General features: G+C 32.5%; 7 protein-coding genes across 8 annotated transcripts; 4 read left to right on the top strand and 3 right to left on the bottom strand.

The window, feature by feature from the left end:
• Nucleotides 1-6,284: 6,284 nt before the first annotated feature.
• Nucleotides 6,285-19,417, top strand: LOC148612303 (activin receptor type-2A-like). The gene is made up of 6 exons (XM_088593613.1): nt 6,285-6,548; nt 8,340-8,696; nt 9,194-9,326; nt 11,297-11,864; nt 14,123-14,392; nt 17,271-19,417. The coding sequence occupies exons 1-6, from the start codon at nt 6,494-6,496 to the stop codon at nt 17,448-17,450; spliced, it is 1,563 nt and encodes a 520-aa protein (XP_088449739.1). The 5' UTR covers nt 6,285-6,493; the 3' UTR covers nt 17,451-19,417.
• Nucleotides 19,418-25,834: 6,417 nt separating this feature from the next.
• On the top strand, nt 25,835-28,726 carry LOC148612304 (uncharacterized). The gene is made up of 3 exons (XM_088593615.1): nt 25,835-26,103; nt 27,343-27,441; nt 28,269-28,726. The coding sequence occupies exons 1-3, from the start codon at nt 25,926-25,928 to the stop codon at nt 28,577-28,579; spliced, it is 588 nt and encodes a 195-aa protein (XP_088449741.1). The 5' UTR covers nt 25,835-25,925; the 3' UTR covers nt 28,580-28,726.
• A 1,490-nt stretch (nt 28,727-30,216) lies between these two features.
• Nucleotides 30,217-52,099, bottom strand: LOC148612305 (ATP-binding cassette sub-family F member 1-like). Its single transcript, XM_088593614.1, has 20 exons — nt 51,829-52,099; nt 50,512-50,601; nt 49,829-49,973; nt 47,480-47,535; nt 46,614-46,730; nt 45,140-45,240; nt 43,612-43,697; nt 43,210-43,349; nt 42,039-42,187; nt 41,571-41,654; nt 39,056-39,180; nt 38,000-38,112; nt 37,008-37,182; nt 36,035-36,109; nt 34,116-34,186; nt 33,717-33,749; nt 33,288-33,359; nt 32,209-32,370; nt 31,444-31,516; nt 30,217-30,885 (listed from the first exon to the last, which is right to left on the bottom strand). The coding sequence occupies exons 1-20, from the start codon at nt 51,958-51,960 to the stop codon at nt 30,701-30,703; spliced, it is 2,184 nt and encodes a 727-aa protein (XP_088449740.1). The 5' UTR covers nt 51,961-52,099; the 3' UTR covers nt 30,217-30,700.
• Nucleotides 52,100-56,744: 4,645 nt separating this feature from the next.
• On the top strand, nt 56,745-62,175 carry LOC148612306 (uncharacterized). The gene is made up of 3 exons (XM_088593616.1): nt 56,745-56,903; nt 60,315-60,436; nt 61,957-62,175. The coding sequence occupies exons 1-3, from the start codon at nt 56,889-56,891 to the stop codon at nt 62,051-62,053; spliced, it is 234 nt and encodes a 77-aa protein (XP_088449742.1). The 5' UTR covers nt 56,745-56,888; the 3' UTR covers nt 62,054-62,175.
• A 911-nt stretch (nt 62,176-63,086) lies between these two features.
• On the bottom strand, nt 63,087-80,963 carry LOC148612307 (F-box/WD repeat-containing protein 5-like). Of its 2 annotated transcripts, none has more exons than XM_088593619.1 (8): nt 80,805-80,963; nt 74,806-74,974; nt 73,955-74,204; nt 72,728-72,902; nt 71,158-71,297; nt 69,149-70,149; nt 68,198-68,410; nt 63,087-67,419 (listed from the first exon to the last, which is right to left on the bottom strand). In XM_088593619.1, exons 2-8 carry the CDS (start codon nt 74,925-74,927, stop codon nt 67,218-67,220), a joined length of 2,103 nt encoding a protein of 700 aa, XP_088449745.1. In that variant the 5' UTR covers nt 74,928-74,974; nt 80,805-80,963; the 3' UTR covers nt 63,087-67,217. The 2 variants fall into 2 exon arrangements, with proteins under 2 accessions (XP_088449745.1, XP_088449744.1); XM_088593618.1 differs by lacking the exon at nt 80,805-80,963 and adding an exon at nt 77,985-78,094.
• Nucleotides 79,231-90,888, top strand: LOC148612308 (uncharacterized). Its single transcript, XM_088593620.1, has 10 exons — nt 79,231-80,085; nt 81,393-81,523; nt 82,618-82,729; nt 83,252-83,366; nt 84,293-84,448; nt 84,911-85,144; nt 85,967-86,273; nt 86,427-86,939; nt 88,399-88,485; nt 89,946-90,888. The coding sequence occupies exons 1-10, from the start codon at nt 80,015-80,017 to the stop codon at nt 90,059-90,061; spliced, it is 1,842 nt and encodes a 613-aa protein (XP_088449746.1). The 5' UTR covers nt 79,231-80,014; the 3' UTR covers nt 90,062-90,888.
• An 807-nt stretch (nt 90,889-91,695) lies between these two features.
• Nucleotides 91,696-107,788, bottom strand: LOC148612309 (uncharacterized). The gene is made up of 17 exons (XM_088593617.1): nt 107,627-107,788; nt 106,478-106,749; nt 105,560-105,762; nt 104,395-104,635; nt 103,224-103,338; nt 102,573-102,669; nt 101,540-101,638; nt 101,046-101,096; nt 99,453-99,537; nt 98,910-98,969; nt 98,504-98,680; nt 97,111-97,255; nt 96,629-96,737; nt 95,346-95,418; nt 94,262-94,435; nt 92,866-92,996; nt 91,696-92,148 (listed from the first exon to the last, which is right to left on the bottom strand). The coding sequence occupies exons 1-17, from the start codon at nt 107,709-107,711 to the stop codon at nt 91,791-91,793; spliced, it is 2,475 nt and encodes an 824-aa protein (XP_088449743.1). The 5' UTR covers nt 107,712-107,788; the 3' UTR covers nt 91,696-91,790.
• Nucleotides 107,789-121,896: the final 14,108 nt, after the last annotated feature.

Here is a 121,896-nt window from a genome sequence, read left to right on the forward strand (position 1 = left end):
ATATATCAGAATATTCATGATTAATTTTCTTGTTCGAAATAATTGAACTTTTATCGGTTTAATAGTACTACGGTGGTAATTTAGGACACACATGTTTAGTTAATCTCGGAGAAACTAACAAATATCACAGTTCGTACACTATACAGTAAACCTTCAGTGGTTTTGCTTCTTGTCGCAGGGCCATACGTACCGTATCTTCTTCTCCGTGAGTAGCGAGTCAATGCAGTACGAGGAAGTTCATATTGACTCGAGCTCCTGTCTCAGGATCATTGGGAATGTTGTCTTCTTCTCTCATCTGCAACATGTTATAAGTTCCGCATACTAGTTATCAGGAATCAACCAATCAATTTGAAATTGAAATATGCAAAAAAATAATTCCTAGTTTAAAAAATGTAACTGGAAGTTTCGTCTACATTGGTAACCGAAAAAAGTAATATCCAAATATTGATATTTTGTAATATTAAATTAAACAAAAGCAAATAAATAAACAAGCAAAATAAGATCAAAAACAAAAACGAACAATCAAATAGACCAAAACAAAACACATAACCACATTTCCCTTATCAACAGAAATTCATTAAGACATTATATCAGCGGTTATTTATTGTACAGGAAAGTCGGGTTTCCCTTATAAAGTAAAGTGCAATTTAGCAAAATTAGTGTATTTCATAAACATGGATGGTAACTTACGTTACTGTAAACTCCATGTGCATACTGTTTGTTTCTCTAACTCACCTTGTTCTTACCTTGTATATTGAAACTCCAAACAGTTGTTCTCTCTGATATGCAAAGCCATGTTTAGTAACACTTAATTGGTTACACCCACCTTCAAAGCCATTTTTTCTGAGTCATTTGGCTATATCAATCTCTAAAGCCATACTGGTATTTATCTAGTTATATCCACCTTCAAAGCCATTTTCGGGGTCATTTGGCTATATCAATCTCTAAAGCCATAGAGGTATGTATCTGGTCATATCCACATTCAAAGCCATGCTGTTGATTATCCGGTTACATCCATCTTCATAACCATGCTGGTGATCATCTGGCTATATCCATCGTCATAACCATGCTGGTGAACATCTGGCTATATCCATCGTCATAACCATGCTGGTGATCATCTGGCTATATCCATCGTCATAACCATGCTGGTGAACATCTGGCTATATCCATCGTCATAACCATGCTGGTGAACATCTGATTATATCAATCTCCAAAGCCGTGCTATAAGGCATTTTGTTACATCCATCCCAAAAGACATGGTTATATCCACCTTCAAATCCATGGTGTAGGTCATCTGGCTTTATCCAACTTCAAAGCCATGCTTGGGATCATCTGATTTTATCGATCTCAAAAGCAATGCTATGAGCCATCTGGTTACATCCATCCCGAAAGGTATGGTCATATCTATCTCCAAAACCATGCTGGAGATCATCTAGTTATAATCATCCTATAAAGCCATAATGTAATCGTCTATTTATATATACCTTCAAAGCAATGCTGTAAACCATCTGGTTACTTCTGCTTTGTGTCCATCTTCAAATAATTTTTGATAATTATAAAGGGTCCGAAACAACTCATGAGACGAGTCAGCGAACCAAAGATAATTTAGTGGTACTTGATGTGAGTTAGGGAAATACCATTTATTTTTATGGGGGCTAGGATCAAGGCTGGATCGAAATTTTATGTGAAACCTCAATTGATTCCAATCCAATAAAGAAATGGATGTGCACATAGCTAGAAACATTTAATAAAGTTTCTGTGAACATCTCATTCAATTCCGAATAAAAAACGAATGCTTGCAAATGACTACCATTGATTTTTCGTAAAGATTCGTAAGAAAGATTCGTGTATGTGAAGGAGTATAATTGCCTACGGTACGTCTAAGCACGGCTCAGGAGTGCTAAGGGCACTCAGAACCCAAAAAGTGTACCCAGGACCAGATAGAAAGATTCAATTAACTAAATATTTGTACGTGACGTTCATCGTAATACTATAGCTAGAAATTTACAAACGTAAGATCAAGATGAAAAACAAAAAGTTTTTTTTGCTGTATTAAAACAAAATATATTATACCGTTCAACCGGCACGGCATGTGTCAGAGTTAATGATCCGTGAAATGCCAATACACTTAGTAATCTTTTTAGTGATTAACCCGTGATGTATATGATAAGTTTGAACATTATTTCTGTATCATCAGATTAATTCAAACATGGGAAACAGTTGGTCGGTACAGTTTTGATTTTTACCCTTTGATCTTAAAGACACTCTTCCATGGAAACGCAAGTCACCTAATCGATTGGCCAAATACTGTTAACTTAATGGCGTTCGAAAAAAAAAATGTATCGAAAATAATTAGAGATTGCGAACCATGTATTATTTCTTAAATGAAATGTAGAAAATTGTAAATAAAAAGAACAAATTTTACTGCGTCGGCTTTCTTTTTCAACGGTAGTACTTTTTATATTTATTTTAATATTTTTGTTTGTTTATTTGTTTTGCTGTTTTCTTTAAATAAAACAAAGAAATAATACAAACAAGAAAAGATGTATATGGAGAAGAAAGTAAAGTAAAAACGATAAATTAATATCATACCACGTGTAGTATGTTTTAGCAACTCATGAGGAGTCTAAATTGATTGAAACAATTTTTCTTAGCGCTGCATGTACACTAAGAATTCTTTGTTGCATTTCTAGTGATAAAATTAAGCTTTTATGAAAGCCATTTGAGTCAATTTTATGAAGTTTGAAAAATAAAGTGCTGATTGGGTTAGGAATTTTTGTGTCATCATTCAGAGTAAATTCAATGAACATTTATAAAACTTTAAATCGACACTTTAGGGTATGAAATACATGTAATTTATGTCGAACGGGTCGGGTGCTGACGGTTTTCCAGTTGCACGAATTTTACGCAGGGATGTTACAAAAATTGTGTAGCTCGTATACATACTCACACTTGAAACGGTTTCAATTATCTCAAACTTGCCACAAGCTGAATCTGTGAACAAACGTTGCCCGTTTGTCGAAGATATTTCTTATTTTTTATACATGTAGAAATATATATGTTTCATTAAAAAAAAACGTAAAGGAGTCGGAGTTAACATTTATTTTCGAACAGCATTGGTCGGTTTTAAGAAAAAAAGACTTTATCGTAAATTCTTTTCTAGTATTGTTTTATCGTATAATAAGAGGAAGTGTTTTACTGGGCAAATAAGTTGTTATACGCCTACAAAGTTAATATTTATTCCATGCCCATGTGGGGCCTTCCGAATCTGTTGAAAGTTTAGATTTTTCAACTTTATACACTACACTTCCACATAATCTCATCAAACAAAAATTCACATCTTTCATGAATTTCATTTAATATAAATCGGGATGTGAATATATTTGTTCGAATTATTTTTGATCATTTTTAATAAAGAAAAACATAAAAATACGTTAATCGGATTTCTTTTGATGTGCTTACAGCACACAGATATTTTGACGATATCTTGGCTAAACAACGATGACCTCAATATTTGTACTACAGATATATATCCTGTAGTACTATCTTTGAATAAAGCAAAAACTGGCAATGAAAAATCATCCCTTTTATGGTAAATTTTAGTACTAAGTTTACCATCGTCGATATAAATACTTTGATCAAGAAACGGACATTCTTTATTATCAATATTTGCTTTATCCCAAGACAGTTCTACATTGGGATAGGTCTTTAGGATAAATATTGAAGTCATCGTTATTTAGAGCCAAAATATCGTCCAAATATCGAAAGGTCTTATTATATTTTGCTACCAAATGTTGTCTGGGAGGGCCTTTATTAGCTCACCTGGCCGTAGGCCATGTAAGCTATCACTTGGCGTCCGTCGTCGTCGTTGTCGTTAACAATTTCTTCAAACATCTTTTTCAATGAAACTTATAATGATTGTTTCTTAGAGTATCCTGCACAAAATGACCTTTTGGATTTGTGATCGGATAAAAAACATGGCCGCTATTACTAAAATATTACATAGAGGTCAGACAGGAGTTTTTTGCATACATCTCCAAAACCGTTAGGTTTAGTCAATATTTTTCACTTGCTGAAATGATCCTTATTATAAGGCCTACAAAAGTCTTCCAGGGATCAAAGTTGCCAGACTCCATGTAACAGTGATTGCCCTTGAGAGGTGAAAAATTAAGTTTTTGGCAATTTTCAGCCAATATCTTGAAAACTGTGATAGATAGAATAAAACTGTCAATTGCTGAAATGATTCGTATTATAAGGCCTACAAAAGTCCCCAGAGGTCAAAGTTGTCAGACGACTCCATTTTAGATTTATTGCACTTGAAAGGCAAAAATTACCTTTTTGGCAGTTTTCAGCCAATAACTTGAAAACTATAATAGATAGAATGAAACTTTCAATTGATGAAATGATCCTTATGATAAGTCCTACCAATGTCTTCATGAGTCAAAATTGTTAGAGGTATTGCCCTTGCAATGCAAAAATTTAACAAGGTGAGCGATTCAGGCTCCTGGGAGCCTCTTGTTTATTCTAGCCATAAATTGTGATTCGTAACAGTGCAGAAATAGGTCCGCAATTAGTTGTGGAAATTACAATAACTTGACGCTAAACGGTTAAAATTCGCCATACGTACGAAAATGTTGTCGAACAGGAATTTGGGTGCTTTGAATACAAAAAAAAATACCAGTTTTATGTATTGTAAATTTCGATATGCAGTACACGTTTTCCAAGGAGTAACCTCTTGAGCATCAGTAGTGTTAAAAACAAATATGTAGGAAGGTCATAATCAAAATATTAATTGCATACAAGAAGTACTCAAAACCAAAACTATCGAAAGAGGAAGCCAAATCCCAAAACTATCGAAAGAGGAAGACAAATCCCAAAACTATCGAAAGAGGAAAATAAAAAAGTAAAATAAATGTATAGTTGTAGAGCAATGACTTGAAGAGGAAACGAATCTATATTTATATGGTGATTTTTGAAGTTTGGGGAGTCAGCACATAGTATAGGAACTCCTATGTTATTAGGCTCAGCTTGTTAAGAGATACATGTAGCGATAGAGTCTGCGGTTGAACATTTAGTCAGTTGTAATGTTGGCGCATTCGTTTTTGTTTTTGTAGAATTTCAGTATAAAAAGTACGTCAAATAACGGTAATAGTATTTGGAGTCTTATCAGCATGAACATAAACAAATTCCTTGCTGGGTTTTTTAATTTGTGTGGGTGTGTGTGTTTTTTTTTCGGGAAGTACAATTTTAATTTTGTTTATAAGAAGTTAAGTGTTCCTAAAAATGTTTCTTCGGATGTCAACTATTTCATAACTGTTTTGAAGTATTGAAATGTTTTCAACTCTCGGTCTTTAATGACATTCAGGTTACATGTAATAGCATAGGAACTAGGACCGTAAATGTATGTTTAGTAACTTCAATTTCAAAATATTGGCGTAAAATGTATTTTCTTTGATGTTTACATCTATGCATAATTCACTATGATTATAGACATATTTACAGGTAGACTTTTCGTAAATATAGCAAATAGAAAGGAGTATAGTATTATCAAAATAAGCAATAATAATAATTTCCTTAGCTCTATGATCATTTAAAATACCAGAAATATTTATGAAATCAAAACCCTTATTAATATATATAAGTTTTATATATAGAAAATGCTTTTTGTGATTTTCTGGACTATCAATTTTTGGGAAAAGCTTTGAATAACAGCCGGCAATTATAATTTGAACTCTTTCATATTTTGGACTGCTGAACGAAATTTTATCACAGTTCTTTAGAATATTGTGTACTGGTAATCTTGGGATTGGGTATTGAGCATATGATGACGCCCATTGTTTTTCATGACAATTGACCGTAATATTGTTATTTCGATGTTTCCGTTTATTGCGATCAAGAAGTTAAATATATTGAACTCCTTGCTGCGATTGACTCTGCGTCCATGAGACCTCTTGTTACGGATTGGTTTAGAAACTACGTGACTGATTCGCCTAATATACTCCTGGGACTAATAAAACAACTACTAGTAATAATAGTTTCATACCATCAACTGCTACATGTAACTGTCTGTATATAGATTATAAAGTATATAGATATATTTTTCGAATAGTAAGATTTATAGCCTCTTATAACATAAAGCTATCGTCCTTTCAAATTTGATTGGCACGTTATATTTCACCTAAAAAAACACTGAATGTAGGCGTGATGATTAGCAGGTACTTATGCCCGGAAATAAAATAAACCAGGGCGCCCCGAGATTTACCTTTCTTAACATCCGGGGAATCAATGTCATGAATTCGCCATTTTGTGAAAATACAAACAAAACAGAGGCGTAAATAAACAGGCTCTTTATGGCTGAAAAAGACGGATTTTCTAAGCTTTTACAGTTTTTGAAAATTTTGAAGCACTATCTCATTCTCAACCACAGTCCTGACGCGCTTCTTTAACGTTAAGTGGTCGCATTTTGCATTTGATTGAGCACAGCACCTGCAAAATGCTGGCGACACTACGTCTGTTGTTTTTCTTGTTTACTGTTGGGAAACTTTGTGGTAAGCAATTGACCAAATAAGCTTATCAATGAATCACATATTCACATGACATATCTGAATGCACTCTTGAAAGCCACTTCTTGAAAGTTTTGCCAAAATGCCTTGAACAATTAAATGTGTTGAATTGACCACAGCTTGGCACAAGTACCAATCATATAAATTAAATGGTGCTGTATATGTTCCAGCCCTTGAAATTTATGTCACACTACTGTTTATATTTATTACTTTAGCATAATTCAACATAATACACTGCTGGCTATACTCTAGTAATTACACTGTCTACCATGTGACAGAAGCCGACACTGGCGACAGGGGGTCCATAATAGCCCTAGATTACTCTGATTTCCATAGACTGATTTGCCAGATTAGCTAGGGCTATTGGACATCAGTGTTCATCCCATATCAAAAACATGGGATTGCTCTGACATCCAACAGCTGATTTTCTGGACAAACTGGGACCTTGGGATTATAAACTTGTCCAATATCAAAAACAGGGGAAAATCGAAATTTTATAAATTCTAAGACAGTTATTTGTTGTAGCATGTTCAAAGACCACACTTCTTACATGTTTTTCTTTCTTTGTGAAATTTGCACACTGTTTCGTTTTACAAAATCAAACAATGTTATGTAAATTTATAAATTTTCCAATCCTAGAATACCAATTACTGCAGAAAAGCATAAACATATTATTGTTAAGAGTATAAGCTTTCATTTCATACCCAGTTATAACTTCAAGAACCAACAAAATGATAAATTTCTGCCTTGAACTGTGCTCTTAAATTAGTGAGCGAAATCCCATGTTTTGATATGGGACAAGCTCTGATGTCACATGGCCCTGCTTGTCTGACATATCAGTTGTTGGACACCAGAGCCGTCTTGGATTAGGTCGGTACCTGCTAACCTTTGAAAATTACATGTGGGATTTTATGTGTGAAATGCGTTGTAGTCCTCAGAATCCAAGAAAACAGTGATAGAGGCATTAAAATTCACCAAAGGGTTGTTATCTGGCTTTTTCATGACAAAACGAGTTTAATGTACTACTTATTTGAATGTTTTGTTTTAAATTGTGGTTAATATTGCGTATGAAAAATTCAGATATTGGAGCTGACATGTGGGAATCTCCCACAAATAGTGACATTTGGCAGGTGTGTGTGTCTAGAAGTAGTTTGTAGTTTAACATAATTGTCAGTGTCACAGATTGGTGCCTCTTGCAAAACCAGTTTGTACAAAACTGTGGTCGCAATTTGTTCTGTCAATTTCCACAATGTCAGCAACTCGCTTGTTTTCACTTCAGATATTGTTTTTTGGGTTAAACTGATACTCTGTATATCTGTTCAACATGTCATGTACTTTCAACATCAAATTTTGGAAAAATTCTTTGTCCCCATGATTAACTATTCCTTGACCCTTTGTGTAATATTTTAGAAGATTTAGAGTACTAAGAGAGACAGCAGTCCATGCTATGCATAAAATCAACTTAAAGCACTACATGTAAATGGCAAGTAAACTGACAAGATATGAAACACTAAATTGATTTGACCACTTTGGTTTAACTTTGAATTATTAGCAATACTTTGACCAGGCAATATTCATGTATGTACAAAGCAAAAATAATCTATATTTTGAAGGGGTCCCATATATTTGAGTTCATTTGACTCAACACACATTTCAGCTGCATGTGCAGCTATAAAATCAGTATGCTACAAACAAACATCCTAATTTGGATATGACTTTGTAAAAAAAGGAAGAACATGTAATTGAAAATGTTTTGAGTGTCAATACTATTTTTAGATGGATTTGCCATTGAGGAACATATGTATGATGAAGACGATGAGAACAAAAAGATTTTAAGTTGTGCTGTGTTTAAAGAAGAAAACTGTCAATATGAAGATAGAAACCGATGTTCAGTAATCCAAAAATGTGCATCTGTGTATGATAGTTGTTTTATTGCCTGGCAATCATTGAATGGATCTGAAGACATTATCAAACATCAAGGGTGCTGGACATCCAGTCATACTGCAAAATGTTCTACTGGAGAATGTAAACAAGATCCAAGCATTAGTTCTCTTAACTTTTGTTGCTGTAACAAAGACTTTTGTAATACTAACTATACAGTGGTTCTAGCAACCCCTACCCCTTCTCCTGAAGGTGAGAAATTGTTAAAAAATGATCAACATTAAAATTGAAGCATTTACTTGATAGCTTGTTGGTTAAGCAATAGTCAGTAAGTCATAGCTGTGGAGCTTTTTTAAAACTGGTAATAGACCTGTAAAGTTAGATATGTAACTTATTTATACACATTGTATTAAGACAAATGTCTCAACTTGAAGTTTGAACTTTCATCATTAAAACTTTTAAAAATTTTGCGCACCATATTAACACCTGATACATTTATATGGTAGTTATTATAATTTAACATTAGTTTCAATGATCAAAAATAAAAATTTAATGGCTGCATGTATAATTTATGTTACATGTATATACAGTTGTACTGTAAATTCAAAAATTATTGTCTGCAATCTTATTGAAGCTGAAAATTGGATTTAAATCCTCATCAGCAATTAAAATTCGATAACGTGTGTTTTAATTACTTCAATTTTAAGCCTGTCTTAATTTAAATTAAAAATAAACTTATTTATTTGTAGGATCCCCTGACCCTAAGACAGAAGCTACAGATCGTTTAAAAGAGACTGTTTTGTATTCATTGGTTCCTATTGTGATCCTAGTCTGTATTATCATTGGCTTGTTTGTTGCCTGGAAATTATATTACAAGAACAGGTGAGTTTCCAAATACCCTATTTTCCAGACTAGAAGTTGATGTAGAGTATAAGTCGAATTGCCTAATTTTGACCAAAAATCTACGAAAAAAACAGAGAGTCGAATTTGCCAGGTAATTTGAGGGTCAGGCATGTGCATTTATATCATTGGTGTCAGCAGAGATCCGAGTTCAGTGTTTTTTTTTTTTTTTTTTTTGGTAGTCAGGATTTTACAATCCTCCCACAACCACCACCTGACTGAGGTGTTGAGAGGTGACACGTCACATACACTTATAATCCAAGACTAAACAGTACATTACATATAAGAGTTTAGTGGTTTGTTTTTCACTGCATATTATTACAGCAACGTTACTTTGTATAGTATTTCTGAATTAAATTAATATTTGTATTTTTGTTAAAGTGTACTTTGTCCGTTAGTTCAATTATTTTTATTGAATTGCATGTCAATTGCTCTGAGTCTTAGATCATCTGGTGTACAAAATCATAAACATTTCAAGTGTTTGGAGAAAAGACTAAGGAAATTAGTTTGATGAATAAGTCATAATTATGAGCGGAAATTAATAAACAATATTACCTAGTTTTTTGAAATAAAATAAAATAATTATTACCTATAAATTTGGTTGCAATTAGCCATTTAGATAACACTTTAACTGATTATAATTTGAGCCATGTGCCAATGTGTTACGACATACTGTAAATGAGTATAAATTTGCATACTAAAGGACCGATAATTCCAGATCTCTCAATAGTGTCTTACCATGTTGACAAATCTTCTAGAGTTTGTTCACATATTTTAACGGTTTACAAGTTTTTATTAACATCGTCGTATTCATTCATAAAAGATAGCGGCACCGATCAATAATCTTCATGTTTGATTGCCAGTTTGACTGTTTGAAAGATGGCTTGGGTTGATTGCAGTTTACCGAAAATCTGAATAGAAGCAATCAATGAAGTAAATGAATCAAATGAAATGCATTGTAGATGAACATTTTTTTCTTGAAAAATTGTTATATAAATCGAAGTGGACAATAAATTAAGAGTGAGTGTATCTTTATAGCGTAAATTGTACATGGTGTAATTACCTTACTATTACTCCATATATGGAGGCTATCACTTTCAGGAGGTAGACCTAGGGTAAGGGACACAACTTTTACAAATAATTGGAATGTTTGTATTCTGCATTGTTCATCAATTTCATGTAAGCATCAAAGTAACTTGGACTGATTTCATTCTGTTTCTATTGAAAGATTGATAGGCTTTGTAGAATTTGAAAATGATACAAATGTATCACTGATTTTAAGAGTTATGTCCCTTACCCTAGATCTCCTCTCTAAGAGAACATATCTTGGTTTGATGGACAGTTTTATCAAAAATGGGACAAACATCAAACCAGAAGCATGTTATGCGTTTTAACTTTTCCAACATAATTCAGGAAAATCCATAAAACTTGAGAAATTTTAGTGGCAAATTCAACAAACATGACATGGAATTGGTGCCACCTTGTTGTTTTCATGCATTGATGCTTAAGGGATGCATATTTTTATGTTATATGTTAGAGGTTATAGTTTCCCACTATAAAAACATATAGGTTACATGTAATATGTATTATACTCACACTCATTACTGAAGGGGCTATATGTATATGGCAATCACAAAGTCTGCTAGTCCATTACACATTTCTGATTTCATAGCTTTTATTGGAGGTATTGCTTTAGGTATTGGGTATTGCTTTTTACATGATTTGTCCCCATTCCAGGTTCTTTGATTTACTTCTATTTTACTGCAAATGGGTGAGTAGGTTTTCTCAGCATGACATACAAATGTTTGTTATAATGCAACTTCTTGTTAAAATATTAATTGAACCTTCACATACATGTACCTGATAAATGAAACAATAATATGATTATTTTTAAAATTAAACAAGATGGGGTTTTACTGTATTTTGTTTATGTATGCGTAATTTGATTACAGATTTGGACATGAGCAGTTACCTACTATTGATCCTGAACAGAGCACACCCCCATCGCCTCAGCCTTTGAAACCTGTTCAGTTAAGTGAACTTCGTGCACATGGTCGATTTGGTCAAGTCTGGAAAGGCACCATGTCAACAGAGATTATTGCTGTCAAGATATTTCCTTTAAAGGAAAAGCTTTCCTGGATGTCAGAGCAAGAAATTTATAAACTACCTCATATGAAGCATGAAAACATTTTAAGATTTATCGCTGCTGAAAAACGTGACGATAAATTGTGGCTAATTTCTCAGTTCCATGATCATGGCTCACTATGTGACTACCTGAAAGGTCACACTTTGACATGGATAGAAATGTTAAAGATTGGGGAAACAATGGCCAAAGGGTTGGCCTACCTACATGATGATATACCTAGTGTAGGAATCATAGAAGCCAAACCATCTATTGCCCATAGAGACTTCAAGAGTAAGAATGTCCTGTTGAAATCTGACCTCACTGCCTGCATAGCAGACTTTGGACTGGCTCTTAAGTTTGATGCTGGAAAAAATGCTGGAGAAACTCATGGTTTGGTAAGAAATTCTGTATTGATAAGTTCTTTGCAATACATTGTAAGATCCATAGATTTAGTAAAACCTTGATTATGAATTTTCACTTCTGATCCAATGGCATTTTTAAATTGCCATTTCACACAAAGATTCCATAGAGGAAAAAACAAACATCCAGATACTTAAGTGTAAAGGTGTATAAATCCACTCTGCCATAATCATGATTTTTGGCTGATGTTCTGATTTGTATTATGATATTTACAGCTTGTCTTGTTTGTGTTATTTCATTTACATTTCAGCCAATTACGAAAAAAAATGTCTCGCATACATGCATTCATGTCTGTAGGTAATGACTAGCCTTTACCCTTACACTTTAAGCAAACCTAAAGTGCTCAGAACAGCAGATAAATCACTTTGTGATTGAAACACAAAATATTTGGCTTTCATTACCTCGCTTTTGACTATACTATTGTTGTTATCTGGAAGTTTTTTTCAAAAAGGTTTTTGAATTAAGTGTTAAAATATATTGGATATTTTTCTCCATTGATTAAAAGTATCATACATGTAGATGTCCATTTAAAAGGAATAAGATTGAATAGTTTTTAAAAAGAAAATATCAGAATTTGACCAGGGGTTTAAATTTGTTTTCAGGACTTTTTGCATCCTAAATGAAAGGTCCTTTATAAGAAAGTGATTGGTCCCCAAGTTAATGTAAATATTGCAGGCCATTTATATAAAGGGATTAAATCAATGAGATGCTAATGTGCACTAAATGATTTTATGTTCGTCATAAGAGAGAAGACAATTACCGGGATTTTGTCTTCAGCATGAAATTCAAGATCACATGTATCTAGGTTCTTCATGGAAGAAGGGTCAAATCATTTTAAAAAAGATGAAACCTTCCAACTTGCCTCCAGAGTTACGTTCAGTAAAGAGTCACTCTGCAGATCTAATGGTATTAGGTGACAATCTGTTCTCTTGTGGTTCTTTATAATCTCCTTTCAGTAACTTGTGCATCCTTTTTTTCAGCCAAACTTCATGTTGCATAGGTTGCAGAACATTCCCTTTGTTGTCATCATAATTTAACAACAAGAACCTAGACAGCCATCCATAGTAGAAGTCTGATCTATGACATTTTTATTTTCCTTGTTTTTTTCCAGCTTCATCTTCAACCAAATCTTTGCCACTTTGTCATTAAAAAACCATCTTTTAGAGCTTTTGGGACTCGCTTCATCACCCTCTCCAAAAAAGTTTAGCAAATTAGATTGCTTTTCTGTGTCAGATAAATGCTGAGATCATTTAGACATAAATTCAAGAATGTCTTCTTCCCTCTCCTATCATATTGATCTTCCTCAATATGAAATCAGCTCTTAATAATTTTTAAATTTTGTTGAATGAAAATATTCAAATTTTATGAATGAAAAATGTGGTAGAAATCATTCAGGTTATTAACATCATTTTGATTTTACCAATGATTTAGTCACATGTTTGACAGATCCAAGATTTATTCTCGTTTCACTCGCTGACACATTAACACCTAGACATTACCAATTACTGTTACATTAAACAAACATGCCAGTCATATTAATTTTTGACAGGTAGAAGTGGTAGTTTGGAAATACAGTGCCGATTTGCAATACATGGCACTCGCCAAATGAAGACATGTTGCTTGTTTTGAGAAAATAACAATATTGAGTAGTGTCATGCAAAAAAAGGTTATGGAGGAATTTGGTGAATTGCACTTCTGTGGAAAAACAAAATTCAATTTTTTGTTTAATGGTATTAAATAAAGAAGGAGTACTTATCTATCCACACTGGATATGATTATTTCATCAGTACCATTATAATACCTTAGTTATTGTACACCTCCTATTTTGTTTTCCCAACTGAATGACTTACAGAGTTTCCTGATGCAAAACATAAACTATCATTGGCCGATTATTGGGGTGGGGGGCATCTCAGAGCATAATATAAGATTCAATGAATAGGAGAAGTGACCTCTCCCTTTCAGGAGTGATTGGGAGAAGTGAGTCTTGAATATGGAGAAGTGGTTCTACAACACTTTAATATTTTTTTTGCATCAACATGAAATTGTATCTTAATAGATACTAAACAAATAAGATAAGTTTAATACTGTAATTACATTTTCTACACTTTTATATCAACAGACCTAGCTACATGTAGATAAAATACATGTACATTGTACCTGTAGTGTAACACCTAGAAACAAGCTGGTCATGGGACTTTGTATTTTCAATGCAATTCATAATTTTCAATTTCAGGTTGGCACTAGACGTTATATGGCACCAGAAGTGTTAGAAGGCGCCATCTGTTTCAATAGGGATGCTTTCCTGAGGATAGATATGTATGCATGTGGGTTAGTCCTCTGGGAACTGGTGTCACGGTGTTCAGCAGTAGAGGGACTCGTTGACAATTACCAGCTTCCATTTGAAGAGGAGGTTGGACCACACCCTACACTTGAAGACATGCAAGAGTATGTTGTACTCAAGAAATGTAGACCAACTATCAAGGAGACTTGGTTGAATCATTCGGTAAGTTTTAAAAAGTTCTCACTTGTAGGTTGATATTATCACAATGTTATAGCTTGGATCTGAATATAGGTCTTAAGCACAAAGTGTGTTAGCATACAACAGATAGCAACAATCGTCGGGGGCATATTAATTTACCCCAGTCTGTCCGTTCGTCCGTCTGAATTACACATGATCATGGCTTGTCAGGCTATATCCTCGTAAAGTTTTTGAACTACATCTTAAATATATTACAGGATGTTTCCACACATGATGAAGGTGTGCAGGACCAAAAGATTTTGATTTTCGTGAAATATTACGGAAATTGATGATAGTTACACTTAATCATTTTACTTAGAAATGTATAGATCATGGCTTGTCTGGTTATCTCCTCGTACAGTTTTGGAACTACATCTAAAATATTTTACAGGATGTTTTTACACATGATGACAGTGTGTAGGGCCAAAGGATTTTTATTTTTGTGAAATATTACAGAAATTGGTGATAGTTAAACTTAGTCATTTTACTCAGAAATATGGCTATATGGCTTGTCTGGCTATCTCCTTGTACAGTTTTTGAACTACATCTAAAATATTTGACAGGATATTTCTACACATGATGAAGGTGTGCAGGGCCGAAGGATTTTTTATTTTCATGAAATATTACTGAAATTGGTGATAGTTACACTTAGTCATTTTACTCAGAAATATGGCTATATGGCTTGTCCGGCTATCTCCTCATACAGTTTTTGAACTTCATCTAAAAATTTTTTTGCAGGATATTTCTACACATAATGATGTTGTGCAAGGTCATAGGATCTTGATTTTCATGAAATATTTCGGTAATTGGTGAAAGTTAGACTTAGTCATTTTCAGCTCCGTGCAGGTCTGGGTGTCTAAAGAATAGGCCTGCAGCAGCGCTAAGCTTATTGTAAAAGGCGACTAAATAGTGTTCAGAACCTTAGCCAGGGGTTAGGGTGCTCTGCCCACAGAGCAATTGGGTTGTGTGCCCCAGATGGTGGAATGGGGTACCCCTGGTGTGTTACATGCTGGGGTTGTCAGGCTATGAAACTGAAAACCTGACCGCAAACCATAGTGGTGCAGCGTGTTGGGAAAGATGCCACGTTCCTCGCACGTTAAAGAACCCTACTGTGGTATTCTCCTGGAGTAGGAACCATAGAGCTCCGCCTCAGGAGGCTAAATTGCCCGACCCTACCCAACTCTCCCCATTTCCAATGGCAATCAAAATTTGTCAACCCCATTATCCTTGTGTCCCATCCCATTTTTCATTTCATCATCATTTCATGTTCATTTATCATCCACTTCATGTTAATCGCCTGAATATAGCTGAAATATTGCTGCTCGGGCGTTAAACCGCAACAAACAAACATAGTCATTTTCATTAGAAATAGGGCTATATGGCTAGTATAGCTGTCTCCTCATCTAAAATATTTTTTGCAGGATGTTTCTTCACACAATGATGGTGTGCAAGGTCATAGGATCATGATTTTCATGAAATATTACAGAACTTGGTGATAGACTTTGTAGTTTTTGACAGAAATATATCCCCAGCAACAAAGTTAGGGATTTGTTATTGGGGTTATTAACGTTTTTTATGTGTCCGTCAGTCCGTCCATCAGTCCTCTTACACATTGCAATTAGTCCGACACTACCAAACAGAATTTCATGACACTATGTTGCCAGGATACAATATGTAGATATGCATATATTTATGAATTTCTGATCCCCATATTGATCCCCAAATTTTTTTGAGTAACGATACTGGAACAGTTTGATGTTGCATATTTCTGAATTTGCAAACCATGTCTTCATACAAAAATAAACATGTTCCTAATTTGGCAAATCTAGGGAGTGAGGGCATCATTAGTGTCTTACAGGCACATTTGATTTACTATAAAAAAAATTGTTACTAACAAATGACGCGGGGCTCCTGTGATAAACAGGGCTTCTAGTTTTAAACTGTTTTAATACACCTATTTATATACAAATGTACAGATACACGTATGTCACATTAAGAAAAAAGGTGATTACTTGCAATGTTTATTTTATGTACAGATGGCTTTGTGACACTGTTTATCAAAATTTCCTCAAGGCACTTTAAAATTATGAAGATGGACATAAGGTTGCTCAATCAATGTAGGCATTTGAGAGTGGGTGTGGCACCCCTTACATTTTTTTTGTGAGGACATGTAGGTTTGACATTCTCCAATATAATAATAGTCTTTGGTGAATATAATGATTGACATTCAGAGCCTTTCTTGATGAGGAAGCAAATTTATGCATTAATGGTAACTAGTTAAGAATTATTGTTACTGAAGTATGATGTATAGGATTTAATGGTAAGGTTAGTTGATATTGCTTCTCTGGGAGAACATATTGAACTGTACAATCTTAAAAACAATATGTGAAAACTATACTGCAGGTTTCCAGTCGAATCTCAGAAACTCATTCAATCAAAATTTAATGAAAACTTAACAATTTTAAGAGTGTGAGTGAATTATAAATAAAGCTATTAGATCACATACGATATATATTGATAAACTTCAGGAGGCAGACCTAGGATAGGGGACTAAACTCTTGAAATCAGTGATGTGTTTGTATCATATTTAATTTCACCAAGGCCTATCAAGCTTTCATTTGAAACAGAACTAAATCAGTCCAAGTTACTTTGATGCTTACATGAGATTGATATAAAATGCTGAATACTAATGTTGCAATGATTTGTAAGAGTTGTGTTCCTTACTATATGCCTACCTTCTTAAGTCAAAGCAAACTTGGAGGTTTTTTTTTTTTTTAAATTTTGTCCATCATTCTACATGTATATGTACCATTGATAACTATAAGGACATATGTAATTTATTGTTATTTGTTTTTTCCAACAGGGGTTAGAAAATATTGTTAATACAATTGAGGAATGCTGGGATCAGGATGCTGAAGCACGGGTGTCGGCCAACTGTGTGCATGAACGTTTAATAACCCTGAGTCGAATGACAAGTTCTTCACCTGTCATCTTGTCTCCAAATGAGGAAATTCCATACCAGATATCTTCCATAACAGCTTAGAAATCAACTTGTCAAATTTTTATCTCATAGAAAATAACAATTGGAAATTTGATTTCAAACTATTTAGCTGTTCAATTAAAAGTGCTAGAAGTGTACTAGTGTGTACTGATATTAATCCTACAAAATTTTAACAAAATTTCTACTTGAGATGATATAATCACTTGAAGGAGAAAATATTTATTATTTTGCTTTGGTGTCATGAAATTAAAGGATAGCTTAAAAGCATGCACAACATCACTTACTTGGTCAGTGACCTTAAGAGTTGAGGCAATTGTACATTGCATGTTATATAGTGAATTCTTACATTTGAATAATCAAGTTTTATGAAACCAAAGCATGAAATGTTTAAGTTAATTTTTTTATATGTATGTGGGATAGAATTGTTGACAATTGATGGGCAACTGGTTGTTCCTGAAACAAATACGACTTGACTTGGTAATACTAATAGGCTAGAACATTATTTAAGTATTGTTGTCAAGTTGAGTAGTTTTCTCTTGCATTACACCTGTTCACAGTTGAGAACTGTATAAACTATATGTATGAAGAAGAATATTTAACATTTTTGTGTTCCTGTTCTTTTTTTTTTGTTGCTGTAGGCTAGATCCTACATTACATGTTATATATAATGTTTTAAGTAGTCTTGTACTATTAGAACTGTTTTTGTGTTACTGATCAGCAATATCTGAAATTCATGGTTTTTTCACCATGGCCTCGTCAAATTGGTCTGCTAAGGCCCAAGTCAGTAAATTGTGGTTCACAAAATATGAATTTCATCAAACTGTTGAGTCTGTATTTGTGGGCTGTTTAAAAAATAAATTTATTCTGAACAAAGTAAAAGAGTTATTTTTACATGTTTTATTATGTTGATCAGTGCACAGTGATTGTGATCTAAAAGAAGGAGATGAAAAACACGTCAAATGGCATTTGTAAATTTTGTACAAATCATATTAGTGTGTGTAGATACTGTCCTATTATATTAAGTTAGTGTAAAAATATACGGGCATTTATTATGTACTAAATGATAAAATCATGTCTAACATAACTTGTCGTCTACTAAAATGTGGTCTGTGTCCACATAAATAGCAGTTCCATTTTTTTCTCAGATGTTCACTTGGAGAGGATTGTGCTAGAAGCTGTATTGCCTACATGTATTTGCTGAGCAAACTTTAATAATATGATTTTGTTTTGTTAGAATTTTATGAAATTCAGTCCTTTTTAAAAGTAATAAATTTCCCTTAAGTGTTAGTAAGGGCTTTAATTGTTAAGTATTTTAGAGGGAAAGCATATTGAAATATTTTTGAATTTCTTTTTTAATATTACATGTATGTGTTTGTTAAAAGTAAAATTTAGATTCGTAAATACACTAACAAGTAATTTGTGGAATGTAGACTAACTTTTTTTTCCCTTTATGAATTGGTATTTTTCTAGACAACAGGATTTTGTATGTTTCATTACAATCATGGACTTTAAAGTCATAAGAATAGACCATTTTATTGTTAAAAAGGCCTTAACAAAAATTGTGATTGTTTCTGGTAACCCTGCCCACCATATGTGAATTAGTCCACGTCAGACCATAACCTTTTTCACCAAAATGTTAAAAAATCTAATTCTATTGTCTTAATGGCAAGGTTTCAATTTATCCAACTGCTAGATAATTCCTTAAATCTTCCTAAAATAGTTTTTAAATCTAGCACAAACATGATGGATTAACAAAATTAATTGGTACATTATTGTGGGTTACATGAATTTAAAAAGGTCAAATTCCAGGACTAGTTAATTTTATTTCCTGGTTTCCCAACCCAATGAAATATTTGATTAGAAAATATTTTTCTGACCTACCAACCCCCCTTTTTTCGGGAAGGGGGAAATGTTACTGGAAGCACACATGTTTTAAGTTTAAGTGTCTTTTATACCACTTGTATGTTATAAGTGTTGTTTTTGGTGGTCAACAGAAAAAGTAATAAAAATTGAATTTTTGAATTATATAAGCATTATTTATACCAAAATTTTCTCCTTATTATTGAGAACATATCCTATGCAGTACCAAAGAGTATTTCAATTATTTTTTCCAGAAAATTCTTTGAATTTTAATAAGAAAAATAGTTATTTTCATATTTTATTTTCTACTATTTAATTGCACATTGTCAAACATTTTTTCAGTGTAATATTATAAGAAAAAAATATTTTACATGACCCTGTTGAATCTCAAAGCTCCTTTATAGAAAGGCACTTAGACTTTTTTTAATTTGTATTTCCTGGTATACCTGTGTTACAAGAATCAATTTTTAAAAAGTTTTAAGCAATGACGTTGAAAACTAATAGAATTTATTTTGTTAGCGGTTTTGGCATTTGCTAAAATTAAAAGATAATTTTGTGTAGTACCTGTCCATGGACTTACATGGAAATAAAATATCAATTAAATCCATAATCAAACTGTTTAATAAGAAGAATTTAACTGTCAGATATGAACAAACTTCTTAAAAGTTTCGAATGTAACTAAAAAATACTGATGCAGCTTAAAAAAAAAACAGACTTAACCCTGTAATGTTGTTTTTGTTTTCAATTAGAAAAAAGGTTGTAGAAATTTAACATTATCTCTACCTCAATTGGCTCAAATTTTCAGCCCTGCATGTTCTGGTGTTTTGAGGAAACACTTAAACAATGATTTAGACATGATTTATCTGTTGGTTATATATATATATATATATATGTAGGAACTATTCTATCATTTTCATACTATTTTTGTAAATCAGGGATAATTCAATACCTCTAATATTGATGCAAATTGATGGGGAAAAAGAAATTCTGCTGATTAAGTACTTCTGAAATTACATGAGATATTTATCATTTTATCCTTTTTTTCATAAGTAGTGGTCCTTGGAAGAATCATGCTTAATGTGTAAAATATGATACATCCCCAGAAAGGCTACCTATTTATTATTTTTGTAATTAAGTTGTTTCATTGGTCTGTATTATGAAATGTGTAATTATTCATTCCAACTTGACTGCTCTTGGAATATAATCAACATTGAAAGTCCAATAGATTCTATTGTATTTTAGTGTCATTTACAGAGTTATTTCCCTTAATTTCAAAATCTACAGTGTACTCTATATAATTTTTATCTCCTTAAGAACACAGGTTATATGAAAAACTGAATGTTTATTATTGTTTACTATGGCTATTAAAACAAAATATCAAAAATAAAAATATGTAGGTTTTTCACTCATGAATCACATTTTGCATGATTCTTAGCTTGAGTGCTACTCTAGTAAGAAATTGTTTCATTGTGCTATGACATGGGTAGGAAATACCTCTTTAATTAGAAGGATCATAGATTGTGAAATGCGTTGGGTTGTCCTTTGGTATGCATCAGTACAAAATAGTGACAACAGTTTTGACATTTGTGGAATAAACAAACTTCTAAATGTTTTATGAATAAAACTCCTTTCTGAAGAAGCATTTGTACAACAGAAGTTTTTTATTTTTGGTTTAAAACATATGTATCATATTGAAATTATAAGCATTATAAGTATCATTTACATTGTCCTGAAAAAGTATGTGAAAAATGTGAAATTTCAGATTTTTGCTAGTTTTTACATTGTTTTGTAATTTCTTCAAGGTAAAATGAAACAACAGAATTTCTTTTTTTCTTTAAAATCTTCAGGAAGTATTCAGTGCCCTTAAATGTATTTGTTTCACGGAGGTAGCATCTGACTAGAAAATTGCCCAGTTGCATTTTGTAGTCCACTCAAGTTAGTAGAATGTATAGCTACTAGATGTGATCACTTTAAATTATTTCATGTTGTGTTTTTCTTTGGAGTTCTGACAGCTGCACATCTTACTAATTAGTGCATTTGGCATGCTTCTATTGAAGATTCACTCTTTGTTGTCTTCTGGTAATTTTTACTATGGACTAGTGCTTTCTTGTGCCTTTTAAACGTTTAGATTATGTATCTTTGTTTTTGAACTAAATTCCAGATATTGATACAAAATGTATTTCTGTTCTGTGTAAGAATCAGGCAGTGGGGGCACATCATACACATGTAATTCCCAATTTTGTCTTTTTTTCCTCAAATGTATTCAATACATCAGGAAAACAATTGAAAAGCTATTTAAATTTTGTCTGAAGCATCTGTAACAGATATTTTTTGACTGCTTATATAAAGAAAAAGTGCAAGAAAATTTTCGTGCCATTTTCCCATAGTGCATTTTTACAAAACTTGACCAAACAATATATAAAAAAGGCCAATTTTACAAACACTGGTGTGTTCACAAGAATAAGTGTATGTGGGTTATGGTAAATGGGAACCTTATTGTTTTATGCAGCTTAAAAAGCATTTTAATAAGGTCAATTTGAAATAAAAAGCAAGTTTTCCATTTAGCAGACTTTTCAGTGTGAACAGTTTTCCAGTGTCTAATGATTGATACCAGCTGATTATTACATATTTAAGTAGATTTTTTTTAAAATAAAACGTACAATGCACATAATACAACAATAATTACCAAAGACAAAGTGATTTTATTCATGTTAATAGTATGTCATGATTATAAATGATTGGAAATGAGATTAGAAATAAATGGCTGTCAAATTTTAATATGATGATTTAATCAATAGCAGGCACATTAAAGCAATTTCCTTGGTAAAAATGCCATGGCTGTGTTGTTAATTACATGTCAAATAATGTAACTGTATTGTATCATTTTACAGCATAAATAATGGTCATGTTCAGGGGATAAAGTTGGTTTCTATTGATTAAATAACAGTCATCTGATGAACTTCAAGAATTGTTGACTGGACACTTGAGAATGAGAATTAAATATCTTTTAATATTTATATTGAATTGTTTGATAGAAGTTTATATCTCCTTCTCAATTGTCTAGGTAACTACATAATGGAAGACCAAATCTATACCCTAAACAGCATCATTGCATGTGCTATAATTTTTCAGTAACCATTTTTTATCACATCAACTGTTTTCATTGTTATACATTTTATAGTAGATTTTACAAGAACTGTTTTATTTCTCCTTTTCTTGTGCATTGCAAGAGTATTACAACTTTGATAATTTATCCCGGTGAGAAAAGTTGTAACTCGGGGAAAAGCTTTGAAGTGTCTTTCATGCTCCAAAAATCATGTTTTTACAATTGATTGCCACAATGTCTATAGAATTTTTTAAAGAAATATTAGTAAAATGCAGGGTTCTTTTTTTTTCAATCTTTCCCTTCTATCCTAATAGTTTGGTCAGTAAATGGTAGTTTTAGTATATTAATTGTTACATGTACTTTTTCAATTTTGACAATTTTTACATAGAATTTAAGAATTGAGTGGCTTTCAGTTTTAGTTTGCTAATTAATTACCATGACTTTTAATGACCATCGATTTAATTAATTAAAGAAAGCTTTGTTTTATATGGCTTCTTTTAATTCCAGTCTTGTCAAAATGTCTTTGGAAGCAAAATATTTATTTTAAAAAATCTTCTGGGTCTTGAACCTTTTAATTATGATCATGGTATAAATAGAAATTGTATGTTAGGTGTTTTAGACGTATGTATATTTTTTTTATCTGTTGAAATTTATTTTTAATTGAATCAAACAGATAGGAAGAAAAAGCAAATTTCGAATGTTTTTTTTTTTTACTGATTAGAAGTTCTGTTCTTAATGTTGTACAAGCACAGTTTGTTAAAAATGCCAAAAATATATCATTTGCTCTTTAGGGTGGTAGACCTAGGGTAAGGGACATAACTCTTGAAATCAGTGATATGTTTGTATCATATTCAATTTTTACCAAAGCCTATCAAGCTTTCATTTGAAACAGAATGAAATCAGTCCAAGTTACTTTGATGTTTACACGATATTGATGTAAAGTACTGAATACAAATGTTCCAATGATTGGTAAGAGTTGTGTCCCTTACACTAGATCTACCTCTTTAAAATGACTGATTATCAATTTAACAATCTACTGATATGAACACAAAAAAATTGTTTCCAATTTTATAACATGCATGTACTTATGTATTTTTAAATAGGGCTGTTACAGTAAAACATAAAAAAGGACTGGGGGAGGAGGGCACTTTTATTCTTTGTATATGGGTGGGTGTTCTGGTCTCTTGACAAAATATAAAGTTAAATACAAAATGTTAATAGAGCTTCTATGGGTGGCTCCCCATGTGAAAAAGTGCCTTCCCTTCACGTTTTATCTTTTAATGGAACAGCTTTTACATGTTCAGGTCAGAATTGACATATTTTGAATAAATTACTTAATTACTTATGATTATTAGGATTTTGCCTTTGTTTTGTGTGTGTTGAGTTGTTTTAAAATTATTGAATGGCTCTTAAAAGATTTGTCATTAAAGTGTTTTAAGGTGTAGATATTTGAAAGTCATTAATTTTTTTTTCTTTTCATATGTCGTTTTTCTAAACATGATCATATTGTCTCATTTTTTTTTTATTCAAATTATGAATGGTTTGATTTAGCATTATTACTGTGTGGTAAACTGTCTTAATCAATGCTATGTACCACATACATTACAAATATGGTTTTATCATTCGTTTGTTAGGAAGCATTTAGCTACTGCTGTTTTATAACAATTTACTGGACGTTTTTAGACAAAAACATGTGTTAACTATATCAGGTATATGTTTGTTTTTCATTGTTATTTATGGTCAGTTGTTAAAAGTTTAAATTATTGACTGTGTCATAATGGTAGAGCAGTTTACAGTGTTCCAGTTAGCCATATATTGAGGGGCACAGCCTTTCCTGATATTTGATTCCCCCCTTGTCTGTCACAAGACCATCAAGAATCAATTTTTTGAGTCTCTACTACCTTTTTTACAATTATTTTGCAACTCCCATTTTCAGTTCCATGTGTATGTGTAGTACATTGAAATGCTTTCAATAACTAGGAAATAGTCCAAAAAAATTGTGATCAAAGAGTGCATGATAATGAAGTTAAATATTATAGTGCTCTCTGGCTCAAATTTTCTAGCTGGAACACTGCTGCATCTAACACTTGTACTTCATATCAGATAGAGTATCTGTGTACCATTCTTTTATTGTAAGTTTTATTGTCAAGTTTCCCAGCTGGTATTGTACAAGTGTTGATTTCATGGAATGTATTTAAAAGCCCTACTATTGCAGTTCTTTTTGTTATCTTTGCAAGCATAGTGTTCTTGTAAGACAAAAGTGATCTTGTATTGCAAAGATAACAGTTAAAATACTTCTGATTTCTGTTTTTTTTCTGGAAATTTAGCTATGTATTGGATATGAATAGATAGTTGGCTATATAGTTTTCATGTGGCAATCACCAACATTGTTCTGAATCAAAATATATTATCCATCACATGATACACATATTGATTGAATTGATTTGAAATGCATCTATTGTGAATACAATGTATATGTATTTTAAATGTAAATAAATGTACATAAATAAAACAATTTTAATTTATTTAATCAGTCTAAAAGTAGTTTCGAAGGAATGTTAAAAATCATGGTTTTTATCAAGGTATGTTATGGTATACCAGTGTTTGCCTGTCTGGTTTACACTTCACACAATACTCAAAAATGCTGCCACTAGTTTGGGTGAAACTTCATGGCTTTCTTTTTATTTTTGAATTTTATATATTTTTGATGATGCATTAAGTAGAAATCAGATTTCTGAGCTTTATCAAGCTTGAATTTTGTGTCCAAAAATGGTTAAAAAAATCATGGATCTGATGTACTTAGGACCAAAAGAAAATCTGTGTGATGGTGGATAAGGCTATTAACGTAACAATTGAGCATTTGAAACATCTGAACAAAACATCTCCAAGACATATTTAATATTTTACACTTAATTTGCAGGTTTCACAACTAATTACTCACAATACAATTTCAAACATTGACTCATTGTGATTGCCGAGAGAAATATGCACGATATGATTTATCAATATAAATAAATTTAAGATATTGTGTATAGCTCTTGATTCAAAAACAAACATAACATCATTTTGTTTCTTATTACCACTTAAAGTTGAAAATCATCACCTGTTTTTGTGAAGTTTTCTCCATATCATCCATATGAACACTCGTCAATGGCTTTCCTTTGTTAATGCCAAAGGTCACAGGACTAAGTTATTTCTAAAAATAGAATTTGACCCAACTTGGTACATACGTGTGACTATAATTAATTAGAACCTTTCGGATGGTAATATATCTATTTTGACAGATTTATTTTGGGCTTGACTTGATTATGAATTGAATAAGGGTTTGGTAATTTTTTTGTTTCCGTTATTTAAAATCTTTTCAATAATAATGTGTACAATATTGTAAGAAAATATTTTATTGCGGAGACGAACATTTGTATAACATAAATGGGACGACGGACGAATGGGGCGAAGCGGGCACCTGTTCGTCAAAGGGAAATAATTCACGATTGTAAACAAGGGCTTGACAACAAGTTTTTCACGCAAAACGACTAAATTGCCATAGAAATATGGCGCAGAGTGGTATTTTTATGTCAAAGACCTTTGTTGGGAGGGAAATGGAGACTAGACTGATTGCATCTGCCGAAATTGGCGACCTTTCTGGAGTGAAAAAGTTGCTGAAATACAGAGTGAACCCGAACTCAAAGGACGATGACGGCATGTGTGCCCTTGCTAAAGCTTGTGCTGGTAATGAAACAACATCTAAAGCGTCATAGAAGATCGAATTATAAGAAATCGATTCATTTTTGTGTGTGTACGATATTGTTTAAAACAGTTAAAGGAGCTACCTCAGCAGTGGCAGATCCAGGATTTGAGTTTAGTGGGGCGTTAATTCAATTAAATGCAGTGCGAAGCAAGGCAAAAAATCTTATGGTGTGAAACTCGTGGTGAAAATTTTTTTTTCTTACTGATTTAGGGGGGGCATACGCCTGGTATGCCAGTCCTTGGATCTGCGCCGGCTCAATTACTCCCAGATATGATTATGAATGGTATTCAAGTTCGTCCTTTAAACTCCTTGCTTAACCAACATTTAATTGGAATATTGCTTAGTGTTCAAGTGTTAATGTATTCAGTTGAAATGCCAAAGCCCTCCCGGTTTCAAGCCATATTGCAAGTGTTGTTGCAAATCATTTAAAAAGTACAGCTGGTTAGATCAAGATTTTAATTCCATCAAGTAACCTATGCCCCTGACTGACTTGTACGAGATATTTGCACAGAAAAATTTCAGTTTTTATGTTTTGCAATGTCTCAATGTGGTTTCAGTCTTGGTTTTTTTTACTTCATTCTCTCTTCAACCATGGCTTTCCTGTATTTCTTGCATTCAAAACCAATTTTTGAAAACACATGTGACTTTTTATTCAGTCAGTTTTGATTCAAAATCCCCTAGAGGTTTCCTTAGTTTTCTACCATTTTTGTTGGAAATAATTTTTGTGTAGTTTTGCTTTTAATATGTATTGACATCCATATGGCAATTAATTTAATCACATGATTCTTTGTCAAAAGTCTAAGCTTTATGAACTGTAGTGGAGAAATAGTTTAAACCTTGCCATAAAGAAAGAGAATTAATGATTGATGACTTATTTCATATATTTTATTTAACTTATCACACGATAGAAACAAGTTTATTTTAAAGTTATTGTGCTATGAGGCAAAGTGGGCATCTGTTTGTCAAAGGGAAATAATTCACGATTATTGTAAACAAGAACTTGACAAGTTTTTCTCATAAAATCGCCATATAACTATGGTGCAGAGTGGTATTTTTATATCAAAGACCTTTGTTGGGAGGGAAATGGAGACAAGACAGATTGCATCTGCCGAAATTGGCGACCTTTCTGGAGTGAAAAAGTTGCTGAAATACAGAGTGAACCAGAACTTAGAGGACAATGCTATCCTATGCACATACATGTTTATTTTGTACCTTTATAGGTGGACACACATCAGTTGTAAAATTACTAATAGAAAATAACTGTGATGTAAACCTAAAAGGGAGACTGAATGTCACACCACTTCATGCAGCTGTCTCAGGTAAGTTTTTATACCAGTATTTTTGTTTTACATTTCAAGTAAACATTTCTGTGATTTAATATGAATTACTTTACTTGTAATTGAAAAAAAATAGGTTTGTTTAAAAATAATGAATGCATAAAATGTTATATTGAATGAAAAATCCAATTTGCCAGTGTGAAATCCCTAACAGCATAAACGTTTTGGGTGCCAAGAACATCTATGTGTTGTGAATATCCCTGTGGCTGCCAATTTTTGAACTGAATTTGCCATGGTAAAATGACAGTGGATAAGTGGTTGTCATTGACACCAAATTTATATGATCACTTGCCGTTAGAACTTTTTGTAACTGCAGAAACAAAATCTTGAGTCCCTTTTCTTCTATGAGCATCAACCTCATTTCCAAGGCCTAAAAGGCAAGTATATTTTTAAGATATATATATCCTTTCTGCATTGTACAGGTTATACACTTAGGGAGCAACTGTTTGATTTCTATGGGAAAGGAGGCTGGGATCAAATTTTGTGTCCTGGATTTATATTTTCAGTATAATTTCTTACTTAACTTCTTATTTTTTACTCTTGCATGTCCTGGCTTTGCCCAGTTGTTCATCTTAATCTTTTAAAACCATAAATCATCTTCCTGCCTCTTGATTTAATCCCCACCACCCCCAGCCCCATAAAAATAAAAAGGTGTTCCCTCTCTTTGTGCAAATAACACCAAAAACAGCATGCATATAGATGCAAGAACATGCTAGTTACAAAAAGGTTTGGTTTTGTGATGGGAATATTTTTTTGTGATTTCAATAATAAAAAATATCTCTTATTTTGCCTTCTGAATTACATTACAGGAAACCACAGTGAAGTAGTAAAACATCTATTATTAGCAGGTGCAAAACTAGATGCCATGACAGTGACAGGTATAAAACCAATAGACTTAACCAAGCACGAGTCAGAAATCTGGAACATTATAAATGATGCAAAACAAGGTGATTTACCAGAGATAGAGGAAGTCAGTGAAGTGTTTGAGGTACCTGATTTCAGCATACCTGGTGGTGAAGGAAAGAAAAAGAAAAAATCAGCAAAGGGCAAAAAAGGGAAGAAAGGAAAAGGAAAGAAGAAGGGTGGGAAGAAAGGAGGCAAGAAGAAAAAAAAGAAATGAACTTTAAGTTTTACCAGACTTCTATAAATTTTTCTAGTCAGTGCATTAACAACTAGGAGAACTGAAAAAGTGGTACCCATGATACATGTATATTAATAGAGTGTATTTTAAAATATGGTGTTATTGTTCTAGTAGTTTTAATCATTTTCATACCTTCTTGAAACAATAGAAAAATATCTGAATTAAAAACAAGTGATTGTGGTGAACAAGTATCAATCACAAACCATTTTTTGTAATACATGTACAAGTTTTGATGTGAATAAAAAAAGCTAATATCAGCAAACAATGGTCTTTTTTTTCTATCAGACATTCACCAAACGGTTTCTTTTTCAAAAATACAAGTATTCATTCAAGCTATTGGGTACACAAAATACAGAGGCCATTGAAAGGAAGACTAAGGGTGTGGGAAATTTCTTAAGGTTCAATAAAGCCAAAAGGCTGGTTTTTTTAATGATCTAGTTGGGGTGTTATTTCCTTGACATCAGGGGCAGATTCAGGTGGGGGCGTATGCCTCCCTAAATTTTGCAGAGCACGGGTTGTCAGGGGTAGATTTTGGCAGTTTTAGGTTGAAAAGGTTGCCACAAAAAATATCTACATTGCACCCACTCTAGAAGAATATTTAAAAAAATTAACCTAAAAAAATTTAATGCACCCCCCTAATCTAAAATCCTGGATCCGCCCCTGGACATATCACTTTCTTCATAAACACATTACCAAATTTTTCATTTTTTATCATCTAAAAGGTGAAAAATAAATCTTTTAAGTTTTTGTAGGATGCATGTATTTAAGTATAAATCCATGTAAAAATCAGAGAGCTTAAAGTACGTATATATCATCACCTGCAGTAATTTTTACAAGGACATGCACTTAAGTAGATGTCTTTATAAAAAATAGACAGGAGGTCCCACCGAAGTCACTTTAATTTCTAATTCAGAAAGTTACAAACCACAGAATTAGTCTAACTTCATCATTCTGTAGTTGCACTTTTGAGATAACAAGAGGCTCCCAGGAGCCTAATTGATCCCCTGTTAAATTCTTGCCATGTTTTTCAATGGATCAAAATCCCCACATCAGTTCTGTGCAGAACACCCTTAGGAACATTCATAATAAGTTTAGTTCTGATTGGTCTAGTAATTTCAGAGAAGATTTTTGAATGAAAGGGGAAAAACATCGAAAAAGGGCAATAACTCCAACATGGTTTAATGAAAATTTGACCAGAGATAGATCTCATCATGCTGAACACTTTTACCATAGTCAAAATTTAGCGAAACCTAACGGTTTTGAAGATATATCCAATCAATTTATGTCTGACTCCTATGTTCCATTATTACTAACAGCAGCCATGTTTTTCAATGGATCAAAAATCCCCACATCATTTCTATGCAGAATACCCCAAGGACCATTCATACCAAGTTTTATTCTAATTGGTTCAGAGGTGAAGAGTTTTGAAAAATTGTTAACAATGAGGGATGAAGTGAAACGAATTGACGACGACTAGTATTTGGATAAGTACTTTAAACTTTCAAAGAACCGAAGGTAGTAACTGAAAAGCAAAAGATATAAGGTAATAAACACAACTGCAATACTCAACAATATACAGATAGCAATGAAACTGAGGCAAAAACTGACAAAGCACAACAAATTCAAGATTTTTTTATTATTTCATGATTAAAGATCTTTTTTAAAGTATTTATACCAACCCCATTCCTTCAATGATGTTCTTTGAGATTGTTTGAAACACTTTTCATAATATTAACAGTGCTTCATATTTATCAAAGATAATATGTATGAACTTCATACATTCTTACAAGTACATGTACATGTACATGGCTAAGAAAATTTTTTTTGAAAACTTAAAAAAACATTCAACAAAAGCTTCTAGTAAGTAACTAATCTGTTCTTTTGAGGACATTTTATGGTAAATTTACAATTATGACTCAAACAATATTTTTTTTTTTAAAAACACTTATTATATCCAGTTCTTATTAATTAAAACCATGAAAGCAAAAAATTCTGACTGATTTGAATGTATGCACTTATTTTCCTTCCACAACATCATCACAGTTAAGACTTGCACCATCTTTGACAATAAATTAAACAACAATATTGCAACAAGAGATTTCAGTTCGATGCTGTAGTATCTTGTGGCTGTGGCATATGTATTTCCTCCCCTAATGATTCTAACAGTTCTTGTCTATATGTATCAAAGTCTCCTTCAATCTCATTTATTGTTTGCTCCTCTACAACCCACAATTGACAATCTGTTTCTCGTATCAATCTTTCGTCGTGACTCACAATCACTACGCCTAAAAAAGAGGAAGTATAAATAACATTGTAATAACCAATAGGTTGAGCATTTAAATGTACCTAAATCTTAAGCACATTCTGTAAATCACAAGGAAAAAAATGGGGCATCTTAAGAAACATTAAATGCCATATTGCAAACAATATTTGGTGGTAAAAACTAACCTTTGTGTAAATAATCTAATTAAACTGAAATTTTAACTTATCTGTATTTTATGATAATCAATAACTGGACACAAAAGTTGAAAAAGATCTTTCAATATTTTTTCATAAGTAAACATCTGGAAATCATAAGGGAACAGACATGTGGCAGGGTATAAAAAGACAAAAAAAGATATGTCCTTGTAACCATATGGCCAAAATGTAAAATTCAAACATCTACAGTATGAATTTACTAAGTCACATCTACTAATTTCGTTGTTCAACAAACAAGTCAAAATACTGAGATACTTCAGAGAAAATTGGAAAAATAAGTTAATCACTGAAACATGAAAAATGGACAGAAAAAATGTTAGCCAATACATACATGTAATCGGCAGGATGTAAAACATCAGACTTACCTCCTTCAAAAGCATTTATAGCATCAGCCAGGGCATCATTAGATTCTATGTCTAAATTGTTTGTAGGTTCATCCTAAAACCAACAAGGTTAATAATGAGAAATTTGAACTATGATAACATGATCAAACTGAGCAGTGCTTTATAACTGCAAGTGCATAGCAAACAACAAAAAGCATTCATCTGATAATCTATTCTACACAGAAAAAAGTGCCAAGCAAAAAAAATCATGTAATTTGCAACATATGACTATCATAAGAATTAAGCTTGATATGATTAACATATGTTTCAGATAACATATGACTCATATAAATTAAGCTCGATATAATTAACATATGATTATCATAAGAATTGAGCGTGGTATGATTAACATATATTTTTCACAAACATGTGATTATCATAATTTAGCAAGTCATTCTTTACATATGCAAATGATATGATCATCATATGACTATCATATGAATCAAGCACCAAATGATTATCATATGTGGCACATTTGGCTGTGATGACTGTCCTTAAATTCTTACTTGTGTTACAAGTACATGTATCTTTATACATTGATAAAAGTTTAATTTACCTATTTACAACTTTCAGGTCAATCAGATAACTTTAATATACATTTAAACCAAGAATCATAAATCCAGCTTTTTAGCAACAGAAATATATGTACTAGCTATATGGATCCAGTATGAATTACTATTTTACCCCCTTCCTGTTCCAGTTGCAACATTGCGTTGGCAAATTTATTTTGGACACAGAATTACTTACCAACACAAGTACATCAGGTTGACGGCTTCTAAGATCTGCTAAAGCAACCCTAGCCTTCTGTCCGCCAGACAAATCACGGATCTTAATCGTATGAGCATGACTAGCGAGACCAAACCTTCCTAACATTTTCCTAGCATCCTGGTATTGTATATTAAACAACCTCTGTAAATAGAACATGGAACATGGGATCTCGAAATGCTGAATCACAGTACAAAATCTTCTATTTTATACTTTTTCTTAACCTGTTAACACTTTATCATGTAGAAACATATATGTGTCATTTGTTATCTGTATTGCTCACAAAATGATGTTATGATTGTAATATTAAACTGAAAGCACTGTAAATGACAAATCTCAACGCATTTATATGGTAGATTAGGACCCATTCTCGTGATACCATGGAGTCACATGATGAGACTGACATACCCTATACAGGAAATGTTGTTACATGATGAATACAATTTGTGCCAAATCATTTGGCATTCAAATGTTAAGGTGCTGAAACATGACAGAGTAATCTAGGGAACCAAGGTTATAGCGGTAATCAAAAGAATGTAATCCAGGGACAAAGACCAGACATGGAAAACAGACATACACAACAAAGAACATAAAGTAACTTAAATCATACATACAAAGTAACAAAAGCAAATGACCAACTTGGACTCCACTAAAAACTGGGAGCATGGACCAGGTGCACCGGTAGGGTAAGCATCCTCTGCTTCTCTAGAAACACTTGCCGAGTTGCTCATAAAAAAGTCAAGTCCGTGGTAGACAAAAGAGAAAAGGAAAACTATGACACATTGAACAAATCAGTTTTTATGGTGCAGATGGATACACCATAACGATCCACGAGTTTGTGATGACTACCATAAAACTTCTGTAGTGATGACTTCAATCTTGTAGCAACATAACCCTGTTCCAGAAGCCTATTGGTTAGAAAAAAAAAGAATATAATATGGATGTTTCATATCACATACAAAATCACCTCAACCATTACAAACCATCAAACAATGTTTTTATGGCACATAATTAAAAAATCACATATATTATCCTTCATTCACTTCCTTGTATGAATATACCTGTAAATATTCCACAGGAGATTCATCAAGATTCAGTTGATCTGCAGAATGCTGGTTGTATTTTCCTATTCTCTGAAATACAAGATAATTACACTTCAAATTCATGCATTGGTATTATTATTACACTAGAACTACTACATAATAATTACATTTACTGTGCATATCATAAAAATACAGAAATCTCTTTGGATTATCAGCCTTATAAATGATGTTTCATGAATAAATGAAACACACTTCTAGTCGTATCAAGCTGTGCTTAGCGCTCTAAATATAATGGTATGGCTTTGTCCTTCAGCTTGGTCCACAATTACTAAACTACTTTCATTCATCGCTTATGCAATAAGGATGAGTTGATATGTTAAAGTCTTTTATATAGTCTGTTATAAGCTGTATCAAATTATGCATTTTCTATAGAAAATCAAATCTTACCAGTCTGTGATTTTTTCGCATTTCTCCCTTTGTCTAAAAAAAACCAAACAAATAAATTAAAGTGCTTTTCAGTGTAAATATCAGGTTAATCATTTTATCATTTTTTTGATAATATCAAAATCAAACTTCTTCCCAGTACAAATGATATGTCCTGAAACCAACTTTTTCTCATACTTGTCTCCAAACTTTTTTTCAGCACTTAAATCAATCAATTCAATTTGGCTGCCAATTACTTTCATGATTTACATTCAGTTTAACATCCAATAAAGGGACTTTTTTTGGCAATTTATTTTTTGCTCAAAGAAAAGTGGTAATAAATTGCATATGAACTGGTTTCAGTAAATATTTTCCATATTTTCATATCCAGGATATGTAATTCAACATAATAGGAAAACTTACAGGCTCTAAATCACCAGTTAAAAGTTTCAGGAATGTACTTTTACCCACACCATTAGGTCCAACAATGGCAACTATAACAGAATAATACAATTTTTCAGTTATAAGTCAAATTTCAAACAGAGTTTTCATAAGGCATTTAAGACACTAATAACCTAGTGTACTTGAAAAAAAAAAAAAAGTATAAAAAGGGCCTTAAAAATGACTGTTACTGCCAGAAAGTTGCAGACAACCAAAAGCTAAATGAAATACACATGTAGTGTTTTGGCAAATGAAATTCAAGTAAGAAAACCTTTCAAAATTGAACACTGGTTTCTTGTATCCTCTTAAGTGTATGGTTACCAGTCAAACAGAAAAATAAGTAAACATCAATACAGATTTATTTTCAGATACATGTATTATTATGGTTGCATTTTTACTAACTAATTTGAGAAATTTCAGGACGCCATAAATTTTGAAGAATTGCGGGATTCTTGTACACCAGGTAAACAATTTGTATTTATGCCTTCAATGGTAAATGACACTGTGCAGGTCCGGGTGTCAAAAGAATAGGCCTGCAGCAGCGCTAAGCTTGTTGTAAAAGGCGACTAAATAGTGCTCAGAAACCTAGCTGGGGGCTAGGTGCTCTGCCCACAGAGCAACTGGGTTGTGTGCCCCAGGGGGTGGAATGGGGTACCCCTGGCATGTTACATGCTGGGGTTGTCAGGCTATAATACGGAAAACCTGACTGCATACCATAGTGGTGCTCCGTGTGGGGAAAGATGCCACTTTCCTCGCATGTTACAGAACCCTGCTGTGGTATTCGATAGTAGTAACCTTTGTGCTCCGCCACAGGAGGCTAAATTGCCCGACCCTACCCATCCCTCCCTTTTTCTTGTGGCAATCAAAATTTGTCGACCCTGCTATCCTTGTGTCCTGCGTATGGAGTGTTCACATCACAACTCATATGTTATGCCAGAGCTCGTTGAAACTACACAGCCTTTTTGTATCGTGCTAGAACTCTTACAAATAGGCTTCTGGAACAGGCTTATGTTGCTTCAAAATTGAAGTCATCACTACAGAAGTTTTATGGTAGTCATCATGAACTCGAGGATTGTTATGGTGTATCCATCTGCATCATGAAAACTTATTTGTTCAAGGTGTCATTGTTTTCCTTTCCTCGTTTGTCTACCCCAGACTTGACTTTTTTATGAGCAACTTGGTGAATGTTTCTAGAGAAGCAGAGGATGCTTTCCCTACCGGTGCACTTGGTCCATGCTCCCAGTTTTTAGAGGAGTCCGAGTTGCTCATTTGCTTTTGTTACTTTGTATGTATGATTTTAGTTACTTTATGGTCTTTGTTGTGTATGTCTGTTTTCCATGTCTGGTCTTTGTCCCTGGATTACATTCTTTTGATTACCGCTATAACCTTGGTTCCCTTGATTACTCTTTCTCGTCCCTTTTCTCATTTCGTCATCACTTCATGTTCATTTTATCTTCCCATTTCATGTTCATCGCCTGAATATAGCTGAAATATTGCTGCTTTGGCGTTAAACCCAATAATCAGTCAATCAATCAATGGTAAACGAGTCTTGTTTATTTTCTTCCCCATATCATATTTTTGACATAGCTGATCACAAATACTTCAGTATATGCTTCCTGATACAAAAAGTATCAAACAAATAAATAACATCATCAAATTGTTCTACATGCATTAAGAAAAAAAAATACATGTACCAGACAAAAAATAATCATTTAGTTGCTTATGTAGTGTATTTTTAAGATGATCTGTGATGAAAATTTTTAGTGTTTTGAGACAGGATTGTGGAAAGGATATTTGCAGATCACTTTTTTATTTTGTAACTTTTTTTCTGTACATGGCTGAATAAACACCATTTGTCATACAAAAAAAAAACAAATAAGAATCTTTTACTTTGTACAAACCTCTGGACTGCATGTCAATACCAAAGTTCAAATTCTTAAATAAGAAATCCCTTCCATCATAACTAAAGTCGCAATCTAAAATCAGAGAAAAAAATTATCATATATGATATAAGGGAAGTTCAGAAGTACCCCATACTAAAAGTGCATCTTGTCTGTCAAAACTCCACCAATAAAATGGAACATTTACACTAATAAATTGGTCTTGTATTAATATTGACCACCATGAAGTATCTTATTGTCTGAAGAAAATGGAAAGTTATTAAATAAAATTGTTGTCAAGACTTCATTATAATTAAAGAACCTTAGTGATCACCCTCACATACCCCACCCGTCCCAATGTTGGATACTCAAGTAAATTTGTTCATAAGAGAAAAATATGTTGAAGGACCCCAATAAAAAAGGAATAAGAGTGTTTTTTTTACAGGCTATAGACCTTTATCATCTAACTAAATTATGTTACTCAGAATGGTAGTTTCAAACTCCAGACTGATTTCTTTGAATTTTAGTTAATCCAAAGTAAATACAACCATAGTGGAACAAAACGTACACTTGACTTTAACTTATCATCGTGAACTTATATAGTAAAAATGATGTCATAATCTGCAAGCGTTTAGAAAAAAAGTCTGAAAAACAGTTATTTCTGTGAATTAAGCTAAGTTCAAGGTTGGTAATTTCCGTAAAAATCATCAGAGCAGAACGAAATGTAAAGTTGACCTGTAACTTATCATGGTGAACTTATATACCAAAAAATCATGTCAATATCTGCATGCATTTAAAAAAAAAAGTCCAGAAAACTGAAGATGGACTGACTGACGGGTCAAAAACATTATACCCTTCACAACTTTGTTCCGTGGGGTATAATTATTTTCATTTCTCAACCAATTTAGAAAGCATCTCATTGCAATATGACAATACAGTAAATACATATATATTGAAGTGCTGGGACAAATTTTTGAATATATTTCAAACTTACCCATTAAACCCAGAATGGGTGGACTAAGAGGAGAAGGATTAGGAAAGTCAAATTTAACGACATAGTCCTTAGGCCTAGCTAACAACTCTTGGGGTCCTTTCTCTTCTTCCAACATCTGTTGTTTTGCTTTGTTTTTCTGTTGTTTTCTTGTCAGCAGTTCTTTCTGTTTTTCTTCCTAAAAGATGCAATTAAAACAGGGTTTTGCTTAGGGCCTTTTCTAATTAGGAAGTTTCTGACACATATTTAAAAAAACTCTTAAGAAAGAATTGAAAATCCTTAAAAACAAGATTGCTGCACCTAGCCATATGTCTTCTGCTGCCACAAAAATGTTGCAGTGCAAAAGTCCCATAACGCCTGTAAAATTTTTGTTAGATCAAAACAGCAGCATAACCGTCCACTACATATAGTGACTAACAAGGCTATACAATTTGAACAAAATACACTGAGCGGTTTCCCCGCAATTGCATCCACTAAGTGTTCTTATAATATAGTATGTACAAATTCAACAAGTTCCATAACTTCTGATGATAAAGCAGAGACAATCATTTTTAAAGTCTTTGTTGTATCTATGTCTACATCAAACTCACTAAGTTCAACCATACATTCTAATATGACATGCTTCAAAGCTGTTTAGACCACAGAAATGATAAAACTTTGATAAACATATGAAAAGCATCATAGACATTTGACGTAATAGATAAGTTTTATCCAAAGTTCCTGATGTAAACAACGGTCACCATTTCATGCAACTATTAGGCTGAATCTTTTCACAAATATGAAGAAACTTGTCAAATTAGAATTGTAATAAATCACACAGACTACATTTTATGATTATTTACAATGGACTTGTCATTTATGTTGATTTTTAATATACTCTGTACTGCTCATAAAATAATGCCACATAAATTACTAGCCCGTGGTAAACAATGATAAAGTAGAATTTCCATGATTTATTTCTAAAAGAAAAGCAATTTTCATAATTATAAACTTACTGCTTGTTTTTTCGACTTTCCAGACTGTTTTGCTTCTCTCAACATTTTTTCCTGTTTTTCATAAGCTTTAACCTGTTCCTTCCTCTTTTGTACCAACATCTTTTTGAATGTTGCTGTCAGTTAAAAAAGAACACACATTGAATATGTCAGTCAGTTAAAAAAGAACACACATTGAATATGTCAGTCAGTTAAAAAAAGAACATTGAATGTTGCTGTCAGTTAAAAAGGAACACACATTGAATGTGTCAGTCAGTAAAAAAAAACCACATTGAATGTTGCTGTCAGTTAAAAAAGAACACACATTGAATGTGTCAGTCAGTAAAAAAAACCACATTGAATGTTGCTGTCAGTTAAAAAAGAGCACACACTGAATGTGTCAGTCAGTTAAAAAACACATTGGATATTGCTGTCAGTAAAGAAACCCAGACAGTTTGTCAAATCATGGGTCTTCCTTAATTTCAAGGCACAAATATCAATGTATTTCTTGTATCCATAATGTCTACACAATGCTTAACACATTGGGAATTCACTCCTTGTACTGCTGGATGTGGCTACTATTTCTTTATTATTTATTATTTGATCATGCTCGTCTCGTGCATTTGGATGTAATGCTGCTCATAAGAAGTTTATCAATCAAATGAGTCATATTCAATTAAAAACTTTTTAATTTTAACATACATGTACAATTGAAAGAAAGTTCAGATTTAAATATCTTAAATGATTCATTTACATAGCAACAAGAAAAAATTTGGCATTTTATTTCAGTATATCATAATCAAAGTAGCTGTAAAGGTTATGGTCATGAGTGTTACTGAAAGTATTGCAATTTAGCCATTGTTATATCAATGAATATTCCCTGAGAGACATTTTAATAGCCTAATACTTCTTATAAAACGAATGTACATCCTTCCCCATCACTGAACACACAAAAAGAACAAAAACAAACAACAAAGGTCTACGTGAAGTTCACTATTTTTTTACAAGACATTTGAAATTTCTAATCTTATGAGGCAGAATAAGGTTTCCTTTTTAAAGCTATATTAACTAACATCCTACCATAATTTCCTCTATAATAAAAGAGTTTCTGTTGATCCAGATGTATTATATCTGTACACACATTGTCTAAGAAACTCTGGTCATGAGAAACAATCAGTAGAGTCTTCTTCCATCCCTGGAGGTAGCTGGAATACAGAAAACTTAATTGTAAAAAAATATTGTCCTTATTGTACTAGAGAAATATTCATCTGTTTTGAATAACAGTAAACCATGAAATCTCACAGCAGTTTTTTTTAGCAATAGGACCTGTAACATGAAAAATAAACTGTTGTGACTGTGTTCTTCAAAGAAAATTATAATGCAGTTTGAGGAACAATGGCAATTTAAAGCAGCTCAAAGGTAGATTGGCAAAAGACAGGGCAAAAATGTCTAATTTTACAGTAGTAAATGTATATTCATCTTTTGAATTTCATTTTGTAAATTTTTGACAAATACATTGTATCATATAAAAAAAAAACCAAACCTTCAGACATTTCTCTTTCTCAATTTTAAGAATATTCATATTTTCAGCCATGTTAGATTTCCTTACGGTGCCAGAAAATGCATGAGTAACAATTTTCAGACCACCTCAGGTAAGATTTCAATGTTATCTAACCCAGTGATGTCTCATTAGAGAACTTGAAATCTTACATTTAGATACCTTGAAATTTCTATTGTGTAACACTCTCAGCATAGATAGATTTTAATTTTTTTAATCTCAAATTTTCATTCTAGTACCATACTATGTGAATTAATGGTTCCTGGTCAAGATATAGAAACAATCAAAAGAACATACAGGTTTTATAAGACAGCTTAAGGAGGTAGACCTAGGGTAAGGGACATAACTCTTGAAATCAGTGGTATGTTTGTATCATATTCAATTTCACCAAAGCCTATCAAGCTTTCATTTGAATCAGAATGAAATCAATCTAAGTTACTTTGATGCTTACATGACATTGATGTTAAACGTTGAATACAAATGTTCCAATGATTTGTGAGGGTTGTGTTCCTTACCCTAGGTCTACCTCCTTAGCAAGTGCTGTACAGAACATACTTCACAAAACATATCCTTTGGTAACATGATTTTTTCATTTTTTTCCTGAGAATTTTCTTTCGATTTCTGTACGATTTTATATGAGTCAATTTCAGTTTTCTTGACATTGTCTTCGTTCCTCAACATTCAAAGTTTATCAACTGTTTTTGATACTGCTTTAATCATGATTACCCCGGACTGAACTGATAATCATGATTACCCTGGATTGAACTGATAATCTCTGGATTACCCTGGATTGAACTGATAATCATGATTACCCTGGATTGAACTGGTCTCATGCACTGTATATAGATACAGACATATTATATTATCAAATCATTGTACAGTGGATTCCACTTAATTGCATAGCCTATTTGCCAGTAAAAATTATGCAAATAATCGGGCTATTCTTATAACCGAAATTACAATTTTACCGGAAGTGTGAGTTCAGGTAAGACGACGATACTGTGGATCAACCAGGGATATCACTGTTCAACATTTCTGATCTGGTATTTAATTGTTATAGACCTTCTCATTGTATTGTTCTTTTATCAATAAATAATAATATATATTGTGTTTGTCTTGTTTATTGACCTTCTTTATGTTGTGTGTATTTATAAGTAAAACCACGTGTTTCTCATCTATAAAAAGTCAAGTAATTTCCTGACCTTTCTACGAAAGAAAATCCCATATTTCATATTTCAGCCAGGATTCAGTGTAATATTCATCAATGTTTGCAGTTTGTGGGCTTTTGAAATGGTCTGTGTGTTTTTATTCCTCTGTTCAATCACCATTGTACACTGATAGTTGTGTATTATACGCGTCATTGACCTCAATATATTCCAATGAAGTGTGGATAGTATGGGGCATCTTAGGGTTGTTGAATTTCATTAGACATTGTACTGAATGAATGACTTTTAATTTTTGTATGATATTTCTGCCTAGTAACCCAAGCTCACTCAAAACTGTTCAGCTCATTAAAGAAAATTAAATTTACATTGATAATCATTTGTAGTTGAAGAATTTAAATAGGGACAAAAAATACCCCAAGCCGAACCTCAAGCCACATCATAAGGTGATGTTCGGCATGTCGTCAGAAGTCATTGTTCACCTAGGTGCTTGTTTATTTTAATGTAATTAGAAATCATTTATATTGTCTTTTATGTCCATTATTTTTTTAATCCATTATTAACACCTCCTGATTGATGATAATCTAGTTTTTACAACAATAAATATGACTGACATATTTATGACCTGAAGGCTTAAAATAGAATTTGGGAAAACCTGTCTTTACCTGGACAAGGCAAAATTCTCTAGGCAATAAACCGAAATGCACCTCCAAGGCCTATGCAAATAAGCGATTTTTTCCCTAATAGAATAATAGGAAATGGTTTTGTGCAGGAGAAAATTATGCTAATAACCGAAATATGCAATAAAGCGATATGCGATTAAGTGGAGTCGACTGTATAACAAATACATGTATATGTAGTTTATACCACTTACTTATCAAGCCAGATAACAGCATTCAGATCTAAATGATTGGTGGGTTCATCCAACATAAGTAATGTAGGTTCTAAAAATAGTGCTCTGAAAAACAATTAAAGAGATGATTTAATTTTGTTACAGGTGATGGCTTATCAATCTAGGCTAAATAATTCTGTGTTTCTTGTAATATATTTTATCAACATACGAGTTAGTTGATAAGGAATATAAATTTTAGATTTCTTGCAAAGCACAGTTTTGATATCTGTGATATCTAGCCATTTACTGTTCGTTGCTTAACTGAATTTATGTGTTTTTAATATTACTGAATAATTTTTGTGGTTCAGTATTGCAAGTCACTGTCAGCCATTGCTATATCAATGAACATCTCCATGACAGGCTCTCTGAAAAGTCAACTCTGTGTGAGATTATGATAACCAAACAAGGTCATCAAGCATGTGCTAAACATTCTCTTAATATAGATTTTACCTTGCAAGTGAAACTCTCATTCTCCATCCACCAGATAAACTCTTTGTAGGTCTTTCCATCATAGGTATGGTGAAACCAAGACCAGATAAAATTCTCCTGGCTTTAGGTTCAGCCGCGTCAGCTCCAATAGCTCTTAGTTCCTCATAAACCTAAAACAGAACGTGGATTCTTCAGTCAAAAAGTTCACTACATGTACTATGACCAGCGGAACTACATGCACATATGTAAGCACTTTAAGTTGTGGAGTACGAAGCACAAAGATGGGCTCCAACTTAGCACAGAAAGGTGCCATCATCAGAAATTGAGCATGTATGTATAGGTCACTGATGTTTATTTTCCTGTCAAGTATTTAAAAAAATGACCACTAGTAAACGCTTGTACCCATGAACTTACATTGAACAAAATATGTATAAATCTTGAACTCATACCAACAAAATTGTGACTGAAATGTTTGTCTTTCTTTTCTAAAGTACTGTATAGCAGAAAATTTTCATGCAGTTCTAAATTCAAGAAGATTTGCAGTTCTAAATTCAAGAAGATTTGGGAATTTTGAAAATAAAACGTCGCCAAATTTAAGTCCAGATATTTCATTGTTATCTCCACTATACCGTATCAATGGAAGAGAAAATTTAATGTCCCTATTAATAGAGCGAATTGTGAAATTTGGTACTCGTTTAAAAAATATCCACTATATAGTAAGACAAAAGTAATGAATCCCTTAAACAGTATAACTCTGACAAAAATAACATCAATATCAGTTTAGTACTTCTCCGTCTAAGAATCAGGCAAAATATTAATAAGGTGTGGCACATGAAGAAAAAAAACAAAGATTTTATTTAATTAACCAAGTATTTATACCAGATAACCTCCAGAAATAACCATCAAAGTGTCTGTAAAATTTGCCTTTTCAAGATACTGATAGGTCAAATTCAATTGAAATGCACTATGAACAAATGGTGGGAAAATTTTTCTGCACTTCTACCTCATATAAGCAGTAAAAAAATATCCACATTACAGATGCTTCAGGATAAATTTAAATAACTTTTTTTTCAGTTGCTTTCTAGATGTATTGAAAATATTTGAGGAAAAAAGACCAAGTTGAGAAATATGATGTAACACCTGTTGCCTGATTCTTACACAGAATGGTACTTAAAAGACTAATAGTACAAACCTCTTGCAATCTCTCATGCATTTTTGTGTTTCCTTTCTCAGCTTCGGCTGTTAATTTCTGACATTCTTCCAATAAAGCTGTTCTCTTTTTATCAGCCTTTACAACTGCATCTATAGCTTTTGTTTCATCAGCCACCACCTCTACATAAATGTTGAAAAAAAAATATTCTTCTCGGCAAAAAAAATTCTTTGATTTCTAGCAATAACTCTTAAAACTGTAACACAATTAAAGCCTTTGGCCTAATCACAAGAGTTCTCAATAATACCTATTGTTTAATTCAATGGAAATGTTCTGATGAAATAACACAAAACATAAAAAATAAGAAAAAAAACAATGTAAACAATAATTCTCTAAAATTTCAGTAAAAGTAGTGCAAAAATTAATGAACGGAGAGGTATTTACCCTGTTCACAATACAGTACATCTATATTGGCTGGTATGGTAAGTGCTCGATTTGCAATATGTCTTAATAATGTAGTCTTTCCGTGACTGAAAAGGAACAGAAAAAAATTAAGCAGACAAAGTAACCTATACCACAACTGAATTCAACCAGAAATTTATATCAACAGCTTTGTGATTTTTGATTGAGAGGCTTTTCAAGTATCACCTTGGAGCCATATAAATGTGATGGATGATCAAACAGAAAAATAGGATATCTAATGGGACATAAAATGATATCCTGCCAAATTGCACAATAATTTTGGGGGTAAATGGCCCTATTTTGTGTAAATGATACAATCAAACTAAGACTAAACTTGATCTGTATTTTATGATACTCAATAACTATACAAAGTTTCAAAAAGATCCTTTAATATCTCATATTAAAGTTTTCATCCGGAAAATGTCAGGGGATGGATTGACAGACGTGCATCTTTTTGGAGGGTATCACATGATACCCCTCCATTTTGTGTGGCGAGGTATAAAAATAGACTAGCATGAGTAAAGTACCAACACAGAAATATCAGCTAGTACAGGACTTTTAATACAAAAGGTTAAGATTTGATAAGTTCTACTGTTTAAAACATGTACTTAACATTGTGGTATGTTTATGGTATGTGATTTGGATGTGAGCTTCTTATTTCGGTATGTTAATTGTGAATGGTTCCCAAGTAAGTGTTGTATATGTAGAGGTTCAGTAAATGTGATGAATAGAACAATACATTTGTATTTCTGTAAATTTCTTAATAAGCACATCATAAAAAACTGATTATATGAACTTTTCTCTATTGTTAAATCAAATGATAGATTTACTACAATGGCACTACAAGCTAAAGTGTTCATCTGATACAATGGCACTACAAGCTAAAGTGTTCATCTGATACAATGGCACTGCAAGCTAAAGTGTTCATCTGATACAATGGCACTGCAAGCTAAAGTATTCTTCTGATACAATGGCACTACAAGCTAAAGTGTTCATCTGATACAATGGCACTACAAGCTAAAGTGTTCATCTGATACAATGGCACTACAAGCTAAAGTGTTCATCTGATACAATGGCACTACAAGCTAAAGTGTTCTTCTGATACAATGGCACTACAAGCTAAAGTGTTCATCTGATACAATGGCACTACAAGCTAAAGTGTTCTTCTGATACAATGGCACTACAAGCGAAAGTGTTCATCTGATACAATGGCACTGCAAGCTAAAGTGTTCATCTGATACAATGGCACTACAAGCTAAAGTATTCTTCTGATACAATGGCACTGCAAGCTAAAGTATTCTTCTGACACAATGGCACTGCAAGCTAAAGTATTCATCTGACACAATGGCACTGCAAGCTTAAGTATGCATCTGAGAGTTTCTGGAGAATATGGTATTTGTATAAACCAAATTACAATTGAAAAAAAGAGGAAAACTGTTTAAGTTTCTCATGTTTCTATTTTCTTCAGTTGCTAAGTTTACTTTAGCAATAAAGTAATTGTATAACTTACCCATTTGGACCAACAAGACCATAGCGACGAGCATTGGTAATGTACAAGTTGGCATTTATAAACAAATCCTTCCCTTTAGCAGATATAGAGAAATTTTCAACCTGTGTAATGAAAATAAGACAATATTGTAGATGTGTAGATGATATTAAATATGCACATAGCAACCATTCAACTTGTCATGCTAAAGTTACATTCTAAACTTCCAATTATACAAGCAGTACATGTACAAATAATTACTTCACTGTGCATAACATTAAAATATGCTTTTTAATCACATTCGATAATTAGCTTTACACATGATGTTTTATGAGTCGATGAAACACATCTTCATGCTATTTATTTAGGCCACACTCACAATTAAGTGGTCTACTTTTATTGATTCCTGAGTATTGCCTATTCTAAAAACAAAAGAGATATAAAACAAGAGAAATTATAAGAATTCAATGATTCATTTTTGATTTTTCAAAGGTGTTTGAAAGTGTTGACCGTTCGCACATTTTGAACATCATAAGAAGCACTTGTGTGCTCCATTGAAAATGTGCTGCAGTCAATGTTTTTACACATCGATGAAACATCAAAAACAAAAATGAAACATTCAATTATTAAATGAACCCTGTCTGTACATTTTAGCAGCAGTAAAAATAGAAGTTCCAAAGGTAGAAGAAATTTTTTTAAAGGCTCATCAGGAGGTAGACCTAGTGTAAGGGACACAACTCTTACAAATCATTGCATTGGAATGTTTATATTCACCATTTACATCAATCTTATGTAAGCATCAAAGTAACTTGGACTGATTTCATTCTGTTTCAAAGGAAAGCTTGAATGGCTTTGTTGAAATGACTATGATACAAACATATCACTGATTACAAGAGTTATATCCCTTGCACTAGGTTTACCTCCTTAGGAGCCAAATTCATTCCACTAAAAAAGGCTAAATCTGATGGCCATATAGTTAGATAAAATGGAGCAAAAGTAAAAGATTTATATATGAATCAGGCAATGGGTGGCAAATTAATTTTTTGATTTGGTCTTTTTTGTCCAATTATATTCAATACATCTAGAAAACAACTGAAAAGCTACTTATTTTTTTCTCGAAGCAGGTGTAGATATTTTTAGACTGCATATTTAGGTAAAAAAAAAGGGTGGAAAAATTTTCTCACCACAAATATATCCTTTGCAAAACAAAACAGAAATAAAACAGATCAAAAGTTTTCCATATAACTTATGCCTAAAAAAATTCTGTGTTTCATTTTCTGTGTAATATCTTCAAAAATAGGGCCATGTTGTTTCATTTCTTAAAATGAATTTTGAATCTACACATAGGAAAGCAAGGCAATTCTAATATAAAATTGATGACTAAAACGCCAAATCAAACTTTTTTTTGTTTTTCTGACACCATAAAAAATTAGGGTTAGTCAGGTTACCAGAAACACAGAATTTTTTTCAGGCCTTATCACATTTTTAGAAAATTCACCTTGATATCTTGTTGATTCTCAAGCACTGCTGTTTTCCCTGTTTTTTCTAACTGTGAAACTGAGAAATTGGCAGTTGATTCTGGGTCTAAGCTCTTCAATTGTTCCTCATACTCCATCTGTAACATAAAATGAAATTCCAAACTGATTATACATGTACATGTATCAACTTGTTTAAGTTGTCAATATTTTTTTCTTAAGGAATAGAGTTCATGATGGAGAAATTCTCATTAATTATCTGAAGAGATAAAATTGTTAGTATGCTTTTATCTTGGACACATTTTCAATTAAACAAATATATTAAAAATAATTTTTAATTTTGATTAGTTCAGATATATGTGTAATACAATATATTTTTTACTGTCATTATTACTCTAATTGTAGAATCAATTTTGCATGAAGTTATGACAGAATATCAAATATCAAAACATTCAAGTGCCAGTCTCTGTAAGATTCAGGCAGTGGGTGAAACAAGATATGAAAGAACCATTTTGAAAGTTTAATTTTACAATCTGCACTATCAGAACCCCAAACAAAAGACAAGATTCTCCATATAACTTTGGTGATTTGAGTTATCTCATTGAAATGCACTGAAAATGAACATTAGGACTGATAACACTGACAAAAACCTCATTTTTCTAGCATTCTACTGAATGTTAAAACATTCTGATCAAATCCAGTAAATCTGAGATTAAATAATGGTCTTATCAAATAGAAAAAAAGCATATCCTTGTGTGAAATATTGTCAGATTGGTAGGTTTTTGACATTCATGTTTCTGATTATTCCCAATTTGCCTGATTCTTCCAAAAACTTACATTTAAATGCCTTTCAATAGGACAATTGTTACAGAAAGTTTTTATATCATACCCTTTTCTTCAACTTCTTCATCTCTTTCTTGCTTAATTTTGGTTTTGCTATTTCTTCTACAATAAAGTACAAGTTTTGTATACAATTCTTCCTTTCAATACGGATAAATAAATACATCATAATACTTTCAATATATATATATGATTGGTATTTTTGTATTAGAAAACCATTGGGTTGAGGCCACTGCTGGTGGACCAAAGGTTCCTGAAGGCATTCACCAACCCAGTAGTCAGACTTGTCTGATCCAGAATTACATGTATATCAGGTTTTATTTCATTTATTAAAATTTGCAGTATTACAAATTTCAAAATACCTAAAACACTGAGGCTTAATTCCTTGTATTGCACATGGTAGAACCTCTTGGTAATGGATTTGGCTTCCTATTTAGATATTTTTAGTTTTGAGTACATCCTGTATAAAATTAGTTTTTGGATTTAAACCTTCCTATGTATTTGATTCTAATGCTAGTAATGAAAGGTGACTCATTGAAACACGAGTAGAGCATATAAAAATTTATTCAAGCATATAAATATTTGTACAATATATATCATGATTTAAGAAGGGCAATCACATATATCATATATCTTTGCAGGGTAATACCTTGACTCCAAGACACTAACCTTAGATAATACATGTCAGTGATTTTGTTATCCCTTTTAAAGCAGTCGAATATCGGCTGGTAACCCTTGAGACTTTTCCCAAAATGTTAAAAAATGTTTCTGCCAAAGGGAGAAAAATTCCCAGTTGTCAGGCATAATTTTTTGAAGACCTGGCAAAGAAGCCTGTGAAATGTTCCTTGAGATGTGATTTTTTGGCCTGGTACTTTGTTCACTTCTGGGGAATTTTTTTTTTTTGGCAAGTTGTAACCTAATGAATATTGGGAGTATGCATTTGTCATTTCTGGATCGGCATATGACTCTTTTCTGTCCCCCGTAAAATATTTTCCCAATGTGTTGAAAATATGGCAAAAATTTACCAAAAATTCAGAGTTGGGGCTACTTTTAAAACAATGAATAAATTAACTGCATGTACATACCATGTATTACCTCCATGACAAAATTTGTTTTTAGTTTAACCCATGCACATAGTATGTTCCAACTTCATGGTAACAATCTGCTTAAAAATACTCACTTCAATTTTTTTCACAAGGGTGTAAACAAAAATAATGAGATTGAATCAGGGTTCATACACCTTTTTGGCTCAAATTTTCCAGGACTTTTCAAGGACTTTTTTAACATTCCATACCCAAAAACACAAACAATTGCGAATCTTTTTTATAAGTTTTTCAATTATTGTAAGCAAATTTATGTATGCCAAATGTTTTGAACACATTCATAAAGCTTGTATGTGTTACCATGACTTCTAACAGGAGCAAAATCTAAGCTTCTTAAGTTCAAGATTTACCTGGATTAGACTGCTTTGACCTATAAAAAACTTTGTACTAATTTTGTGAATATGTTGGCCTTTCAACATGTTTTGGCCAACGTAACTGATGAGAACTTTAGGTTCGAAACATGTGTCCTACATGACCGAATTTTGTTAACCTCGATATCTTTAATGACTGTATATTCGGAATGTCAATATCTCTTGCACAGATTGTGCACCTGGCCTTTCCTGCACCACCTCCCATTTGAAGCCAATGCTTGTATTCTTCTTTCTCAACCCACCTGGGTTGAAAATTACAGTTTCCTGGCATTTTGTTTTATAAGGTCATGATGTTTTGACACCGGTTAAATCTGGTTCCCTTTATGACATTCACAAACAGAAACCAGTCCCTGAATACTTACAGATTATTCCCCCTTGACCTACCTTCCCGAACGTGAGATAAAGAAGACTGAAGATTGCTTATTTCAACACTTAATAAAACAATATGTCATTTGAATAAAATTCCATGACTTTCAAGGACTTTTGTCAAAAATACAGAATTTAATGACTTTTCAATGCCTTTAATTTTCAAAATGAAATTCCATGACTTTTCAAGGATTCAAGGACCTGTACGAACCCTGTTGAATGAAGGATGGAAATTTTAGTAAAAAAATCCTTGAAAAGCTATCATATAAAGAAAAACAGATGAATATCAGTGTTCTAACATAAAAAGTAGCATTCCATCTTCCTGTCACCAGGGGCAATAGCAGGAAATGTGTTCGTAACATTCAGCTGACATGTTAGAAAGTAGAAAGTATAAATTTCTGGAATGATTTGTTCATTCAGTTTGAAAAGCAGACTTCAATTGTTGGAAAGTTAATATTAATTAAGATTTTTACCATAGAAACCTAAAATAAAAAAAAATTCTAAAACACTGAATACATCAGATTCTAGTAGTTAAAGAGAAACAACACAGCTAAATACCTTTAGCTTCCTCCTCTACACCCTCATCATAATTTTCTCCCTCCTCTTGTGTCCTCATATAGGCTGCATCTCTATCCACTTCTATTGGTCCTGTATCTTCATTTTTTGTATCTTTCGTCTCTTTCTTCACTGTGACAAACTTTATCTAAAAACAAAAATAAAATGTGTTTTCTTTTTTAATATCTATCACACCTTTTTGAAATATTTTAGGTTTTAAGTCTCATTACTCTGAAACATAAAAATCAGAGCAATAAAGATAAGTTTCCTTTAATAATAACAATCATTAAATCAATTTGTTTTTTAAATGTCAGGCCCATTGCTGGACAATTAACATAATACATAAAAACAAAAAACAAAAACAGGCATAAAAAGAATTCCAAACAAGTCACATGTTGAGCAAGAAACAAATTTTAATGTAAAATATATATGTGTATATGTACATTACTGTTTGACTTATTATATCATACCAAGAATACTAATGTTCCAACTGATACCTTGAAACAGGCTAAAGAAAAATGTTTCAGGCCGTAAATCTTCATGTCAGTCTGTAGATAGTAGAGTGCTAAGTTTTTATGTGTTTGATTTTTGGATGCAAATCAGGGATTCTAATCTTGGAAGTCATAAAAATATGTTATGAGAAAGACAAATTTATATTTGCCTCCTTGATTATAATATTAATTCACCTCTTCTTCCTTGTCTTGTTCTTCATCTTCATCACCATTTTCTTCAGCTGCCATCAACTCAGCCAGCTTTTTAAGTTTTGATGACTTTCCCTGTTTACAAAATAATTTAATGTTTAGATTAAAATTAAAAGTCAAGAATCTTTTATTTCATTAGAAACATCATTTTACTCTGACCTACATCTTAAAACCAAGCTATGAGTGCAAACACATTTACATCATGTATCATGAAAAACAGCACAAATTACACATAAACATTATAACACAGTAACATAACTTTAACAATGAATGGAAAGCAAATATGCATTATAACCACTATAAGTACATATATAGACTAAGACTCAAAATGAGTTGATAGCTGCGAAATCGTAGCTCTTGATCTTTTTTTTTCTAACATTAAAAAAGTAAAACAAAATAGAGCTACATTTCGCAGCTAAATGAGTTGACTGCTACAATAATTAAGTCAACTTAGGTTAATATACTTACGCACGCACGTATGCAATAATAATTATAATTAAGAACCTGATATAATACACATGAAGGTCCAAAATATATTAAAAAAATCTGCAAGGTGGTGAAGAAGGGGTTTTGGAACGGAACGGAGCAAAAACGATTTTTAAAACCGGAACCGAACAGAATATTTCAAAATTCCGCTGAAAAATTACATGTCCACTACCCTTCTGTTCCAAAAGTAACAAGCTCCGCCTACTCTCTATTACGGTTCAAAATGTCAACAAAACTGGGTCTCTCGTGGAAAATTATCGAAACTTCAATAATAAATGTAATTTTTGTTGCAAATTTGGTATCAGCATACAGGAAAATGATTCCAAATCTAACTAGGTAGGTGTGACATGCACAATTTCAACTTGAAAGTCGTTACAAGCAGTTGAAGGGCGGTACTGCTAAATCTCCAACTTTTTGTATGGCACATCAATCTGACCCAAACCCAACATATCAATATCCAAATAAAAAAGAGGAGGGTAGCAGGGTCAGAGGAAATTCTGACTAAATTCCCATGAAGTTATGTGAAACGTCAGACTAGGATTTGGGCGCCAAGACTATAGTCGACCAGTTAATCATGATGTTTGTCGTGGCACTTTTTTAATCTGATGTTTATGTCTCATCGAGGGAGGCAAGCAAGCAAAATAAAAATTAGCCTCCCAAGAGGGCAAAATTATTTGGACAAAAACTATACCCAGTAAGGGGTATGAACTAGTTTCTTTAGGAGTGTTTCAGGTTTCAGCGATCCCATATTAATGAGACAAAAGTTAGTTTATAACTTAAATATATTGTGCTATTATTTTAGAAGTTATCGACTACCTTTTCCTTCTTTTTCTTTGGTTTTGCATCTGTCTCGTCGTCCACTTCGAGACCGGCCATTTTCTCCTCCAACTTTGAATCTGCTTCGTCTTCATCCACTTCGCCTCTATTTTTCTTACCCTTCTTAGGCATACTTTTGATTTAGATATAAATTTTCAATTATGAATTTATCGAAACTTTAAAAAATGAAGTTTTATATGAAATCAAAGACAGCTTGCGCTATTTCCCAACCGGAAGTGGCATGTGTGAAACAAATAATTTACCCTACAATGACGGTAAGACACGATTCCGTTATATATAATTAAATAAATAAGATCGTGCATTACCTAGAATAGGAGAGCTCGCCAATCTCATTAGTGATGTCATATTCACTACTTTGCATATCATTAAGTGTGAAATTTGTTGGCAAATAAACAAATGGATAAACAATTGAAAAGTTCATGATTAGAATCCCAATTTTCAAAACGTTATAACTTTGTTATTTTATATCCAATTTTGGTTCTGTGAAATATTTCATTTAGATAAAATAATTCATATTTTGTATGTAAATTTATAAATCTTTTACCTGAAAAATTAATTTGTAATGATATTTATTTGTAAACCTCTATTTTCATATAAATTTAACATGACGAAGGTGAAACCTTTTAACGCTCCCGAAGAAACATGAATAAAAACAACTTAGTTTGATAATTTTTGTCAGCTCCGATTTGATGATTTAAACATATTTTATTCAATAAATAATTGAATAGGATTAGCAAGGCCTATATATATCCTCTCCATACAAGGCAACAAATACAACATGCAGATAGAAGATATTCACATGACTTGAAAACACACACACACACACACACACACACATATATAAGAGTACATTGATTGATAATGATTATACTCAGTCACTTTTGTATTTAAATTAACATTTTACTCTAAAAAAATATGTAATAGTAATTCTCTGTGCAATTTAGATTACAATCCATAACTTTTCCATTATCTTCAAATTAAACTCTTTTTTTATTTTTTTTTATTTTAGAATATTTTCAATATACATTTTTTGTAAACATTGATGGAAAAAGTTCAAAGATTGAAAATTATTAACTCGCTCTTGACAAAAGAGGTATTTTCTGCATATTACATGTTTCTAGACATCATGCACCGGTCCCTTCATTAAGGAAGATGGAATTGATTTGAATCGATTTTTAATGGGCAACTCGGCGGGTGTTTCTAGAAAAGCAGAGGACGCTTACCCTACCGGTGCACCTGGTCCATGCTCCCAGTTTTTAGTGGAGTCCGAGTTGCTCATTTACTTTTGTTACTTTGTATGTATGATTTTAGTTACTTTATGTTCTTTGTTGTGTATGTCTGTTTTCCATGTCTGGTCTTTGTCCCTGGATTACATTCTTTTGATTACCGCTATAACCTTCGTTCCCTTGATTACTCTTTCTGTTTCAAGACTATAATTCAAAAATCCGTGCAGCAATTGAAATGAAAATTTGGTGAATTGCGTGCAAAATGTGGATAGAAATGAGCAAATATATACTCTGAAACCCTTACAGTGTTTATCATAATTACATAAGAGCTACAAATAACAATAATGATTCAGAAAGAACTTATAGAACTATGTCTCCTGAAATTTGAACACCTCCTTTTTTACCCCCTGTCAGATGTGTTTACATCTAGATTTAATGCGACTAACATGCACACTGTGAAGCAAGAGAAATGAAAGTTTGATAGTGAATGGAGGACTTTAAGGATCGTGAACCACTTATTAGGAGATTTTCAGTTCATTTTTGTTACCTTTTCAACTAAAACTTACAACTGCAACTTTTACAATCATATTTTGATAAACTGCAAAAGACACATTTTATAAGGATTTCCCAAGATTTGCAGCTATCAAAGAACAACAATCTATTTCTTATCGAGGATTAACATTAAAGATGTATCTGATACCTCTTTTTGTTTTTATTTTGATAAACTGTATAAAAATGACCGAATTATACCTACATTGATCGTGAAAGTGGTGGTTAAGATTTTTTAAAATAGTGAATCATTTACTTGATTTAGTGTGCAACTACAAAAACTATATTATTGTCAAAACAACACTTAATTGATAGTTCACATGATTATTTTCCCAAACGAAGTTTTTGTTCAATTTCAGTTTCTTCTTCTTCTTTTTATTATTATCATTATTTTTCTCCACAAAGGATTTCAGAAACGACAAAATAGAACAGAACTGCAACGTTGGTGCAAAGATCGGGCATTATCTGTCTGACATTGTGCAATGTCATATCAAACAGTGGCCGCCATTTATTAAGACAAAAAAAAATAGGGAAAATCGTAATATTAATTTTAATATTTTGTTAAAAACTAGGTCACTGCAAGAGCTTCTGATCGGCCATATTATAAAAAAATAAAATGGTCAACATTCAAAGATGGTCATCAGTCGAAAATTTAAAAAAAATATATAAAAATCACATTTTTTTTTAAATCAAGGAGCCGTAGCAAATGATATTCGGAGATCTCGTGGGAATGGGAACGTTTGGATAACACCTGTGTTGGTATCCAACTCAATTTCTAGTTTGAGGAATTCATGGGTCTTGAATGAACGGCGAAGAAAACCTAACACCACAAGGCAGGCTGCATCTGGCCCCAAAACAGCATTTTACACAGGTACAGCGAATTTTTTTTTGCCCACGTATACTCCAGCAACATAAAAGAAAACTGAAATTGAATATGAAACAAAATATACTGAGACCAGAAATTCCTGACTTGGGACAGGCGCTAAAATTGCGACGGGGTGAAAGAACTTTGGCGTGATTAATCCTCGCCTTTTGAATCTGGCCACTGTGGAAACAATATCACACAGTTAAACACACCTAAAAATCACCACAAAATGTCTGAGTCCCTTGTTAAAACAGAAATAAAGAAACTGATTATATATCGTTACACAAATACACAACCAAGAGACTATCCTTATCGTATGTAATATCAATCCCAATTCTTTCCATGCGGGGTTGAGAACCTTCATAAGTCATACAATTATACAGGACACAACCCATGTCATGCCGAAAACTGCTTTCACACGTAAAGTATGTTAGTCTCTATTTTAAGACATTATCGACGAATCAATATCAATCTTATACGACTTGACAACAATATCATAACTATATGCCTTACGAATTAGCCTATTGAATGGTATAGTCAACTTGGGTATTAAGCTTTCCGCGCTTTAATTTGTGAAGAATATTACCATAAGATATAGAGTAGGAGATACCTGCACAAATTAGAATCTAATTGTTTACAAGTAAATTTGTATTTGAGATTGTATTCCTTGTTTTGTGAATGTTTTCTCGAGCTTGTGAAATCGAAAACCTTGATATAGTAATTTTTCGGTTATATACGATTTAAAATCCAGAACGAGCAAATCGAACCAATTGTGATATGTAAACACAATATGGTGGTAAGAAGGGGACGTCACTTTCTAAAATCCATGCCTTTCAACGTAAATTTTTTTGTATCAAGAAACGGGCATTCTTATATCAATATTTTCTGAAATCAAAGAAAGTTCTGCGGGATACATACATATATCTTTAGTATAGATATTGAAGTTGTCGTTGTTAAGAGTCAATTAAATTTCGTGCAAATATCTGAAGGTGTTACCAGGTGTTATCTGGAAGAGTCTTTAATTATTTATTCTAGCCATAAATTGTGATTCGTAACAATGCAGGAAGTCCACAATAAGTGGTGCACGATTGGTCCCTTTTGGAATTCTCTTTCCACGGTATCGCTAAAGAGAACGAAATTAAATGATGTCCTTCAGGAACTCGATCGAGTGCTGTAATAATCTCACAAGAAGTCCAGTTAACGTACTTTTTTTTGTTACTAAATATGATCTTACAGAGTTCGAACAAATATATTCACATCCTTATGATTCAAAGGGCCATTTGATAAGAGATGCGATTTTTCGTTTTATGAAATTATGTGGAAATGTAATGAAAAAAAGATAGAACAATCAAAACTTTGAACAGATTCGAAAGATCCACAATAGCATGTAATTTATCAAGCACTTCAAGCAAATTAATCTTGGTTACAATAATTGATAATTAGACTTGTATAGTATCGAGCGCACTTTCATTTTCACTCTTCTTTGTTCTTTCGAAATTCAGAACTGTGACAGTAATAATTTCGACAGAGAATATACGTTAAGTGTAAGTATTTGTAAGAATCAGGCAAAACGGGAAAAATCAGAAACATGCATGTCAAAAAACCGACCAATCTGATCATAAAGTAATGTCACTCAAGGATACTTTTCTATATGAAAAGACCATTATTTGATCTCTGCGTCACTGGCTTTTCCCAGAAATTTTTCAATAGAATCTGAGAAAAATGAGGTTTTCGACAGAGTTATCCGCCCATCGTTATCGTTTTCAGTGCATTCCAATGAAATTGTAACTCAACGGTCCAGCATGCTATGGGAAATTTTGTCTGTTTGTCTTGATTCTGATCGTGCAAATATTTAAATTACACTATCAAAATGATGTTTTTTATGCCATGTCTCACCCTCTGTCCGATTCTTACAGGGACTGACATTTAAGTAACCGCAGATGAAAAAAAAATGTGTGAACAACAAAATATAATATATTTACGGTGAGAAAACCCTGCAAGGAAGTTATTCATACAGTAAAACCTATTTAAACCAAATCTCTTTGTTACTAAAGAAATTGGGTTAGGAGGGTATTCGATTGATAGATACATGTTCAAAATGTACTGAATTTCAACTAAATCGATGGACTTCAGAAGACGTCTGGTTTGAACAGGTGATCAGTTTATTCGGGGTTCCGTTTAGATAAATTTCACTGTATCAGGAAGCCATAAACTATTTAAATTATTGGAATAATTCCTATTAAGATTAAAGCCCTTTCATATGGACTGGGTTATAGTAAAAGTCACCGGGGCTGTTGAACTAATTTGAAAATCCCGCCTATCTTATAAATTTACAGATTAATCTTACGTAGCATCTTGGGACCGTGTGCAAAGGTTTAGGTACCATCCATCAACTCAAGATGCCTCCAAAATTTGTGAGTACAAATACTTTGTAACTTAACCGAAATCTTTTTTTTTTCGTTACAGAATTTAAATTTCCGTATCATGTCGATAATCTTTAAGATTTTTTCCGTCAAAAATATTTCCTCTTAGTTTCCTAAATATTTTGACATTTATGTATCAAATATACACATGTAGTTTTAAGTAGATTGTATCTTACTATTTGCATAATAAAGAGGCTTTCCTGAGGTTAATGTGCTCTTACATACCAGGATATATTTACTGTATATATTTATGTTATATGGATTGACCCGGGACGCCAACTATCCTCACCTGTATATTTACTCAGATATTTCATAGTGATGTAAATATTGATCTGTAATGTCATTCAGAATGTCTATTGATTCACATGTACTTTTATATATTTATTTTTTATGAACTGTTTAAACAATATCTTTAAATTTATCTTGGGTGGAAAGACAAAGAAGATTTAATACTTAAATTTTGATAATTGCAGTGTGCAAGTGAGACCTACTATCTGTTTACCTTTTCACTTTATTCCACGGAAGCTGCGTAGAACAATCAATTCATTCCATACTACTTGATATCATAGTTGTTACATGATTTATGTTTTTTATAGGTACAGAGATGGATAAAAATGGGATCTAGGTTATACTATTTGCTAATTTTTTGTCAAAATTATCTCACACTTTATTACTAATTTTCCAACAAAAGGGGGGGGGGTCCAACTTTGTATTATTTTATGTTAATTAATAACTCAGTATTAAGGTCGAAGTGCATAATTTACATGGACGGGACAGGGGCGGATCCAGACACTTTGAAAAGGGGTATGCCAGCCTGGGTTCCTCATAAAAAGGGGGTGTATTATTTGCCATTTTTTGTTACTTTTACCCTTGAAAGTTAAATGACAAATTTCCAAGGGGTGTCAACCTCCTGCAGCCAACTCTAGATCTTCCATTGACGGGAATACGAAAATATATGGTACATAAAGGGGTATATAGTGTAATTGCATGGAGTCGCAAAGATTAGTTATTAATACATAACACCAACAATACTGTGCACAAATAATTAAATTAGTTAACATGTTAATTATAATTGAATTATTTAACCGATATATTAAGTTGGATAAGTTTATCTTTAATAACCTTTATCTTAAGAAAACATGCACGCGGTTCTCAAATTTCCCACAAGGGATTTTCTATAAAAAAAAAAAGAACTTTCCGCATAGATTAATCCACGTGGATTAATCTTATATGACAACCAATATGACCGCGTATTTTTATATAAATGAGGAAGGTGTAGCCTTCATTTAGAAAATTTGATTATAGGGAGGAAATGCATTTGCGATGAATCATTCATCCTGAATGTAAAATTTATAGATTAAACAAGAATGAATAAAGAGATCTTCTCATGAGTAGATTTACGTGCAAGTGGTTCTTTTCAAATTTAATTCATGGAATTTTGTGTTAGGTTACGTCATTTGGATTTATTGAACTAAATTGATAGATTGAATATGTGTATTTTTTAAATTTTAACATATTTCCAACTGTCCCCTTGGTAACCCCATATTCTTGTTTTCTACTACATGGTACTTGATTACGTCAAAGGGTAACTGATGTTTCTCTATTTGTTTTGGAATCTATAGATAGCAAATAATATTTGGCAGTTTAGTTTCCATGGAAACACACTCCTACAACAAAAACTCTTGAAAGTTAATGACACCCAATGTAATTGTCTAGAAAAAGTCTTCATAATATCTTATACTAATTGTGCAAAAAATTATTAGTTACATAGCTGTATAGCACAATTGAAGATCTGAATCTTGAAACAATCAATAAATTGGTTAAAATTTTTTGCTTAATGGTGTAAGAAAATGTCGTTACCGCGTGTAAGAATTGCCAGATCCCCCTAAAAATATTAAACTGATTACCAAATTACAATAATACGGCCACAGTTCATTGACACCTGCAACTGTCTATTTCAGCACACCAAGTATATCAACGTCGTATTCCAAATGTATTTTGGCACATAATCGAGTAAATGGATAATTGATCAGTTGTACATTACATTGCATCTTATAAACATACATAGATTTCGTCTCATTGTCGAATAAACACAGACTAAACATTGCAGTAAAACTTACAAGATAACTTTATTACCTACAATTTTATACATGTATATATATAATTAATGTTTCTTTCTTCTGAGGCGAATTTGATTCGTACTTAAATATCTATTTTGTGTGTTCGTCCGTCTGTCAATTTTTTTTTCATAAAGGGCCCTTTCTTTTGGAACATTTGTTTTAATGGCTTAATTTATTCTATGACGTCTATCAAATATGATATACCAAAATTGCTTTTCACAATCTTGTATATGAAACGCGTCTGACATGCCACTTTATTAGACAATAAATCTTTATATAATTTTTGACGATTTTCATATTTTCAGCATTGCATTAAGTACCATTCTACGTAAGACTAAGGCAATGGGTGGCACATTATTATTCTAAATATGTTTTTTTTGCCTAAAATATATAATATTCAATACAGCAAGAAGAAAACAACCATAAAGCTATTTAAATTTATACTGAAGCATCTGTGTTGTAGATATTATTTTTACTGCTTATATAGGGAAGAAATGCGGGAAAATTTTCCTGCCAATTTTCCGTGGTGCATTTCAATTCAATCGGATGTATCAATATATAAAGGCAACTTTTATATATATACTAACACTTGATGCTTATTTTCTGACGGTAAAAAATATCTTAGTGTTTTTTTCTTCTCGTGCCACACCTTATGCAAAAGAGAAGTACATTAGTAGCGGTCTTCATTCAAATCAGACGGTATGTGATTCATGCGTGTCAAAAACCCACCGAATTCACTTATTTCTAATTAAGAAAAACTTTCTTTCAGATCTCATGGCCAGTATTAGATTTTGGATCAAGGGGGAGAGTGTAGGGGGTTGGCACCCCTCCTTTTTATTGGAAACTGTCATTTTCATGAGCAAAATTTGCAAGAAATGGTTAAAAATGTCCTAGCACTCCCTTTTTCTAAGGAAACTCGACAGGCACCCTCCTTTTCAAAGTGTCTGGGATCCGCCCCTGCAAGAGTTCTCGTCTTAAATAAATTGCTTTGGTTTAGTTGATTTTAGTACCAGAAAAAAATACAGTTCTGAATTCAGGATACATATAGTAACATGAAAATATAGTATCTAAAGACCGGAAAACATATTTGTTTGGTGTGTTTTTTCTACACCATGAATCACCTCTACAATAGGCAATGTCTTGATTTTATACGAACTGGTACCTAAAAAAACAGAACGATACCACTACGATGAACTTTCATTTTCTGAATTATTTAAAATCGTAGTTTATTCATATTATTGTTTAGTCCTTACTCATCTTAAGTTGAATCATTTTTTTACAGGGTGGAGCAGAAAAATGTGAGATCTGTCAGAAGTCTGTGTATGCAGCTGAGAGAATAGAGGCTGGAAACAAACCATATCATAAATTATGTTTCAAGTGTAGTGACTGTAAATTGTCTTTAAAGTAAGATTAATCTTAGATTTATTTAAGAATAATGACCTTTTTTTCATTGTAAATGTTCCCATGTTGGCCCAAAATTAGATAAGAGGATTTAGTGTAAGTCTCTGTAAGATTCAGGCAAATTGGGAACATGTCAAAAACCCAAACGGTCTGACAATATCATTTCACAGAAGGATGATTTCTCTATTTGAAAGTACCATAAGTATTTTAGATTTATCTTTAAGGAAAAATGGCTTTATACTCTTTAATGTCCATGATGTTGGGTCAAAATTGGATTAAGAGGATTAACTGCAACTACGCAAGGATATTTTGCACCAGTGCTGTAAAATGCATTGATGTATAAACTTTATTTAGAAGTAAGTTTAAAAGAGAATGAATATGGTGACAACAACATCACCAGGATGAAACATGTCAGCTCAAGGTCACCAATGTGTCTTCAATGAAGGACAAGGAAACCCTCACACCACTCGACAGGCTGCAGCTGGCCCAAAAATAACATTATACACAGGTACAGCGAAATAGTTGCCCTTATATACTCCAGCAGCATAAAGTAAACTGAAAGTGAAATTGGAACAAGACATATGGAGGCCAGAAATTCCGGTCTTGGAACAGGCGCTTGCCCATTTTCCTTCAATCTGATTTCAAAATAAAAATATTGTGTATTGATTTCTTGGTTGGGTTGACCAAGATAAAACTTTGGCTAAATTCTTTATGATTATAATATCTATTCAAACTATATATAATCCAAAGATGTTTGAAGGATATATAAAGGAATAATCCTGTTTGTCCATTTTTCTTGTCCACATATCTGACTTGTATGCATACATGTAACTCCTTAACCGCTCAAGGGATTTTTTTTTCTATAGAAAGGTTGGACATTATAATTATGTACATGAAGTAATATATTTATTATCAGAGTTATGGGAATGAATCTAGACTACAAGTCCCTCTCTTAATATTTACATGTAAGAATATATGAAAAGTTCAATGATTGCATGTATCACTCTGATAGCAAATCTTCTCATTGTTGTGGGAAAGAGGAATTAGTATTGGTGTTATCAAAGAGGTTAATTACCAAGGTTCTGTTTCATATATATAATAAAGAAGGACTTGCAACAAGTCTAGAATGAATCCAACTTACAACTTTATAAACACAACTCCTAAACGGTTCAGTGGATTATGATGAAATCTAATAGGAAGTTAAGACATTATAGAAAGATGTGCATGAAGGGATATAATGCTTGTCAAAAGCCTGAAAAGGGGATTATTCAACTTTAGGGTTAAATTGAAGTTGATATTTTCATGTAACTTCTCAGCAAATGTCTTTGTGAACTTGCTTATGGTTCTTTTTTCCAACTGCTCCTAACTTCTTCATAGAAAAGAAATTCTATTCCAAATTTAATCCAAGCTCTCTCCAAATAAAAAAAAAATTGTATTATTAGCAGTTGATGACCACAGATTTTCACATACTTTAAAAGTAGACAAACTGGAACTACCTTCAACTTAATGTTTTCACATTTCAGTTTGAACAACTACAAACAAGCCCATGGTGTCCTGTACTGTAATAAACATTACCAAAAAGAAGTGGTTGCCAAGAACACACAGACGCCTGTATTGTAGCCAAGCTGGTGATATGCTCTGAATTATACTAAGCACATTGATTTTATCTGAGACTTATTTTAAAGCGTGCTATTTAGTTATTAGTGTATATTTATTTTGTTTTCAATAAATATTATAAAATACTCCATGAGTATTTAATTCCCAATTTGGAAAAGAAGGCAAGTCTGTCCACTGGCAATATGGTGGCCATATCAACCCCTTTTTATTCGACTGTAGTCAGACCCCGATTGATTTTGAGGGTTAAGAGTTAAACCTTTTTTTAAATAAGGGCCAAAAAGGGGCCCAAAACAAGCACTTTCCTTATGTCCAGACAATAACTTGAGTAAAAATGAATGGATCTCGTATAAATTTAACCACAATGTGCCTACCACAAAAGGAAGACCATGGTTAATATTTGGGGTTGTAAGTAGAGCCAAGTATGAATTAGGGACCACAAAAGGCCAGCAACTACAAGGTGTCATACCCCCAAAGGAAGGTTGAGACTAATTTGAGGTTTTAACTGGATCCAATTTGGAATAAAAGCCAAAAGTTGACCACTTCAATTCTGGTTGTAATCAAAATTCAAAGCTGTATCCAGTTTAAATGGTGTGTCGATATTCGCCCCAACTGTTCAGGGTTTGACCTCTGTGGTTGTATCAAGCTAGGGCTGGTGAAGCATTTTATTGGATAATATTTTCCAAATTTGAATTATAACATCCCGGTAACATTTAAATTTCACAGTTTACCAAACAAACATCCCTGAACAAAGCAATGGTAAATGCTTGGTTGTTTACTATTTTAAAGGAAAGTTTTCTTCTATATGACCAGGATAAACCCATCAGTGAAAATAATCTCAGAAGTATAACTAAGGACAAAATAAAGTGGATGCTTACAATGTTTTAAGGAAAGAGGGAGAGTTCATGAACATTTAGTTGAAAAGACGAGGAAGCTTAAGCATTTCTGTTAATGCTACTGCTTTGGATGTCACTAGGATAACAACTGAACATCAACATCAGACTGAACAAAAAACACTAAAACACTTTAATACATGGAAAACAGCATAATAATGTTTATTTCATTCACAAAATACAACAAAAAATAATAAACAAATATGAAAATCTATAAATAGTGAAATCTCCCAGAGATCATTATGTTATATATTAATTTCAAGATCTACAACTCTAATTCTTTTCAGCTTGATTCAAATCAGACCTCCGAAGTTACTTTAAATTTTGAGTACAGTTCTGGTATATGATTAAGGCAAATTTGTAAAAAATGCCCGCTAAAGAAATGCTACAAATAATTCTGAATATTCTTAATAGTAATCATTTCTTTTTATCCTAACAGCCAAAAGTAATGACAGTCAGTCACAATATGAATATTTGATTATTCCCCTTTGTACAAGTTCTGAAGTGCATTCTAATATAACTAAGACCTATATTTGATAAATGGCACAAGGGCAGATCCAGACACTTTGAAAAGGAGAATTCCAGCCAAGGTTCTCCAGAAAAAGGTTTGAGTGCTAGGGTATTATTTACTATTATTCTTTTCAATGACAAATTTTCCAATAAAAAGGACAGGTACATTTTGTACTAACCCCCTGCATCCCCTGGATGCCACTGATGCTCTAAAGTAAGAAAATTTTCATTTTTTTTTATCACACAGCATAAGCTTCTAGTTTTCACTTGAAATGAACTTTTTCTTTTATCCCCTATTCACATTAGAGCATGTCAAATTTCATACTTGAAATTCATATCCAATTCCCCCCTCTAATTGCCCAGATTGTCCAGCTAAAGAAAACTCCACTAAATAATTGGGCCTGCATTAAGGCAGTTTATTTTGGCAAGTTTAAAATTGTGATTTTGGATCAAAAGGTATAAAAAAAAAATTGGCACTTTTAATTTGGTGAATGCCAAATGGTACACTAAGTATATAAGCCCCTGTGAAAAATACTCAATATATAAAGTATCAAATTTTAAACTCCTCAGACTTAGGTAAATGATTCATTATCATTCAAACTGAAGTTTCAATAGGTAAGTCTACATGGCATCTACAAACGTAATCAATATAACTCCAATATAACTCAATAACTGTCCCTTTTTCAAACAAAAATCCTTTTTATTTTTGATTCTGAAAGCCTTTTGCAAAATGACGGCCTGGTTAATGAAAACAGAGAAATGCTTTGAATCAGACAGATATAGTTCCAATGTGGCACAATTTCATTGGTTTTCACCTCAATTTTTAACAGAAAAAAAAAACAATTATTTTTTTCAAGTTTTCTCATAAATAAGATATTGAAGACGTGTATCACAAGTTTTACATTAGGCAAAATGTAAGTACATGCATTGACTGATACATTCAAGAAATTATTGCAATATTCTTACTACTGCAGATAATATACTGGTAAATAGAAAGTAAGAACAAAATTATGATTTGCGCTTAAAAAATAATTATGAAGCAATAAATGGTAATAGGTGGCAATGCCATACTATCAATTCTATTGGTATAATAATTACAATTTATCTTTACAATGCAATAAAAAAATTTGCAATAAATTCTCTTTAACAGTCTCTGTAAGATGAAAGTACAAAAATTCCACAGTACTAACAATTAATGTCAATAACAATTAAAAAATAAACAAGAATCCAGCAGCAAAATAAAGTCCATGTAAAAATATACTAATTAAAAGAAGTGCACAACTGCTATCCTAAATGGAAGGCAAACAAAACTAAATATTAAAAAAATGCCATTTTGGCTACATTCGTAACAAAAAGCTTAACAGCTTCTCAACATGTACATTGTAACTTACTGTCAGGCTGAAATCAGAATCTCAGTAGTTTAGATTTGTATTAATTACCATTATGAGTACTTTGCCCTTTTTGAAAATAGTCTTTTCTAAATGCCATTGGCTTTGTACTACAGTATATTCCAGAATTGGAAATCCAATTTTTCAGAACTACACATGATATGGAAATGACAAACACATAGGAAGTGTTATGAATGTTTCCTTTAGATTTAAGAAGTTTAGACAAGAAATTAACAAATAAAAGCATAAACAAATAAAAGATAAAGAGCTGCACCTAAGGACATGATATTCTCATCATCCTTTTCATCCTCACAGAATAATTTGGAAACAAAAAAATTAAGAAAGCAATGAAATGTAAAAGTGAGCTTCAAACATTCAACTGAAAATAAATGATTAAAGACCTTAAAGCATTATTTGATTTATCAAAGTATTATTTACACCATTCAAACTATTTTTAAGAAGGCCTAAAATGATAATTTGTGCATGCATGACTTAACCCTTTGTTATTAAGTTAAGTTGTTGCAAATTTATCACCTGATTTCTTATGCATAGACCATTTGATTTTCTTGAGAAGGAGGCATGGGATATTTTAGACCAAAGTCCCAATTTGTCAAAAAATATTCTGGCCACCATTTTGCCACTGGAAAAAAAAATTAAAATAAATTTTCATGTATTATTCAAATAGAAAAAAAAATCTGACCCATTACATGTATCATATATAGAAGAAAAAATCTAGCCTGCATGAAAACACCAGTCCCTCCCAAGTAAAATTAAATAGTCTGTGCCTAAGTCTTAAATAATTTCAGGTTCAAATTCTACTATTTTCTGTAGTAATAAATTTAAAAATTATTGCCTATAAAAGTAATTTACATGAACAACCGTTCGTGTACATATCACAAAAGCTATAATATTATATATTAAACAATACATTATGCAATTATGATTCATTCTTCACAGATTAAATGTGAAATTTACATCAGTTAATATCACATAGTTAAACAGCACCACAGAATATTTTCTTTATTCATATTCAGTACACTTGAGTTGTCTCCCATTTTCAAGAGTTATCTTTCTTAAGAGCAGGTGTGTCAGATTATTAGTCAAAAAACAAAAATGAATTAGAAAAATACACAAATGTCAAAGGTATTTTCCATTCTCACAGAAGAAATGAACTAATTAACAGGCTCTTGAAAATTCTGGACCCTTCAATGACAGGATAAACTATCATGAAGATGTCTGCCAAAAAAATGTACTTCTTTTGGCTATCTGATTCTTTTTTTTTGTAACAGATAGGAAGTTCCATAATACAAACAGATTTCTATAATTTTTGTTTTATCATGCTCAAGTAAAAAAATTGAAGTGATTTCGAAATTACACATGCTAGAAAGATAGATAACTCTGTATTAAAGTTATAAATTATGGCTGCATCCTGTACACCCAGTACTTGTCAAGTGCAGAGATGTTCAAATTTATCAAACTTGTAATGGACTGTAGATCCTTCATTAAGTTAAGTTTTAGTGGACCTAATGATTTTGAATTGTAAGTTAGTGTATTCTTGGATTTCATAATTTTCAAGTAGTTCCAAGGCCTGGAACTACTTGTATGTCCTCAAATAGTAAAATTTCTTCACATAGATAGGAAAGCAATAAGATGAAATACAAAAAAGTAAAATTCTGCTGTTTTTTTATACCAGAACATTATCTAGACTTTGATAATAAAAGGTTTGAGTAAATTCTGTTTGAAATGCAGTACATGTATTGAAATTTTTGTCAAAGAACTGTTAAAGACAAATTGGAGAATGGAGCACAAACAAGGAGAAGTTTTTTCTCCCTTGTGTTATAAAATGTATAGTACTACTTGATTAGAACTTTTCATACCATAATTTAAATAATATATTGGATTTAAGGCAAAGACCACTTTCTTCTTGAGGAAAAGGGGGGCTGAGATTTTTTTTGAGTTAGCAAAAATAGTTTTTTTTTTTCAACAGCAGCCGTAGAGAAAAAAAATCATTTGAAATTATACATTGTTAAGTAATGGGGGAAGTACTGAATCATAATTTTTCTTTGCCACGGCTGAGTAAAAACATTGTTTTTGCTCATTTTGGAATAATTTATTTTTTCAAAATAATCCCAGCTCTTCCCTCCTTCAGTATATATATGGTTGGGGTCTAAATGACAAAACCACAATAATAAATGGATACACTAGTTTCAGAATTCACAGTTATAAGATTGAATTTGCCCATTCTGTCCGAATTGTCTGATGGCACTGAACATCTCTGCTGGAGCATCGGCAATCAAAAATGTGTACAAGCATTTGAAAATCCAACCAGGGAGATCTGTTTCAAAAAAGTGAACACAATGACCTCTTTATCACAGAGTCTCAGAAAAATCCAGAAAATTTATTTTTCTCTCGATTCAATGAACGCCATATTTTGATGGTACAGTCATCACTGACAGTCACTAAAATTTCAGAATCGGCAGGATTGAAGGCAACGCAATTGACAACATCATCGTGGCGAAACCTGTTCAGACAGACTCCATAATGTCTATCCCAAACATATCCATGCTTGTCTTCTGCCCCACTGTAAAACAACCAAATTACATTTTGATCAAATTTACACATTACGGAGACATTTAGTATTGTCCTAATATTCACTGGAGCTGAATTTGTATCATTTATCAGTATAAAAAAACTATAGGTTTATTCAGGTCATTTGGCTATCTGTGGAAACTAACAGTATGAAAATAATTTAAAGTATACACCAAAAAAGATATCATGAATATCTGTGGGAACTAACAGTATGAAAATAATTTAAAGCATACACCAAAAAAAGCAAGTTGCATATGTTATCATGCTAGGTATACCCTCACTCATTCCATATATTGCAAAAACGGAAAAGTCCTATAAAACAGGAAGTTGATGTAAGACAACACCAAAAAAAATACAACATAGCCACCATCTACATTTTGTATATAAAGCCACATACAATAAGAAATCTATCTATTCATGGAGAGAGCAACAAAGGGAACCAATATTCTAGTGGAAATCAAAAGAATGTAATCCAGGTACAAAGACCAGACAAGAAAACAAACACAACAAAGAACATAAATAACCAAAATAACACATACTAAGCAACAAAAGTAAATGAGCAACTCAGACTCCACTAAAAACTGGAGTATGGACCAGGTGCACAGGTAGGGTAAGAATTAATATAAATAAGTGAGAGTGAGGATTAAGAAAGACAATAGATTCCAATATATACTGTACCAACTACTAGTTATGTGGTGTATGATAAAATACAGTTGCATATTACACTGTAATTGCAACTGTTCCTGTAATTATACATGAATAACACTTACCTTGCAACATATTTTTGGCTGACATCCAGAAAGATAAAGAAGCATTCATCATTAGGTGTATAGGCTTTGTGTGCTCTGTACATGGTACCAACCTCTGCCAACCTCAGGAGGTCAATGACATGAATGTCAATCTCTTGGGCTATTGGAGGAGGCTGAAGAGGATTCTGTATATCATAGTCTCTTGGCCAGGGGCGGCAATTCACATACAAATACCTACAATGTACAAATATTTGACAATTTAATTCAAATGCAGAGATGGGAAATTATAAAGTCATTGTCATATACTGGTGTAAACAAATTGAACTTTAAATATTGTGTTACATTATTAACTTGAAGCAAAATAAACTGTAGCTGCCAATGAAAATAAATCAAGCCATTAACTAAGCAAATAAATTATGTCATTAACTGAATTTGAAGATCCAGGTAGCACAAGTTTAAAACTTGACCAATCAAAGATGATGCATATACATGTAAGTGCATCTAACTACATGTAATTAAGTTTTTTTATTTCCTTGTCTAATCTTTCAGGTCTTGCATGGATAGTATATGCACCTAATCTAAAACCCTGTTAAATAACTTGAATTAATTCCTACACTGCTAATGATCACTAGGGTTTAGATGACTAGTCCTACACTGCTAATGATCAATAGGGTTTAGATGACTAGTCCTACACTGCTAATGATCACTAGGGTTTAGATGACTAGTCCTACACTGCTAATGATCACTAGGGTTTAGATGACTAGATCACAAAAACTAAAATGTATCACGAGGCATAGCTTGATATAACAGTTCTGTTACACAAACAAGAAACTGTTTTGTGGATGGTGGCACTATGGCAGATCCAGAGAATCATTTAAGGGAGCTATTACAGTGTACTTAGAACCCACCAAATATTTGGTTTGATAGTTCAAACTCCTGTATTTACATGTACAATGTATAATCATTGCCTACCTGTGATCAGGAGATAAAGCTAGTCCTATTATGTGCCCATGCATATCTATCACTTTATCAATACTATCATATTGTACAGATTCTAATGCAGGAGAATTGAATTCAATGTCTGGCAAAACATTAACAGCATCATCATCAGAAAGTCTTTCCAATGGCATGATTTTCTTAATTCCAACCTGATGTGGTGTGTACGTCTTTGATCCTTGCGTAAATATCAAGAACTTTTCCATTATTTTCCCTCTTCCCTTTTTTAACAAATTCTCTGTTTCGGGACCAAGAAAGTCAGGAACGTTCATACTTGGGTCCCCTTTATGTAAAGGGGAAGTTGGATTCCAGTCATCTAATGCTACCTTGTGGTCAAAACTGCTGAAAAAACTTGATTGTATAGGTGCCCCAAATGATGACCCATCTAGATACATGCCTCCATGACAGGAACATGCAGTATCACATGAACAATGGCTGTGACTTTGACTAGCAGAATTGTTTTTATTGGAAGAGGATGTGCAGCATGAACTTGTATTATAACTGGCACTTGTTTCAGAACTTTCTGAAGTCAAAGTAACACATTTTGTAGTCTTTTCTGCCAGCTTGTCCAGATCTGGCTTACCCTCAGTATTAACGTAGCTTGATTTATGACTGCCGGACGGAGCAGCTGCTGACCTAAAACTTTCACCACGATCGGGTTGCATTTGCTCTTGTGACAAGGCATAGTCATTACAACTCTTTTCAGCGTCACGATATTCTTGTTCATAGTGAATATTCCCAAGAACTTTTTGTTGACTGTTTTTTCTTGCATATTTGGATGAGCTTCCATTATCAGGCTTTTCTAAATAAGCTTTATTTCTCTTACTCCTTTTCAAGCTATCGTCTTTTTCATCAGAATCAACATTTTCCCTATATGTAGCTACCATTACTGTCCGTACAGAGCTAGCATTTATATTTTTTAATTTATATAGTCTCATCACCACTGATTCATGTTCGTTGTCTGTATCTTGAAATGCCTAGAAAACAATAACATCAATAATTATGATGTAGAAAGACAAAAAAATAATTGTACTATTTTAAAAAGGAATTCATACTTCATTTGTCCATTTTTGTGTTTAAATTCACATAACTCATATATGAAAATCTACAAAGAAGAAGAAAATGAAAAAAAAAATTCTGAAAAAAAAGGCATTTTGATCACTACTTGTTTTATGCGTGAAAGAGAAGATGTATCAACAGACATACATTATGTAAGTTTACTATATTACAGTTGCATAAAATGTAAAATCAAGGGTACTTCTGCAGAACCTGAAGGAAGATGGTAGACAGTAGTCAATGATTATTTTCTTCTCAATCCAAATAATAGCTGCAATGACAATTTCAGCTGAAAATGACTCATGGAAGACAAAAATAGGTGAACTGTTCCTAACCCCAATCTTCCACTGCTATTTAAAGACGTCATAATATATACATTTTACCTGATACCTGAAAACTGTGTGTCATTACCGTGTTTACATCGACAGCATCAGAGGTAATTTTTGGTAAATGACACTCACAATGATGAGTGTGGTTAAAATAAAGGTTTTTTCTGGAAGGCCAATGGTACATGTACATAACATAGATTGACTGAAATGAATGCAGCGTTTTTAAAAAGTAATGAGTACTTACAGCGTCTCAATTAAAACAAATGAGATAAATACACCACCTTTTCCCTTTCTTTCCCTGCATTTCAATTTCGAAAAAGGTGAAATTTCTCACATTTCAGGAAGAAATTCCTGATCTTCAATAGAGACAAGTGTTTATAAAACCCACACAGGCAAATATTGTTCCAAAAATTGTAAGAAATAACAATGAACTTAATATGAAATCTGTGCAATTTTCATGCGAAATTGACGGATCACAAATTTCATATGAAAGTTCACATGAATGCTATTACAACTCATGTGAAATTTCTGTGAAAACCATGTGGAATGATTTTGCCAGAGAGAAACTTTTATTGCTCTGTACTGTACTATGTTCCTTACCTTGTTAATCCACAACACAGAACATGACTGTAACTGTCCTGTCCAGTGGAGGGTACCAGATATAAGATGGCTATCATTGTACCAAGTACCAAACACATCATATGGCTTGTTAATAACTCTTGCCTGTAGTTCAAATTGACCTGTAATACATAATTTTATACATGCATAAAGAATATAAACAGTCTCCAAACTTTGTTTTGACTACTTATTTGTTTTGTTAACTACAGAAATTGTAGCCACTCTTTCTTCTTTTACATGTGTATGCGGTCAATTATAAATAAGATATTTGGCTGGTTTGAAAACTGTGCTTCAATGTATCTTTTTCTTGTAATTGACATTATACTGTAATGATATCAACTACATACGTTATATGAAAAATTCTTATTTGCTATACTACTGAATGGTTATAAATTAACAGGAAGGCAATATTGGCAAACTAAAGACTGGGTAAGGAATTCACTGGAAAATATATGAGCCCTGACAAACTTGAATTTGTAAAACCAGTCAAAATTTGCTAAATTTTAGCCAGCCCTGCCCAGAAATTACCAATCACGACAGGAGGTCAGGCTAGGATTTCCAACTCTACTAAAGATGCATCCTTGTCAATCTTTGGAACACTTGTGTGGGTGATTCTCTGCACTGATATTCTCATGTGAGAGATTTTTACGTAAAAGCAAATTTTGGAGGTAAAAGTTCCTGGAAAAGTTCTAATTTTAAGTATTTTTCACAGAAAATATAGTAATTTTAACCAAAAACCTCCCATAAGTCTAACATTTTTATGTGGGAGATTCTAAATTTTTCATTGATTTTTTAAGTGACTCCCAGCTAATGTGGGAGAGTTAAAAGGTATGCAGAAGACTTGATATACATGTACATATAGAACATTATTTTTATACAAAAATGTAGCAGTTTGAAATATCAGATGTTATCATAAAAGAATCCATTAAGTGAATACACATCCCCACAAGTACATGTAGCATATTGTAAACGTATTAATTTTCACAACTGCTAATTTTCATGGATTATGTAAATTGAGCATATTTGTGGGTATCATTTTTTGTAGATTTAAAGAATGATAAGTGTCTGAAAGTGATAGAAATCAAATTTGTGGGTACTATTTTTCACGCTCTCTTGTCCATTGCGAAAATGAAGAGAATTAGTAGAGAGCAAAAATTAATATGTTTACAGTATACAATGCTAAAACCTATTGGTTCAAACATTGACCCGTACAAGTATGTATGTTGGATTAAAAAAACAAAAAAACAAAAACAAAAAAATGATGCTTTTCAGTGACAAATATAAAGCTTCAACCTTAACATGTTTCAGGCGGTAGACCTCAGATAAGGGGCATAACTCTTGAAATCAGTGATATGTTTGTATCATATTCAATTTCACCAAAGCCTATCAAGCATTCATTTGAAACAGAATGAAATTAATCCAAATTACTTTGATCCTTACATGAGATTGTATTTAAAATGCTGAATACAAACATTTGAATGATCTGTAAGAGTTGTGTCCCCTACCCTAGGTCTACCTCTTTAAGCACATGTGATTATTCATTTCTACAAACCATGTAATGAGAAAACAGCAATTTCTCCTGATGTGCTATTAGATCCAAAGTGAACCCCTGAAACTAACAGTAGTGTATCGCTCTCATTAAACTGGGAGAACTGAGTATATTTCCATGTATAACGCTTCATGTTCTCTTTATACTTCAGCGATACAGGGTAAGAAGTATTCCAAACCTACAAACAGGTAACAATTATTTATTTAAGGAATGTTTTTAATCATTTAACAGAACATACATTGTAAATTAAATTGTAAAAAAATAGCCTACTTTGCCACAGTTTACATAAACCATAAGTGTAAAATGGCCTGAAGCAGGTTATTTTGTAAACCTGCTTATAAAAAAGAAACATTCCTTACACATGTAAATCTACATTTTATTTTCCAATGAATTCCAGTCAAAATGATAATTGATTTGTAATCAAAACGTTATTCTGTATAGAATAGCTAAAAATGCAGAGTGATTACCAATCTACAGTAAGAACCAGTCCAAATAAAATTCAGACACTGCCAATGGTAAAGTGGTTCATGATGTAGCAAAACCCATCAATCAGACAATGGTTTTTCAGTCGAAATATGCTATATTTTTATGTAACAATAATCATTTCTGTATTCAGTTCTGCACTTTTGAGAAAATCATACATTCATCTCCCACTAAAATCAACCAAATGGAACCAAATCAAGAATGATAACTCTTGCAAAGTGGCAATTTCATGTATAATCTATATAATTTTTATCTCAAAGGCGCAACAACCAAATGATAAACTAAGACAGGTTATGTAATTAGTTACTGTTTCTGAACAAGAAACAAAACTGGGTTTTTGACATGCATGAATCACCTTCTGCCTGATTTTTAGAAAGACTGCTACTTAAATAGTTCATGATACCAAACCAGTTTATCCAAACCAACCAACCAATTAGATACATGTATATGTCCCCTGCTGCTGGTGGAATATGAACCATAAAAAGATGATGTCAAATATCACCTGAAATTTTTTTTGTATCAAAATGGAGGTGAGATAACATCATGTACATATAAATAATTCTAATCTAAAAAATTTCAACAAAATCTAAAGAGAGGTCTCGGCTAAGTTGTGTCCACTACAAACTGAAGCAGATAATAACTAAGATGCTCTGTCAATTTGCAGTGGGGAACAAAAAAATATGTGTATCAAAGAAAACCACAGATTTTCAAACATATACACTGTACATGTACATGTATGTATATTACCTTTATATAACCATCTTTTGAGCTTGTAGCAAACATCTTGCCATTATGTGAAAAGCTAACATGAAGAACTTGGTCTGTGTGTTGTCTGATGGTCTCACTTTCTATAGCCGGTGTGTGAAAGTGGAGACGTTTATACTCATTTAACCATGATGACTGTCCAGGTGCCATAGGTATAAGTCTATCAATTTTATAATGCCTGTAGAATAAGTCTTTCCATAGTAACTCGTCTCTTGTTACTCTATACCATATCCTGAAAAAAAAAAACAATAATGGCTGATGCGATTTCTCTGTAGGTTTTGAAAAGTGCAGGGTACTCTAGGTAAAATGGAAGAAGAGCATATTGCAAGAGGCAAATTTGAAAGCACATTATGCAAACATTAACATCCATTTAGGGAATATTTACAAAAAGGACAAGCCAAGGCACTTATAAAACTGACTAAAAAAGGCAAAGCAGCTAGGCCAGGGCACCAGTGTGCACCCAAACTTGTTTGTATGAAATAGTTCATATTAATAGGAAAATCTGTTCTCATATATACATTTTTGTAAACTTGAAATACAGCAGGACATGAGTAGTTATATCCCTTTCAAGTATCTAGCAAAAAATATCTAACTTGGTAATGCCCAACCTCCACATGAAGTTTTATTGAAATCCATTGAATATTATATACATGAAAGAGGAGTCAGATATTGTGATTCCTGTTAAAATCCGCCAATTTTGAAGCAGTATAATAAGTAACAAAAATATATGTACAAACACAATTTACTGCAAAATATTATCTCTGAAAAACTTAAAACTACTTTAGTATTCATGAATAAGAACAACACAATACTAACTGAAAATATTTACATACCTGCAAACCTGAGCAGTCTTGAGCAAAGAAGATGCTGGTAAAAATGAGAACACATGTAGGATAATATCATCTGGGATCAGGTCCCAAACACAGGCAATCTGTGTTTTTGACATCAATCCCATCTGTTCTACTGTTCTGTCATGTTGATGAATGAAACTTGAACTCAGACCTGAGGCAGAGAAGATTATGCCATTTGATTAAATCTACAATTTTCTGTTGTAAATGTACATGATGTCTTAAAACAAATAACTCAAATGGTAACTTTGTTCATGCACCGTTATGTTGTTATGATGTTTCCATTTGCACTTGTGTAGAATTTGTTGGGGAATTGCAATCCCACTACAAGACAGTAATAAGACCCTGTAAACCAACTAAATTTATAGAAGACCTGCTCTGCATCTGTATTAAAGGTCAAACAATCACTCCAGAATTATATACACATGTACACTACTGTCAACACAAATTTTAATTTCTCCACTCTCCACAGTGGAGATATTTTGAGTGGAGTCACAGTGTCTCCACTCTCCAGAGTGAAGTCACCATTTCAAAAATTGTCTGTAACTAACTTCTCCTGTGTTTATACAAATGTATATTTAATGGTTCCATCAGTTTAATAACATTTCAATAAAGGACAGAAAAAATATTGAAAACTATTGTAACTGAGCAATTTTATCCTGGTTTTTACTATGGTGGATTCACAGTGGAGGACATGAGTGACTCCACTGTGAAGAGTGGAGAAATAAAAATTTTGGTTGACAGTAGTGTAAGTCATATCCAATAGAGAAATTTTGAACCATTATGTTTCAGACCTCCTACAATGGCTACACACACTTCATTCAGGGTGGAATGGTTCTTTAAGTCCGCCCTGAGTAAAGGTCAGAATTACACCAACATAGTCAGTTTTTAACACCCAGATTCCACCTAGCCAACACTGACCATTTTATATTGCAATAGTTGTAACTTTCAATGAAACATAACAGGGAATTCATTATATTCTGTTTCTGTTTCTCAGGTGTACATGTATATCCTCTATTTTAGGAGCACTCCAGTTAGGATAAAAATTTAGTCATGTCATTAAAAATTTGGCACATTCTTTATTTTCATTTTGTACATCTTAATCATTGTTAGTGTATTTTTTTTTAATTTACAGCTATGTCTAAAGAGGGGATACATCATATAGAAATATCATTTTGTATTTTTATAAAGTAATTAAGAAATCTTTTAATTTGTGAATTCTGCACTTTTAAACTGTTAATTAATATAATAATTATAAATGAAACACTATGAATGTATTGATTGTTGTACCAACAATTTTGATTAGAGTGATGGGCTTGAAAAAAATAGTCTGGTGATGTTTTTTGTTTATGATAGTTTTAATAATTGAATGGCTACTGCAGAAATAAAACAAACTAACTACAGGTCCCAAGCTTTGTAGATAATGTATATATCAGGACTACAAAAGTCTGAATAATGTCAGTAATTTACTCAAACCATACATTTTAAATTGAAGTACATTGTACAAATGAAGAGATGACAACCTTGTTAGAAGACTTCTTCAGCCTATCGTTTTTGTGGACTGCCAAAAATGCTTCCAGTTTAATTAAATCTGAAACATTTCTAATTAAAAGTTTCAAATACAACCTATATATATCATTATTTTAATGATTACTTTTGTTTTAATCGATTTCTAAATTTAATTGATGCCCACTAATGTTTACCCCAGTATGAAATCAATCCCTTGACGAACCTCGCACAAACTTGTAGTTGTCTATTTCCAGAAATTTAAATGAACACATTGTATACAATGTCCCTGATGTGTGTCTGGTTATCAAATGGATTTGATGTTTTTGTTTGTTTGTTGGGGTTTAATGTCCGAGCAGCAATATTTCAGCTATATTCAGACGATGAACATGAAATTGAGGATGAAATGAACATGAAAATATGATGAAATGAAAAAGGGATGGGACACAAGGACAATGGGGTTGACAAATTTTGATTGCCACTGGAAATAGGGAGAGGTGGGTAGGGTCGGGCAATTTAGCCTCCTTTGGCGGAGCCCTATGGTTCCTACTCTGGGAGAATACCACAGTAGGGTTCTTTAACGTGCGAGGAACATGGCATCTTTCCCAACACGGTGCACCACTATGGTTTGCGGTCAGGTTTTCCGTATTATAGCCTGACAACCCCAGCATGTAACAAGCCAGGGGTACCCCATTCAACCACCTGGGGCACACATCCCAGTTACTCTGTGGGCAGAGCGCCCTAGCTCCCGGCTAGGGTTCTGAGCACTATTTAGTCGCCTTTTACCACAAGCTTAGCGCTGCTGCAGGCCTATTCTTTTAACACCCGGACCTGCACGGGTGTAAATGGATTTGAATTTATGCAAACTCAATATTGGACAGTTATGAAGTATGAATTTAATCAACGATAAATACTTATTTTATGATTTTTTTTAATTATCTTTCGACTTCATATTTGTTAAATGTTAATACCATATACTAACTGTCTCAATCCCTGTTTAATAGATTTTGGTATTGGATTAAGAATTAAGTCCCCAGACTCCCCTCATGTGATTTTCAGCTGTTAGATATGAATTTTGAAGGTCATAGATCTGGGAGGTCGGGTCTTTGAGAACAATAACAAGACCCATACTATAAGACAGAGATCAATGAGATTAACTTCACCATGCTGGGTGAATTTCACACCCAGGTGGTGATTCTCCATACACAATTTACAACCAGAAAATACATGTATGATGTCCAAGATGGTAGGGTGTAACACTCATATTTCACCCAGAAAAAAACCCAACAGATACAGTGTTTCACCAACTAAAACAGATTTATGACTGTGACTTGAGTGTTAAAGAACCAAATGTCCTGCATATTGGAAGTTGCTGGTTTCTTTGTCCTAAAAATACAGAGTTGACATCAGATCCCATGTATAGTTTATGTTGACTTTTAAGTATTACGTCTGATTAACCAGGGGTGAGGGATTTTTTTCTGAAATATTAGTTATTCTAATATACGTTACGAAATTATTGGTTACCCCGAACTTAGTCTTAGATTGTTTCGACGTTATTATGTCATGCAACATCGGGTACCATCTAATTTGCACGTTGCTAACAAGATGTGTAGGTTTTTCGGTTGTGAAATAATACCTTTAACAATAGCATATCTTACCTAAGAGTTTATAAGAAACTAAAAATCTAAGTAGACACTTCCTTAGCAGAATATTATCGATTTGTATTCTCTTTCATTTTTTCTTCAAGGGAGACAATTATAATAATGAAGATAAATTAAGCATACAAATCCCGCAATCGATACCTATAAATCGGGACTAGCTAGATGTTCCAGCTTTTGAAACAAAACGCTCTTTCTTAAATAAACAATACTTGGATGAATCATGATATACAAATGCATAGAGAGTTTCCTGGATAATAATTAATATTTGTTGGGTACACAACAATCCCAATGACTCCTCTTCTTTTTCTGTCTGTATAAATGATTTCCGAAACGAAGTATGCTTATCATAGGCGCTAACAAAATGGGGGAGTGGGTAAGTGGGTAACACTTGGCAACTGATTATGATTGGATTTTCATAAAAAATGCAAACATTTGAGAATTACAAATCTAAGCATGAATCCCTTCCAAAATATCAATACAAGGTCAGGAAATATCAAGAATCAGGGAAGAAGAAAAATTGATTGATTGATTGATTGATTGTTGGGGTTTAAGCCCGACCAGCACTATTTCAGCTATATTCAGACAATGAACATGAAATGGATGATAAAATGAACATAAATGATAATGAAATGAAGCACTATTTAGTCGCCTTTTACGACAAGCTTAGCGCTGCTGCAGGCCTATTCTTTTAACACCCGGACCTGCACGGGACTGGAAGAAGAAAGAAATGCAGATACATATTTTAAGGGGCCAGACGACTTATTGATATTGAGAAGGCTTTTTCGGTTCAAAATATTTGTTTTCATCATGTTGACGGTTAAAATATCTATTTTTCACATACATCGAATCATTAATAATATTCATAAGTATAAAAAGAATTTTAAATGTTCGGGTCAGAGTGATTAGACAGGATATTATCAGTGTAAATTCCCAACGATGTTAGAACTGTCAAATTTGTGAAGCAAATATTTTGTCGTTTCCAGGCTAGCTTGCCGAGTGGTCCAGGGCGCTGGACTGCGCAGGCCCTAGATGTCACAAGTCCACCCACAAGACCAAGTCATTAAATCGAAAAAGTTGTCACCTAGAATATGCAATATGCGGAGCTCAGTATGGTCACTAACTCTCTTAGTAAGAAAAGCATTTAAAAGTAATTGATAAAAAAAAAACAAAACAAACATGAAACAAACAACTGCAAAACATAAATCAAGTGCGTTTACGTCACAATTTCAATGACGTCATTAGATGTCTGCACTTTTCGCTTTGTCAACAAAAACAGTAACATGGAATATATTGAAAAGGCAAGTTCAGTGTTTATGAAAAAGAATGATAAATTCAACAGTCTCTGGAAATTTTACATTCTACTGTAAAAAAAAACCTGCAGTCTAAAGTTGGACAGTTTTAACATTCAGGAGCTTTTCAGGGTGGAAGAGTGGTAGGGTAATACCTCTCTAACGGAAACTACGAGATTGAAGGTTAGTCAGATTACAAACTTGAAACGTAGTGATAGAACTAGAACTTAGAAGACAAACCACACCATATGTATGCAGTACACGTACAGAATTGTAATGCAAACAAGAACGACAGGAATGAGATTTGACAAAGTTCAGTGTTTGAATTGTGGTGGACCACGTAGGAATCACTGAGCGAATTGTCATTACTGTTCTTAACAGGAAAAAATGTCATGACTGTCATTATTGGTTGCTCTATCTAGACCGTCCTTGTCTAAAAAGGATGCGTAAAAAGGATACACCGTGCTGAACAGCCGAAGAACGATGAATGTAAGACATACGCTTTAAAAAAGACACCTGTGAACAAATGAAAAAAAAAACGTGAATAAATTAACAACTAGATTTCCTGAGAGCAGCCCTTCTTTGTTTTAAAATGGAAAAATGGCCATCATACAGACCTAACGTCCGTACGTCAGTGACGTTAGGCTTCAGCGGTACTGTGACGTTATTTTATTCCTGTCTACGAGGGATTGCAGACAAGCCGGTTTTGTGTTTGCTCTGTATAAAACTTCTCTAACTATGGCGTTGGATTTACCAACGACAGAATACCAAAGGATATTTTATACTTCTGATGAACCAGAAAAAGCTGGGTAAGTTTCTTTTTATCAGGAAGTGGCATATAGACGTAAGGTTAAAAAAGTGTAAATTTTTATGCATAAATTCGACAAAAGTAAGAACCACTTTACTTCTCTGGACTTGAGTGACTTTTTAGTAAAACATTTATGATAAAATTTGATTCAAGCCTTTCTTAGCCCTAACAGCTGATAGTTTGAATTTGAATAATTTACCAAACTTTCAAATGTACTAAGAGTATCAGATCCATACCAAACACAAATTTCTGCAATCGTTTTCATGAAGGTCAGCGATCAAACCTTTAAAAAATTCACCCTCAAATCGACCAACATTCTTAATGCTAATGAAGGTAGATTATATTTATTCGTCACGGTCATATATAAGTTTTTTTTTTATTCTTTCTGTTATACTCTTAATTGAACAAACCATGAGAATTTTGTGATTCTATAAAAACGAAGATGTCGTAACTAGCTAATTAATTTTTCGCCGTTTTTGCGTTTTGCTATCTCAGTGACAGAAAATCCTATTGAACCATGAACCACGCTTTTTCTCTAACTCGTCTATAAAATTTCACAATACTTAAAATTTCCTCAGTCGGTGACCAGTTTTGATTTGTTTGTTGAACAAAATATTTCAATAGAATATAGTATTGTTTGTTTGGAAAAGAAGCAAAGTATTATATGTTCAAGAATGAAAACACCTAAAAGTTCGTTGAAAATACTGCTTTAAAACATACTTCCCGAAACTTGTCTTCACAAGTTATTCATTAATCATTCGGATCAAAAGGCATGAACGTTCTGCCGGACCGATGTTTTTTTCGTCAGCCTGGCTCTCAGACTTTTTGTTGTTGATTAGTATGACCGTATGATGTAATTTGTCTTTGCCATATGTTAAACTACAAAAAAAAATGTGAAATTTCTGCCGGACCGAATGCTTCGGTTAGACACATTTCACCATGTCTAGGAGCTGTTAGGGCATTCTATTGCGTAAAGAACTCGTTCATGCTGCCTTCCTACCGTGATGAAATAGTCTTACCCAAGTTTTTTTTAACATAAAAGTAAGGAATTTAAATATTTCATAATTAAGACTCAGTCCAGTTCATATTTAAAGCTAAGCAACAACAAACATTGGTCACGTATTTTCAATTTGGTTTATGAAGTTCTTCCTGAACATTGCAAATTGTCCCTTAAAATTAACACATAAATTATAACAACATGACTGAAAATAAAGAACTTTACATTAAATACGAAGCAACTTTGAAACGAAACTGAGTGACTTTTTTCTTTGACATCGTATTTTAAATGAATTAACCATTAATTTGTAGATTGGGCAGCTTGCTGTATTGGAAACATTATGCCGGGGTTCGTGCTGCAGGATATGGCGACGCAGTCGATTACTTTGAGCCAGTTTTAAAAGAATCTCAAGAAATGCTTGAAATACTAGCACCATACGAAGGTATAAGAACAATTTCAATAAATGGAGAAAAAAAATCGATTCTTGTTTTGAAATAAATGGCATTAATTCAGTATTCTAGAATGATGAGCGTCAGATCACTTCATCGTTCGAGGTAAAACAAAGTGACATGAGTGACCAGCAAGTGGCAAAACAATTATAAAGTGGAGTTTCCGTGATTTATTTACGGACTATCAGTTTTATAATAATAAAAATAAAAACGCGGCAGACATGACTAAATACATTGTAGCAATGATTGGAAGTAGTGGTTGTTAGATTGTTAGAAAATTTTCACTCATGATATTTTTTCCAATCACTACAGCATACTCTCAGTCTAATTACTTGAGGGAAATTAGTGAAAAAAGTAACTTTTTTTACTATTGTTTTTGCTGGATGCAGTTCTTCATCTCTAACATTTACGTTCCACTGGCCATCTAATCAGACCCCAGACTACAAACTTATTTTGAAATAGAACATAGACGTACCATTTATGTTTGGAACTGATGTGCTTGAAATTGTCCAAACTCATGTTATTTTTGTTTTGTTCCATCTAGATATGAACAAAATCCTATTAAGTGTCAGCCCCTGTAAGAATCAGGCAGTGGGTTAAACATGGTAATACTATGAAAAAATCCATCATTTTGATAGTGTAATTTGACTATTTGCCTGATCAAAATCAAGGAAAAAAGACAAGATTTTCCATATCATGTTGGCGCAGCACTGAGATATAATTTTATTGAAATGCACTGTAAATGAACATTTAAAGGGCAGATGACTCTGTCGAAAACCTCACTTTCTAACATTCTATTGAAAAATTTCTGCGCAAAACCAGTGATGCAGAGATCAAATAATGGTCTTTTCAAATAGAGAAAGTATCCCTGAGTGATGTTACACTGTCAGCTCGGTGCCCGACGGTGGGGTTTTGATATGCATGTTTCTGATTTTCCAAGTTTGCCTGATTCTTACACTTACACTTGAATTAAACTTACTCATATATGCATTTGGATTATGACAATGTTTATTCAATTTTAACAATTTATACTAACTACTTAGATGCACGAAAAGTTGAAAACGGATGCGATGCTGTTCTGTTTCAGATCCGAGATGGATAAGGGCGGTACGAATGCAACTTGATAAAGAAATTGCTCTGCTACACCAACTTAGAACACACAGAGATTCATATGGTGTGATGGCTGTCAGGCTAAAAGCGTAAGTGAAGAATTCTGGAGAAACAATTATCTACTCATTATACAGTAAAGCCAGAAGTTATTGTGTGCATGAATTATTGCAAATTTTATGTTTTTAGCTTGAGATGCCATTGTAAATTTTATAATTGGAGAAAACGTCTCACACCAAGTCTGTCACATTTTTACTGTACTTAATAAAAATTCTTAATTTACAGTTTTATTTCAAAAGGGTATAAATCTAATGAAAAACTTTTTTAAATAATGAACATAGTGCAGTTGTAGTATTAAGTTGTGTCTGAAATTTCATTTCAACGTCTGCAACTAATTCGTTTACTTACTAGTGGACCATTTTATTCTCATTTTTAGTTTTGTTATTATAGTGCATACTGGTTAAATTGTCTATTCAAACAAAAACAATCCTAGGTTAATACTTTGCATTTAAAATAGTCTTAATAATAAAAAATACACCAAAAACGCATACGGACATTAATAATGTAGGAAAAACTATAGCAGACTCTCGAACAGTTTTATTATTTTTTATTAGTTATGAGCACCAACGCAGCAATGAATTTGAAGAGTGGGAAAAAATGAGGGCAGAGTTACAAAAAATTGACGAGGTAGTGAATGATATCATACAGAAACAGAGAGAAGAAGAAATGGTGAGTAGATATGGTTTTCCAGTGGATGTTTGGTTTTGACCTCCAAATTGATTTGGATTAAAATCTTAACTAGGAGGTGTACAAAGGAGTATGTAAAAAAATTCTGTGAAAGTTTCTTTAAATTCCGTTCAGTGGTGTAATGGAGTAATGGATAAGAGATGGGCATCCCTTTGTGTGCCGGAAGGAAGAAAGTACAGACTGAAGGAAGAGAGGAATGACAGGCGGACACTTATCATCTTATACCCAACTTCAGTTAAAGTGGGGGTTTAATAAATTACTCAGACTCTACTCAAATGGAGTATGGATCAGGCGCAACGGTTGGGTAAGGGTCTTCTGCTTTTCCGAAATCTACTACAAGTAATTTGCTCATAGGGTATATGTAATAAGTCGCGAAATAATTGTTTTATCTATGGATTGATTTTATGAAATCTATTTTATTAGGTTGCTACATTGTGTATGTAGATTGTCTTCGTTCCTGGTGTTTACATGTATATTCAGGTTTTGATTAGTATTGTCCCATTATTGGCATTATACCCTTTGGTATTTCCCCCCTATATCTTGTATCAATAACCATATTTTTTTCATTTTTCTTTTTGAAAAAAAATAAAATAAGCTTCTTTTGGTTCTTACCTATATTCAGACTTGAACTTTTTATTACGAATCTTAAGGAGGTAGACATTGGGTAAGGGGAAACAACTCTTAAAAATCACTGGAACGTTTGTATACAGCATTTTACATCAATCTTGTTTAAGCATCTAATTAACTTGGATTCATTTTATTCTGCTTCAAATGAAAGCTTGAGAGGCTTAGGTGAAATTGTGTATGATGCAAACATATCACTGATTTCATGAGTCATGTCCCTTACCCTGGGTGTAACTCCTTAAAGTATACATAGTACTAAAATCGAATTATTATTGCATTTTCAGAAACTTGAAGGAAAGATCAACCAAATTGACGATTTGATTAGACAAAAGTCAAGTTTTGTTGATATTGACACTAAGATTAAGCAGGCACGAAAGTTTGCCAGTAAATACAATGATGAGTTTGAGTTTTTGAATTTAGAGACCACAACATTAAAACAGGTAATTTTCCAAATTGTTTCATCCACGATTAATTCGAAGATAACACAAGATATTGTTTTAATTTATTGCATTCACTATGGCAAAAGGTGTATATCCAGCGTATTTCAAATTCGCCCATGAAAATAAACCTGATAATTAGTAAAATTTATGGTCACTTACATATTTTTTTTTTTACAATTCAAGGAAATATGATGTAAAAAAATATTCGTATAATGAGGTTGAATTATTTAAAAATCGAATCGTCTATTTTTTTTTCTTTTGAAATAATGACATCACAATAATTTCTGAATTTTCAGTATTTGAAAATCACACTTCCCGCTTTCAGATTTTGAGCTGAGTGGCCTGTAGGAAAATGTTTCAGATAAGCTGAACATCGCTTGTTAATAAAACCAATTCACTTGCCGCGAGTAATATTTCTTAAACCAATTTCTTAATATAATTCATAACTGTTTTTTTTAAAAGAAATCTAGAGAGGCAGCTAAAAGATTTGAACAGATAGAAAGAGGAAATGTGGAAATGATTTTAAAAACGTGGAAAGATGCAATAGCTGAAATAGACAGGGCTTACTATAATTATAAAAGTATAGTCAAGTTAAACAGAGATGGCGTAGCAGTAGTAGAACGAATTAACAGCCATTCTATCATTAATAAAAGAATGTGGAACTACCACAAGACAATGGGCTTCAACAAGTTTCAGGTAAGTGTTTGTGAGTTGTTGACTAAAGTCCGAATTTTTTTTCTACAATGTTACGGAAAACCCAACTTTAGTTTTGTTTAAATATCAATAATGATCGTGGAAAGGAGGGCAGTTACTCCGATTACAACCCAGTTATATTTTTGGGTCATAGTAAAAACATCGCAATTATTTCCAAAATTACAATACTTTGATTTCGGGGTTTCAGGACTAGTCGGTTTTTGCAAATACTATTTTATCATCTAATGAGAATTAAACGAAAGCTAATCCTGATGACTATCAAAGTCATATTTATACTTGGAGTCTATGACACTTGTTAAGTAGCACTCCAGATAATAATAGTGCAAAATGTGGTTGGAAAGCCTATATATTTTTATTTTTGATATTTTGTTTAAAATGTTATAGTAAACAGAAATTATTAGGTGGCTTTTCATATTACCCTTGTTCTTAAGAGATAAAAATTATATGGAACTTACTGTAGATTCAAAATTAAGGGAGAAAACTCTGTAAATGACATTAAAATACAACACAAACTGTTGATTTTCAATGTGGATTGTCGCCTATATAAGAGCAGACAGATTGGAATGAATGATTATACATTTCATCATGTAGACCTATAAAGCATCTTAATAACAAAAATGAAAATGTGTAGCATATTTTGGGTTGTATCACATATGACATGATAATGAGAACTTGTATGATTTTTACAAAAAATACTAAAATACTACTTAATTAATAAAAAAAAATGTGTTAACGCGAATACCATTTTTTGTGAAGTACACACTATGTTGTGCCAACTTTATATTGTTTTGTTTTCCTTCACAGAAAAGTGAAGAAGTAATAAAGAGGAGTAACTCCTGTAGAAGATACTTCAGAAAGACAGAGGCTCGCCATCTTAGAGAAAAAGAATATGAAGAATCTATTAAGAGTCTTGAAAGTGACACATCTCTCTTGGCCGTTGAAGAAAAAGATGAAAGAATTGTCTCCAATGTCATTATTCCACAAAAGGAGGAAAAAGAGGAGCTCAAAGAACCAAAGGATGAAAAAGAAGTTAGTGCACCAAAGGAAGAAAAAGAAGAAGTGAGAGCACCAAAAGAAGAAAAAGAAACAGTTGTGCAAGATCATGGAATAGGTAATTATAATAACCTAATAGTTTGGTCAAGATATTAGATTTATGCAAAACATGCTTTAGTTAGAAATTCGAGTGTGCATCAAGATTAAAACGTAGTCATTTGGGTTTAACTCCCATTGGAACCTTCATGTGTCATCATTATTTTCTTTTCAGAACCACCACTGGCCAAGATCGAAGTAACAAAGGAACGCGAATTACCCCAGATACCATCTCAAATTATCAAAGAAGAACCAACCACAAAGGATAAGAAATCTAAAGGCAAAGGGAAAAAGTTCTTCGGAAAAAAGAAGAAACAAACAGACACAGCAACAAAAGATAAAAAAGAAAGCACAAGCGGAAAACATGATGAAGCTCCAGCAAATTCTGATATGGGTGAATATAAACCGAAAAAGGTTAGAAGTTATATACCAACTAAGACATTCAGCATACATAAAGGCAAAATATACATAGCAATTCCTGTTCGTGGTCCAAAACTTCCAGCACCACCACCACCACCACCGCCAATCATACCACTGGAGGGTACTTCGGAAGGGGCGATAGAAGAAAAGAAACATGTAAAAAAGCCAAAGAAAACCGAAAAGGCCAAACCAGAAAAACCACCACCTATTAAACCTAGGACATGCTGGGATGGGCCTGCATGGGATCCATCATTAACACCAGAAGAAAGTAAGAAACGTTTTGTTTTCATTATAGGGACGCAGCCCAGTGTCGTCCTATATACATGGTGCGGAATGGTAATGAACTAATCGGGATTTTTTAAATTAAAACATTCACGGACTAACCGTGATCATTTCCCGACTTTTCGTGATTTTTTCCATCACAAAGAGGTTATTATAAAATACAACTTCAACATCTGACCCTGTACATTCCAACGAATGCAAGGAAAGATGCATCTTCCGAAAGATGGTCATCGCTTTCCGATTTACTTAGTATTGCAGTTGAATTAGTCAACAATAGTGTCGATCTTGAATGAAAACTTGAATGCATGAAAGAAAACGCGGCTTTTTCTTAAAAATGGTAAAATTATGTCCTAAAAGATGCCACTTTAAGAGCTACTATATCAAAATTTATCTTTCAATAAAATTTTGCAGTCATAGACTTTTGATCTCATTTTGATTTTTTCTAGCAGAACTGTTGGGTTGTACTAGGGTATTTTTGAATAGTATGTGCAGCTAATGAAAGAAATAATTATGCATTGTTTCGTGAATAATTCTATTATAAGCCATAACAGTAAAGAGTTAAGTCTATCATTCATTTTCAAATGATGTTCCGTTTCTGATCACTGTCAGTCCGTTACCATTCCACACCGTGATTTAAGTAGATGCACTGACACATGAAAGGCTTAAAATTGTTCTATGTATTTAGGGAGTGTTTTTTTTTTTTTAACTTTTAACGCAGACGTACAGGTCTATTATAGGAAGTATCGAATATTCCCCTTGGTCGAGACATCAGGAAATTTACAAAAAAATACTTAATTGAGTAGGCATATCGGCAAACCCTACAATCATAAAATGGCCAGCTAAAGTTCATTATATATAATCAAGTCTAAGCTACACCCCAACTCTAGAATCAATGCAAGGTTGCGATACAAAGTTGGTCGCTCCCTCAGCGGGATTCGAACCCCTTCTAAGGCAACACCGCCTGTACTAAGTCCAACGCACTGGACAACTCGGCCAACTAGGCCATAAAATATTTGAAGCATAATTTTAAGATATCATTGCACAAACTTATTCACTTCGGACCACCGGCACTTGGGACCAGGATTTTTCTTTGATCTAAAAAATATCACTAAATCATTTTGTTTCCAATTTTGAGTTAAAATAAAAAAATCCTGGTCTCAAGTGCCTGTGTTTCAGACGTGGATCCAAGGAAAGGCATGTCACGCATTCATCAATTTTTAATTGGGTAAAAAATGTTTCTGCATAAAATCTTACAAATCTTCTGCATATTTTTCACAAATTCCACGCATTCTAATTTTATTTACACAAGCTGCCATCCCTGCACTTATAAGCCAATGACACTTTTGAAATACACGAAATACACCCCTTACTTAACCAATATTGGTTATTTCTATAATAGAGTTTGAAATGTCGACAACGCTATGATACTTTTTTTTCTGTTTTAGTTCAAAATCAGCTGAGACCACCATACAAGGTCACCATTGCATACTCATACGAGGAACAGAGGAAATGTGAGCTCTCTGTTAAAGCAGGTATTATGCATTTGTATGTTTTTAACATGCAAGCTATTCTGTCTTGCTGTATTGTCTTGTATGACCTTTGATTCCCCTTTTTAAGCTGTATATATATTACTATTTTACTCGAACGACTTGATCATAAAAATATGTTATAAATAGATGTTTCTTAGAGTAATCAAGGCAACCAAGATTCTAGCAGAAATCAGACATGGTAAACCTTAAACAGACACACATAACAAAGAACATAAAATAACCAAAATAATACACATAAAGTAAAAAAAGTAAATGAGCAACTCGAATTCCACTAAAAAATGGGAGCATAGACCAGGTGCACCGATAGCGTAAGCGATGATTAAAAATGATACGGACTATGTATTGGGACAAACCCTCAAAGGACATCATCATCTTGAATACAACACTGAGGTATCCGTATATGTACATTTTCATTACAAATTAAGAGGGTGTCCAGGGGCATCTGGGGACACATAATTTTTTTTCAAGCAATAAATGTTGGTTTGTTTTTTACTGAAATGATAAGAACGAATTAAATTACATTTTGTACATACAATGTAGAAAACACTAAAACTTGAAAATAATGGAAATAACTCTTTGATCTGTTAATAACTTAGTTGATTTGAAACTGAACTTTGAACATATATTCTGAGTCATCCACTTTCGATACAGAAAACAAGAGGCTCCCATGAGCCTGAATCGCTCACCTGGTTAAAGTTTGTCTTTCATGGGCAATAGATTTAATGAGGAGTTGTCCAACAATTTTGACTCAAGAAGATCTCGGTAGGACTATTATAAGGATCATTGCAGTGATAGAAAGTTTCTTATTATAGTTCTTGAGATATTGGCTGAAAATTGTAAAAAATCGTCTCCCAAGGACAATAACTTTTGCAAGGAGTCCCTGACAACTTTGGTCCCTGAAGACTTTTGAAGGCCTTATGATAAGGGTCGAAAAAGGGCAATAATTCCAAAATGGCTGAACAGTAAAAATTTGACCAAAGATAGATCTCATCATGTTGAACAATTTTAACTCTAACGGAATTTGGCTAAACTTAACAGTTTTGGAGATATATGCGAAAAACTACTGTTTGACTCCTATGTTATATTTTTAGTAATAGCGGCCATTTTTTCGACCGATCGAAAATCCCCACATTTCTTCTATGCACGATACCCCAAGGAACATTCATATTAAGTTTGGTTCAAATTGGTCAAGTAGTATCAGAGGAGAAGAGTTTTGAAAAATTGTTAACGACGACGGACGCCAAGTGATGGCAAAAATTCTAGTTTTTCCTGATATCATTATGAGTTTCTGTGCCACGTATTATGGACATATCAAATCAACTGCATGGTTTCTACATGGACAGTCTCTTAATTGAGTTTCAGCATTAAAACATTACAAACGTGCAGATATTATTGAACTATTTTTTCTGACGTATTGAAATTAAATTTTACTTTCTTTTCAGGCGATAGAGTAAAGATCGTGTCCTATCCTGATCCCATTGGACAAGTCAAGGCAAAGAAAAAATTCGGATATATCTTTGCCAAATCAGGATGGATTCCACTGGAAACCTTCTACTGAGAACATTGTGAAACATTTCTTCTATAGATATAAAAATCGAAACGCCTTCCACAAATTCTGTGTTCATGACATTTCTAAGTGTTTTTACAATGTTCGTGCATTTTGATGATACAGTGGTAAGAGGAATTTAAATTCATGGCTCATTTATGTAAACAATAGATAACTAAATATACCAGTACATATCATGATGTTAAAAAGGAATAAAAAATGCTAACTATACATATATATATACCAGTATATATCATGATGTGAAAACATTATATATGAAAAAAATTACACAAAAAATAAGGATAGTATATTTACCTGTATATATCAAGATATGAAAAAATAATTTTTCATTGACTGTGATATTTTATCTTGAATTAACCTTTCTTCTGTGACTGTTAAAGTTTGATAAAAATCAATTTTTCAAACCTGATGGTGAAAGTTTTTCTTAAATGCGTACACATGTATTGGAACATTTATATTTTCATTGTAATAAATGACATATTTTGAAGTCCTTCACTCCACGTTAAATTTTTTCTCAACAAAAACTTTTTTAAAACAATTTTTGTAGGTCTTAATTTGTATGTGTGAAATCTTTTATTAATAATACATAACTATTTAAGCTGTGACTGGTAATTTTTTAAACATGTTAAAATGCACTTTTTACTCTTATACTTCGAAAACATTGCGATGATTGTGATCATTAATATTCAATACTAATATTTTGACTATTACGCTTTCAGTTTAAATGTATTTTCATAACAATTTATGTTTTTTTTTAATATTTCATATTTGTATATAACAATGTTTCTTTTTTGTTAATGAATAAAATAATTTTTAAAAATGAAGTTTACTTTACATTTGTGTTTTTGCAACTCTAGCTGTTCATGAGTTGATTTTATTTATTATGAAACGATTTATATACACTAAACAACATCCACCATTTTTTAGGTTGTAGATTTTAAATCTTCTCAACTTTGAAAATAATTCAACAAACAAGAACCAACAGCACACGCACATGCAAACAAAGCAAAAAAAACAATCAAACATAAACAAACAAAAACAACAAGATAAAACAAAAATAATAAAAAAACCAAAACAAAACAAACACACAAACAAAACAAAACAAACAAACAAATCAAAATTCTAAAATGTATTTATGTGTACTATCTTGTTTTACTTTTTTTGTAGTTTTTGACAAGCTAAACATTTTTTTCTGATTTCTCTAGATTAAAAATATCCAAGCCTACTGGCTTATAGCTTATCAATACGGAAAATGTAGTATTAGAGAAACAAAAATCTAAATACGTGACTCCATTTTGGACCATTGCAACATTTCACACCGACAAGTTTAGTTTTCCATTTTTCCTTGGAGGCATACATTCGTTCGTTCTGCAGCAGAATTTTTTTCTAACAATCAAAATACCAAACTCCGAACACTTATGAAAACCAGAGGACACCAGTTATTGATTGAGTTGCTCGTTGCATTTAGTTCTGAGAAGTCATCGTATGTTTTTTAAGTTCTTCGACTCCTACATTAGTCATTAGTCTACATTAACCCGACCGTTAACCATTCCAATGATTTAATCGAGGTTGTGAAAGATTTTACTTTGAAAATACCAGGAAGTTTTAACAATAATTGGCATTAATAACTTTAAATACATTAGATTTTAATGGTATTTTTAAAGAATAATTATAACTTATCTTAATATCTCAATCTACGCTAAAATTGTAATTTTTGCAGTCAATCTCTGCATTTAACCATAAGAGAAACAAAACACACAAGCAACACAATAAGAAAACTGTTATCCTTCAAAACAGTGCCTTTGCTTTTAAAGTTTCCGGGATGATCATTAAAACACTTCCCCATAACGACGTCAATATACACATCTCCAGTCTCGTCTAATCCATAACAAGTCACCGACTTTATTTTGTCATTTACAATAAAGTTCATCGTGACAATCTCTGTTATCATACCTTTTAAAGCCACTCTAAGGGTATAATTCCCGGAAAGTACTACCTTTTGTGCAGAAGAAATCCTTTGTTGAGAAACTGGAACCCATTTATTTTGTTCTCCTAAGATATATACAACAGTCCCGTCCCTAGAATATTTGTGAGTATTTAAAAACAAGTACTATCTTTAAGATTGAGGTAAAATTTGTTCTTTTTAATTATGATTTCTACATTTTATTCAAGAAATAACATATGACACGCAATGTCAATTTTCGATACAATTTTTTTTTCGAACGCCACTACGTTATAAGTATTTGGTCAATCGGGAATCAGAATTGCGATTCCATGGAAAAGATCAAAGGGTAAACATCAAAATATATCGATTGCGTCGAAAAAACCCTAAAACTCGTCGAAAAATTGTGAATAGCAAATCAAGGTTCATTTACAAATAATACTACATGCAGAAAAGAGTAAAATGTTTTTCTCCCATCCACTACCCATTGCGAAAATCAATTTTGATTCTATATATTGTTTCTGACATCTACCCCCGAGGGGGTCAATTTCCAGTCACTGTTATGTAGTGAAAGTTAAGAACTACATACATACAATTTATTATCATTTCTAATTTCAAAATAAAGAGCCAAGACGTAAAAAAAGACATCTTGATATTTGGAATGGGTTGTCGATAATCTCTAACGAATGTAAGCTTCAATCAATAATTTGGACTGATTCGTAAACAACACTGATAAATAAGAAACATCTTATTGAAAGACCTAAGACAGACGAATTGAACCAGTCCTTGGATCGATCTGGTCTACAAAATAATTCTATTAGCTAAGAGTTCTGTATGTTTTACTCTTACTTACCCAAGAGTTAGGTTAGTGGTGACGTAATATAGACAAAAATCTTTTACGGTACAATTCACAAGTGATAAAAGGTTGTTTGAGTCATATGTGCTCCATTTTGTTGGCGTCTTGTAGGAAATAACACGTGCATGCTACAAAGAATACAAGTGCCACCTGAACAACACAGTGAGCACATAATGCAATAAGGTGATTATTGACGTATTAAACTATTGACCAGACTTAACGACAAATGTGATGACTTTTCATCCAGAATTGTCAACTTCCCTTTCATCTGTGGCAATCCCTTCATCACCCGCGTATGGAGTGTTCATATCACAACTCATACGTTATGCCAGAGCTTGCCGAAACTACGCAGACTTTTGTATCGCGCTAGAAATCTAACAAATAGGCTTCTGGAACAGAGTTATGTTGCTACGAGATTGAAGTCATCACTACAGAAGTTTTATGGTCGTCATCATGAACTCGTTATCGTGTATCCATCTGCACCATGAATACTGATTTATTGAACGGGTCATAGTTTTTCTTTCCTTGTTTATCTAACCCGGAATTGACTTTTTATGAGCAACTCTGCGGATGTTTCTAGAAAAAACAGAGGACGCTTACCCTACCGGTGCACCTGGTCCATGCTCCCAGTTTTAGTGGAGTCCGAGTTGCTCATTTGTTTTTGTCACTTTGTATGTATGATTTTAGTTACTTTATGTTCTTTGTTGTGTATGTCTGTTTTCCATGTCTGGTCTTTGTCCCTGGATTACATTCTTTTGATTACCGCTATAACCTTGGTCCCCATGATTACTCTTTCATTAATATAAAATGCCATTTTAAACGTGTTATAGACGTAATATTTCAATGACCTAGTCATTATGCCATATACGAGAACAAAAATGACACGGATTCAGATGTGTATACAAATTGATTTTGTTTACCTTTAGCGTGAATAAATTATATTTCATAATCACATTTTGATAGCGGAAGAGAGGTATTGCCCTTTAGATAATTAAAAAAAACAAAGACAAAAAAAAAAAAAAAAAAAAAAAAAAAAAAAAAAAAAAATTCGGTTATGTTTCGCTTTTCAGGCATGAAATTGCCAGTTTGTTCATGAAAACTTACTGTCTGAAGTATAGACCATTTAGCTTGCAGGTAAGGTATTTTTAAATTAAAACTGCAGACATTTTTTTGGGAATCATTCTGGGTTCAACATATGGTAAAAAAACGAAGAATAATTTACCTGTTACTATAACAATAACATATCATCAACAATAGTGCCAATTCTCACGTATTTAAAAGCATCTCGGGCAGTATTTTTCTTTGATTTATTGGTTTTTTCTGTCTTCTATCAGAATTTAGCCAAATATAATCACGCGCATTTGCATCTTCATAGATGCAGTATTGCACAAACCTCAATCTGGAAACCTGTGTCTTTAATTTGCAAGTTATAGGTTTCGTTGAGATCAGCGGCCAGTATGATGCCAAACACTGTGTTCGCTATATCATTTTTGGCATACCCGGAGGAGAACCGAGTAAATGTTGACCAGACTTCTCCTTTTGGTCCATCAGCTGAAGATAGTGCTGTCTAAATGACAAAAGAATGAACGGAGTACTTAAATTTATAGAAATTTATAGAAATAGAATTTTGTAGAAGTGATTCATGGTGTAATAGACTCCACCAAACAAACGATGCTTTATCGATTTTCACATGTCATTTTTAAATTTACTATAGTCCTTTCTTTACACAGATCTGTATTTTGAAGAAAACTATTAATCCAACTAAGATTTATTAAGTGGTCTTCAATTGTATCTAAATAAGAAATAAAAATTGCTTTGGTTTGGTTTTTGACATGTATGAATCGCTTCCTGTCCATTTTTAAAAATAAAGACAGCCACTTAAATACTTAAAAAAATTACGACCAATCGTTGTATGTAATAGTTTATATTTCCCCCAGTTCATTAAAATAGTTATTGGTGACAGTGGTATGTCAGGAGGGCTTTACTTTTTACTTCTACTCTTCACTTCACTAGTAAAACATATAGGTTAACTGTTAAACCGATAAATTAATATGCAGATTAATTTGCATTTTTGTTTAAATGTGGGATTATTGAAAAAAAATTAATATAGCTTCCTTAATATGGGCATCATCGGCCGTATTATTGTATATACTGTAAACGTATTCATTTTCGCGGTTGCTAATTTTCGCTGATTCTGTCAAGTGAACATATTCCCGGGTATCAATTTTCGCGATTAAAAAAGTTTATGTAATGCTTAAAATCAATTTAGCGGATTCTATTTTCCGTGACTTTCTGTCCACCGCGAAAATTAGTACTTAACAGTATATCGAAAAGATGAAACAAAAAGAATGTTTAGCTACCCCATACTTATATTTTTCTGCAAATTCCATAGTCTTATTAGAACTTTAGCCTGATATTGAAAATTAAAAGAAATCCATCTCAGCTTTATGATGATACGAACCTGAAAAGCAATTTACCTTAATTATTTGTCTGTCAATAGCAGTTGCTGGTTTGGATGGTTTTAATATGAGACCATCATCACGGCAACACCTGAAATAAACATTGCAATCATAGGAAACACACGACAAACATAAAATATATATCATAGATAGTACGGCATTGTAGGTGTTTTAGTAACCATATGTTCAAAGACCCTTTTGTGTTTTTTTTCCTGAGCATGCTTAGTTAATACTTACGCGAGGTAAATTTTTTACATATATAAAGATAATATGTATTGTGTATATGTCAAAAACCCATCGGGATAAAATGTCAGTCCAAAGCTACAATCGGTCTGCAATCAATGACGAGGAAACCCTCATATCTATTTTTACGCTTTGTATTGATCTTGCGAAAAGAATAACTGAGCATGTCCAGTGAAATAACAAGAAAGAGTAATCAAGGGAACCAAGGTTATAGCGGTAATCAAAATAATGTAATTCAGGGACAAAGACCAGACATGGAAAACAGACATACACAACAAAGAACATAAAGTAACTAAAATCATACATACAAAGTAACAAAAGTAAATGAGCAACTCGGACTCCACTAAAAACTGGGAGCATGGACCAGGTGCACCTGTAAGGTAAGCGTCCTCTGCTTTTCTAGAAACACCCGCCGAGTTGCTCATAAAAAGTCAAGTCCGGGGTAGACAAACGATGAAAGGAAAACTATGACCCGTTGAATAAATCAGTTTTCATGGTGCAGATAGATAAACCATAACGATCCACGAGTTCATGATGACGACCATAAAACTTCTGTAGTGATGACTTCAATCTTGTAGCAACATAACCCTGTTCCAGAAGCCTATTTATTAGAGTTCTAGCGCGATACAAAAAGTCTGCGTAGTTTTGGCAAGCTCTGGCATAACGTATGAGTTGTGATATGAACACTCCATACGCAGGTGCTGAAGTGATGTTGCCAAAGATGAAAGGAAAGTTAAAAGTCTATTTCATTTTTATACAACCTCAATTTTGAGGACTGTAAAACCAATTCAATTTACTAACTGCGTATGATATTTAGTCCATTTCTTTCGGTAGAAATATTGAACTATCTTTTTTCAACAAAATAGTGCATGCTATAAATGAGCTTTAAAGGAAAAAAAGTATAGATGTAATGATAATTCAAAGCGATATTTGCACGCGAAAGTTAGGTAAACTGAAAAGAAATGAATTTAAACGCTTTTTAAAAAGCTTTCGCAATTTAAAATAATTAAATACATTTATACACATATGATTTTTTTTTAAAACTATTGCTATCCTACCTCATCAATAACGTTTTGTTTACCGAACCAATCTTGTCGCCAGGACCAACTGGTCCAGTGCTCAATGTCGATACAAGGGACTGCAAAGCCGGAGAGGGCTCAGTTATACCTGTTAAGGAATGAAGATCAACTCTAATTGTTACAAACTGCAAATTTTGCCGTACTTACAGACAATGTCATTTTATATATTTTGTGACAAAGAAAAAATACATTATACATGTTTAAAGTCCAAACGAATAAATTTAAAAATCGACAATTCTTAATAGAAACCCTTATCTAAAAATTAAAGTTATAAGTGAGCATCTCGTTTATTATTTCGCTTCCAAGATGCGACAGGCATAGTAATTTAATTATCTGAACATCAGATTAATCGTTCATTCATCTGACCGTTTAGTATGTCGTGCTTTGCGTTTCCCTTGTACAAATCAACACCTTTCAAAAACAAATAAAAAGAAATATAGAATAGCTAAAATGTAACTAACCTTTGTATTTTGGGTTTCCTAGTTCCTTTTGGCTTGTCCAGAATGTATCCTTATATGGTCTTACATTCAGAGCATATGCAAATATTGATGATATCCCTATTTTCCATTGCTCAGGTTCTAGTAAGTAGTCTTCGCTTACTCGAACCTAAACCAGGTTACAACAAACAAGGTCAAGAATCATAGACATGTTATAAACATGAAATTAACGAGCTTATTCATCCACTATGAAGGTACTATTACACTATTATTCGAGTGTACCGATGGTCGTGATTGTAAAAATTCCATTTGTTCGTTAAAGTTTGAATTTTGTTGAGCAATTTGAATGCTTGATATGTTCAAACCACGGAAATTGGTAAGCCACGAACATTAGGTTCGACACAATAATTAGTTCAGTGAAATCTGTTTAAACCGAACCCCGCGTAACCTGAAAATCTGTATAAACTAGACTCTATTAAGGAGGTAGACCTGGGGTAAGGAACAACTATTGAAATCAGTGATATGTTTGCATCATATTCAATTTCAACAAAGCCTACCAAGCTTTCTTTTGAAATAGAATGATATCAATCCAAGTTACTTTGATGCTAAGATGAGATTGACGGAAAGTACTTTACACAAACGTTCCAATGATTTGTAAGAGTTATGTCCCTTACCCTAGGTCTACCTCCTTAAAGTCATGTTTTATCAATTCAATTGCATATTGAACTTTGGTTAACCGAACATCTGTCCAGACTGAAACAATTTTAAAGTTCAGAAGGGATTCAGTCGCACAAATTTCATTGTGTAAGAATAATAAGGTAATACGAATATGAGCATATGCATCTTAACAGCAATTGATGAATAAAAGGGAAGGTTTTACAACATTTTTGAATTAAAGTTTTTTTTTGCATACAAATACTTAAATCTACTCTCTTTCAAAAGTTCAAAGAGGATATTACTCCCACAAAATTCAGTGGATCATAAATTCCTGGCAATATGCACAACTACATATCATGTTCTAACTACCTACAAAGTTTCATGGCATTTAGCAAAGTTGTGACGGACAGGGAAAATATGTCTCTACATCAAAGCAAGCTTAAAGAGGAGAAGATTTTGCCAAAAAGGTAATTAATTAACAGTTGAAAAAATGTTGTTCTCGACCACAGCATAAGCAATACATTAAAACTAAAAAGTAGTAATAATAAATTTATGTTTTTTTCAAAAAGGGCAGTACACCTTATTATATTTCAGGTAAACCTTAGTAAAAAAATCAAACCCATTGTTCTGTATGCCGTTCAAGTGATATATTCTGAAACGTCCTTGCTAGTTTTTAAAAAAAAATATCTTCAGTGTTTTGAAAAGGACAAACTCAGATGTAGAATCTAATTTTTAGAAATAACTACTGGTTAAGAATTACCTGCGTCACTTGTGGAATTTGAACACTCTTAAGAGCATGTCTAGGTAGCGCCATACAATACTGAAGCGAAATGTTCCTTCTTTTAGCTGCATTTCCCATCTGCTCCAACCAACTGTCTCCGAGATACAGGTCTGTTTGAAGTTTTGCCGTGAATAAAGTCTGAATATTCAACCAGTCCTATAATGAAGGAATTGACACATTTTGTAAAGTTATAACATAACTTAAGGGGGAGGGGTCTGAAATTATTTCGTTCCATTAGTTATTTGTTACTTGTTATGAGTTAGAAAAGCATATTTTAAAAAGGTATGATAAATTACATCCATTAAGTTTATGGACAACAACAATTATTTATGAACAGAATCCAATTTGTTTCTTTAGTTTAAACAACACAAGCATTTATACAAACCTGTTCATACAATATTAATCCCCATTTAGTTGCATTGTAAATTAAATCATTCCAAAAAATCTAAATAAGAAAAAATAAATAAAAATAGATGTAAACATAGTTAATGCTGATTTATTTTGAAAAAGATAATGCATTTATAACAAAGAAGGCCAATTAAACAAAGGAAAAATGTCTCTCATTCGCATAGAATGGTACACAGTTATTTACTTTAGCTACATGAAAAGGGTTGTAATTGATAAGTCTATTTCTTTCACCGAGACCACTTTGCCTGTAAGTATTATTAGTATATATTACTATGTGGAGACAAAGCTAATTTTTCACAATTCTTATTTAATTTTAACGAAAATGATGAACGGGCTAATAAAGGATCGATAATCATTTTGTTGAAATAAGATAACTCGATATGCAATACATACTTATTGTAGGATACTTATAATTATCGATTAATCAGCATGCTAATCGTTCTAAACATTCATGGGAAAATCAAGAAAGGCGTAGTATATACCTTTCTTTTTCTAGAATTTCGCACGAAACTCCACTTACTTGATCATCAGGCAACGAAAGTATATTTTCTTTGATAAAGTTGTAATATCCACCGTTCGATGTAGCATACACAATGTCAGTGCCCCTTAAAGTTAATAGCAAAATAGAAAATTTTTTGGGTTAAAAAAATAGAAAACTATCACAAGATCGAGTCATATATCTTCTGCAAACCTAATACCCGCTTCCTAATTGACTACATATCACTAAGCAGGCGTATTACCTCTGCTATCCTAGAAGTGAAATGTTTTAATTACACGCACAAAAAACCACCTTACATTAAATATGTGAAGTTATTTACGTCGTACTGTGCAAAAGGAAACCAAAGGAACCAGAACTAGAACGGTAATCGAAAGAGAACATAATCAAGGGATAATGACAAGACAAAGAAAATAGACACAGTGTACAACAAAGATCATGAGCTAACCAAATTAACACACACTTAGAAACAAAAGTAAATGGAAGCATTAACCAGGTACATCGGTAGGGTAAGCGTCCTCTTCTATTCAAGAAACACCCGCCGAGTTGCTCATAATTCGTCACGTCAGGTGTAGACGGAAGATGAAATCTATGACACAACGAACACCGATCTGACAATGTAATCAGGCGCGTAGTTGCCGTTAGACAAAAAAGCTTTTGCCTGCACTTAATTTTGCCAATTTTTGTTTTTTTTGTTTTGTGTTGTTTTGTTTTTTTTTCTTTTCTTCAAAATTTTGAGAAAAAATACATCCAGGAGAGGCATAAATGATGCTCTAAAACGCTATCTCCGCGGAGCTTCGGGGGGGGGGGGGTGGAGGGCTTCGCCCCCTGGACCTGCTGGAGGCCTTTAGCAGACCCCCTGCCGTAATTTTGCCTACACTTCAATTTGGCCTCAGCTACGCGCCTGGTAATATTATTCAAGGATACTTTCTCTTTTTGAAAAGACCATTATTTGATCTCTGCATCACTGGCTTTGCTAAAAAAACATTTCAATAGAATGTTAGAAAAATGAGGTTTTTGACAGAGGTTTGTTTATTTTCAGTGCATTTCAATGAAATTGTAACTCAATGGTCTAGCATAATATGGAAAATCTTGTCTGTTTCCTTTAATTCTGATGATGCAAATAGTCAAAACACAAATGATAAATTGTTTTCATACCACTGCCTGAATTTTACAGAGACTGACACTGAATCATTTCAAATTCTCATGGTTCAGATGGATATGTCATAACGATCTATGAGTTAATGGTGATGACTTTAAAACTTTTGTAGCAGCATAAACCTGTTCCGTACTATGTTACATAAAGAGGCATGGTATAGCACTTATTAGGGCAGAGTTTAAAAAAAAAGAAATAATAATGATAATAACAACAATGATAAAAAGAACGAAACATATGAAATACAATTTACATTAGGGAATAACTCTGTCATTTACCATTTCAAAACTGTTTTAAATTGTGTAAACAATTAAAACTAGCAAATGATAATATTCTTTTATATAAGTTTTACATAATATCATTGATAATAAAACGAAGACCTTTTAGTAAATTAAGACAGCAATGTTTTATGTTTTTCCCGTTGTATTGGGAAAGGAAACGTCTGAACTATAAACACCTACCAGTATCGGCTGTGAGCAGCAATAGGCCATTTGGTTGATAGCGATAAGCTTCTAAAATAGCAGCATGATACACATAAGTAGTCAGAAATGTGAATTGGCATGAAAAACGTACTTGAAACAACAAGAGCACATAGATATGAAATTAGTTATTTTGACCTCAAGTCTGTTAGCTCTTGTGGAGAGCTTTTTAGAAGATACTGAAATATCAGAATATCAAATGAATGTCTTAACTGCACCATCATCATCAACAACAAGGTAATCAATACTTTACTTTTGATATTAATTACTTCGTCTTCTGTTTCTTTTTGTTTTTATGCGCAGATCATATGAATGAAATCCTATAGAAGGATCCAAGTTTCACCTACTCTTGTAGTTTTCACTTGAATTACAAACAGACTCATGATTGAAGAATATAGTCCGTGTACGTATATACAATCATAATATATTTTTAAATGATGGCAAGCGAGATAAACATGACATTAAAAAGTTCTAACCGTATACCATGGGGAAAAACTTCAGGTCTGGCTGTCCATTCCCTTAAAGCTTCTGTTCTGTTGTTCTTATAATACCACCATGAATCTAACTGGAGATACCTTATTAGTTGAAATTATATAAAATGTACATATATGATCATTCACTGTCTGCAGTCAACACAAATGGGGCGATCCGCAATGATTTGGAAAAAATGAAAATATGCATAAATTTCTGTTAAGTTCATTTATCTGTTTCTTCGAATGGACTCTAGTTTTGATATATTAAAGGCTTAAACCAAGTCATATTAAAACACGATTTAAATATTTGGCTCTGAAATAAGCTGGCGTTACGGTTTTTCTGATAAGTCTCCAACATCTCAGTAATTAAATATAAAGGTTTGCATTCAAATGTCAAACGTTTAATTTTTAAGCTTTACCTTATTAGTGTTACCCTGATATAATTTCTTAATCATTTGTTGAACCTCTAGGACTCTGAGTACTACACCTTGTTTTGTTCTAGATTTGCGCTAGAATCTTGGTTACCTTGATTACTCTTCAAAATGTGCAATGTCATTTCTAATCAAAATAAGCTTGTTCGTTTAGTGTTTTTGGCTACTTTCGATTTCTTATATATGATTATAACTACAACTTTTTATATGAATTAATTTCAACTATATCCATAATGTTTTATGTATCTTTTAATTTCAAAATGCAATAGCAATGAGGGTCGTGAATTGAATCTGTATCACGTTCCGACTGAAGACTATCATCCAGCTTCACACAGCGGCAGACTTGCGTCTCCTCTAGAGCTTACAAGTTTGAATATCAAATGTCAGATCTTGCCCCTACCTTGGACAATCGTATATCATATGAATTACGTGCATTCGGAATCCAAAACATGTGCTCAGGGTTGAGAATGTAATACGTCTCAAGAGATGTACATATAAGATACAATTCATGTACATGGAACATCTCCCAAATTGCCCCCAAAATGAAATAAATATTGCATTCTTCCATTAACTTGTAGAAGAATTTACATATCATATAATACTACCTGAACGGAATATTTTCTTGATTTGAATAACTTTTAACATCTTTGAGAGTATCTTCATACGTTTTACCATTCTCCGGATGGTAATAATAAAACGCACCTGTCCCAAAAGAGGAAATATATGGAAAATGCAATGATATTAAGATATGTTCATACCTACTTATCTTTCACAATTGGATATTGAAGAGGAAAGCATCAAAACAACGGATTAACATTTTTTTGAAATTTGCAAATTATATTTTGGATGAAAAAAATGTTTTTGTTTCATTTTTAACCACAAGTTTCATTTGCCGGTAATTGGTGAATTGAAAGAGCATATTAGACACATATTGTAATGCATAAAGTAACACTTTTTGTGTTTAACTTTGTTATCTTTTCTTGACCAATCAACATTTGAGATACTAACTGTTGACCGTGAAATTTATGCGTCGTTTTTGCGGTTTCTTGGATAAATTTTCCCTCATACAGTCTTTGATTTGTGATCGTTTCTCACAGGCTACACGAAAATGTCACTTAACATTGTACAATAATAGAAAAAATTTTTGTCATAACATATCCTTCAAAACATTATTTTAATAGCTCTTTAGACCTTTTTATGCATGGGTTTTCTCGAATAATAATCAAATAATTTCACTTCAGTCAATTAATGCTTACCGTTATCTGTCCAGTATCCAAGATAACGAATAGTTTTGTCTTTTTTTACCTCTTGCAATCTTCTGTTGTCTGTAGAATGAATGCGTCTGAGAAGTTTCCCATATGACTGGAAAGCCTTTTAAAATTAGGTTTAAGTTTTTGAAAAAAAATCTAAAATATGCATGTCATGCGTGACAGTCTTCTATATTTGAAATGAATACGAAATCATTGCAAACGATGTGAATATTTTCATTAGAAAATTGAGAGTATTTTAGGTATCTTTCATTGAAATGTTTATTTGAAATACATTTCAATTAAGTTAATTTGTCTTCCTTTTTTACTTATATATATTGTTTATTTGTATGACAACAATATCAAAGTAATGTGTTGTTTCACCCTTTGTATGTTTCCTAGAGAGGACACTGTCCCTAATGGTGCACCTGGTCCATGCTCCCAGCTTTTCGTGGAGCCCGAGTTGCTCATGTACTTTTGTTTCTTTAACAAATAATTCGGTGATAGCAAAATACTTTCAGCATTATATGAAACATCCTTTAATTCAATGAAAATATAATTATTTTCTTAATTTGTTTTAGTTGAATATGCAATATAATTTATTTTTCTATTTGCTTAATTGAGAATAAAATGGACCATATAATTTGCTTATCCAAGTTTTCAATATAACAAAGAGTAATCAAGAGAACCAAGGTTATAGGGTAATTAAAAGGAAATAATCCAGGGACAAAGACCAGACATGGGAAACAGATATACACAACAAAGAGCATAAAGTAACTAAAATCATACATACAAAGTAACAAAAGCAAATGAGCAACTCTGACTCAACTAAAATACTGGGCGCATGAACAACAAAGAAAGAACAATGAACGACGATTTCTGTCTTGAATGAGGGATAACAAATGCATTTTTTCGAAATTTTCATTTTAAATGCGGAAATGACATTAAAAATGCACACTAATTTGATAATCAAAAGACGAAATATTTGTAATGATAAATTACCTAAATGTAAGCTTTGTATTTCATAACATTGTACTACTTTTTCGATACAAGTACAAGAAATCTTTAAAAATAAACATCATGTGATAACGATTTTTGCGGTGTTCCTGTATCTAAACAACAAAAATCAAATCAAAACGTTAAAAATATTCTTGATGATTCAACTTTTTTACGAATATACCTCGTTAATTCCAGACGCATGAATAATTATCGTGTCTGCTTCATAGCCAGCAGGGATATCATTGATTCCTCCCATTATGCCCCAGCTCAGTCGGGGGCTCGGAGCTGACTCATACCACATCGACGATGACATAAACTTTGTCAATGGTGCAATCAGAAGTGTCTCTCCAGTTTTATCAAAAAGTGCTAAGGGTCCACTTCTCATCCCATCTGCTATACCACCAATGTCGGAATCGACGTACCTCAATTGAAAAGTAATTCGATCCGACTTCATAAATTTATTTTATTTATAATGACCTTACTTTTTAATCCGAATGATTACATGGTACTTTGGGAAAGGTTTGTCAGGAAGAGAAAGCTGCATTAGCTGCCAAATTTGTTCAGTTTTTATTCTACTGAATTTTGCTGATTCAATGAAATAAGTTTGTAATAATGCAATAGAAGCAATCAATGTCGATAATACCTACAGAATATTGTAAAAACAACATTTTTTAATCACAGAAGATCGATAGCTCTGATCTAATTATTTCCCCCCATTACTTCCGAAGATTGCCGACAGGACATTTACCTGGGTTAAAAATACTTTAACCTTGATAAAAAAATAACAAAAACGGATATACAGGTAAGCACGTGTCTTGTTTTCGTTTCATTTGAACTATTTCTTGATTAATTTTTAAATAAGGTCCATACTTGAGCCACAATTTATCACAATACGTAAATTTCAAAAGGATCCTTTCATTATATTCGAACTTATTCATTTTATGGCTTGAGTCCGTCTGTCTTCCTTGCAGTTGAATAACCACTTTGTTGTTAAAAAGGCGGCCCTTACAACACGGGAGCGGATTAAGATCAATAGAAGTCACATGCATACAAATTTATCTAGATCGATTTTTTGCCTTGCAAGAAAATAAATATATAGACACCTATTTCATGTATTTAATGCATTTTATTTGTGGATATCAAATGAAATTATACAGAAAACACCGACGAAATATAACCAAATATATCAAAATTATTTAAAAAAAATAAATTTTTATCGTCATCGCAATAATTTACTTTGAAAGAATGAAAGTATCAAAATAAGACGTATGATCATATGATAGTCCAAAGAAGTAATTGTATCAATAGTTAAAATGACATAAAAACTTATTTCTTATTTATCCTACCTTCCCATAAGCTTTCCAAAATCGCCAAACATTTTTCCTCCAAGACTGAAGAACCCGAGAGTTTTCTCTCGAGGTTGCTTGACCAAAAATGATGGAAAGCCAGACACAGTTTCATTAAAACAGGTCCCAAGATTTGAATAAGGAGGATACGTTGGTTTAGGACATTTTGAATTTCTTGTATTTGTAACACTTGTATTAAAACGCTGAAAAAAATTGACATTTTTGTCAGTTTGATTATTGTAAGTGCGTATAGTATAAGTTTTATACACTATGCTGTAACAAACGAAAACAAAGAAAGGAAATAAAGTAAGTAAATATTCAGTTAAACATAAAATGATTGCACGTGTTCTATGTACGTCATAATAACGTAACGTTTTAGCGACTACAGGAAGTTGATATTGAAATATATCTAAATGAAAGTTTTTATAAGAATCAGGCAAAATGGGAAAACAGAATCAGAAACCTGCATGCCAAAATGACAATGTAATTTTAGTCAATGATAATTTCTTTATTGAAAAGACCAATATGTTATATCTGCTTCATTGGATTTGTTAAGAAATTTTTCAATAGAATGTTAGAAAAATGAGTTCTTTGTCAGAGTTATCTGCCTTTGAAATGTTCATTTTAAGTGTATTTCAATGATATTATAACTCAATTTACCAAAGATATGGAAAACCTCATCTTTTTCCCCTGATTTTGATGGTGCAAATAGTCCAAATACACTTTCAAAATGGTAGTTTTTTATACCATGTTTTTCCCACTGATGATTTTTACACAAACTAAACCTTTACGCCTTAATTGATCACGACTTTGTTATTAATTAATTTGGAGTTAAAAGACGCTGTTTTGATCACTTCCTTTTTTATATTCACAATAGAACTGTAGGACAAGTCAGTCTCTCGATTGCATGAATGTTACCTGACTAAAAACAATATATCCTTCATCGTTGTACGATTTTATGGTTGCATTTAGCAGACCAGAATCAGCCGAGAACTGAAACGAATGTGCAAAGAATGGCCCAATATCGTCACAGCCGTTGTACGTCACTTGCCCTTGTGTATGATTCAGTGACCCATCTTCTGTCGAAAACTTTGAGCCATTTCCATTGAAGAACGTTGGTGCGCTTTGAAGCCAGGTTATACCATTTAATTGTACACCGTAACTTCCTCTTGGGGTCACCTGAATGGTCACTTGAAAAAAGTCGTTATCAAAATTCAAGATTTGCTTTTTTAAGGAGAAAGCCTAGGGGACACAATTCTCGTGATCAGTAATATGTTTGGATCATTTCAAATTTCACCAAAGCCTACAATCATTTATTTGAAACAGGATGATATGCATCTAAATTATTGAAGTGCATACATAAGAGTAATTTAAAATGGTTTCCACAAACGTGCCGATTATTTGTATGTTATGCACTTATCGAGGTCTACCTCTTTAACACATTAACTAAATATATCTAAATTGAATTAAAGCATATTTTAAAAGTTACCGTTGTAGAAAAAAAAAATTCAAATAAATAAAAAAAAGTTGCAAATTTTATAATATAATTCGTAGTGCTTCATTGAATGTTCCCAATATAATAGATTTCTACAATTAACATTGTGATTAATTTCAGTAATTGCATCCTTGTATTTTCTCCCACCAAAACGTCACAACACGAATATCAATCCACCGATCGCAAAATTTAACATCAATGTAGAAAATAGCAATACAGGAGGGAAAACATCTGTGTGATAACGTAAATAAGATAATAAATTTGTAAAAAGCCAAAAGCGCTTGAATGCTTAACTTATGTTCATGTGGTAATTCACTCCTTCCAACCAATTCATTCAGTATTATTTGAGACCCGTAGCTAAACACATAAGTCTTTCCAAATCTAGACATTTTTTCAGTCCAAAAAGAGTCATAACAATAATATTTTTGTCTTTTTAAAGTTGAAAATTTGCACCACAGTTACTATTATATGTCTTTTGTGAGATTAAGATCAAGATGAACAATCATTGTAAATGTGTACTATTGAATGTATCCGTGATTTTTAGTTGTATGAAGTGATTAATAAATACTCACGATTTGCAGGAGAACTAAAAGAAAATTGTGTAAAGGCAACAAAAAAACAAAAACAGGAAGTTCGTTTCCCCACCTCAGACGACATTTTGGCAACCTATTTTTCAATTTTACATCTCAATCAGTAAATATTGACACTTTACACCGTATCATACGTTATCATTTACAGGTGTGTTGATAAATAAATAACTATTTAAGTACTACCAGTACATCTATTGTTTTGATAAAGAAACAAAACATTGAATACGTTTGTGTTACAATATTGTCCGGAAAATTCAAAAGAAAGAGCAGGATGGTGAAAAATACAGATAATAATCACAATTTTTCCGACGCAGTCGGTATAGTTTCGCTTTTAACCCTTTGACCTTAAGGACGCTCTTCTATGGAAACGAAAGTCACCTGATCGCAATTCTGTTTCCGATTGGCCAAATACCTATTACCTAGTGGCGTTAGAAAATTGAAATTGCGTGCCATATGTTATTTTCTTGAATGAAATGTACAAACTTATAAGTAAAAAGAACAAAATTTTACTTCGTCGGTTATCTTTTTTAAAGAGATTACTTGTTTCTATAGTGAAATATTGAAGTTGCTATATTTTTTAACCTTAATTAACTATATTTGTTACAGTTGGTGTAATATCTTTTTTCAGATTTGTTTTTTGGACTTGACTTGATTATGAATCGGAGTAATGTATTTAAGTGTACTGTTAGCACTAAAGTAGGTAAGCCGTTGGCGGTTTGAAGCGTTTTATAGAAGGGGTAGTCGTACATAGGGTGGAACGGTAAGCTTCGTTGCTTTGAAAACGCTTTCTGTTTCACGTATGGAGGGAATGTTGATATTTGTTAAAATATATTCACTGTAAAATGCTCTTCATTCAAAAATTATATTTTGAATACATTTTGAATGATGACGAATTATCGAAGCAAAAAATTCCAGCTGATCGTATTACATCAATATTCATTTCAAGGATGAATTGTAATATCTTTTGCAAAAACTCTTCTCGATATGTATGAATGCATCTAATCTGATAATTCAATTCTCGTGTTATTATGATTGATAGGTTTTTAAAACCAAACAATGCACAAATTAACAACAGTTTAAAGGATTCATACATATGATGTGATTATTGATAATAGACAAGAATACATGCTATTCTATTTTAGCTTATTGCCATTTAATGATGCTGATTTAATGGTTACCCCTTGAAATACGAGTACAGAATATCGAAATTTGCAATAAATATGATTGGTAATTTATTTTGCATTTAATAATTACTGGTTTGATGCCGGTGTACTAAAGGTCCCGAGGGTATTCTCAAATTAGTAGTCTGGGTTGTATGACCCCGGAATATATCATATTTTCATATCTTATTTATCCTATTTATCAGAATTTTCAGTTGACAGTTTCAGTTTATGAGCAACTCGGTGGGTGTTCATATAAAAATAACAAAATCCTTGATCGCAAAAAGGTGACAAATAATAACTAATTTAAATCTTTACAGATGATAGAGAGTCGCATTTACCTCAGATGAAGAATATTTAAATATATTGGCACCGAGTAAGCAGGAAAGATATATGCCAAAAATGATAAATATTGGTGAAATGGCGGGAAAAATGTTACGCATTTTGATATGTTCGGTTACGAAATTATGTCAGATCTCGGACGGAATCACTCAAAGGTGGCATTTATATAACTGTCGTTAAAGTATTCCTTTTCGAAAATTTGTGTCTTTTAAACCTTCTGGGAAGAAGCACTAAGAAGCCAAGAGAAACAAAGAGAAAGTTTTAAAAATAGTTTCGTCAACATAAGCTCCTTATATCTATGTCTACATATATATAGTATATATAAACGTACAAGGGCTCAGAAAAAGTGATATAAGACTCTTGGTATATATATACATGAACATCAAAGGAGTAAGTCTGCACAGATTTGGAGTATCGTCTATAATGTGTTTAAAATTTAAAAAAAAATACAGGTGCGTTCGATTGTCAACATGACTTCTCACATATTCTTCATTAAAAAAAATAGACGTACTATTATCTTAAATAGTATCATAATGACAAAAAATTAATAGGACCATACAGATATAAACAGGTCAAATGATTTCACAGGAAACGAGATTAGACACTATAGATAGAACTGAATCATTTATTATTGTAATGAGTGGACTTGTACTTACAGTTAGTGTCGATAAATAGCAGCTCGTCTGCCTTTATATGCTTATCAGTTTCGTTTTTATTTCCGTTTCTATGAGCAACTGGTCGTTACTATCTACTTGTTTCTTGTATTGAGAGATGAATTTTGTATAGCTTTGACCGTGGTAAAATGTATCCTTGATTTCACTTACATGTACCAGCTACAAATAGTTACGGTTACTTTATGATGACTATCGGTTCATTATAAAAGATAATCAATTAGACAAAAAAATATAATAATAATAAAAAATTTAAAAATAAATAAAAAAATAAAATAAATAAGTCTTTATTTAAGAACTTTACAGTTTCAAACACCCAGCTTTTTGTCTTTTAAATTCACGAATTTCGTTTATTGCTTATATAAATGTTACACATTCGCAACCGAGCGCAGCTATATTTGGTACCCACTAGCCATGTTAACCGAAATCTGCAGTATCACAAAATTAAAATCTCTAAAAATCGAGGTATCATTCCTTATATTGTACGTGAAAAAATTTCTCGGTGGTTGATTCGACTTGTGTTTTTATGAGTACTTTGTATTCATTTTGAATCTTCATCCTCCAATTTTTTTTTGTTTCTAATGCTGGTGGCTGACGAGAAGTTACTCCTTGAGTACAACACTGAAATTTAAAATATTTATAAGAGTTTTTTTTTGTATGTTTTGCTTCCCGGTAGATCAAATAGAAATCTAACATTTGTTCACGTTTAGAATAAATTGAATGATTACTGATGTACCGTAAACAAATATTAGAATTAAATAAATCTATTCCTATCCGACTGTCCGAAAACTTTGTCCAATACAGCAGTAATGTATCCAAATAGGACAATACTGACGTGAATGTAAGTCTATTGATTTACTCGAAGTGCAAGCCACTTTTACATATTCAGCGGACACGTATGTAATTAAATATACAGTTGACCTATTGATCAATAGTGAAAGTAAAAAAAAAATGCTGTCCTGAAAATATCCGAACCGGTTCATATTGGATATTCATTTCCCATTTTTTCCATCTTCTTGTTTATATATATTATTTCGATAAGCTTTCCAACCGTAAAGTCAACTAAGTTCCTGTACAGAAATTCCCCGGAATCCCGTTAACGTCATAGATGCATAGTTAAATAATAGCGTTAAAAACAATATGCGCAGAAACAATAGTAGAATATGCATTTAAATATTTCTGATTAATAGAAAAATAATTATTGACATTTTGAATTGTTATACAATGTTGTACAAGTGTATGTGAAGGGTCTAAATAAAGACATACAAATGCTAAATATTTCTACTGGAACAATATTTCTATTACACCCATTCTCTGAAAGTATTTTTTTATTCGTTGATTGGTAGAATTGATAGAATAGTCTTCCATTCAATAACGCATTCAATCAATAACTGAAGCCATAATGATGCAAGGGGATCTTTGCCCCTTTTCAGAATTTCTAGCACACCATTGCCTGCAATCTTATGTTCAATCTATTCTCAATAACGTTTACCGATAATAGATTTTGTGCACTATTTAAGTCTTTTTGACAAGATACATTGGTAAAAATGTCATAATTGGAACAGCGATCGATATTTTTGTTTTACATTGAAGTAGAAACGTTTATAGTCAAATATTGAGATGATTAAAATTTTAAAGATCTCCAGCGTCTTTCATTATCTCTAGGACACCGGAAACTTATTGCCTAATTTCAAGGATGATGAGTAATAGCATTATCGCCTACTCAAAAAACAGTTAAATTACGATACTTCATGCAAAGATATGAAAAGAATCGATTGTTCCAATTGACTTTATGATTAAATGGATTTTTTTTATGTGTTAATTGATAATTTTGGTAGTGCATCAATCAATGAAATACTCTTAAGAATTTAAAACAAGTAAATTAGGGGGATAATTATTTTATACAAGATGTTGTTAAGAAAAGGCGACATTCATATCTTTCCTTAAAGCTTTTCTTTGAAGACCCTAGTGTACGTAAAAAGAAACAAAAATGGAAGGATATGATTAACTGAGTAACTATTGCAATAAATTAAAGAACAAACGAAGTAGTGAATTATATTAAGTGGTATTGGTATCAGTCTTTCCAATTAGTTGCGTTATAATGTGACAATGGTACAGAACTGGGAGACTTCGATTTTCCTTGTTTTGTAATGTTAACTAGTGTTGTTACCGTTATCATCCATCAATTACAGATACAAAAAAGAAACATATAATTCAATTATTTGTTTCATGATGAATAGTAATTAAAATCCAATTTCATATGTCAAATGTTTAAACCCTTAGTATTGCTTAATTGAATTTATTAATTGGCGTTCTATTTTTTTGGTTTTGAGTATTTCTGGTTAAGAGCTTGATTTTTAAATTTTTGTCTTAGTATGCAGCTCTATAGATACTGGTGAGGGCTTTTGCCATGGAATACATACCTAAATTTGTAATATCTATAGAATTTGTAAATTAGAAATTAACATGTGTTTTTTTTTATATATATATAAACCCTGTTCATCAGATATATTAATTATACAGAATGTACTGTAGAATTCAACGTAAAGGAATTGACTCCGTAAATGAAACTAAAATAGAGTGGAAACCTTTGGATTTTCAGTGAGTATAATCTCATATGAACAAACAGATGGGCCAATTGTATAAACATCGAAGTTAAAATGGACCCCAGAAAAAAAAATTCCATGCACTCCTTTTTCGCCAGAAAAAGACATATCTTTTGCGGAAAATACAAGTAAGGAAATTTAATATAAAAGGGTAAAAATCTTTAGTAAAACTTCGGCTTAGTCTTTCTTGCAGGTGAAGACGTCAGTAATAGCTTTCCAGGGGATCTTGTTCCATACATGCCAAGTAACAATGTAGCTGAAAGGTTTTCCGACTATGTCTTGACAACACACATTGACGACAGTGCTATGTTTCCGTCTACAACATAGGGAAAGGTTCCATCCACTGCTCGTCTTGCAAAAACGATTCTGAAGCGTGTCATGTCCATTACAACGAGTATTTTTAGAATTCACATCCATCAATGCTTGTTCGCAAAATACAAGCAATAACATATGTGAAGCAGAGAAGTACTAGTGCACCAGCCGTTCATACGAGAAAAGATGCTGAGAAGGAAGCCGTCGTCATTGAGGAATACAATCTGTTGATGTCCGGAGAACTCACTAGGCGACAATCTCTGACTCTTGTACTCTTAGTTACAAATTTCAGCAGTTGATGGAGTGAAAATTGATATCAAAAGCGATTGTGATATAATCAGAACAATTAGTGCTTAAGGAACAGTGTATATAGTTTTACCTTTCATCTTCATTAATTTATTGGCACAATTTAACTACGAAAATGGAAAAGTAAACTGGCGAAAAAAGGAGTACTGGCGGAAAAGAGCTGTGGCCCAATAGTCCTCCTTTTTGGCGCAAAAGGAAAACATGCAGACATATTGGAATGAATGATAATACATTTCATCATATAGACCATAAAAAACAACTTAATAACACACATAAAAATGTGTAGCGTTTTTTTGGGAGTATCACATATTACATGACTTACATGATTCTTACAAAGACTGCTACTTAAAAAATTTCCTTTGTACATTTATAACGAAAAAGATGTTTCAACTATCTGAAATACAATTATATTGATTTTTCGATATCTTTTCTATCTTATGAAAAAGAAATTAAAAAAAAAATCTCTTTAGTTTCCATTGTTTTGGTTTCGGAACGTAAGTAGTTTACTACTTTTGTCTATATTTTTTTGTTTTTGAAACATATTAGAGAAATTAGGTGAGGTCTTAAACAATAAAGTATCACAAATACACAGAATTCCTATTGATTTATTAGTAAGCCCTTTGAATGACAAAGAAAGCACTTGTCGTCTTACCAGCATAGTTTTGTGAAAAGTTTGTTATTTTACCATACTCCATTTAAACACTCAATTTATTGGCATGTCCTGCCATGGACACTTCTTGTAGTAACGGAGAGTTTAATCTGATTTGCATAATGCGTAACTAACTTAGATCCAGCGGGTATCGCCTTTATGGTTCGTTGTAAAACGTATGTTGAACTTTTAGTAGAGTAAAAACATCCTTGGTGGTCTCTGAAAAACAATGATAAAAAGATGCTTTGTATTTTATATACTTGACTTTTTGAACTTTTGTAAAAACTCCAAGATTTCAATTCGCACACTTTAAGAATTTCGAGAGCAAAGATATTCAGATATCATGTATAAAACAACAGGATGTATGTCATTCTTTCCTGTTTTGTATTATATAAGCTGCAGACGAATCTGTCTTAAGTAACCATCATCTTATTTAAAGGTTAATTTTACATGTAATGCACTTCAAAGAAATAATTAAATCACATGTTATTACTGAATAAAGGTTGACTGTATATATTACTGAAAAAATGTATTCTCATTACCTATTTTTAAAGCGTGTACGGCATATCGCAATCTGCAATACACATGAAAGGTATTTGTGTATTTCTTATCCACAATTAGGAAATACTTTTAGTACTCGAATCTGTAAGTATCAATTTTCATTAGAACCATTTTATAGTATATGTTTCACCAAAGTTAAGTATAGGGATTTTTCACTTTTAGTCCGATGTACAAAAATCACAAAAAAGCACAATGCGAATACTCTTCCTACACACTACGAGATGTTATAAGTAGATTGGCATTACAGAGGTGTCGCCCACGGATCTCATTGGAGCGAAACGCGAAAAAGCAGGCTTAATATACTGTAAGCGGTTTGATATGTACTTGAATAAAGATTGTCAAATGGCAAAGAACCTTGTGTAAATTTTTCTTAGTTGAAATTCGGAAAAGGCGTAGGAGTCAAATGAATTAGATGTGAAATTTAAAATCTAACTTAAATATTAAAGAAGTGTTTTGTGGAATACATCGATGAATATTGAATTAATCTTGCATTCAAGAGGATCTTTTATATAATTGACTTTCTCTGAATTTGTATTACCACAGTATTCGTTATCCCCTCTCTACAGATTTCTATCAAATAAAATAATGCATTTTTTAATAAACATTCGAAATTAATCGTTAGATTTGTAATGTTTTTAAATTCACATGATACCTATTTCTATTACTACTGTTTTGTCATTAAGCACATTTAAATATATTTTTACTGTTTGAAAAGAAGATTTCATTAAAAAAAATGATGTGGTTGTTGCGTGATCAATCTGTAAAATCTATGTCATGTCATTACCTTCCCATCATGATATTTTTATGTAGTAAATTTTATTTTATTTGATTGTTTTGTTGTCTCAAATGAATTTGTTCACGATTGAAACATAGGATCCGAATTTTAAACTAGTTTTGTTCTCCGCAAGAAATATGTAAAACCTAGTAAATGTAATTTAAGTGTTTGAGAGTTTACTTAACATGACACCAAAAAACCCAACAGGGATGCAAAATGTCAGCTCAAAGCCATCCACGAATCTCCAATGAACGATGAGGAAACCACCGGCCCAAACGCGATATTTGACAAAGGTGCAACGAAATAGTTGCACCTATATACTCCAGCAACAAAAAAGTGAACTGAAAGTGAAATTGAAACAATAAATACAAAGGCCTACAAATCACTCTATATATATGATTTTAGGCTTTGTCTACGAGAGACGACAATAATTGTTCTTAAATAGCATTTGATTTTGATGATAATGTACCGCTTTATGTTATATTCTCGACAAACGGGAATATGTGAGACTTTTGTGCGTCTACGTTCAAACAATCACGTCCTCATTACACACGTCATTTCCAAAGTACGTTAGTGCAGACAGAACAATTCTGAGTCATTCATGTTTCAGAGCATGTACATATATAGAACGTTGATGACACTTCCGTTCCTAATATTTAATCTTAAGAAGCTTTGATGTATCTACGCGTAATAGATTTTAGATATGAATCCTGCGATGTTCGTGTTGCTAGGAGCTCCATATTGATATCAACAATTTAAATGTTTTAGTGTGAAATTGTGTACAGGTTTTGGCGGAAATTTTACTCTAATCTTTTGATGGTAGAATTATAAAAATATAAGGCTGAAAGCTAAAAATATACATTGATTTAACTTTCATAGAACTGTTCTTTCTTTATTTTTTTTGCCTATTATACAATACATCAAACGTATTAATTTTTGCGGATTCTGTCAAATGAACATATTCCTGAGTATCCATTTTCGCGGTATAAAAAAAGGTTAATGATATATAGTGTTAACAAATCAATTTCGCGGATACTATTCTTCGCGGTTTTCATTTCACTTCGAAAATAACGAAAATAAGTACACCACGAAAAGTAAAATGTTTACAGTATTCGGTCTGAGTCCATCATTTTTGAAGAAAAAACGAAGTTAAAATCAAACTTGTAAATTGTACCATTACTAATTATAATTAACAAAAAAGTCCTGTCTTTTTGTAATTGATGTGTGTGACCTTGATTCATTTTATGGCATTTTTAACAAACAATAGTAATATAAGGGTGCAAAACGTCTTCCTAGCTAGAGCAAATACAAAAACACAAATCATATGTATTAGTATTGCAAATTTGAATATGCTGTACACGTGTTTCAAGTAGTAAGCTCTCATCAGAAACATTATAATCAATCACATAGAAAGATCGAAATTTAAAGGTTAGTAGTAAGCAAGGATACTTAAAACCAAACCTATCGAAATAAGAAGTCAGATGCGTCACCGAGAGTTTCTGTTATGTGCAATACAAGGAATGAAGGGGATTATGTATTTCAAAATTTGTAATTCTGCAAATTTTTGATAAATCTGATGTACAAATTTGATATATTTTGGATTCAGAAAGTCTTATTACTGGGATCGTAAATAACCTCAGGGACTTCCAAAATCATTGCGTAGGCTTAGTAATAAAATCAGTATCTATATTAGTTTAATAAATACTTTCTTGTGTTTGTGTCATTCAAAAGACCTTCTACTTTACCAATTGTCAACTGACCAATAATCACGACATATTTCTTAATATTTTATGTCTATTTTGATTCGATGCGTTTGTTTTTGGATTTACGATCTATGAATACCGCTCATTTACATTTCTCATGTGCTTCCAGGACATCTCCTTTTTTACAGTATCGAAACAAGCTAGTTGTTTTGGACATAAGAACAAAAAAATAGAAAATTCTCCTGAGTTATAAATATTTTTATAAATATTTCATTTCCTGTTTAGTTTATTTAAGGAATGTTTCTTATGTTTATAAATGGTAACTGTAGCAAACCAGGTTAGTTCGTTCATAAATTAGAAATATTTCTTATGATTTGATTTTTAATACATGACAGTCCAAATATGAATAATTGAATCACAATCAAGACGTTATTTAGGTTGAGATTACTTGAGTGTATACCAAACGATGTTAATGACGTCATAGTACCAAACCAGTTTTACAAAATAGCATGGTTTGCTCAAATAGAACCGCAACCAATAATAAAGCTTGTTTCAAATTAAATTATGTAACTGTAACACGTCTGTTGGTCATATGATGACCAGACACCTAATATGGACAGAAAATGCTATTATAATGCTTGCCATAACATTAAAAAAGAAATAAAATAATGGTCAGGGAATTTACTGTTAGACATAAATAAGAAACTACTAGCTGTCAAAGCGGATGATATTCCGGAAATGGGGATGTCCATGAGTTTCAGTGAAAGTATAATATGGAAGTGAATTGAACATCTTAAATTATTCGAAACAACAAATGGCAGGTAAATTTTATAGGTCAATGTCCCCAGAGAATATTCACCAACCCAATGGTCTTGTCAAACCCCGAATTACATCTGTTTTTATTAATCAAAATTTGCAGTATTAGAAATTTTAAAATACCTAAAACATGTAATCTTTATTTTCTTGAATTGCACATAGTAAAACCTCTCGGTGATGGATTTGGCTTCCTATTTTGATATTTTTTGGTTTGAGTATTTGTATATAACTTTTTTATTAAGATCTTCCTTTATTTTTTATTCAAATGCCGATGATGAGATGTTACTCCTTGAAATAGGTGTACTGGATAACGACTTTGTTTTAAAATATATTTGATTCGAATTTTTTTGTAATTTTGTGCTAATGCAATAACCTTTAAATGATTTGTTTTCAATGCAATGTTAATGACTTTTCATGGTTCCTTAAATTAACATTTAAGTTGGTGTAGGATTTATTGTTATATTTAAGCCATTTAACAGAACTAAAATATCGATAAAAAAACGATTCAAAGATCGATTTGTTAGTCATTTCAATTCTCTAATGAATAGATTGTCTATGACAAACAGAATGTTCATTTGCATATTAGAATAAAAACATAGCCTCATGCTTTCAAGGTTTATTTGTGTTTTTTTCGTCCCATAATTTGTGCTGCCAAGTCTCCTATAATTTATCTAATTAAATATAAGTTACACGGCTACTAACTTTTATGGGAGATCACATATGTGCTTTGTTCAACTTGTTTTTTTCAAGACGAAACTTTAAAATAGATTTTTTAGTTCTCAGTCGAAACTGCACGGTTTCTACTTAAATTTATGCTTCTGCGTTATTTGTGTGCATATAAGTAAACATACACCCAAACATCTCTTATTCAATACAAATACCAATGGTATAAATCTTTCAGTATGCTTTTCATTGAATTATCTCTCACTAACCTGAAAATGAAAGTCCAAAAGCACCCCCAAAAACAAAAACAAAAACAAATACAAAACAAAAAAGCAAAAACAAAAAGAAAAAACAAAACAAAACAAAAAGGCAAAACAAAAAACAAAAAACAAAAAAACCACAGAATTAAACAAAAATGAAAGTACTCAAAACAAACAAAATATCAAAATAAAAAAACAACAAACAGACAAAAAACAATTGCAGCCCAGATATTCTTTTGTGTACAATACAACGAATTGAGCTTGAAGTTAATTTTTTTTTGTTTTTTGTTATACTGCAATTTTCGGTAAATATTCTATGATATATTAAGAGTTAGACAAGTCTAACTGATGAGCTCCTGAATATCTTCTGATACTTTTGGTCTACGAGTAGTGGCATAGAACGCAGAGAATGCATTTGATTCGTAAATAATGATTCACGAATTTGTACTATGACTTATATCAAAAAGCCTGCACTGTATTTCTTTCTCTATATTTGGGTCTTTATATTTACTTCTTATACGGCTAGATATTTTTCTGATATCATACCATGGAAAATTTGCAGTTGCTATTAGTTGATGTGTGATTGTGACTCATTGTCTGTCAAATCTAATTGGTCGAAAGCGAGATCGTTGTTCCCCGTAATAACTAGTGTCTTCACAGGCGAACGATCGCGAGGAATTCCGCAATTGCAGAAGCAGAATGTGAAGCCGCGAAAAAAAGATACATAGAGAAAGGGTTTTATAACTCCTGAAACTTGAAAATCGCAAAATATCTACTTGCTATTTTTCTTTCAATATAATGATAAACTAGCTTACGCTCGTTTTTTATGATGTTGAATTGAAAAAGAACATAAGCTGTTATTGTTTTGTTATTATACTTCATGTCATTTTGCTGAATTTTGTAAGATTATAAACCAATTCAATCTTAATAACTTTTGGTTTAAAGGAAAATAAATATGCGCAACGTCCAATAACAGAAATAACATCGATTAATAGACATTTACTTTGTTTTCATATGATACCAAATCTACTATGAATCTGTACCCAAACATTTCTGATCTGGTTGTATTGAACTGGAAAAGAAATTGTTCAAATTAGAATTTATGTCATTGATGTTAAATGTCTATACACTGCATTATTGACCTTAAAAAAAAACATCTTATTAACATGTATTTTTGTGAGCGGGGAAAAGGTCATTGAATAAAAATCACACAAAGGGGTGTGATCCACAGTTGACGTTTACAGTATCGTCTCAAGTGAATGCAAACTGACCGAAAGAAGATAAAACAATTTTAACGCAGAAAATAAAGACAAATGACAAACATACAAATTGATTGTTAGGGCTTACTTTGATATAAAGAATGACAATTGAACATTCAGTATAATAAAATGAATACTATATAGCTTAGAGGGTGATAGAGATAATACATTGTCAGCCTGTGGATGAAAACAACTTTCTCGGATAATGAACTACTTTATCACCCTCTTAGCTCTGTGATTTATATAGTATTCAAGTTTCGCGAGCAATAGAACCCATAATTCCATGACATTATCTATACTTAAATAATTGTGCCGAATTAGTAGATAAATTTAATTATTGCCAACTGTCAAAGCACATCTCAATCGTTTTCCTCCAAGTTTTAGTGGACAAAATAAAAGGATCACTGTACCAGATAGCGATTTTTCTGCTTTTCCACGTGAATTACAAATAGAAATTTTCGAATCCATCGAGCATTCAGGCATTATTCTCATGTAAATTTTATAACTGTCATTTCTGCAGGATATGTGTCTCCAGGAAAAATGCTGAAATAAACGGGATATGTGCCTATATGAGAACTGCTGATATAAATAAAATTAAATTAATATTGAATCCAATAGAATAAGTTTTTAAACAAATCAATCGTAAACTTATGTATTCTAGTTTTAATCGAACAATATCACTGACGCAATCTCAGAATGCATATTTGAACAAAAATTGTTTACATTTTCCTGGTATAACAGTAGGCAACAAATTTGAATTGCAAGTTAATGTAGAGAAACTGGTTAAAACAAAGAACTTTCGAGGGTAAATGGTTCATCTTTATTACCATTAAAAAAAACAACAACAAAATTAAAGAAATTAAAACATGACATATATATGCAATATATGTAATAGTCATTTTATAGTATTATATTCTAAAATTTGTGTAGTCTATTTACATGATTTAATATTGTGCTTATGCAAAGTTTTGATTGCAGCTTATTTATATTTTACTTTACGGTTACCCGGAAGTGTCTGGAAATTTTCTCACAGTTAAGTTAGAATATACTACAGTTAAAAAAATCAATGTGAATGAATAGTATGTTTTTAAACATAAATCAGGAAGCAACGTTTTCACAACCAATTCTATGACAATATCGTCGTTCGTGAATATTTTTCTCAGCTAAAGCTTCGTATTAATATAACTCACTTTAAGAACATATTTCACTTGACTTTGTAAATGCACCTTCCAAGAGTTCTTGTTTGCTATGTGAAGTACGTACATGTGAGTAGTTAGTATATCTCATTTTGCTCGTTTCCGCCCGTGTATAATTTGAGTTCTTATTGATTGTGTGCAACGTTTTCTATGTTGCTGTTTGTTTGGTTGTTCTCAGCTGTTTATTGTCCACATATTTCCACTCCTTCAACATTGCGCTATTCTTACTCTTTTTAAATTCTTTATTTACAATTTACAATTTCGTTGATTGACATTAAAGATTTCTTGGCTAGATTCTTTAATCTCAGGTTCCGCTATATAGATGACGTATTATCTTTAAACAATCCTAATTTCGGGGATTTGATACATTGCACCTATGCCTAAAGAACTTGAGATAAAGGATACTACAGACACTGTAAGGTCAGCCTCATATCTTGACATACACTTAGAAATGGATGGTAAAGGAAAGCTATTGACCAAACTTTACGACAAACGTGATGACTTTTCATTCAGAATTGTCACCTTTCCTTTCATCTGTGACAACATCCCTTCAGCACCTGCGTATGGAGTGTTCATATCACAACTCAAACGTTATGCCAGAGTTTGCCGAAACTACACAGACTTTTTGTATCGCACTAGAACTCTAACAAATAGGCTTCTGGAACAGGGTTATGTTGCTACAAGATTGAAGTCATCACTACAGAAGTGTTATGGTCGTCATCATGAACTCGTTATGGAGTATTGATCAGCACCATGAAAACTGATTTATTCAACGGGTCATAGTTTTTCTTTTCCTCGTTTGTCTTCCCCGGACTTGACTTTTTATGAGCAACTCGGTGGGTGTTTCTAGAAAAGCAGAGGACGCTTACCCTACAGGTGCACCTGGTCCATGCTCCCAGTTTTTAGTGGAGTCCGAGTTGCTCATTTGCTTTTGTTACTTTGTTACTTTAACATTTATTTATTCAATCAATAT

This window comes from Perna viridis, chromosome 7 (assembly GCF_037379345.1).
Source record: "Perna viridis isolate PV_CMFRI_1.1 ecotype Kerala chromosome 7, ASM3737934v1, whole genome shotgun sequence".
NCBI lineage: Eukaryota > Metazoa > Mollusca > Bivalvia > Mytilida > Mytilidae > Perna > Perna viridis.

What these genes read in the sequence shown, in the direction of transcription:
- LOC148612305 (XM_088593614.1), bottom strand. Translation starts at nt 51,960, where the DNA reads ATGCCTAAGAAGGGTAAGAAAAATAGAGGCGAAGTGGATGAAGACGAA. An exon ending in TGCATGAGAGATTGCAAGAG is followed by an intron (nt 42,188 to 43,209) that starts GTTTGTACTATT and finishes GTTCTGTTTTAG; the next exon opens with GTTTATGAGGAACTAAGAGC. An exon ending in ATGAGAGTTTCACTTGCAAG is followed by an intron (nt 41,655 to 42,038) that starts GTAAAATCTATA and finishes ATTGTTTTTCAG; the next exon opens with AGCACTATTTTTAGAACCTA.
- LOC148612306 (XM_088593616.1), top strand. An exon ending in GACTGTAAATTGTCTTTAAA is followed by an intron (nt 60,437 to 61,956) that starts GTAAGATTAATC and finishes TTCACATTTCAG; the next exon opens with TTTGAACAACTACAAACAAG.
- LOC148612303 (XM_088593613.1), top strand. Translation starts at nt 6,494, where the DNA reads ATGCTGGCGACACTACGTCTGTTGTTTTTCTTGTTTACTGTTGGGAAA. An exon ending in CTGGAGAAACTCATGGTTTG is followed by an intron (nt 11,865 to 14,122) that starts GTAAGAAATTCT and finishes TTTCAATTTCAG; the next exon opens with GTTGGCACTAGACGTTATAT. An exon ending in AGACTTGGTTGAATCATTCG is followed by an intron (nt 14,393 to 17,270) that starts GTAAGTTTTAAA and finishes TTTTTCCAACAG; the next exon opens with GGGTTAGAAAATATTGTTAA.
- LOC148612307 (XM_088593619.1), bottom strand. Translation starts at nt 74,927, where the DNA reads ATGGGATTGATGTCAAAAACACAGATTGCCTGTGTTTGGGACCTGATC. An exon ending in AAGACTGCTCAGGTTTGCAG is followed by an intron (nt 74,205 to 74,805) that starts GTATGTAAATAT and finishes TTTTTTTTTCAG; the next exon opens with GATATGGTATAGAGTAACAA. An exon ending in CTGTGTTGTGGATTAACAAG is followed by an intron (nt 70,150 to 71,157) that starts GTAAGGAACATA and finishes ATTGTTTTCTAG; the next exon opens with GCATTTCAAGATACAGACAA.
- LOC148612309 (XM_088593617.1), bottom strand. Translation starts at nt 107,711, where the DNA reads ATGTCGTCTGAGGTGGGGAAACGAACTTCCTGTTTTTGTTTTTTTGTT. An exon ending in GTTTTTCCCCATGGTATACG is followed by an intron (nt 101,097 to 101,539) that starts GTTAGAACTTTT and finishes CTGCTATTTTAG; the next exon opens with AAGCTTATCGCTATCAACCA. An exon ending in TTGACAGACAAATAATTAAG is followed by an intron (nt 94,436 to 95,345) that starts GTAAATTGCTTT and finishes TTTGTCATTTAG; the next exon opens with ACAGCACTATCTTCAGCTGA.
- LOC148612304 (XM_088593615.1), top strand. Translation starts at nt 25,926, where the DNA reads ATGGCGCAGAGTGGTATTTTTATGTCAAAGACCTTTGTTGGGAGGGAA. An exon ending in CCTTGCTAAAGCTTGTGCTG is followed by an intron (nt 26,104 to 27,342) that starts GTAATGAAACAA and finishes GTACCTTTATAG; the next exon opens with GTGGACACACATCAGTTGTA. An exon ending in ACTTCATGCAGCTGTCTCAG is followed by an intron (nt 27,442 to 28,268) that starts GTAAGTTTTTAT and finishes ATTACATTACAG; the next exon opens with GAAACCACAGTGAAGTAGTA.
- LOC148612308 (XM_088593620.1), top strand. Translation starts at nt 80,015, where the DNA reads ATGGCGTTGGATTTACCAACGACAGAATACCAAAGGATATTTTATACT. An exon ending in AACAGAGAGAAGAAGAAATG is followed by an intron (nt 83,367 to 84,292) that starts GTGAGTAGATAT and finishes TTGCATTTTCAG; the next exon opens with AAACTTGAAGGAAAGATCAA. An exon ending in TGTGCAAGATCATGGAATAG is followed by an intron (nt 86,274 to 86,426) that starts GTAATTATAATA and finishes TTTTCTTTTCAG; the next exon opens with AACCACCACTGGCCAAGATC.